Source organism: Notechis scutatus, chromosome 4, assembly GCF_049901735.1.
Source record: "Notechis scutatus isolate UNSWTSFEM ecotype Mainland chromosome 4, rNotScu1.2, whole genome shotgun sequence".
In the NCBI taxonomy this organism is placed as follows: domain Eukaryota; kingdom Metazoa; phylum Chordata; class Lepidosauria; order Squamata; family Elapidae; genus Notechis; species Notechis scutatus.
Genome location: NC_142012.1, coordinates 159,096,501 through 159,240,679, shown reverse-complemented (window position 1 = coordinate 159,240,679; position 144,179 = coordinate 159,096,501). Strand labels below are relative to the sequence as shown.

The following is a 144,179-nucleotide window of genomic DNA, read 5'->3' as shown; positions in this document are numbered from 1 at the left end:
TTATCTACAACACAAATGACCTTCAGCTCCAGGGTGATGGGATTAGCCCTCACTCAGATCCAAACAGGGACAAAGCCATAATAGGAATTGCCCAAAGCCCCTTCATTACACCACCCAGCAAGATTCAGCCAAGCTTGGGACTCAAGACAACCTACAAAGTTACCCCTTCATGGCCCCATGGGAGTCTGACAACCAATCAGAATACATTTCTTGCCATAGGAACAGTTGGCAAGTTCAAAGCCCAACAGAGGTTATCAATCTCTCATCCATGTGCTTTTTTTTTGCCTAGGATCTCAAAACCATGTGGTCCTGTCCTCTATTAAACCAGGGGTCCCCAACCGCTGGTCCGCGGACCGATACCGGTCCGCGGAACAACTCTTACCGGGCCGCTGGTTGCTGGGCGCCGCCATCTTTTTTTGGTAAAAAAGTGCTTCTGGTGAGCTTTTCCGGTAGAAAGCTCACCGGAAGCACTTTTTCATCAAAAAGATGGCGGCGCTCTCGTGAGCTTTTCCGGGTAGAAAGCCATTTCTACCCGAAAAAGCTCACCGGGCGCTAGCGCCGCCATCTTTTTCGTCAAAAAGATGGCGGCGCCCAGTTGATGCCGGCACCGGCGCGGCGCCCAGCTGATGCCGGTACCAGGCCGCGGCGTCAAAAAGGTTGGGGATCCCTGTATTAAACCATCTTTCCAAAGAGCCTCAGTGTTTCTAGTGTCTTTCTCCCCACTTGGAACTGAACCCAGATGGACATTTTTTCCAACATAACTTTGGGCCGGTCACTCTTTCTCAGCCCTCGGAAAGAAGCAAGGGCACGCTCTCTTCCCCACCCCTCTCTCTAAGACATAAAAATAAATAATAAAGATTTTATCACAAATGAGGATCGTTCTTGAGGATTACAGTATAGCAATGCGATAAAAGCTTTTGTGTTTTTTTAAAGAAACCCAAATAAAATATTGCTTTCTCCAGCTTCATATTTAGAGGTTATATTTTTGCCTATGGATCGTTGGAAAGTCACATCACTTAGAGTCTGATATTACAGTTTTTCATTATCATGAAATGTAGCTAAAAGTCAATAGGCTTGACCATCTAATGACATTCTAAATATACTGGAAAATTTAAATCCCCACAATACTTATTGAGATTTATTCAGACAAACAAAGGTAACAAAAGTCTTTTGTGCATTTGTCACTCATTTCCAGTGCTCTGTTGTTGCAGTGTCAAATAATGCCAGTGATTTCAGGATAATTACTGTAATTTTAAACTCTCAACAAATTAAATGATAAAGACTAATCGTCCAAAGAGGACACTATCCCATTTCCCCCCCCCTTACTTTACAAGTAAATTTTAATTGGTGGAGGATGAATTTCAAATCCTGACTGATTAGAAAATTGACCCGTTTCACCACTAACAAATTTGATTTCTTACAAATAAAAGCTGTTCCTTGCAAGTATTTTTAATTAGGTTTCCGGCCACCTCAGATTGCAATGGAGATGTAAAGATACATAAGGATTGCTTCTCCTGCTTGCTTGCTCGCTTGTTTTGTATTGACTGCAAGTGGCTTTAGCAGCAAAGTTAATTCCTAATGCTAAATTAATGATAAGGGGAATTTTTTTTCCCAATCTGGTACCTTTCACCAATCTTAGTACAAGGAATGAAAATAAACTTGGGCAGAGAGATGTCCCCAGGACAAAGAGGCATCCTTGTAAATAAAACAAATTCTGGTTACCCAGATCCCTTTTATTCTGATGATCATCAACTTGGCAGCAAGTAAATTACACCAGACTGTAACTTCTCAATGCTCAGCCAGTGTGGTCCTTATTTCTTGTTGAGAATATTTATTTATTTATTGAATTTATATTGCTGCCTATTCACCCATGGCGACTCAAGGTGGCTTACAGAATAAAAAAAAAACCACATTTAAAACCATAAAACTAATTAAAAAATCAAATAAATGAATATAATAATAAAATCACCCCCCCACCCTGGCGACAGCAGATCACACGAGCCATTTAATGGGCTCCATCCCGCTCTGGGTTCCCCAGGCCTGCTGGCAGAACCAGGTCTTCAGGAAGACTTCTGGAAGAAAGTAGGGGCCATTCTAATCTCTGGAGGAATGATGTTCCAGAGAGAGGGAGCCACCATGGAGAAGGCCCTTCTTCTGGGTCCCACCACGTGTATCTCCCTCGGGGATGGGACCCGCAGCATTTTCTGCCTCCTGTTATAAGAATAGCACTTAACACTAGCACATGGTTTACAAATGTCAGCGTATGCCCCCAACAATCTGGGTCTTCGTTTTACCAACCTTGGAAGGATGGAAGGCTGAGTCAATCTTGGGTTGGTCAGGACTGAACTTCTGGCTTTGAGCAGAGTTAGCCTACATTACTGCATTCTAACCAAGAATGCTGGGAGATGTAGTTAAGAACTCCGTTTAAGAGAAGCTGTAAGGTAGTTGGAGGTTAGCAAACTCATATCTTAATTTCTTCTGAACCATAATGGAACCACCACCAGCGATCTCAAAATGTAGAATAAAGCAGAGAATCTATTCCAGGTGGTGATGAACTGTCAACCAAAGGCAGTCCTTGACTTATGACCACAACTGAACCCAAAATTTATGCTTGCTAGGTGAGACATTTGTGAAGTGAACTGTGCCCAGTTTTACGACTCTTCTTGCCTGCAATTGTTAAATTAGTAACTTGGTTGTTAAGTGAATCTGACTTCCCTATTGACTTTGTTTGTCAGAAGGTCACAGAAGGTGATCACATGACCCCAGGACACTGCAATCATCATAAGTATGAGTCTGTGCTGTCCAGACAGTATATAGATAATGGGAATTGAGATAGTTAAGTTAGAATTGGGAGCTGTCCCCTTAAGGGAATGCCTCATGGTAAATGTAGTTAATGCATCCTGGGAAATGTAGTTCATGTCATGTGGTCACATCTGTAATCCTGATTGGTCACTGAATTGACCCTTGGTTGGGTTGGGGAAGGTTCCTTCACTCTTGCCTGGACCCCAGCAGCGTGCTGGTCCCTCACCCTCTTGCTCTTTTGTTATGGGATGAAAGATCACTATTCTTTTACACTATGAAGTCAGCTATGCAAAGAATTGGACATTAAATGGATCTTGACATAACCATGAGTTATATTTGAGGATGCCTGGTGACCCAATAAAGAAACTTTGTATGGAAGCCTTTGTAGAGTTGTCTGTCTGTCTTTATATTCAGCCAGCAGTCTAAAGACAGAACAGAGTTACACAGTTGACACTTATTCTTTTTCACCTTGAGGCCGGCGTCTTTGAATCTCTGTAGAACTAGTTTGAGATGCTGTTCGAGCTCTTCTTTATTAGGAGCAGCAATTAAAACGTCATCAAAATACGGTACAACCCTTTGATGCCTTGCAAAAGTCTCTCCATTAGACTCTGAAATATCCCGGGAGCTACACTCACCCCGAACTGGAGTCTGTTGCATTTAAAGGCACCTCGGTGGGTAACGATAGTCTGTGCCTCTGCGGTCTCCGCATCAACGGGTAGTTGCTGATACGCTTGCGCTAAGTCTAACTTTGCAAAGATCTTCCCGCCGCCCAGGGAGTAGAGAAGATGTTGAACTACTGGCACCGGATAAGCGCTCTGTTGGAGTGCATGGTTCAGAGTGGCGTGGTAGTCTCCACAAATTCTGATCGACCCATCCGGTTTGATGGGGGTTACGATTGGGGTTTCCCAACGGGCGTGGTCAATAGGCTCCAATACCCCTTGGGCTATTAACTTATCAAGTTGCTCGTCAATCTTGGGTTTAAGGGCGAACGGAACCCGACGAGGCTTAAGGCGGATAGGGGCTACTTCTGGATTGAGGCTAAATGCTATAGGGGTCCCCTTGTACTTGCCTAAGTTGTCTGAAAAGACGTCCTGGAATTCCTGGACGATGCCTTCTTCCCAATCGTTGCTCTCTGCATGGTGAATGCCGGCTAATTCAATCCCTAGTGGGGCGAACCATTGTAGGCCTAGCAAACTGGGCCGGTTCCCGTCGACAACAGCCAATTGTCTGAATTTTGATTATGTGACTATGGGGAAGAAGGGGGAGTGGGTGTCAGCACCAGAAGGTAAGACAAGAAACAATGGATGGAAACTAATCAATGAGAGAAGCAACCTGGAAAAATGTCCTAACAGTGAGGACAATTAACCAGTGGAACAGCTTGCGACGGTGATAAGTGTGAAAAACTCATGTCGCTTTTTTTCAGTGCCATTGTAACTAAACAAACAGTTGTGAATTGAGGCCTACATGTAGTTTCCCTGACTTTCTGAGCTTAAAAGACCTTACTGAATTCTCTCTTGGGAGAAATACAGTGACCCCCTTCAATGACTCATTTACGGCCCTCGTTTAAGACAAATGTGTTGATTCAGGAATTTGCAAGATAAATATTAGCTCAGATATTAGCTCTAGATTATCTTAACCAAACCAAACTCTACTGTGTCCATATATGTTTTTGGTGTTGATGGAATGTTTTCAATCACTGCATGTGAAATGTTATACTGTAATGATTCCATTGTACATTATGTTTTATCATTATTATTCTGTTCATTGCTCTAATTTCTTTTAAGTAGAACATGTGGTCACCATCATCCTTATCCTTATTTTCTGTAGCAAGCTAGTTTAGAAATGGCTATCGTGGAGTAGGAAATGGGGGACGGATTTATTTAATTTTCATTTTTTGGCAAATGTATTTAACTGCTCATTTTCACACACCCCAGAACTTAGTTATTCACCTTTCTGTAAATTTTGCAATCCAGTGTACCAGTATTACTATTCTTATTTTCCATACAAATATGCATGCATTCATGAAAACAGTCTGTAAAATGTATTCTGTACAGGGACATTACTTGTAAAATCTACATTAGAAAAAAAAATAGCAAAACAAAAATGCAAATGTTTGGCGAAAAATTAAGCATTAAAATGTGGGCTGTTTAAAAAACAAACAAACCTGAAAGAATTACAAACTGTACACAAGGTATTTGCAAGAAATAGAAAATTGTAAAAAAAAAAACCTAATATGGAAAAAAATTGGTCCATCTTCTCTGTAGAAAGGTATGATACCTTGGTGTAAGTGATGATATAAATGGAAGTGATGTTCAGGTAGTTCTTGACTTACAAGCTTTCATTTAGTGAGCATTGAAATTGACAATGGCACTGAATAGAATAGAACAGAATAGAACAGAACAGAACAGAACAGAACAGAGCAGAGCAGAGCAGAGCAGAGTTGAATAGAATAAAATAGGACAGGACAGGACAGGACAGAACAGAACAGAGCAGAACAGAACAGAACAGAATAACAGAATTGGAAGAGACCTTGGAGGTCTTCTAGTCCAACCCCCTGCTTAGGCAGGAAACCCTATACCACTTCAGACAAATAGTTATCCAATTTCTTCTTAAAAACTTCCAATGTTGGAGAATTCACAACTTCTGGAGGCAAGTTGTTCCACTGATTAATTGTTCTGTCAGAAAGTTTCTCCTTAATTCCAGGTTGCTTCTCTCCTTGATCAGTTTCCATCCATTGTTTCTTGTCCTGCCCTCAGGTGCTTTGGAGAATAGCTTGACTCCTTCTTCTTTGTGGCAGCTCCTGAGAATACTACTATCATCTCACCCCAGTCCTTCTTTTCATCAAACTAGACATACCCAATTCCAGCAACCGTTCTTTATATCTTTGAGCCTCCAATCCCTAATCTTTGTTGCTCTTCTCTGCACTCTTTCTAGACTCTCAACACCCTTTTTACATCATGGCGACCAAAACTGGATGCTGTATTCCAAGTGTGGCCTTACCAAGGCATTATAAAATGATATTAACGCTTCATGTGATCTTGATTCTATCCCTCTGTTAATGCAGAAAAAGTGACTTAAGACACTTCCTCGCAGTTATGACAATCACAGCATCCCCACAAACATATGATCAAAATTCAGATGCTTAGCAACTGTTGTGTACTGAAGAGTTGTGACAGAGAAGAAGGAGCTGACCTGTTTTCCGAAACACCTGCAGTCAGGACAAGTAGTAACTGGTGGAAGGTGTTGTATATTGCTTTATATATTCCCTTATAAACAAAAGTGTTTAGGAGATAGCGATCTGCAGGGTTTCTGAAACTAAAGGCTTTCCTGTGCTTAACTGTATTTTTCATATAAAGATAGTTCTCAACTTATGACCACAATTGAGCCCCAAAACTATGCTCCTAAGTGAGAAATTTATTAAGTGAGTTTTGCCCAGTTTTACAACTTTTCTGGCCATGTTTGTTAAGAGAATCACTGCAGTTGTTAAATTAGTAACACGGCTGTTCAGTGAACCTGGTTTCCCCACTGACTTCGCTGGTCAGAAAAGTCGCAAAGGGGGGTCCCATGACCAGGGGTGGCATTCAAAAATCCCAACAACCGGTTCTCTGCTCGGTTGCTGGGTGGCCATGGCCATGGTGGGCGTGGCCTACTGGAACTTCCGGGAGGGCAATTTTTCGCCTTCCCCAGAGTCTGGAGGCTTCCCTCAGGCCTTTGGGAGGGCAAAAATGGCCTCCCTGGGCTCTGAAGGCCCTCCGGAAGCCAGAAACAGGCCCGTTTCCAGACTTATGGAACTTCCTTGAGGGCCCCCTTCCCCAGAGTCCGGAGGCTTCCCTCGGGCATCTGGGAAGGCGAAAACAGCCTCCCCCAGGCTCTGAAGGCCCTCCGGAAGCCAGAAACAGGCCCTTTTCCAGACTTATGGAACTTCCGGGAGAGCCGTTTTTCCCCTCCCAGAGTCTCCGTGTGGATTCTACACCTACCTCCACCCAAAATGGGCTGTGTGGAGACTCCTGGAAGGCACGGGGTTAGGTGGGTGGGGCCAGCCAGTTGGTTCAACTACCAGTTTGGCGAACCAGATGTAAATTTAACATCTGGTTCGCCCAAACCGTCCTGAACTGGCTGAATCCCACCCCTGCCTATGACCCTGGGACACTGCAACCGTCATAAATGCGAGTCAGTTGTCAAGCATCGGAATGTAAATCACATGACCGTGGGGATGCTGCAACGCTCTTAAGTTTGAAAACTGGCCATAAGTCACTTTTCACAGTGCCATTGTAACTTTAAAAAGTCACTAAGTGAACTGTTGTACTACCTGTAGCGTTAACCTCTGAAGATCTATATTTTTGTGCACAGCCATCTTTTTTATGGATCTAACGATAATATTAAAAAAAAAAACCTGGGCATGTGTGTGTATGTCATTGTTGCTTTCTGTTTTCATTTGATTGGTTTGTTTGTATTGGAATATTGATATACAGAGACTACTATGCTAGTGGTGGGATTCAATTTTTTTTACTGCCAGTTCTGTGGGCATGGCTTGGTGGGCGTGGCAGGGGAAGAATACTGTAAAATCTCCAGTCAGAGGTGGGATTTTCTAGTTCTCCAAACTACTCAAAATTTCCGCTACCGGTTCTCCAGAACTGGTCAGAACCTGCTGAATACCCACCTCTGTACTATGCCCTTTTTCTTTTAAAAGGTGGAAAAATTAGATATTTTCAGCATTCCCAGTATAAACAGCTTTTATTTATTTTAATAAAATATTCGTACTGTCACTTTAAGGTACTTTACCTTGGTGTTATTTAAAGAGAAATAAACAGAAAAATTATCTCAAAATAATATTCTTCTTTTGGGATTGCTAATACTGATCTTTGGAGGGAAAGACGTCTCTTATCACATTTACAGCTACTGGATATAGGAGCACTTTTATGCAACTAGACGTACTTTTATTCCTTCTTTCCCCTGAAATAAAAATTCATGATTACAGATAGTCTTCGATTTTCAACCATTAATTTAGTGACCGTTTGAAGTTACAATGCCATTGAAAAAAGTGACTTTTGACCATTTTCACAATTACGATCTTTGCCGCATCCCCGTTATCATGTAATCAAAAGTCAGATGCTTGGTAAATTGGTTCATACTTATGACCGTTGCAATGTCCCGGATTGACGTGATTGCCTTTTGCATCCTTCTGTCAAGCAAAGTCTATAAGGAAGCGAGATTCACTTAACAACCGTGTTACTAACTTAACAACTGCAGTGATTCATGTAACAATGGTGGCAAGAAAGGTCACAGAATGGGGCAAAGCTCATTTAATAACTATCTTGCTTATCAGTGAAATTTTTTGCCTCAGTTGTGGTCATATGGCTGAGGATTTCCTGCATCTGTTTTCTATTTTAACCCTGAGGATTGTACCATGGTGTAGTTCCAATGTAACCTAGGGCCATTTGTGACCAAATAGATCCTCAACACATTTTTAAAAACATTTTTTATTACATTATAGTGTATTATAAAATTCAAAATACAAAAGTAAATAGAAGAGCAGTGAGAACGCAGGGGAAAGGTGGGGAAGAGAAGGAGGAAAGATAGGGAAAAAAGAAAGAAAAAAGCATCGATTTCCGACTCCTTCTTGGTTACAGTAAAATAAGGCATTAACCTCAAATCACAACTTTTTGCTTTTCCATAATAGTATAAACAAGTCATTTCTTATTTATCATAACTTCATTCATAATTTCTAACATTGAAATGCTCAATGATTCTTGTAATGTTTTATAAAATTCTGCCGGGAAACCATCTGGTTCCACATTTTTTCTCTGGTTCTCTTTCCATTAGACCCCAAACACATTTTTTTTTTTTTGTTAGACTTTCTTGGAAAATCCTAACATGGTGTCAGGGGTTTTCCCCCTGAAAAATCCTCTAATAGTCCTAATATGCTGGACTTCAGTTAGTTTAAAAGAAAATGGGGTAGGGAAACCCACCACCAATGCTGCTACTCATAGGAAGACTGAACTCAAGGTGAAGTTTATAACTTTATTTGTTTGGCCCACATGAAAGCCCTGAGTATTGACTCTAAAGTAAGTTTGTCATTTTGCCATGAAATTTCATTATGTCACAACTGAGTACTCTTTAATGGAGTTAAATTTCACCCTTTCTAATTATCTTTTTAGAGCAGACAATCTTTACAGAATCATTAGTAACAGAAGTACACAATGGATTATTGTCTTTACAATGACAAAAGAAATCCTAGAAGAAGCTCTAAATCTTAAGAAAAGATCACAGAAAATACACCCTATCTTTGCTTTGCTTCCTCTGTATGATGTAGGATTTGACAGAGTCAATGCAATTTAAACACAATGGCTGTAATTTAACTGCTCTAAATTGCCAACTTTTAAGATTCTTTTGGAGAACAATATCTACAGTTTTCTTCTAATTAATCAAGTATATAGATAAACAGTCTTTTTGTCTTCAGTTTAACTCCTCACATTTCAAAATCTATAGCGAAATGGTCTGTTATAAAAGATTGTTTTTATCTAACTTTCCCTGCCCGTATAGTACTATTTTATTACATCTTAATTTACCTCCAACAGACAAAAGCATACAACTGAATAATGCTTCCCTCTCTGTGAGTTGTTAAAACTGGATTAATAAATTCAATGTTGTTTGCACTATTGAAGCTTAATTAAGATGTGTGAGGCGATGATTTCAGTCATATAATCTATTTCAGTTTTACAGTGGTGATAGTGGTGTCTATGATGGCTTTGATTTTCTAAACCATGCTAAAATTTGGAACTGTGTTTGTTCGTATGAAACTTGAAACTTCTTCCCCATATAAGGAACAGAACAAACAAACCTTTGCACATAATTTTTTTTGCTTAATTCTTTCCATTACCCTGACAAATATGATTTGCTTTAAAAAAAAAAAATCCAAGCATGAAGGGATATTACATGAAGGAAGAATCAAACTCCAATCTTCTTTCCAATGCTTAATTTTAGCACCACAATTTGAAGGTTTGTATGTATTCTACTTTGCTGGGGAAAAATCCTCTAAAAGTACCATCTATCTCAGTGGTCGCCAACCAGTGGGCCAGGGACCACTGGTGGTCCGCAAGAAAATTTTGGTGGTCTGCAGAGAAATGTCCTCCCCAAAGAACCCACCCTCAAGCAATTAATCCAGGCTGCGCAGGAACACAAGGCTGTACCGCCCACATGGCCCGCCCACCCTCTTGCCCCCACCCTTCGGCCAAGTGCAAACCTTACCTTAAGTAGAGCCATGAGAGCTGGAACTGGAAGATAAGACCAATGGCGGGAGAGGGAAATCCACCCCGGGGGTGGCTTGCTGACGTTGGTGGGAAAGTCGGTCCCATATTCCAGAGCTGCAGTAATCACAGGACTGGCCCTTTGGTCATCCCGGAGCAACTGCTCCTCCACCCAGGTGCACCGGCCTGCCATGGACTGGGGGAGCTGCTCCGGGATGACCAAAGGGCCAGTCCTGTGATTACTGCAGCTCTGGAATATGGGACCGACTTTCCCACCAATGTCAGCAAGCCACTGTCAGTCAAAATTCATATTAGTGGTCCACGGGATTTAAAATTATGAGTTTGGTGGTCCCTGAGGCCAAAAGGTTGGCGACCCCTGATCTATCTAAAGGCTTCTAAATCCATTGTAAAGATGAGTGTTCTTTTTCATTTGGTGGGAATAATTGCCCATTCATTCATTCATTCATTCATTCATTCGATATATATATATAACTGTTCAACTCACTTTTATAAAACTGTGTGTAAATTATTATTTTTACTTAAATTATACTGATGATTTCTAAATTTTCCTCTCTAACGATCCTCAGATTTCATACAAATCTCGGTGCTATCTGGATCTTCACTTTTTTGTGATAAACGGGGTTTTTCTTGGTCCAAATGAGAACCGCTCTGTCATGTGATGAGTGCAATATGCATGTGAGTAAAGACTGGATTGTGTCTCTCAAAATAATAGAATAAAGGGAACTTGGAGGTCTTCAAGTCCAACCCCTTGCTCAAGCAGGAGGTACCATAACTGACCAATCTCTTCTTAAAAACGTCTGGTGTTGGAGCACCCACAACTTCTGGAGTCAAGCTGTTCCAATGATTAAGTGTTCTGTCATTTCTCCTTACTTCTAGGTTGGTTCTCTTTATTAGTTTCCACCCATTGCTTCTTGTCCTGCCCTCAGGTGCTTTGGAGAATCAGTTGTGGCAGCCCCTTAGATGTTGGAAGATTGCTATCATGTCACCCTTAAACCTTCTTTTCATTAGAGTAATGAATCAGTTCCTGCAAACTGTTCTTGTTATGTTTTAGCCTCCAGTCCCCTAATCATCTTTGTTGCTCTTCTCTGCACTCTTTCTAGAGCCTCAACAACTTTCTTATATTGTGGTGACCAAAACTGGATGCAGTATTCCAAGTGTGGTCTACTCTTCCCATTTTCTCATTGATGTATGAAACCAGTGAATACCATGTGAAGTTATAACTTAATGTAGAACACAATTTGTATCTGTTTTATGATGTCCAATTGCATACCAGAAACCATTCAAGGTTCAGTTGGACATAACACCGTTCCTTATTTAAGTGTGCTTAATATAATATAAAACATGTCCCTGCATGTAATCACATAAGGATCTTAAGTATATATTCTTATATGTTTATGTTATTTTTAAGACATGTCCTTGCACATTATTTTTCTATTACTGCATAAAACTAAGGGGAGGATATCCCCCATTAATAACGTGGTAAGCTTGACTGAGATTCTTTTTCTAAATAATAATTTTATTAGAGATTACAATAGAAAAAATAAAAACTAATAGGAACTACAAGAAATAGAAGAATAAAAATAGAAAGTGTAAAAAAGAAAAAATGAGAAAAAAATTTGGTAACAAGTATAAACAATTTTAGTGATTCTCTTAAAATACAATAAATGCTTTCTTCTTCCCACTTTTCCAACTCTTAATGCAAAACAAAATCCAAAAACCTCAACATTCATTCCTTATCAGCAATCCATTAAGGGTTACCAGAAATAATTAATATCTACTTTAACCTTGATCAAATAAGCCAACTCTATATTCCTTCCCTTACTATTATCAGTCTTAGTTTTTAATCCCTTCAGATAATGTCCTAAAACTTGCTTTCTTTTCATATTCTTTGTTTCCTTTGTTCCTTATCTAAAAATTCTTGAAAACTTTAACAGATTTCTTTTGTACAACCAATTAAAAAAGATTCTCCAAACCACTCTTCTGGTTTGGTATTTGTATGTAGCAATGGCACTTAGACTTATGAACTGCTTCACAGTACTCCACAGCCCTCTCTAGGTTTACAGCCCCCACGTCGGGACTGGTACCGTCGGGAAAAACTACCGGGCCGTGGTTTGTGGGCGCGCCATCTTAGATGAAAAAGCCGTGGCTGTGGCGCACTGGCTAGCCGCTAAAAAGGTTGGGGACCACTGGTTTACAGAGTCAGCATATTGCCTCCAACAATCTGGGCCTTCATTTTACCAACCTCAGAAGGATGGAAGGCTGAATCAACCTTGAACCTGGTGAGATTCAAACTACCAAATTGCAGACAGCCATCAGTGTATTTAGGTATTTAGACATCATCTGATTTCATTTGCATGTCCAGTATATCATCTTTTTCCATATCATTCTTGTAACTTTTCATATTTAAATCCCTATTCATATAATTTTAATCTTATCTGTCATAGTTTGTTCAATCATTAACATATCTTCTGTCTATCTTATCAGGTATTCTTAAAATTGATTTCTGAGACCATTGTTCAAAAATAGCCACTGTTAAAGTATTATGCTCTATTCTTCATTAACAAGTTGAATCTAAGTATTCTCCTTTAATTGTAATCTTTAATTTATTTTAGTTCCCTCTAGGGATCATCCATAAAAGTCCCATCCTATCAAGTTGCTTTTTTCTAAAGAACCCAAACAAGAATAGTTTCCCACAGGAAGGATATACTTATTTATTTCTAAATTTTTATTTCAAACCCATCTGGATTCTTAATCTATTTTAACTGTCTAGAATCATTCTCTAACTAAACTTTTGCTACTTATTCCCCAAAATTAGGACTCTTTTAGATTCCTTAAAATTGTATTTAAAATGCCTTTAGAAAAAACTTTCACTAAGGAGGAGACTCACTCTATGACACGGGTCTTCAAACTTGACAGCTTTAAGACTTGTGGACTTCAACTCCCAGAATTCCTTCTCCAGTCATGTTAGCTCAGGAATTCTGGGAGTTGAAGTCCACAAGTCTTAAATTTGCCAAGTTTGAAGACCCTTGCTCTAGAAGATGATCAGGCTGAGCCCAAAGGAGGGGTCAAGCACACCATCAGTCTCAAGTCCCTTTGAGCCAACAAGAGATCCAAGTCCAGCCCTCCTTGAATTCCACTGACTCTTATCTACTATCAATGCTTTTACCATTAGTAGTTCAGATTCTTGTAGAGAGTGTTAGCATGTAATAAACCTGTATTTTGAACCACCTTGGCTTCTGATTTCTTGAGCCTGACACTCACCCAGTGAATATGATAAAAACTTGCCAATTCTAAGGGCTTTAATATTTCACAAGCAGTAACAAATAATTTCAATTGTGATTAGGAAATGAGACTCAGTTGGGCTTCTTGTCCACAAAGCGGCATTATGACTGTGAGCTTAGATGGAATCCCTTATCAACTTGTTCATGGAATATAGCTTCAATACGGGTGAAGCAGGGGTGGGATGCAAATATTTTCACTACTGTTTCTGTGGGCATGGCTAGGTTGGCATGGCCCTGTGACTGGGTGGGTATGGCTTTTTTTGCAGCACCCCCCTTGCTCCGTTTTTTTTCCTCCTGGGCCTCAGGGAAGCCTCCTGGGCAAAGTAGTAAGACAGCAAGGGGAATCCTGGCACAGCTGATCGTTGGAACAGCTGATTGTCGGGAGGAAAAAGAAAGAAAGAAATACTGGTTCGGCCAAACCAGTAGAATACCACCACTGGGGTGAAGGGTACAAAGCAAGTTGTATTGCCCATGGCAGTCTCCATAATTTATATGTTTGTTTGCTTTTTTCCCACCTCTGTTATTTTTACAAATAACTCAGGGCAGCGAACTTATCCAACTCACCTTTCTTCTCCTATTTTCCTTACAACAACAATCCTGTGAGCTGAGTTTGACTGAGAGAGAATGATTGGTCCAAAGTTAACCAGCTGGCTTTCACGCCTAAGGTAGGACTAGAACTCACAATCTCCTAGGGACTGACCCAAAGTCATACAGCTAACTTTCTTGCCTAAGGTAGGACTAGAACTCACCATCTCCTGGTGGATGGCCCAAAGTCACCCAGCTGGCTTTCATGGAAAAGACAGGAGTTGAACTCACAGTTTCCCACTTTATAACCTGGTACCCTAACCACTAGGCCAAACCAGCTGTTATGGATGCCATCAACCGAAACTCACATTTCTAATGCCACATCTGAATGTCTGCTTCACTTTAAGAACAGAAGCAACCTCACTTCTTCTCAACTTACAAGAATATTTCCTTGACCCAACAGAAGTCTTAATCACACTTACTTTCCATTCTGCAAATAATGACGGAAAACAACTTTGCAAAGACTTCTGAGTATGGCTCCATCTCATTTGCCGATTCCTTGCTGTTTACCTTGTTTTGTTTTATTTTGTGCTGTGGTGTGTTTTTTTTGGCTATTTTATTTGACGCTGTTATATTTAATGCTAATGAATCATTTTGGCTGGAGGGAGAAGCACTTATTAGCCCGAATTGTTTTATTTATCTCATCATCCCTATCAAGCTTTGATCTACTGCTTTTTTAAAACAAAAAAACAAAAACTCCCCAACCAATTTACCTACATATTTTCATTGTCTAATCAGACATAAGCCCCATAAAACATGCGTTGCCTCGCTTAATGCATTTCGTTAGCAAGTCAGACAGCATCACGTGGATTCCCGCACGGCCCCCCCACTCTGGTGTTTTCTTCTCCAAGAGCTGTTTGGAAGCCTTGTTCGTGTCATTGCTCCAAAGGAGAAAGACGTTGTTGGCAGCACAGCCAGTTCCCAACACGACTCTTGGCTTTACCCAGCAAAGGTTTGTCAAATGACTCAGAGGTGAATCACAGGTTTCTGCAGGTGTACGCTGGGGAGGGCTGGCCTGCTTCCATGTCTCGGCGATGGCAAATGTTTACTTCATTAGTTCATGGGGTTACCCAGCAGTCCTAGCCAGCTCTATTTCTCAATATTAATGGATGCTTAGGAAAACAGAATAAGACCAGGGAGCCTAGGGAACCGTTGCCATTCAAGGCAATACCACAGCGTTGAAAATGTCATTTGAGAGGAGAATTTTATCTGCACTTCAGCAAGGGAATTAGAAGAGTTTTCTTTTCTTTTTTTTAAAAAATAAACTTTATTAGTCTTTTGTATATTTTAAAAATAAAACAAAAAATAAATCTCATGACATGGACAGTTTTGTGACATCCATCTCATCCATTTCTATCCTTTGTGCATATTTACAAATATATACAATTTTGTGTGAATATATACATTTAATCTATAAGTTGCTTATCTTTAATTCCTTCATTTTCTCTGTCTTAATTCGATCAATTTTCAAAATTATACCATTTTCCCCAAATTCTATAGTATTCAGACTCCTCTTTCTCTTGTATCATTAAATTCAATTTGTCCATTTCAGCACATGCCATTATTTTTTGAATAATCAAAACCCGATGGTATGCAGTTGTGCTTCCAGCATTGAGCATAAGCTATTCCAGCAGCCATTAAGATGTGTGATACAATATATTTTATATTTTTTCCACATTTCTTTTTGAATATCCCTAACAAAAATAGTCCTGGTTCCAATTCTTACTTGTTCCTTAAGAATTTCTTTCAGCCATTGTTTGATTTTAAGCCAATAGGAATAGGACCACCACATGTGATGTCCTTCTTTCTACATTTCCATCATGCCGGATTCATGTTGGGATATACCTTCGCCAATCTCGCAGGGGGGTGGGGTGGGGGGTAAATATCATCTATAAAACATCTTATAAATATTCTCTTTGTATGATGCTGATTTTGTTAGTTTATAATTTAGGTTCCAAATGCTTTCCCACTCTGTCAAATTAATATTATGTCCTATGTTTTTGAGCCAAAGCTATCATACATCCCTTAACAACTTCTCCTTCTAAGAATTAGAAGAGTTTTCAAGTCTCCTTCTCTGTATAAAGTCCCATTACCAGTGGTGAGATTCATTTTTTTTTTTACTACTGGTTTTTTTTAAAAATTTTTATTGATTTTTAAAAACAAACATAAACAAACAAAACATAGAACATAAAAACATAAAACATCTTTTTTGAAAGCAGCCTGATCCCGGGTTACATCTCTTCGTGCAGACACAAATTCAAATTCATGCTCATTTTTATATTCCATTCCATATCTTATTACCATTCTGCATTTTCTATATAACTTCTCCCCTCTTTCAACTTTCTTAATTTTATTTTATTTATTTCATTTCAATTCAAATCATCGTACTTATATTCTTTGTCTGTCCTGTTTCAGCTGTCTATTATCTTTTCTCAAAAATTTCGCAAAATTTCTCCTGTGATCGCTGATTGGAGTATGATGCCTTTATATCTTTCCCCTAAAATTATAACACTTAATATAATACATAACTTCCGTTCGGATTCTGCTTGGTACATTCTAAAACTACACAATGTATTTTAAAAAGAAAAAATTATAAATATATAACATAATTAAAACAACAATCCATACCAATTCGATTCTATCATTAATATAAATATTCATTTAAATCTTGAACATTTTACACATTACTTTTCAAATAAGTATCATATTTCTATGGAAACATTTATAAACTTTCCATAATTACTTCCCTCTCACTTCACTTATATTTTATAAAATGTTGAGTAGTTAAAATGTTCCCATTCCTTCCTAGTTCAAATCTCTCATTTATTTCATTTCATTTATTTTGTTCACAAAAGTTTCACTAAATTATACTAACTATTTTATTCCACTTTTTAATCATATGTTGTTTCCAATTTTCTAACATTATTTCTATTACAAATATAACAATACAATCTTATGTACCTTTACAGAATCTCTTTTTCAGTTAAATTTTCACCCATTATCTCTGAATAAATCCTGTTTCTTTACATCTTGCTCCAAACCTTTGTAACTTCTCTTCCCTTCCTTTTTCCCTTTCTTCTCTCTCCCCCTTTTACCCTCCTGTCTCTCCACCTCCATTTCCCTCTTCTGAATTCCCCTTTTCTGTTGCTTTCCAACATTATATCCCCTTTTCACATTATTTTGCCTTTTTTGGCTGTTTTTTTAGGTCTTAAATTCTCCATTCTCTTTCCCCGCTTTCCCTTTTCTTCCCCAGATAGAATTACTTGTTCATTAAAAATGGCTTCTTCTTTGTCCCAATCTTCTTGTTGCGCAGTCTTTTCTTGTTTCTTGTAGACACCAATTGCCATTTCTAAGAATTGAAAAATGGAGCCAAAGGAGCCCTTCCCTTCTTGTTCCTCTTCTTTATAGTTTTTAAAATCGATTTTCAGTTCATCCAGTTCATTCAGTTCATCCAGAGGTGATGCCATTGTAGAGTTTCTTTTTTTAAACAACCACCCAATTGTTTTTAGTGGGTCACTTATCAGTGGGCCACTTATCACATAATAATACACGTCAAAGACTCAAGCCATTTTATCTAGAAATGAGCCCTTTTTTAATTTAAGTGGATGGCATCCACATGACATACAATAAAATACCCCAACTTCCAAATATACACTTTGTTTCACTCATAAGAGCCAGTTTGATCTGGGGGTTAAGGTTATCATTAGCAATAGCAATAGCACTTAGACTTTTATACCACTTTATTGTGCTCTACAGCCCTCTCAAAGCAGTTTACAGAGTCAGCTTATTGCCCCCAACAATTTGGGTCCTCATTTTATCCACCTCGGAAGGATGGAAGGCTGAGTCAACCTTGAGCCTGGTGGGATTCGATCTGCCAAACTGCAGTAGGAGTAGCTTGCAGTACTGCACTCTAACCACTGTGCCACCGTGGCTCATATCAAGCTGGAAAGCCAGAGATCATGAGTTCAAGTCAGGCATGAAAGCCAGCTGAGTGACTTTGGGCCAGTCACTCTTTCTCAGCTCAACCCACCTCATGGGGTTGTTGTTACGGGGAAAATAGGAGGGGGGAGGTGTATTGTAGATGTGGTATTCAGCAGGTTCTGACCAGTTCTGGAGAACCAGTAGCAGAAATTTTGAGTAGTTCAGAGAACCAGCAAATACCACCTCTGACTGGAGATTTTACAGTATCCTTCCCCTGCCACACCCACCAAGCCACGCCCACAGAACCGGTAGTAAAAAAATTTGAAGAAATTCCTGAAGGCCTCTGACAGTGAAAAGGAGTCCAGGGGCAATGCACACAAGTGAGATTAGTCAATGGATGACATCTCCCGAAAATAAAACCTGGTGCCTTTTTAGTGGGAAAAAATATAAGGCAGGGTCTTATTTTCAGGGGAACACAGTATCTATCTATCATCTATCTATCTATCTATCTATCTATCTATCTATCTATCTATCTATCTATCTATATCTATATCTATATCTATTTTCTTAAGTTTTCGCGGGTACTTACATGTATGGTGTTCGGCTTGGTTCGGGTATTTTCCCACGTCATTGTAGTTGTTCTTTTAAAGTTGTAGCAACGTTTCAGCAGAATCTCATCTGCCATCATCAGGCTTCTGTATTGTGTCCGTCTGTGAGTCAGACTTTTACAGTGGTTTCAGATTTGAATTTGGGGCAGCCTATTGCAGATTTGAATTTGGGGCAGCCTATTGCTCCACACCACAAGCCAGGCAAACACCTGGGCACAAACAGATCCCCCCTGATACCTCCAGCTCAAACACATCCCAAACAGGCACCCAGATGAAACCCAGCTTCCTAACTAATGATAGCCATCCATTTACCCGAAGCCAAGCTGCACTAAAGGCCTCCATTAAAGCAACACAATGCTGCCAGCCAATCAAGATACAAAAAGAGCCAAAAAACAGACAGAAGATATTAGAGACACCAATCAAGCAGAACACAGCAAACTCCGAGACCAATAAACACAGACCAAGACTCCCAACCAATCAGGATGAAGAAAAAACCATTCTGGCACAGCAATAGGCTGCCCCAAATTCAAATCTGAAACCACTGTAAAAGTCTGACTCACAGACGGACACAATACAGAAGCCTGATGATGGCAGATGAGATTCTGCTGAAACGTTGCTACAACTTTAAAAGAACAACTACAATGACGTGGGAAAATACCCGAACCAAGCCGAACATCTATATCTATCTATCTATCTATATCTATATCTATATCTATATCTATCTATCTATCTATCTATCTATCTATCTATCTATCTATCTATCTATCTCTATCATCTCTTTCTTTCTTCTATCTATCTATCTATCTATCTATCTATCTATCTATCTATCTATCTATCTATCTATCATCTCTATCTATCTATCTATCTATCTATCTATCTATCTATCTATCTATCTATCTCTATCTATCTATCTCTATCATCTTTCTGTCTGTCTATCTATCTATCTATCTATCTATCTATCTATCTATCTATCTATCTATCTATCTATCTCTATCATCTCTTTCTTTTTCTATCTATCTATCTATCTATCTATCTATCTATCTATCTATCTATCTATATCTATATCTATATCTATCTATATCTATCTATCTATCTATATCTATATCTATATCTATCTATCTATCTATCTATCTATCTATCTATCTATCTCTATCATCTCTTTCTTTCTTCTATCTATCTATCTATCTATCTATCTATCTATCTATCTATCTATCTATCTCTATCATCTCTTTCTTTCTTCTATCTATCTATCTATCTATCTATCTATCTATCTATCTATCTATATCTATCTATCTATATCATCTCTTTCTTTCATCTATCTATCTATCTATCTATCTATCTATCTATCTATCTATCTATCTATCTCTATCATCTTTTTCTTTCTTTCTTTCTTTATCTATCTATCTATCATCTATCTATCTATCTATCTATCTATCTATCTATCTATCTATCTATCTATCTATCATCTATCTATCTATCTCTATCATCTCTTTCTTTCTTCTATCTATCTATCTATCTCTATCTATCTATCTATCTATCTATCTATCTATCTATCTATCTATCTATCTATCTATCTATCTCTATCATCTTTTTCTTTCTTTTTTCTATCTATCTATCTATCTATCTATCTATCTATCTATCTATCTATCTATCTATCTCTATCATCTTTTTCTTTCTTTCTTTTTTCTCATCTCTATCTATCTATCTATCTATCTATCTATCATCTATCTATCTATCTCTATCATCTTTTTCTTTCTTTTTCTTTTTCTTTTTTTCTATCTATCTATCTATCTATCTATCTATCTATCTATCTATCTATCTATCTATCTATCTATCTATCTATCTATCTATCTATCTATCTATCTATCTATCTATCTACCTATGTTCCTGCCCCAATGTAATATAGGGAATCCTTGACTTATGACCACAACTGAGCCCAAAATTTCTGTTGCTAAGTGAGACACGTGTTAAGTGGATCTTTCCCCCATTTTACAACCTTTCTTTCCACAGTTGTTAAGTGAATCGCTGCAGCTGTTAAGTTAGCAACACAGTTGTAAAGTAAATCTGGCTTCCCTTTGGACTTTGCTTGTCAGAAGGTCGCAACAGGGGATCTCATGACCCTCGGGACTCTGCAACCATCATAAATACATGCCAGTTGCCAAGTGCCCAACCCACCCTGGCCACATACCCCTGCCTCCCTGCTCCCGCCAAGGTAAAACACAATCCTAATGCGGGCCTCAATGAAATCAAGTTTGATACCCCTGTACTGGAGGAACCCCTTCCAATCTTCTTTTTGAAAAGTGGATCTATGTGCCACCCAGGATATGGATTTTGTCAAAGTCCACCCATTGGAGGGTAGCTAGGTTAGAAAAGAAACAATAATGACAGGAGAAGTTTCCCAGCACTGTAAAATACCCTAAATTGGGCTGAACAAACTTTTGTTGGGACTTTGCATATCACTTATGGTGGCTTCTGATATCGCATCTTGGGATTCCAAAATTCAAAGGACTATAGTCTTCAAATTGGACATAGATGAGAGATCCCACCCCACCTAGGGGTGGCTTCAGAAAATTTAGCAAAGGATCTCTGCCCGGTTGCTGGGTGGACGTGGCTTAGTCAGCCTCCTGCACCATGGGTGAGGGGGGCATTTTTGACCTCCCCGGGCACCGGAGGCTTTCCTTGAGGCTCTGGGAGGGTAAAATGGCCTCCCTGGGCTCCAGAGGCTCTCTGGAAGCTGGAAATGGGCCCATTTCCAGCCTTCCCAAACTTCCGGGAGGCCCATTTTTCACCCATCCCGAGCCTCCGTGTGCACCCTGCACTTACCTGCATCCAAAACGGGCCGCGTGGGGACTCCTGGGAGGGGAGGGGTGGGGTGGGCGGGGCCAGCCAAGAGTGGGATTTGGGGCTTCTCTGAACTGCACAGAATCTTAGCTAGGGGCTCTCCCAAACCCCCGTGAACCCCCAGCAGCCCATCCCTGGCCCCACCCCAATATAGAGTATGGATATTCATAGAAAAATACCCTTCATGTTCCATGCAAAGAATAATTTAGGAAAATGTTTTTTTCTATAGAAAAAATGTAGGCTGTCATTAGTAGTATTATACTTGTTAATATGCTACAATTAAGTTAGTTTTACTTGTCTCTGATGTGTTGATAAATTATATATACACACACACACACATATGTAGGTACATTTACTTCTATGCATATATACATGGCTTATTCAAAGATGTTCAGGTTCTAAAGACATTATATTTTTCACTTATGACTGTAGTTATTTTTTTTAAAAAAAATGGTTATTTTTTTTTTTAAAAAACGGATAAAGTTCTAAAATACTGTTAATTTTAGGCTCACATACAAGCTAAAAACTAGACAATAGACTTATTCAAGCTGAAAACATTCTCTTTATCTCGGATTTCCTCCCTTTTGTTCAGAACTTGAACTTTTGCATCAGCAATTGTTCAGATAGCTTACTTTTCTTGTATAAACATGTGCAGGATAACCCTGGTAAGCAAGACCCCATTGAATTCAATGGAACCCCCTTCTGAATGGGCATTTTCGGTTCTGTGCTCTCAGTTAATAAGACTTTGGCCCAAAAGGCTCACAATTCAAAAACTTAGTTCCTGTCCCAAGAACCTTGCCCCTCACTAGCCCTTGGTGAAGTTCTTTGGGTTATATCCGATGTCACTGATGCTAGGGGGAAGATTATTCTATTTTTTATTTATTTTATTTTTATTTTTCAATTGCTTACAAGATAATAGGTATAAATAAAAACATAGTTATGAATACATGGATACGTATAAGAAAAATAAAAAATATATAAAAGAAACCATAGGACAGGGATGGTAGGCACGTAGGTACGCTTATGCACACCCCCTACAGACCTCTTAGGAAAGGGGTAAGGTCAATAGTAGACAGTCTAAGGTTAAAGTTTTTGGGGTTTGGGGAAGAAACCACAGAGTCAGGTAGAGTATTCCAGACATTGACCACTCTGTTGCTGAAGTCGTATTTCCTGCAATCAAGTTTGGTGCGATTAACCTTGAGTTTGTATCTATTGTTTGCTCTAGTGTTGTTATGGTTGAAGCTGAAGTAGGACATTGCAATGAATGATTTTATATATTATACTTAGATCGGACCGAAGGCGGTGTAGTTCTAGGTTTTCTAGGTCTAGAATTTCGAGTCTGGTGGCATAAGGTATTCTGCAATGAGTAGAGGAGTGGAGAACTCTTCTTGTGAAATATTTCTGGACTTTCTCAACTGTGTTAATATCAGATACGTAATGTGGGTTTGTGGTGTTGTTAATGGAACACTGTTTTTTTATTTACGCCTTCATTATTTTTTATAAATAATTCTTTTTTTATTTTTTATTTTATTTTTTAAAGACAAACACTAACAAATACAAACATAAAACATCAACATCAAACCATCTTCCAAAATACAGTGTGTCTGTTGGTACATTTCTTTTGTGCAATGTCATAATATGAACAGTCTTACCCTTCCAAACATACATTCATATTACATAAGTCAAGTATACATATTATATTGTATTATTATTATATTATCATTAGACTCAGGCACAAATTCACATGATTCTTATCGAGCAAATCTCAGTTTTAACCAATCTGAGAACATACAATCCATTTCATTATATTCAATTATATAATATCATTACATTATGTTATCTAGCATTTTATACCATTCCTTCTTTATAACACATTTTACTTCTCTATTTTCTTATCTAACCATTGATAAAATAGACCCCAGATTTTATAATACTCTTTATCTTCTTGCTCTCTAATTGCTAATGTCAATTTACTCATTTCTGCACATTCCATCATTTTCTTAATCACCTCTTCTATTGGAATTTTTTTCACTCTTCCAATTTCTAGCAAATACAATTCTCTGTAATTCAAGAAGGTGAATATAGTTGTGGGATTCATTTTTTTTTTTACTACCAGTTCTGTGGGCGTGGCTTGGTGGGCGTGGCAGAGGAAGGATACTGTAAAATCTCTAGTCAGAGATGGCATTTACCAGTTCTCCAAACTACTCAAAATTTCTGCTACCGGTTCTCCAGAACTAGTCAGAACCTGCTGAATACCACCTCTGGAATATGTCCTTCCTCCTATTTTCCTCACAACAACAACTCTGTGAGGTGGATTGGGTTGAGAGAGAGTGACTGGCTCAAAGTCATCCAGCAGGCTTTCATGCTTATAGGACAGGGCTGTTAAACTCAGGGCCCGTGGGCCAGATCCTCAGAGCTTGTTTTCACTAGGCAGAGGGCTGCAGGAAGCCGTTGCAGCCAAAAATGGGGCCGGAGGGGGGGCACGTGTGGCTGCCCCGAGCTCCATTTTTGCTGACAGAGGGCTAGCAAACAAACTCAAAACAAAACAAAAGGAGAATTTTGCATTTGAGCATGCAAGAAGGGAAAGAGAAAGGAAAAGAAGGAAAGATGAGAAGTGAGCAAGGAAGGAAAAATAAGGAAAGAGGGGAAGGAAGAAGAAAGGAGAATAAAGAGGGAAGGAAAAAGAAGAAAAGGAAGGAAGGAAGGAAGGAAGGAAGGAAGGAAGGAAGGAAGGAAGGAAGGAAGGAAGGAAGGAAGATTATAATGAGAGTGAGGGAAGGTCTGAGGAAAGTCCTGCCTTAGCACTTGGCCACCACAGGTGCCCCTGACATGAATGATTTTGAGCTGGCCATGCCCACCCTGGCCACGCTCACCCTGGCGCGCGCGCGCACACACACACACACACACACACACACACACACACACACAATGAAACTCAATGAAATCGAGTTTGACACCCCTGTTATAGGGGAACTAGAACTCACAATCTCCTGGTGACTGACCCAAAGTCACACAGCTTGTTTGTTTTTTTGCCTAAGGTAGGACTAGAGCTCACCATCTCCTGGTGATTGGCACAAAGATACTCAAGACAGTTTGCATGCCTAAAGCAGGATTAGAATTCACCGTCTCCTGGTGATTGGCCCAAAGTCACCCAGCTGGCTTTCAGCCTATAAGACAGGACTAGAACTCATAGTCTCCTGGTTTCCATCTAACCTGGTGCCATAACCACGATGCCAAACTGGCAACCCTTCCCCTTAAGCTACATAAATATTCTTCACCCATCTACCCTTTCCACCTACATCAATGTAAAAAGATTGTCTAGGAAATTACTGCAAATATCTCTGCCTTCATGAAATAAATTATTTGCCTGGGAAAGGAAGAAGGCTCACTTGTTTCGGATAGGTAGTTCTCTCTCTCCAAGGTTGCTTAATCAAAATTTCTTTAAAATCCCCAAATCCGTGCTAAGCAGGCTGTCAGCTCTTAAAACAGCAACCAAGGCAACACCTTAGAGGCACGTCATAACATGAGGATGCTATTTCAGGCTGATGTCAATGCATATCCTTGTCCTGAAATCCTGACAGTGTGCAAACAAATGTTTAGAACTGCTTTACCTTGGAAAGAAAAAGAAAAAGAAAGAAAGAGAACCTCCTTCATTTACCTAGTTGATGTTTATTAAAATAAAGTAGCGGGATGGCAGTAGACACCAATTTAGGTTGGAAGAGCAATGAATCTTAATTTGATAAATACCCTGGTTTAATATTCTGCAGTACGACCCAGGTAGGCCTTCTCACCTGGCAGTTAATAAGGGAAAGGTATGTCATTTTTTTTTTACAACCCACACACCTCCTACTGCTTGGCGGCTGTAGGCCAACGATCTCAACCACAGCTCTTTGCCAAAACTTGACTCTGCTCCCATCAGATTAACTGTCTCTATTAAACAAACTGGCGTTTCTTCTGAGGATCCTGATTGAAAAGATAATCTTGAATGACACTTGCCTTCAACAGATGAGCCTTCTCCGAGGGCTGTGATTAGGCAATCAGAGCTGCAGTCAATTGCAGAAGTTTCTGTTGAATGCCGCCGACTGACCTATCAACTCTCTCTGGAGAACAGCTTGCCATGCATGAAACTCTTGAATTTCCCATGGCTTGTGGAATTTGTTACTAGTGCTGGGTTCATACAACGTGTTCCATGTGAAAACCGAACCTAGATCGGTGACTCAAGAGCCGTTCAGTTTGGGAGTTGGATGATGAAGCTGGGATGATCACCAAGAGAGAATGATTGTGTAAGGACACCTGTTTGGCCTGGTTCTCACATAAAAATCAATTTCTTGGATCATCCATATCTATAGCATGGATGATGATCATAGAACAGAATAGAATAACAGAGTTAGAAGGGACCTTGGAGGTCTTCTAGTCCAACCCTCTGCTTAGGCAGGAAACCCTACACCACTTCAGATAAATGGTTATCCAATCTCTTCTTAAAACCTTCCAGTGTTGGAGCATTCACAACCTCTGGGGGCAAGTTGTTCCACTGATTAATTTTTCTGACTGTCAGGAAATTTCTCCTTAGTTTTAAGTTGCTTCTCTCCTTGATTAGTTTCCATGCATTGCTTCTTGTCCTGCCCTCTACTACTGCAACCCCCAATATACACTGGAACACTGGAAGCCCCTGAGATGTTGGAACATGATGATGATGATGGTTATCCATTCAGTCATGTCCAACTCTTAGTGATTCTACGGGCCATATTTCTCCATATCTTGTAATCCTGTACTCCTTTTTTGAGTCTTTCTATGCTCTGGCTAGTGTCAGCTTTGATGGTGTCCAGCCATCTTTGGTGGCCTGGTTTCCTTTTATCACTAATTCTTCCAAACATAATTGCTTTCTCCAGTGAATTTCCTCACCTGACATGGCCAAAATAAGTGAGATGCAGTTATATGATTTTTCCTTCTAATATCATGTGTGATCTTATGTTTCAATACCATGAAACTCAAAGGTGAACTGCTAGCAGATGCCTGATTGTCAATTTGTTGTTTAACTTTGCTGTCCTAGGCACAAAAATTGCTCTCTGCTTGGGTGTCTAGCATGCATTTATCAGAAGGTAAATGACTAAGGTTGCTTCTTCCTCTTCCTTCTACCTCACTCCTGTAGAATATTCTCAACTATCCTCTAGCTTGTCTTCTTTTGGATATATGATATATCCTTCTAAATAAAATGTTGAGACTCATTCAACCAGGGACCAAAGGGCCAGATGACGCTAAGGAACTGTAACCAGAACATTATATTAAGTGGTTTCTTTCTTTGACCACAGAACATTCTGTACAAGTAGCCCACAACCTGCAACCACGATTGGGGCCAGAATTTCCATCGCTAAGCGAGACAATTAATAAGTGAGCCACACCCAATTTTATGACCTCTTTTGCTATGTTTGTTAAGTGCATCATGCAGTCGTTAAACAAATCCAGCTCCCGCCTATTGGCTTTGTACTTGGAAATGAGCTGAGAATCACACAGTTCTGTGCAACTATTGTAAATACACACCAGTTGCCAAGCCTCTGAATTTTGATCACATGACTGTACTGTGATTGTAAGTCATAAATAACTATTTTCAGTGCCTTAGTAACTTCAAATGGTTGCTAAAAATGAATTATAAATCAAGAACTACCTGTATATAACACGGTTGTGTTATAGTTCTGTAAATTGTTCTGTAAATTTAAAATTCTGTAAATTGGATGTAAGGTTTAGCATGTTATATGACCCAGCCTAATATAGCACCTGGTTTGAATGGCTTATCCTATTTATTCCTTGTAATTTATTAGCTGGAAGAGTTGGGGTGAGCTTTTAATTTTTATCCTGTTGTTGTTGTTACTGTTGTAATCTTATCAATTACTTATCTTAAAAATTCATTTGTAGAATTTAGTGGTAAGCATTTCAAGGTGTTCTATCGACTTTATTTATTTATTTTTATTTTATTTATTTGATTTGCCAATTGTTTACAAGATAATAAGTATAAGTGTATACATAGTTGTGAATACATGAAATGGGTACATATAAGAAAAATAAAAGAATAAGAGAAACAATAGGACAGGGACGGTAGGCACGTTGGTGCGCTTATGCACGCCCCCACACTTTGCTCCTCCTCTTCCTCATTTGCATAGCTCTTCCTTCCATTCCCCTTCTCCCTTAAATTAGTCTACTGGAGGAAAGGATTCTAGAAGAAAGGTTTGACTTTATAATTGATTCTCTTAGACTGAAACTTTACACAACTGAAAAGATCTTGGTACAATTTCAAATTATTTTCCTTATGAAAGTTAAGGTGGATTATTTTGATTGAGGGGAGCAGGAAGCCCTTCGGTCGAATGAATAATGACTTGCAATAATAACAAACAGACTAGGTTTCCATAAGGAATGCTGTGCAAACATAGCCCTAATTGGTCTGTTGTTACCTTTTGTTCGCCCTTCAGAGAGGGATACTGAAACAGCCAAAAACAGTCCAAATCCTTTTCTTTTCTAAATTGGATTAATTAAAATTATCACAGAGGCAGAGGAATAAAGCTAGCTAGTAACATTAATCATACCATGAGTAATTAGTGCCAGAAAATAGAAGATTATATGTGTGTGTGTGTGTGTCTGTCTGTCTGTCTCTGTGTATACGTGTATATATATGTGTGTGTATATGTATATGCTTGGCAACTGGCATGTATTTATGACAGTTGCAATGTATGTCCTGGGCTCACATGATCTTTTCTGGTCTTGTGACAAGCCAAGTCCACGAGGAAGCCATATTCACTTAACAACCGTGTCCCTAACTTAACTGCAGTGATTCATTGAACAACTGTGGCAATTCATTCTTCTTTTTTATTTATTGATTAGCCCTTGGGCCGTATCAAAGTGAAAAGTTCCAGAAACAAATAATTACTAAAATTTGATAAAAGCAATCTAAAATGGAATTGGATAAAATACAATTTAAAATGAAATTGGAATAAAATACCATTTAAAATGAAATTGGAATAAAATACAGTCTAAAATGAAATGGGAATAGAATATAATAATTTAAGATATAGATAAAATACAATAAAATTATATTTCCCTGTCACCCCTGCAATCTACCCCAATCAGATCCACATATACATATCTCAACGGAACCATTTTACTTAAGTGCTGTGCTGCGTTCAATGTTATTTTCAGATTCTGGCCACACATAAGGGTAAGTTGTTTCTGTGGCAATTCAATTTCTGCGTAACGTTCTCAACGATAAAGTTTTACCTTGCCTTTCTTCTTTTCATTTTTAACTCTCGGCACCTTTATCCCTCATCTCATTTGGCCCTCCTGACTCAAGAGGGTGTTAATAATATGAGACAGTCTGAGTAGGAAGATTAAAGACCCCGGGTGATGAATTTGGCTGAATCAAATTCCACTGGAAGGACTAAAAATTGGCCTGAGTTATTCCTTGCTATGGGCAAAAGATTGAAGAATAAATAAATTTTTTTAAAAAAACCTTCTACAAAGATATATATATATATTTTTTTACAAAATTTGGAAACTAAGCACAGTCAGCCTTGTAATTTGTAATTAGATGGAGAACACGCGAGAACATTATGGGACGTAGATTAGTTTGGGAAGTTGAAAAAAATTCCAAAGACAACAATGAATAATAGAATTATTGGTACTCTCTGAGCTTGGTTTTTTGCTTTAAGGTGTTTCATTACTCGACCTGCAGCGGTGGGATACAATTTTTTTTTACTACTGGTTCTGTGGGTGTGGTATGGCTTGACCTGGTGGGCGTGACAGGGAAAGGATACTGCAAAATCTCCATTCCCTCCACACCCCACTAACCTGCTTTCCAGCTCCATTCTCCTGTGCAGGGCAATAAAAGAAGACCCGGCTGATCAGCTGGGACTCAGGAGGCGGAGAATAGATGGGGGCGGGGCCAGCGGTGGGATTCAAATTTCTTAACAACCGGTTCTCTGGGTGTGGCCTAATTTGTGGGTTTGGCTTGGTGATCATGTGACTGGTTGGGCATGGCTTGTATGTAAATATTATAAATATTTATGTAAATATTGAATTTTATATATATATATAAAAAAGAGCAACTTTTACCCAAAATCAGGTAAAGCAGGCAGGCAGATTTAGTTGCCCACAGAATCACAGATTCATTCAGAGATATATCTTTCTGCCATCGGCTACCTGAGTCTGTCACATAAAATTTGCTTGCAAGCAAACTCATAAAATTTGCTAGCAAGCAAACTCACAGAATTAACTTACAACATACCATGTATATAAACATTGGTTTTTTTTTATTAAAAAAAGAGCAACTTTTACCCAAGATCAGGCAGAGCAAACAGGCAGGCAGATTGAGTTGCTCACAGAATCACAGATTCACTTAGAGATCTGTGTTTCTGCCATCTGCTACCTGAGTCTGCACAGAATAATAGAAGCAGGCTCAGCTCTGCTCTGTGCTGCGCAAAGCAGCTGAGGTTGAAAAAGCAGGAAATAAAGGATAGACAAGAGCCCAGGTGGGTGGGTAGGCCAAACAGAGCAGCAGACACTGAACCAGTTTGGTGTCTGCTGCTCTTCAGAGCTACCGATTCTTTAGAACTGGGCTGAACTGGTGGCATCCCACCCCTGGGCAGGGCCAGTCAGAGGTGGTATTTGCCGATTCTCTGAACTACTCAAATTTCCACTACCGGTTCTCCAGAACTGGTCAGAACTTGCTGAATACCACCTCTGTTGACCTGATCATAACTCTCTTCTTCTTTTTCCTTCCCTTCCCTTCCCTTTTCCTTCCCTTCCCCCTAAATTGGAAACTATCCTGGAAGTAGGCAGTGACAAACCAGTTTGGCATTTTTACCAAAACTCAACCTCAATTATGCCCACACAATGTCCAGATTATGTGCTCAAATCAAGGAAGATTTAATGTTTATAGTCTCCTTGCTTTTTCCACTTAAAAACAGAGAGAATCTGTTATTATTTTGTGGTTAGGAAAGATAATGAGGGGAATAGAATGGAGGTTCTGGAACTGTGTGGTTGCTTGCTCCGGCTACAAAAGATATTTGCCAAACTGAGTTTTCTTTGGTTTGTTTGTTCATTCATGCATGGAATAAAAAAGCTGCAAAGACATGCCAATGTTACTATTAGCTGATGACTAGTGTTTTATGAAATAGTTGTTATACATAACCCCATGGGTTGAAAACACCAGTTTGAAATTCAACAGCCATAGCAACAGCTTTTGAGGAGGAAGCAGTTAGACAAGCTGTTCAGTGACTTAATCTCAATTACGGAGTTTAATTAACTAGATCAAGTGAAGAAACATTGGCTCCATTTAGAGTAAATATGCTGTTCTAGCACGTTGGGTGGGAGAAATCAAGGGAAAGTAGCCAACTGATATTTTCAGATGTGACTTCCAAACTCTCAACAATTCTTCCTGACAGAGATGCCAATCAATAGATTTGTCACATCAGCCTTGGAAGGCTCAATGATCACTGCCCAAAATCTTGGCCAATTGAGCTGACAGATGAGATAGAATTTGTACAGATTAACATAGTTGGAAGGGACCTTGAAGGTCATCTAGTCCAACTCCCAGTCCAAGCAGGAGACCCTACACTATTTCTGACAAATAGCAGTCCAATCTCTTCTTGAAAGTCTCAAGTGATGAGGCACCCACAACTTCTGAAGGCAAGCTTTCCATTGGTTGGTTGGTTGGTTGGTTGGTTGGTTGGTTGGTTGGTTGGTTGGTTTGTTTATTTATTTATTTATTTATTTATTTATTTATTTATTTATTTATTTATTTATTTATTTATTTATTTATTTATTTGTCAATTGCTTACAAGATAATAGGTATAAGTAAAAACATAGTTATGACTACATGGATATACTGTATATAAGAAAAATAAAAAATAAAAGAAACAATAGGACAGGGACGGTAGGCACATTGGTGTGCTTATGCATGCCCCCTACACACCTCTTAGGAAAGGGATGAGGTCAATAGTAGACAGTCTAAGGTTAAAGTTTTTGGGATTTGGGGAAGAAACCATAGAGTCAGGTAGAGTATTCCAGACATTGACCACTCTGTTGCTGAAGTTGTATTTCCTGCAATCAAGTTTGGTACGATTAACCTTGAGTTTGTATCTATTGTTTGCTCTAGTGTTGTTATGGTTGAAGCTGAAGTATTCATTGACAGGTAGGACATTGCAATGAATGATTTTATATATTATACTTAGATCGGACCAAAGGCGGTGTAGTTCTAGGTTTTCTAGGTCTAGAATTTCGAGTCTGGTGGCATAAGGTATTCTGCAATGAGTAGAGGAGTGGATAACTCTTCTTGTGAAATATTTCTGGACTTTCTCAACTGTGTTAATATCAGATACGTAATGTGGGTTCCAGACTGATGAGCTGTATTCGACTATTGGTCTAGCAAATGTTTTGTATGCTCTAGTTATTAGTGTAATATTACCAGAGAAAAAGCTACGTAAGATTAGGTTAACAACGCTTAACGCCTTTTTGGCTATGTAGTTACAGTGGGCTCTAACACTTAGATCATTAAAGATGAGTACTCCAAGATCCTTGAGAGTTTGGATCATCAACAAAGTCTTGACTATTCAGCCTGTATTTTATTTTCTGATTTTTTTTTGCCAATATGTAGGACAGAGCATTTATTTGTTGAGATTTGAAGTTGCTATTTGTTTGAACATTCTGATACATAGTCAAAGACTTTTTGAAGGGTAGCAATATTGTCTGTGGTGTTGAATAGCTTTACATCATCAGCGAAAAGAACGCAGTTGCTCTTAATATGATCACAGAGGTCATTTATGTAGAGTATGAAAAGAGTTGGTCCTAGAACACTGCCTTGGGGGACACCACTGTTGACAGGTACAGAATTTGATAGGACACTCCCAATTTTGACCATTTGTTGTCTCTTTGACAGAAATGCTTCTATCCAGTTATGCAGGTGTCCAGAGATACCGTAACATTTTAGTTTTAGGAGTAGTTTGCCGTGTACCACTGAATCAAAGGCTTTACAGAACTCTATGTAGATTGTGTCTATTGCTTTGTCCTGATCGAATTGTGTAGTCCATATGTTTTTGCAGTGTAAGAGTTGCAGATTACATGATAGTTTTTTCCTGAAACCAAATTGTTTATTAGAGAGTAGGTTGTTTGGTTCTAAGTGGAGGATGATGGATTGGTTAATAATCGATTCCATGACTTTACAGGTGACGCAGCATAAAGAGATTGGTCTGTAATTTTCAACTAGGCTGGGGTCTCCCTTTTTGAAGATGGGGATGACCGTGGCTAGTGACCATAGGTTTGGCAAGGAGCTGGTCCTGAAAGATTTTTCAAAGATTATGCTTAGAGGTTTGGCTATGGCAGTGGATAGCTTTTTTAAGAAGTAGGCACATATTCTGTCCGGTCCAATAGATAGAGATGGTTTTAGATTGTGTAGTGCTTTTTCAACATTATCTTCTGTAAAATCGATATGTATTAGATCATTGTAGTTGTCTGTGGTTCAACTAGGAAATACTGGGCATGATCCATTGCTGTTTACAAATACTGAGCCAAAGAATGTGTTAAAGAGGTTGGCTTTAATAGTGTCATCATTGCAGTCTTTACCATTAGGTCCTTTCAGGGGTGGGATGGACCTTGAGTCTTTTAGTTTGTTGTTTACAAAATTGTAGAAAGTGCGGGTGGAATTGGTGCGTAGAAGGTTTTCTTCTTGTTTAATGTAATAATTGGTGCATTTAGTCTTTATCTATGTGGTAGCATAAATTTTTGTATTGGCTTTTGAAGTTGGCAACGTGACCAGATTTGTTTTTCCGCCAAAGAGATCTCTTTTTGGATTGAAGCTTCCTTATTGTTATGGGTAATTTGTTTTTTCTGGTTTTGGGAGTTGTTAATGGTACATATAGTTTGATGACTCTTTTGACTTCAAGTAAAAATATGTCGTAATGGTCTTCTTGATTGTTCTCACTACCAGAAAGTTTCTCCTTATTTCCATGTTAAACCTCTCCTTGTTCAGTTTCCATCCATTATTCCTTGTCTGGGTACTTTGGAAAATAGCTTCACACCTTCCTTTCTGTAGCAGCCCTTCAAATATTGGAACCCTGTTATCATGTCTCCCCTGGTCCTTCTCTTCACTAGACTAGCCAAGCCCAGTTCCTGTAACTGTCCTTCATATGTTTTAGTCTCCAGTCCCCTAATCATCCTGCTTGCTCTTCTCTGCACTTTTTCTAGAGTCTCAACATCTGTTTGATAGTGTGGTTACCAAAACTGGATGAAATACTCTAGGTGTGGTCTTACTAAGGCTTTATAGAGTAATATTAGTACCACTGGATCTTGATTGTATCCCTCTGTTAATTCAACTTAGCATTAGCTTTTTTGGCTGCTGCTGCACACTGCTGGCTCATATTTAGCTGGTTGTCCACTAAGACTCCAGGATCCCTCTCAAAGTTACTGCTATTAAGTGTATATGTGTACTTTTAATCAACGCAACCAAAAAATCAATGTGGGAGACAATTGCTCCTTTCCACACTTTCTTTTTTACATGTCTGTCAATTATTAGGAAGGGAAAATGTTGTTCTTCCAACATGTTTTCCCCAAACTTCTCTTCCCTTACATTTTCCCTTTTCTGTTCACCAGATGTTGCTACAAAACCTTCCAGTCTACAATACCATCTAACTCTTAGAAGAGCTCATGCCAGTTATAAATCAATTTACCTGCTGCTGGCAGGTAAATGGAGGAAAGATAAGAGACAGAAATGAAATAGGATAAGGGGATAAAGACAAAACTTCTTTTAAAAAATATTATAGACTGTGTTGGGATTATCCTAAAGATATTTAGAGGTCCTTAAGGCACTATATACCTTCCTCAAAACATACCAGTCTCAGTCAGGCCATTGCTAAAACATGGTGGTTGAGCACGAATGACATGCTTAATCAGGACAATTAAAGACTTAATTGATGTATTCACCTAACAGGTTTAGTTTGGTTAGAAGTAACCATGCACATCTGTGGATGTGTTTAGTGTGTTGTGCTGATTCCATTTAGCTGTTTTATGGTTCAGTGTACCATGTGAACTCAGAAAATGAATGAGGTCAGTCAGCAGACTAAACACATTGTGTAAGAAACGTCTGCTTCCTAGCTAGCGTGGAACTATTTTGAGTAGCATGAATGCAAATTACTTAGAATTTACTCAGGGAAAACTATTCAAACAATGATTGATTGAGCAAAACCTGTTTTTTTTAAAAATAATAATAATAATAATAAAGCCAACATATCATCCCTTTCTCATTTTGCCACTCCACTGATGTGGCAAATAATATTTGAGTCTGATTGTATGTGTGTTTTCTAGAAAATTGAAATCAGGGAATATAGGATGAGTTCCCCTCACAAGAGATAGGGGATACTTGAATTGGGATGTTGTGTAATAACATAATGCCTTTTTAAAATATATTTATGTCTGAGTGATTTTTTTTATTTAGACATAATTGTAAATATTGTGTCTGAACAAAAATCATTGGATAAATAATAAGTAAATGTTGGGGGGTGGAGAAAGTGGGGGCACATACTTTGCTACAGAGAAGTTCCCTGTAGATGGGCTCTGGCACAAGTCTGAAAGCTAAGAGGGCAAAACGTCTGGTTCTGACTGACCCAGATTGGAACCTGTAGTCATCCCTATTCTTGTCTTGCCCTCACAACTCAACTCAACAGCAACTAGGAAAGTACATAGGTACTTTATAGTAATCACCAATATATTGAAGTGAGCCAGGGTCTAACATGGAATAAATTCGAATGATTTCATTCAACAGATAACAGAGTATATATAATTTGTCACTGCAAGTTAACTTCAGAATAACACCTGGTTTACAGGTACTCCCATTCTTCCCAATAAGTTTCTGAATTCAGTTCAAAGTTCTGTAATCAACAAAGTCCTTCTTAACTGAGTTTGCTTTTACCTTCAGAACTGAATCAAATCTCCACCTGGTGCAGATTTCCTGGACCAGATCAGTGGTGGGATTCAATTTTTCTTACTACGGTTCTGTGAGCGTGGCTTGGTGGGCATGGCAGGGGAAGGATACTGTAAAATCTCCAGTCAGAGGTGGTATTTGCCGGTTCTCCGAACTACTCAAAATTTCCGCTATTGGTTCTCCAGAACTGGTCAGAACCTGCTGAATACCAGCTCTGGACCAGATCCATCCATCCTTCCTTCCTTCCTTCCTTCCTTCCTTCCTTCCTTCCTTCCTTCCTTCCTTCCTTCCTTCCTTCCTTCCCTCGCTCCCTCTCTCCCTCTCTCCCTCCCTCCCTCCTTCCTGAAAGAGTGCAGAGAAGAGCAACAAAATTGAATAGGGGATTGGAGGCTAAAATATATAAAGAATGGTCACTGCAATTGGATATGTCAAGTTTAATAAAAAGGACTAGGGGTGACCTGATAGCAGTGCTCCAATATTTGTGTCAACTCGTAAAACATTCCTATGCCTGTTTTCGAGTTGCCATTAAAACAGGGGAGGGTTTGGAATCTGAAGGAGCAGTATGGCACTTTAAAACCAGAAGTACATTCCACGCTTATCTTATCAGCTCTTCTGCCCATGAAAATCCTTCATTGGAGAACTTGATTGATGACACCCAGCCCGTGAACGTGCTTCATTGGAGAATCTGATTTATGAAACACCCAGGGGGGAGGGGGGAAACGGGGTCATAGGTGACTGTAAATTACATATGCCAGACTTGGCTTCATTTAGGTTAATGCCAACATGTTGCTCCTAATAAATATTTTGGATTCTTTTGAAGCTTGGCTTGAGGCTCAAGATTGAATTAGGGCAATCGCTGGAACCCTGACAATTTGAAGGGCTGCCACAAAGAAGAGGAAGGATCAAGCTATTCTCCAAAGCACCTGAAGGTTGAACAAGAAGCAATGGGTGGAAACTAATCAAGGAGAGAAGCAACCTAGAACTAAGAAGAAATTTCCTGACAGAGCAATTAATCAGTGGAACAACTTGCCTCCAGAGGTTGTGAATGCTCCAATACTGGAAGTTTTTAAGAGATTGGACAACCATCTGTCTGAAATGGTATATAGTTCCCTGCCTAAGCAGGGGGTTGGACTAGAATATCTCCAAGGTCCCTATCAACTCTGTTATTTTGTTAGAACAACAAAATGCTAAAATACGATGCAACAACTGATATAAGAGGCACTGATATAATAGCCACTTCCGAGAACACATCAGAGACCTCATTAAAAAGTTTGGCATTTTTCACTGATGAGCTAACTGGGCTTCATTGATTTTTGTGAGATCCCAAGGTTTTAAAAATGTATTTTATTGGACAGGCTTTGGGATACTGCTTAGATGCCCAGAGTGCTTCTAAAATGCTGTTCCTTGCAACATCAGCCACCAAAACAGAGAGATTTTGTAATTTGTAAATTAAAGGATGGTTTTTGCCTTCATCTGCCAGACTCTTTAACTAAAGAGATTTCTCACTGGAGTGTCATGTCCTTTTGATAACCGATCCTTCTCTTTGATAACAGGCCACTCTGCCAAAAGGGACTCACCTATTATCTCCAATTGCTGGCAATTCGAGCTTTAAGCCAGCCTGCCTTTATCAACCACTGTTTTAACAGCTGATTAATTATGGGCTGTAGGGAATCCAGTGGAGAGTTTTATCTGAAGAGCAGTTCAACCATTAGCAGAAGAAACTTCCTTGTACACTCCTAGCTCAGATAACCGAGCCAGATAATAGTCCGCAATCCCTTTCTAGCTAATTCAAACAAAGGCGCTCCCTCTTAAGCCAACATGGAGGAAGTTAAATAAACCCCCAGAATAATATATCATTACAGTCTGGCATTCTGTGATGCAAGTAAATACAAGTGGAAAAGACACCTGAATGTTTTCAAATCATGGGAACCGCACACGAGTGAAATACACCGCCTGGCATTGAATAATAGTAAAGTATGCTGAACAACTCATATGCACCTGCTCGTACATTCACTGGGGACATTAAACAGGAATCCTGCATGTGCTAGGCCCTATCACATGACCAGCCATTGAGTGCATCTTGCTGGGTTTAAATATTTTTGAAACAGAGTTCTTATTTCCACCCACCCTCCTCAATCACAAATACAGGGTAGGGTAATCTAGGACAGTAATGGTGGACTGTGGAGCTCACCATGTTAAAAATTCAACAAATGCCTACCTTGGCTCTGAGGGCATGTCATTTTCACCCCACTCCCAGACTGCATCCAGTTTTGGTCACCACACTATAAAAAAAAGATGTTGAGACTCTAGAAAAAGTGCAGAGAAGAACAACTAGGATGATTAGGGGACTAGAGACTAAAACATATGAAGAATGGTTACAGGAACTGGGCCTGGCTAATCTAGTGAAGAGAACGACCAGGGGTGTCATGCCCCTGTTATAATCTGACTCCAAGGGAGAGGAGGAACAGCTGACAGGGTGTGGGAGTGTAGCTCTGGAAGTTGTGGAGGAAACTGGGGAAGGGCACAGGCCGGCTGGGCATTTAGAGGAAGACCCAGGCCATCCCCTCTTCATCCTTGGGCATGCAGGGAGAAGCGGATAAGGGAGAAATATGAATGGCATGGTCTACAGGGAAGGAAAGGGCCTTGATCCCCTTCATGGGCTGCAGCTGTGAAGTCTGTTTAAAAGAACAAACTGTGCATGGGCGAGTACTGGAACCAAAGCGTGAAAATATTTCTAGTTTGTCAGTTCTTATCTGAGTGCTGTCATCCTTTCCAGTATGTGTATTTTGATATCTGTGGACGTTTTCAAGCCCTTATCCTGCCTTGTCTCATTAATTGCTTCAGTGTGGTTTGTGTTGTTTTTTTTCTATTTATAATTTATATGTATTTTGAACGGAAGTTCTTCCTTTTTGCAACTGTTTGTGGGGGAGTTTTTTCTCCAGTCAATGATAATTGGACTTTTGAAGCCAAGTTGAAGGAATTAAAGGGACTTCACCTGTTTTTGTGACTTTGTTACTTTTGTATCCCACCCTGGGTCATCACAAGGGGAGACACGATAGCAGTGTTCCAGAGCTGGTATTCAGCAGGTTCTGACCAGTTCTGGAGAACCAGTAGCAGAAATTTTGAGTAGTTTGGAGAACCGGCAAATACCACCTCTGACTAGAGATTTTACAGTATCCTTCCCCTGTCCTGCCCACCAAGCCACACCTACAGAACTGGTAGTAAAAAAAATTGAATCCCACGACTGCCGTGTTCCAATATTTGAGGGGCTGCCACAGAGAGGAGGGGATCAAACTATTTTTCAAGGCACCCTAAGGCTAGGCAAGGAATAACGGATGGAAACTGAACAAGGAGAGATTCAACCTGAAAATAAGAACAATTGACCAATGGAACAGAAGTGGCCTTCGGAAGTTGTGGAAGCTTCATCACTGGAGGCTTTCAAGAAGAGATTGGACTGCCATTTGTGGGCTGCCATGGTGGAGGGTCTTCTGCTTGGGCAGTGGGTTGGACTAGACAATCTCCAAGGTACCTTCCCATTCTGTTAATCTATCTGTACCAGACAAAAGAGAAACAAAGAGGAATAAATTAAATGTATTTATGTATTTATTTTTATTTAATGCAGGTAGTCCTTGACTTACGACCACAATCGAGCCCAAAATTTCTGTCGCCAAGGGAGACATTTGTTTGTTAAGTGAATTTTGCCCCCTTTCACAACCTTTCTTGCCACCGTTGTTAAGTGAATCACTGCAGTTGTTAAGTTAGGAGCACAGCTGTTCATTGAATCTGGCTTCCCCATTTGACTTTGCTTGTCAGAAAGTCACATGACCCTGGGACAGTACAACTGCCAAGCATCCAAATTTTGAGTACGTGACCATGGGGGATGCTGCATTGGTTGTAAGTGTGGAAAAATGGTCCTAAATCTTTTTTTTCCAGGATTGTTGGCAACTTGGAACAGTCACTAAATGAACTGTTGTAAGTCCAGGACTATCTGTAAATAAATTCCCAATTGTAAATATTTTCAAAATGCCTTTCTGAAGATTATTATAAAATTTGGAATTTATTTTATGAATGGCTGGATAGAAGAGTAAGAAATTGAAATATGTAAGTACAGTATAATATATCATTACTGATAAACAGATGAGTTAGATAGAGTAAGAAAATGAGTATGAAATATATCACTGAAAATCAATAATTACAATATTAAGGATAATATATTAAGTGATATATGTGATATAAAATTGTGATTAGAATGATTATAAACATATATAAGTAAAATATGTATGATAATGTTACTATGTGCACAAAGAGATATGTAACCAACTGACACACTGTTGAACAAAAAGCAGGTTTTACTTGTTTGTTTTTATTGTTGTTATAAAAATAAAAATAAAATTATATACCAAAAAAAAAAAAAAAAAAGGAACAGTCACTGAATGAACTGTTGTAAGTCCAGGACCATCTGTAAATAAATTCTCAATTTTAAATATTTTCAAAATGTCTATCTGAGGCAGCTACAGGTTACATGAGGCTTAGAACCTTTGGGAAGCACACCATGTTCTCACACATTTTTTGAAGCCTTCAGAGGCTACCTGAGAACAGAGTTATTTTGTGCAACTTTCAGAGGGTTCAAAGGCTGGGCATGTCCTCAAAAATGATGTGGCATGTCAGCTGTGATAACATGTGTCGTAAGTTTGCCATTACCCATCTAGGAAGTACTGATGGCCCACTCAATGAGCTTTCGTCAGAGGTGGTATTCAGTTCTGACCAGTTCTGGAGAACCGGTAGCGGAAATTTTGAATAGTTCAGTGAACCGGCAAATCCCACCTCTGATTAGCTCCACCCCCATCTATTCTCTGCCTCCCGAGTCCCAACTGGGTCTTCTTTGGTTGCCCTGCACAGGAGAACGGAGCTGGAAAGCAGGTTAGTGGGGTGGGGAGGGAATGGGGATTTAGCAGTACCCTTCCCCTGCCACGCCCACCAAGCCACACCCACCAAGCCACGCCCACAGAACTGGTAGTAAAAAATTTGGAATCCCACCACTGGCTTTCTTTCATGGTTGAGACCATTAGAATGTAGAATAATAGGGTTGGAAGGGACCTTGTAGGTCTTCTGCTTCAACCCTTTGCTCAAGCAGGAGAATCCATATCATTCCAGACAAATGGCCATCCAGTTTCTTCTTGAAAACCTCCAGTGATGGAGCCCCCACAACTTCTGAAGGCAAGCCGTTCCACTGGTTAATTGTTCCAAGTGTCAGGAAATTTCTCCTTAGTTCTAGCTTGGATCTCTTTTTAATGGATTTTCCATCCATTAATTCTTGTCCTGCCTTCAGGTGCTTTGGTGAATTGGTCAACCCTTCTTCTCTATGACAAATCAAGTACTGGAAAATTGCTATCATATCACCCCTGGGTCTTCTCTCCCTTAGAATAGACATACCTAGTTCCCTCAAAATTGTTTATCATATGATTTAGCCTCCAGATCCTTTATAGTCTTTATTGCTCTTCTCTGCACTCTTTCTGGGGTCTCATCATTTTATCTTTTTGTATCTTGGTGACCAGAATTGGATAGTATTTCAAATGGGATCTCATCAGTCACCATAAAGTGGCACTAGCACTTCACGTGGTGTTGATTCTTCTGTTGATGCAACCTTGGACTGCATTAGTGTTTTTGGCAGCTGCACCACACCACTGGCTCACACTTAAGGGTGTGATCTGTTCAACTGGGACCTACTGCAAGACCTTATCCATTGACACTTTTCCTAAGGACAGAGTGTTCCCCCTACCTTTTTCCAAATAAAATTAATCTTTCTGGGTGACCTGTCCCCTAATGCACCTACACATTTTTTAAAATTAGGAGCTCCATCACTCAAGGAAAGTGCAAATTTCAGGGTGCTCAGTTTCCTGGCAGTATTTGGGAAGGGCACACCAAGTTCACTTCAAACCACCCACTTGAACTAATTTCTCACTTTTCCCTGTTGCCAACAGTGCGAGTAAATAAAAAAAGATGTGCACACAATATATATATATTTCTCTCTCTCCTGTACCGCTGATAATATTCTACATTAATGCAAGGAAGTTCTTTAGAGGAGCAAAGATCTTGTAATGAAAATTATATTTTGAATTAATATTACCCATGAAAGCCTTTCGTGTGGGGCTCATTGATATTAAATGGGCTTTTTCTTCTACATTTCAAGGAAAGGAGAAGGAGGGGTAGCTATCTGTGTGCTCTATAATTAAGCATTTCTCAGGCTCCCGTTCCCCTGATATCTTCCGTGAAATGACTGACATATGGTATCACTCTTAGATCTGCAAATCACAAAGGGAGGAAGAGGGACCCTTTTATTCTACCATAATAACACGCTTGGAATATTCCAACAGCTATAATGAAATGTGATAAGTATGACAGCCACAATCTGCTCCCAGAAATGTCTTGAGCCGTTGGTTGAATTGCCACACTTCAGAAAATATGTCATGTCAGAACTAAATGCAAAATTCACAGAGGTTTCGAAAGGAGGGGGAAAGGAGGGAGGGGGAAGCCTTAATTTTCACATTTTGCTGTGTAGCGCAATTTTCAAATGATGGGTTGTCTAGAAACGATACTAATTTTTAGTTGTTTTCAATGGAGATTGCTACCCCCTGATCATTTCAGGATAGGGACACCAGAGAACGTTTTCAGAGGGCTAACTTCCCTAAATGTACACACGCCCAAGCACCTGGTTATCAGAAGAATCTGAAAAATAAAATCGTTTGAAACCTGGACTTTCTGGAGGTAAGATCCTAATCCATGCACTTGAAAGGGAATGGAAAGTTTTCAAACACGTCCAGAGGATTAAAAAAAATGCATTATCAGCAAGTCAATAAAGAGTTGTAAGTAACATCCCAAAATGACAAAGTTTAGTTTAGTTAATTGTCATTGCACCTCATACAACAAAATTAAATGCCATCTTCAGTGTACATTATGCATGAAAAAATAAAACCAAAACATACATCTTTCACATTCTATATAATTGAATTGAAAACCCCTGATATTGTATTAATATTGCACTATACAGTAGAATTCAATATAGTTAATGATCTGGGATCGAAGCTGTTTTTCAGCCTATTTGTCCTTGCTTTAAAAAAAAACAAAAAAAAAACCTATGTTAGCTGATTCGGTAAGCCAAACTAGAGTTTGAGGTTTAACCTGGTGAGTTGGAACACAAACCAGAGCTGGGCCTAATCTTCCCTTGATATACCAGTGACAATTTTATTATGGTGAGTAATTTCTAAAGTTTAGCGCTAGCACTTAGACTTATATATTGCTTCACAGTGCTTTACAGCTTTCTCTAAGCGGATTACAGAGTCAGCCTCTTGCCCCCAACAATCTGGGTCCTCATTTTACCGACCTTGGAAGGATGGAAGGTTGAGTCAACCTTGAGCCAGTGAGATTCGAACTGCTGAATTGCTGGCAGCCGGCAGTCAGCAGAAGTAGACTGCAGTACTGCATTCTAACCACTGAGCCACCGCGGCTCTTCCTGTTTAAAGTTTGCCCAAACTACTATCAGAAGTAGAGTCAAGGGTAGCTTGACTCCAAAACCAGAATTGAAATGTTGGTCTTGTAAGAGATCTTAAAAGTGACCAGGAGCCCTGCTCAACAGGTATCCAGATATGATTGTCTCCATGTGAAGCTGGAACAAGTTAGGGGTATGTGTACCATTTGGTTGACTTTGGTATCCACAAATGTCTGTTTTTGAACTCCTCACTGAATTTGGAGACTACCTGACTTTACTCTGGACTAGAGGTTTCCATCTCCATGCCCAAAGGGTGGGAACAGGGTCCAGCTTTGCTGTGGTTGGATCAGTTTCTCATCAACGTGAGACTTCTTGACGGCCTTGGATGCTTTAGCCAAAGTGCCTTAGTGTAATGGTATGTGGGAATGACCTTGGGAGACAGGGGATTAGGAAATGATCAGATAAGAGGAGGGGGGACCCCTGAGCTGCCTAACAGGCAGAGAAAGAAACTAAAACCTCCCTAACTTATCAGGCTATAAAAAGGGATGGTGGGAGATTTCAATGTTTAGACTTGCATTGTTCTGTTAATGTGATCTTACAATAAAATAGACATAGGTGACTTGGCTGTGTTTCCTGTCTGGTTATTCTGAGAAGACTGACATCCATCTTTCAATTGTCTGTAAGTAGAACTTTTTTACAGCCTGATAAATTGTGGAGGATCCTTTCCGAGTTTCTTTCTTTGCCTGTAATGTAGTTTTGAATTTTCTTTCCCCACTTCTTATCTGATTATTCCCTAGATAGATTATCTTCTTCCCTCTCCCTGTCTCCCAAGGTTATTTCCACAGGCCATTATTGTGAGTGATCCACAGTTTCCTGCTTATGGGTTTTCCCATCTGGTTGAGCTCTGAGAAATAGTAGACACTTTTTCATTGGAGATGGACAATGGACATTTATTGGAGAGACACTGTAGCAGTGGATTCCTTCACCAAGCAGGGGATTGGATTACATGATCTCCAAGACTCCTTCTCATTCATACATTCTGTGATTCTATGAATCTAATTGACTGCAGTTGAGGGAAATTATACATTGGGCAGGTTTAAGAAGGACTCCAGCAATGCAACCACCATGAAGTGACTCAGTGAAGAAGCATTTTACTCTTTAAGGCCAGGTGTCATGCATCACAGAACTTTGGCAACAGAGTGTGAAGGCGAAGGATTAGAAATTTTCCCATATCCTGTTCACAAATGATTGCGTAACCCAGGTAAACAGGCCAAAATTTTTAAAAAATATAACTACAGGTAGTCCTTGACTTACAATCATTTGTTTAGCAAGCATTCAAAGTTACAATAAAAAAACCTGGCTTAAGCCCAGTCCTCACACTTATGATTACTGGAGTGTCCCCACAGTCACATGATCAAAATTCAGGTGCTTGTCAACCAACATGAATTTGCAACCTCCCAGAGTCACGCCAACCTTCCCAGCTGGTTTTCGAATAGCAAAATTGATGGGAGAAGCTGGATTTGCTTAATGACCACACGATTTACTTAATGTCCGCAGTGATTTGCAGAACAACCATGGCAAAAAAAAAAAAGATGACATTGACACATCTGGCCCAGGGGGCATTTAAATCTGGAAATAGTGAGGGACCAGCCCACGGTGCCTCTGCCAGCAAAAATGGGAGGGTCGCGGTTCTACCAAGCTCCGTTTTCACTGGTAGAGGGTTGCAGGAGCCCGTCACAGCCAGAAACAGAGCTTGGGAACCTGTTTTTTGCTGGCAGAGTGCTTGGGCCGCCACAGGCGCCCCCGACACGTGACATCAAGCTGGCCATGCTCACCCTGGCCACACCCACCCCAGCCTCCCAAGGTAAAATACAACCGTGATGCAGCCCTCAATGAAATCAAGTTTGACACCTCTGCTATAGACGAAATATGGATCCATTCAAGAGGTTAGCCAAGAGACCAAATTGACTTGGAGCAAGGAAAAAAGACGATGAGCTTTATGTGACCTAGAATGAAGCTACTCTGCCTGTCCCAACATTAAAAACTAACAAAAGGGAAAGAAAAAAGAAAAAAAAACCACTATACAATCCTAGCTTTTGAAAGAGCACCAATAGTCACCCAATCCACCCTTCACACATGGAACCTCACTGGGTGTCTTGGAGGCAACACAACTCTTTCATCGCATCCTACCTCACAGGGTTGGAGTATAAAATGGGGGTCCCCATATAAATTGCTTTGATTTTCCTGAAGGAAAGGTGAATCTATCGAAGTTTTAATTCAAAGCAGGAAAACTAACAAGCCTGAATATAATCCCAACAGTTATTTACATACCTTATTTACTTGGCCAGTGATCTCATATTCCTGAGTATTTGGTTTCTTGACTTCTAAGCAAAGTGGCAGAAAAAATAGACTGAAATATAGGAGATTAAAATAATCTTGTGTGGAGGTTAGCTGAGGTCCATTTTTTAAAAAAAATCTCTGGGCCCCACAGGGTCTATGAAAAAAAAATCCCTATTTGATCCAAAATGTGTGTTATTTTTACCTTCAGGGAAAACCTTTCATTAATGGATTAGTTCATCACCACGCATACTGTTAATCAGAGAAGATTCCTTTAATCAAGCCCTCGATAATTGCTCATAGCTGAAATTCCACCCAGCATAAAATACAGTATATCACTACAATAACCAAGTCAATTTGTGCACTGTTTGTTTCCCTGTGCCTTTAAAACCACCTGCACTGAGTGAAACCCAACTCACTGTCTCAACATTACAGATTTAAATCTTTATTTTCTGAGAATGTATCATGACACCATATAAATGTTGAATAAGCTGGCAAAAAGCCCAATGGTTACATGGCTTGTTGTTGAGTAAGCCAGAATGGCCTGCTTTGCAAATCACAGTAAGCCACAATAGCAGAATAACAGAGTTGGAAGGGTCCTTGGAGGTCTTCTAGTCCAACCCCTGCTCAAGCAAGACACCTTATACTATTGGTTGTCCAATGTCTTTTTTAAAATGTTTGTCCAATCTCTTTTTATTCTGTTTCTGGGTTGGAGCATTGACAACTTCTGGAGGCAAGTTGCTGCACTGATTAATTATTCTTCAGGAAATTTCTCTTTAGTTCTAGGTTGCTTCTCTCCTTGATTAGTTTCCATCCATTGCTTCTTGTTCTGCTTTCAGGTGCTTTGGAGAATAGCTTGACCCCCCTCTTGTTTGTGGCAACCCCTGAGATATTGGAACACTGCTATCATGTCACTCCTAGTCCTTCTTTTCATTACATTAGATTTATTATGGCTTAGTGTGATGTGTAAATCCATCTTCACACCCATTTCAGAAACTGAGCAAATCTAGAACTTTAGCCTTTGCTTTTGTTGCTCAAAATGTTTGTCTTGTTCAGAAAATTCAACCCAGCAATTCTTTTATAATAGTGATCGCATCAGCTCCGTGGGGTTGGAGAGAGAAGAAGCAATGGCTTACATACAGTAAGATTTCTATGAAGTCCTCTGGTATGACAGCAATGTTCTCCTTACCCTGGATGCTCCAGGTAGTCCTTAAACCTGATGCAGAACATCTCCAGATTCCCAGACCATATTTCTGGGGTTTGTGGAAGGAAGCTCTAATAGAGAATGTCCACGATGCTCATCTGATACAACTTTATTTCAACAATGCCAACCTGATTACCTTAAATGAAAGAAACTGCGTGTCTAAGACATTCTGCCAGAAAGCATAGCGACCCCTCTTCCTTCTTGAAGTAAGATCACACCTAGAGTACTGCATCCAGTTTTGGTCACCACACTATAAAAAGGATGTTGAGACTCGAGTCTAGAAAAAGTGCGGAGAAGAGCAACCAGGATGATTAGGGGACTGGAGACTAAAACATATGAAGAACGGTTACAGGAACTGGGCATGGCTAGGCTAGGGAAGAGAAGGACCAGGGAGACATTATAGCAGTCTTCCAATATTTGAAGGGCTGCCACAGAGAGGAAGGGGTCAAGCTATTTTCCAAAGCACCTGAAGGCCAGACAAGGAATAATGGACAGAAACTGAACAAGAAGAGATTCAACCTGAAATAAGGAGAAACTTTCTGACAGGAAGAACAATCAACCAATGGAAAAGCTTTCTTTCAGAAGTTGTGGGACCTTCATCATCGGAAGCTTTCAAGAAGAGATTGGACTGCCATTTGTCAAAAATGGTGTGGGGTCTCCTGCTTGGGCCGGGGTTGACTAGATGACCTATAAGGTCCCTTCCTACTCTGTTAATCTACAATCTATAATTTAAGTCTCCAAATTTGGCATTTTTAAGACTTTGGACTTCATCTCCCAGAATTCTGGCTGGAGGAATTCTGGGAGTTGAAATCCACAAGTCTTAAAGTTGCCAAGTTTGCAGACTTGTGCTAAACATAAACCCCAGTGAATGAACCAGTGTTACCTTAGTGCAGAAGTCTCCAAACTTGGCAACTTCTAGACTTGTGGACTTCAACTCCCAGAACTCTTCAGGCAGCTGGCTGGAAAATTATGGGAATTGAAGTCCACAAGTCTTAAAGTTGCCAAGTTTGTGGACCCATGCCTTAGTCCTTCTCCTACACCAGGGGTGTCAAACTCATGTCATCACAGTGGCGTCACGTGACATATCAGGACTTTGTCCCCCTTCTTTAAACTGGGCATGGGTGTGGCCAGCGCATGATGCATCTGGCCCATGGGTGGGGAATTAGACAGCCCTGTTTTACACAGTCCATCAAGGGCATCAGTTTGAGGAAGGCTGTTTTTATATACAATATGCGCCTTGGACTTTAAAATGCCAGTTCTGAGATAGGAGGAATAGAAGTTCTGTAAATCAATCAATCAATCATTAATCAATCAATGTCTGCACAATCTTTCCAAAACTTTCTGGTTTTTTTTTTTAAAAATCTCATAGGACCTACTAATGTAGGGGAAGTTGTGGACCATATATATTTGCTCACACGCGTGAAAGAATTTTTCGTGTGGTTTTTGAACTCTGATCCAGCTCAGATTACATGCCCAAATAGATGAAAACATGGTGTAATGAAAGCACTTGAAAATAAACAAATGTATGACTAACTGATAGAACAGAATAAATGCTTTGATCTGTCATCATCCATTACATTTCCTCCAAAATTAATGCAAAGATACACTCAAGATAATCTTAATGTTCTTTCAGTTGTTTTTATAGTGGGGAGAGATAATTCTCTCTAGCGCTGCAATTTAGTTTGTCTTCTTGCATTTTTGTTTTGCATGTTTGCTTGGGTTTTTTTTTTTATTGGCTGGGATCCAACATTTTCAATCAGAATAGAGCTGGAAGGGACCTTGGAGGTCTTCTAGTCCAACACCTGCTCAAGCAGGAGATCCTATATCATTCCAGACAGGTGGCTGTCCAATCTCTCCTTAAAACCTCCAGTGATGAAGCTCCCACGATTTCTGAAGGAAAGCTGTTCCATTGGTTAATTGTTCTCACTGTTAGGAAGTTTCTCCTTAATTCCTGATTGCTTCTCTCTCTCTGATTAGTTTCCAATCATTATTTCTTGTCCTACCTTTGGATGCTTTGGATAATAGGTTGACCCCTCTTTTTTGTGGCAGCCCCTCAAATACTGGAACACTGCTGCCATGTCACCCCTAGTCCTTCTTTTCATTAAACTGGACATACCCAGTTCCTGCAACCGTTCTTCATATATTTTAGTCTTCAGGCCTTTAATCATCTTAGTGTGGTGACCAAAACTGGATGCAGTATTTCAGGTGTGGTCTTACTAAGATTTTATAAAGCAGTACTAATACTTCCCCAGATTTTGATTCTTTGCCTCTGTTTATTCAACCAAGGATTGTATTCGCTTTTTTGACTGCTTCCACACATTGCTGTCTCATATTTCATTGATCGTCCACTATGACTCTAAGGCAGAGGTGGCATTCAGCAGGTTCTGACCAGTTCTGGAGAACCGCTAGCGGAAATTTTGAGGAGTTCAGAGAACTGGCAAATCCCACCTCTGACTGGAGATTTTACAATATCCTTTCCCTGCCACGCCCACCAAGCCACGCCCACAGAACCGGTAGTAAAAAAAAATGAATATGACCACTGCTCCAGGTCCCCTCACAGCTACTGTTTTTGAGCCAGGTTTCGCCTAATCTGTACTTTTTCTGCCTAAATGTAAAATCTTGCTTTTCTCTGCATTAAATTTCATTTTGTTGGATAGGGTCCATTGTTTAAATCTGTCAAGATTTTTTCTGGATCTTTTTCTGGGTGAGAAGACCCTTCTCTGAATTCACTTGCTAACCTGATTGTGCATTGGATTTGATCAACTCTGATCAGGTCTACTTGGAAATATTATGCAGACATCCCAGCCAGTGGTGGTATTCAAATTTTTTTCCAACCGGTTCTGTGGCGTGACATGGTGGGCGTGGCAGAGGAAGGTTACTGAAAAATCCCCATTCCCTCCCCACCCCACTAACCTGCTTTCCAGCCCCGTTCTCCTGTGCAGGGCAACCAAAGAAGACCCAGCTGATCAGCTGGGATTCGGGAGGCAAAGAATAGATGGGGTGGGGCCAGTCAGAGGTGGGATTTGCTGGTTCTCATAACTATTCAAAATTTCCGTTACCGGATCTCCAGAACTGGTCAGAACCTGCTGAATAACACCTCTGATCCCAGCAAATCTAGGCTTTTCCAAAGTGAATCAGAACTGATTTTTAACAGTTTTCTGAGCAGTTCAAAGATTTAAATTAACATAAGAGACCAAGGTAAAGTGCTTGCAAAAACAGATAACATTTTCTGACACATTTCATACTAGGAAAATTCTGTGATGGGAATTGCAGAGATGAATATGATTTTGTGATTGGTGGTTGAAACCTTCTTGAGGGCTCAGTTAAACAGTGAGGCTGCCTGAGGTCAGTTACTACGTCTTCTTTTCCTTAATGTTTTTTTTTTCTGCAGCTGTAATTATATACTATAAACATCTAGAATATATAATAAATCAAATAATGATATCCCTCCCCCAAGTATTTATCTGCTTCTAAGGTCAAATGGCCAAGTGTTATAACTTATGGAAGTACATAACAGAAATAAATCTTAGATAAAACTTCCTTTATCGGTTCAATCTTTGTAGAGTTCGCCTTTTCTAATGCCTCAGAAAGACTAAATGTCTAAGCTAAGATGACTTGGATATTTTCACCAGCCAAATAATATTTGCATCTCATTGTAAGACTTGAGTGGCATGGTGGCCTAGTGGTAAAGATGTTCGCCTCCCAGTCAGAAGGCTGAGGGTTCACTCCTAGGTAATGGCAGATGTTTCTCTCCTAGGGCACAAAGAGAAAATATCTGTTGCAAACTCTGCATAGGTGTCGGGAAGGGTATGAAGCCAGTAAACATCCAGTCACCCTGACCCTACCCCAAATTAAAGGATTACAGGGTCATAAAGGGTGGGGGTGTTATTATTGGTTTAGACTTGAGGTCACTTGAAAAAAGGGAACAAATATTTTTAGCAGTGGGCGTAAATTACCTCAAAACCCAAAAAGGGAAAGAAAAAAAATCACTTTAAACTTATTTAATTAGGTAATATATGATTTATCAATTCATGTTGTGTTCATGGTTTTGTTTAAATATGAGGGGGAAATGACTTTTTCAAATATACATGAAATTGGCCTAAGGGACATTATTATGGTTTTTTAAATTCTGTTATTCTACGCCTCTGCTATAACAACCAGTTTAGTTGAGGCCACTGTAGTTGCCCAACAGGGCATTTTTCAGAAGATGCCTTTAAAAATGTTCTGCTATGCATTTCTCTTGCAGTTGCCAAGAATTAAACAAATGGCCTTTCCTGTCAACACTCTTGTCTGTTTACTACTGTTTAATTTTTTTTCATTCTCTGTCAAAGATTTCAATAGACAGTCACCGGACCGTCCAAAGAGAAGGAAGTTGGAAATAAAGAATAAGACTCTTGATGACCTCAGTTTCTAGGTTTTTAATAAGTTTTCTCAAACTGTTTCTTCTTCTGCTGTATCTCAATAAAGAGCTGCGTGCCTTTGCCAAATGCTGTTAAGACGCTATGACTAAATGGTACCTTCTGGCTTAATGTGTGTTTGATTAGTGGGCATTCTGAAGTTTGGAATTTTTATTCCCTTCTAGCCATCCTACCTCTTCCCCTCTTTTTCCTCAAACCTTCTCAAGGCCATAATGACACTTCATAATCAACCACTTCATAATCTGAATGGACAAAGCGAGACTCCATACTTTGTAATCTTCACATCCCACAATGTGGTGTGAGCCACAGTGGCAGGAGTGGTTAGAGTACAGTACTGCAGGCTACTTCTGCTGACTGCCGGCTGCCTGCAATTTGGCAGTTCGAATCTCACCAGGCTTAAAGTTGACTCAGCCTTCCATTCTTCCAAGGTGGCTAAAATGAGGGCCCAGATTGTTGGGGGAAATAGGCTGATTCTGTAAACAGCTTAGAGAGGGTTGTAGAGCACTGTGAAGCGGTAGATAAGTCTAAGTGCTATTGCTATTGCTACAAGAAACTATCAGGGATCTGTCAATAGCCAGTAAAGAAGACAAAAAACATTGTTGGGTTTTTCGGAAGGTTCTCAGAAAAAAATGTTTTTTTTCTCTCTTGTATTTGCTTTGTAATTCTTTAAATGTAGTTTTAGGAAATATTTATTGCACATCAAGCAATGTAATAGGCTTTCTGTCATACAATATATAAGATAAATTGACTTTTCTATTGCCCAACCTGAGACTGGATAACCAGCTTTAGAAAGTAAGAGAATGGCTAGAGAGTGATATGGAGTGGTCCTTCATTTGTCAGAAGTCATAAGGTGCTAGCAAGTATATTTATGACACTGACATCTTTGCTGACACTCTGATCCTGAACTAGCTATCATCTAGCTGTGTTGGTGCCGTGGTTAGAATGCAGTACTTCAGACTAACTCACTGCTCACTCCAGGAGTTCGATTCTGAGCGGCTCAAGGTTGAGTCAGCCTTCTGCCCTTCCGAGATTGGTAAAATGAGCACCCAGATGGTTCTGGGGCAATAGGTTGACTCTGTAAAACTGCTTAGGGAGGGCTTTACAGCTCTGTCAAGTGGTATATAAAACTAAGAGCTATTGCAATTGCTACCTGTGGAATTTTTCAAGCCTCGGCAATTAAAAATAGTCTTCAACTTTTCAGGGTCTCTTAACAGGCGTGAACTTGTAGACACAAATTAAAGCTTAGGCTGTAATATTCACTGGCACCCCTATCTTCTACCCCAACTGCTGTAGGAAGATGACTTGAACATTGGATGTTTTGTTTGTTGTTATTATAACCAGCATCACTCTGGTTGCTAGCCACCTTTGTATGCTGTACCTTGGGCTTAACCTTGATCAACAAAGTTCTCAAATAACTAATGTCCCATGACCATTTCGCGATGTGATATACCCTTTTATGTTTTTCACACTCAAATGACTGTTCTTAGATGATATGATGGACATCCTAGTTATGGTATTGCTTAAACTGGCTTCAAGCCCAGCGTGAGTCTGAGTGATATGATTGAAAAGAATTGCTTGGATTGTTCCTGATGGAGTTCAGATGGAAGGTCTCTAGCCAGAGAGACTGATGCTATGGACAACTGCCAGAGTTACCCAAAAGAGTTTCCTTCAACAATTTTTCTCAGATGTGCTCTTCATATGGTGATCTTTGAACTCACTTCACTAGGATGGTAGAGTGCAACAAGTATGAAAAGTACCTCCTGAAAGTCCCGTGGTGAAATAACTTATGGTTTTCTGGTTACCTTGTGACCTCAATTCAAATTGACAATAGCATTTAAAGCCTTACCTGTCTTAGGCACTTAACTAGTTCAAATCCACCTCTCTCTTTTAAATCATCAAGGAGCTTTTCTCTAGATCTACCTTTGTCATTTATAGGTAATTCTGCTTTCTCTGTGGTGGAGATTGGCTTGCAGAACAACTGCCAGTAGAACAAGGGTGTTAAACTCACATCGTCATGGCGGCGTCACGTGACATATTGGGACTTTTCCCCCCTTCACCAAACTGGGTGTGGGTGTGGCCAGTGTGTGATGTAGGCCGCAAGCAGTGCCAGGGGTGAAATTCAAAAATTTTCCCTACCTGCTCTGTGGGCGTGGCTTGGTGTGCATGGCTTGGTGGGACTCAGTCTCTAAAACGAAGAAGGCAGGTGGGCATGGGCGGGGCCAACGGATTCAAATCGTCCCTACCACCTCTCTCAAGGTGGTGAAAGGTGATTGAATTTCACCCCTGCCCTGCACTAGAACTAAAGCAAGCCCACTCCATCTTATAATTCAGAAGTTAATTCAAAACACAAAGCTTATCTAAGCTTTGATTTGACTATTTTAATTTCCAAAAAAATTTATTACTTTTGCCTTGTTGTTCTATTCTGGTAGCACCTATGTTGTTTTAACTAGGGCAGTTTTAAATCTGCTAAAAAGTCCCAATGAGTCATAAACCCTGATAATCTACAAACCAGGAGAAAATACAGTTAGATTAACCCTTGAGCTGGCCAATATTAAACTGACATTTGGACATATGATGGAGAGGGAACAAGGGGCTTAGAATCTAGCAAACCCTCAAACTTGCCCTGATGTATTTTTCTAACTTTGGAAAGAAGCAGAATTAGAGGCTGAGTGTGCGAAATTCCATTTTAATTTCAAAGAACATATGTTTTTTGAAAAATTTCTCAGAGATCATACATTGACTGTCCAAACTGAAATCCACATCTAATTGAAAAACAAAAGATCATGAAATTTAATTTTGACTTATATACTCACGAGTAAATAGCATTTTCACAGTCTAAAACAGAGGTCTCTCAAAAGAATTCTGGGAGTTGAAGTCCACATGTCTTAAAGTTGCCAAGTTTGGAGACCTCTGGTCTAAAAGATTTGAGAAATGTTTGAGGAAAGCTGCTGGAGTTACCCAGAAGAGATAAAATCAGAAATGAGTTCATAGAGAAAGAAATGGAATAGAACCAATCTTAAACTACATACAAACACAGCAAATAAAGTGGTTTGCTTACCTGGAAAGGATATCTTGGGATTGCATATTATACAAGGCATATACAAAAAGAGGAGAAGGTCAAAGAAAATGAGCAGACCCAGAAGAAGATGGAGACACAACATTAAAGACACAATACCACCGCATCAAATAACAAGGGTTGAGGCCTCTGGAAGAGCAAGAATCAGAATTTTGTAACTTGAAGCAATAAAAGAGGAAGTAAAGAAAGAAGAACAAAGAAAACTTTTGGGGTGAAAATCAGAGCAGGCAACGCAGAATCGAGGTGTGATATGGACTCTTGTTTTAGGCTTGTTGTAGTTATGCAAAATAGCTTTTGCTTATAGGAAAAGGGACTCTTCCGAGCTTTAGCCAAAATGGTTGGATAGATGGATGCAAAGGTTTGATGTCAAGCCAGCCATGCCCACCCACCATGAGATAAATGAGTATTCTGTGCATATGAGACATCTCAGAAAATACCTTACATAGGTGTGGTGTAAGCACTTTAATTTAGAGTTGTCATTTGGAAGTTGGGACTGGTTTTACTATAGACACCTTTGGAGCTCACATAGAGAGGATGGTTAACAGAGAGAGAGATGGAGGGAGGGAGGGAGGGAAGGAGAGGGGAGGGAGGGAGGGAGGGAGGGGGGAGGGAGGAGAGAGAGAAGAGAGAAGAGAGAGAGAAGAGAGGAGGATTATTTATTGGCCAAGTGCGATTGGACAGACAAGGAATTTGTCTTGGTGCATATGCTTTCAGTGTACATAAAAAGAAAAGATACATTCATCAAGACTCAAGAATCATGACATGACCTTAGAAGAATGTTGCTAATAGAAGAAGCTTGCTTATCATTCCATTCCATTCCTCTCCGGCAACATTCCATTATTTGGAATCTATCAAGCTATCAAAAGAAAAGGGAGAGCTGCTACACAGGTTTGGATTTGATAGGATTTTCATGGAAGACCAATCAGGAAATCCCCAGGCAGTAGGCTAGACTGAGAAATCAAAATTTCCTGGAAGAAGACAATGGCAACCCACGTCTACGTTTTTATGCCAGGAAAATGACATGGCCATGAAGTCATCAGGAGCTGAACTGAACTGAAAGAAGGCTTCATGTTCTCCTTATATGAATTTGTTAATTCTTGGATTCTTAGGGATGAGCCACATAACAAACAAACTAACTAATTAATTAATATAATCCGTTTCCCAAAATCTGTTAGAGCCCCAAAATAGGATGAAAAAACTCACCCATTCTAGCATATGATATTAATACAACTGCTAGGTCTTTATTCTACTGACTTCGTGTTTTCCAAGGACATATAGATCATTATTTTTATTTTATTTATTTGTTTGTCAAACATGCACAAGATAGCAAGTATAAGTATGAACATAAACAAAAACAAAGGAAGTAAATACAGATAAATGGGGACAGTAGGACAGGGACAGTTAGACACGCTGGTGCGCTTCTGCACGCTCCCTTTAAGGACCTCTTAGGAATGGGGTGAGGTCAATGGTAGACAGTTTGAGGTTGAAGCTGTGAGGGGTTGAGGCTGTAACAATGGAGTTGGGTAGGGCATTCTAGGCATTGACTGTTGCTGAAGTCATAAAAAAGCATCTGGTATTCCCATCCAAGTACTAAGCAGGCCTGACCCTGCTTAGCTCCAGAGATCAAACGGGATCAAATTGGCTGCGTTCAGGGTAGTATGGCCGTAGATCCACATTCCAAACTTAAAGTAACCTTTTCCTTTGCCAACCAAGAAATTTGTGTTTATAGAAAGAATACCCCAAAATTCTACTCTTGATTGATTGTTTGGTTGAGTTCTCAAGCCAAGAAAGTTCTAAATTCAAATAAAAAGAGGATAATGTTTCATCAAGGGGATTCTGAAAGTCTGTAATCCCTTCCCACATTTTATTTTACAATAATTAAAAACATCTAAGTTCCTCTTTCCTCCCTCCCCATTTTTGTTCTTCTATTTTTGTTTATCGTCTTATCTAGCGAAGTGTATTGTGACAGCTGCAAACCCACATACTGTTTTGTGACCTTTTGATTGGTCTAGTTAATATTACTGCAATACAGGTGGTCCACAACTTACGATGGTTTATTTAATGGGCATTCAAAGGGATCTCTGTTTGGTCAAAATCTAGTAATATTTGAATGAAACTAATACATTACAGGTACAGTAATCCTCAACTTACAATAGTTCACTTGGTGACCATTTAACGTTACAACGGCACTGGAAAAAGTGACATATGACCATTTTTCACACTTATGACCATTACAGCATCCCCATAGCCACATGTTTTGTATTCAGATGCTTGATAACTGACTCACATTTATGACAGTTGCAGTGTCCCAGGGTCCTATGATCCCCTTTTGCGACCTTCGGACAAGCAAAGTCAATAGAAAAACCAGGTTCACTTAACAACCATGTTCCTAATTCAACATCTGCAGTGATTCACTTAAGAACTGCGGTAAAAAGGGTCGTAAAATGGAGCAAAACTCACTTATCAACCATCTCACTTAGCAACAGGCTCCATTGTGGCTGTAAGGTGAGGACTACCTGTAATATTAAATTTTGCGAACACATATTGCCAACTTGGCTACTTTGCTTTTTTTTTTTTTTTTTAATGAATCATTTTTGGATTTTTCTCAGGTGAAATAGATGTTTGTTTGTTTATTGTATTTATATTGCCAGTCAAGTCAACTCACCAAATGACTCTTCCAAGGTGGCAGAAAAAAAGAGAAGATAAAGTGACTTCCTATTATCTGATGGAAGACTTCCCTGCTCTCATCACTATGATTCTATCTGAACTACCTTTATCAAGAAAGAAAAAAAGAGCTACAACATTTTGGCTTTTGGAGAGGGAGTTTAACCTTCTTGGAAACCTTTGCAGAGCTTCTCTGTATTTAACACGAGTTCCCTCTGAATCCCATGGCGAGGCTCAGAATTAAAAGGCAGGCCCATGGCTTTTCTAGGAGCTGAAGGTGGATCACTGATGTTGGCCAATGAAGTTATGCTTGGTAATCCCCCTTCATGTGTTGGAAGAAAAATCCTTCTGGGTTCAGTTCCAAGTGGAGAAAAAGACACTGGAAACATGGAGGCTGTTTGGAAGGTTTAATGGTGGACAGGACCACATGGCCTGGAGCTCCAGAGTGAAAAGGAAGGATGATCACATGCTTCAAGGTGAAGGAAGAGATCAAGAAAAAAGGCTGATATGCTGAGAGTGCCTGGGTTTTATAACCTTTGTTGGGATTTGAATTGGAGCTTGTATTCTGATTGGTTGTCAGACTCCCATGGGGCCATGCAGGGGCAACTCTGTAGGCTGTCCTGAGTTCCAGGCTTGGTTGAGCCTCGCTGGATGATGATGCACTGAAAGGGCTTTTGAGCAATTGCTATAGTTTTACCTGGAGATCTTTGTTATGTAAAGTATTCTGGCCCAGGCCTTAATGGCCTACCCATTAACAAAGGTGGGGGTGAGTTTCTGCTTCTGAGGTGAGTTTCTGCTTCTGAGTTTCTACTCTTTTTAGAGGAAATATTCTGCCTTTTTAATATTTTGCAGGATATTTCAATTTTCTAGGAGAGGGGTGGGTGCTAACTTCCTACACATGTTTTGTAAATGGGGGTGTGTGAGGGAGGGAGGGAGAGAGAGAGAGAAAGAGAGAGAGAGAAGAAGAAGAAGGAGGAGGAGGAGGAGGAGGAAGAGGAGGAGGAGAGGAGGAGGAGGAGGAGGGAGGAGGAGGAGAAGAAGAAGAAGAAGAAGAAGAAGAAGAAGAAGAAGAAGAAGAAGAAGAAGAAGAAGAAGAAGAAGAAGAAGAAGAAGAAGAAGAAGAAGAAGAAGAAGAAGAAGAAGAAGAAGAAGAAGAAGAAGAAGAAGAAGAAGAAGAAGAAGAAGAAGAAAGAAGAAGGTCCTCACATAATCTGAACTTTGAGGACTGAAACAAAACACCATCCAAGAACCTTGCTATGAGAAGGAAGAAAGGGAGAGAGGGAGGGAGGGAGGGGAAAAGTATAGGGGAACATAAGAATTGGAGGAGGGCGAGAGGGAGGAATGGTTGAAGAAGTAAGTAAGTTGGGGAGGGAGGGTGAGAGGGAAAGAAGGAACAAAAGGAAAGAAGGAAGGGAAAGAGAGAGAAAGAGAAAAAGAAAGAGGAAGGAAGGAAGGAAGGAAGGAAGGAAGGAAGGAAGGAAGGAAGGAAGGAAGGAAGGAAGGAAGGAGGGAGGGAGGGGGGAAGGAAGGAAGGAAGGAAGGAAGGAAGGAAGGAAGGAAGGAAGGAAGGAAGGAAGGAAGGAAGGAAGGAGGGGTATGAAGGGTCTCATCCCATTAAAAAAATGAAATTGCCAGAGTTTAGGTCATTTGCATCTGTAGATCAACCCCCAAGCAAAATCCATTATCCCTTCCTTGCAAAGAAGACAGAACGTAGCTGTCATTTTGCAGTAGCCCTCTTCTTTTAAGGAGCATCTTTTCTTCAAGGAAAAAAAAAAAAGGAGGGGGGGAACCCTCTAAAAGAGAAGGGAGAAAAGGGGTGGGGGTGGAGGGAGAGAAAGCCCTCCATCCATTGTTATGTCCTATTCAGCCTCCTTTCAGAGCCATTCACTATGCATTAATTACTGCTTTCTTCCATTCCCCAGGAAGCACCCACAGCTATCCCTGGTTTTTTTTTAAAAAGGCACACTTCCTGAGAGAGCCTCTCCCTTTTACATGGAGAACCTGATGAATTTCCCCCACCCCCTCCCGCTCCCCATTCTGTCCCATTCCTCTCATTTTTGCATACTGTAAGTGTTTCTTCCTAAAGGGGAAAGAAAGGATGAAGCAGAGGGAGGATGGAGTGGCGGAACACAAAAAAACCCCTCAATTTCATGCTTTGGGCCTTGTTGTTTGCATATCTTTCATTTTCTCTTCCAGCTGTGACTGGCAGAACATTCTTTGCAGGTTGCCCTCTCTGCTATCCCTATGGTAATTTTTTAAAAAAACTTTCTTCAGCTTCTTTTATTCTTCCGTATTGCATAGCATCTTTGTGCCTCCTTCCTGGCTCCAATCACCAGCAAAAAAATAAAATAAAAAAAATTCCTGCTAGATCCTTCCTTCCTTCCTTCCTTCCTCCTCTGTTCTCACCATCATTTGGTTCTTTGGAAAAAAAACATCCCTATTGTGTCTCTCTAGTCCTGGTTGCAAGCAGATTAGAAGGAAAATTGAAGGAACGGCTGATACTTTTACAGAAGAAGGAGGGAAGGAGTTTGTCCTATGTTTCACTCAAGTTTCTTGACTTGCTGTCTGATGTCCAACCACCGCCATTGCAGCTCTACCAATGTCTGTGCCAAGCAAGTTCCAGTTCAATCATGGATCAGTTCCACACACAAATAGCTTTAAAAATATTATAACAAGTGGGACAGTATTCAAGACAATCTAAAACATCTTTGTAAAGACATCAAGCTAGAAACCAGGAGACTGTGAATTCTAGTCCCACCTCAGGTATGAAAGCTGCCTGGGTACTTTGGACCAACCACCAGGAGACTCTGAGTTCTAATCCCACCTGGCCGGGTGACTTTGAGCCAATCACCAGGAGGCTGTGAGTTCTAGACTGGGTGAACACTTCCCAAGCCTCTTATACCGAATACTCCTTCCTCCTTCTCTTTTCCTCACAACAACAATCCTCTGAGATGGATTGGGATGAGAGTGACTGACTGGCTTAAAGATAACCAGCTGTCTTTCAGGCAGGATTAGAACTCAGTTCCATAAACAAGCCCTCCTTACATTTCCTGGTACTGTTTTCTTCAAATCTTTCTTGTGGTACTTGATATAACAATGCAGAATAGAGTAGAAAATCCTGGTTTCCTTTGATCTGAAAATGAAAATGTGGTCTTTTTCCACAGCATTTCATGCTACTGATTCATGTTCAATTTGTGAATAAACTTCACTGTTAAGATTCATTTCATGTCTGTTGTTTATTTTCCCTGCATGAAGAACTTAGTATTCTGCTTCTTAAGCCGTTTTCTCTAATTTATCAAAGTATTTTAATACCTACTTTCAGCTACCCTACCTAGTTTAGTTGTCTTTATGATTGAAGTTATTAATGTGAATGTTGAGCACCCAAAGATGATCTCCATTCTGTCTCAGTTCATTCATCCAGCTTTTCATCTAGTGAAATCAATTGTCAAGGGAAGTTATCCTTAGCGAACCTAATTAGTCACAAAATTGCCCAAGAGATCTGTGTAGATAACCTGTCTCCCATCTTCCCTTTAAGGATCTGCATCCTATTCACTTTCCAACTTGTCAGTCAAACTCTAGGGAAGACATTGTGGGGATTTTTTATTTTTTTAAAGCAGTACAGTTATCATGGAATGGGCCAACTCGCCATGGCCAACTCAAGTGAGACAACTCACTATGACGAATTCACCGTGGGATGCCTCATCACAGGGCAATTTAGCAACTTGATTTAATTATTTAAATGAAATAAAAAATATTTTAATTTACATCATTCGCATTTCATTCTGATCCTCCTTTTGCATCCTCCTTTCTTTAATGATTCAGTTCTACCACTTCTTTGATAGGTCTCTCTTTTTCCATGGTGAGTTGTCCCACCACGATTTGGCCATGGCAAATTTTTCCATGGCAAGTTGGCTGTGGCGAGTTGGCCATGGCTAATTGTCACACACCCCAATTATCATTGGTAAGGTGTCCTCGAGAAACTGTTGAAGAATTACAGAATAACAGAATTGGAAGGGACCTTGGGGGTCTTCTAATCCAGCCCCTTGCTCCAGCAGGAGATTCTACATCCTTCTGCACTATCCAATCTCTTCTAAAAACCTCCAGTGATGGAGTCCTCACAACTTATGAAGGCAAGTTCTGATTTAATTGTTCTAATTGTAAAGAAGTTTCTCCTTGGTTCCAGGTTGCTTCTCTCCTTGATTACTTTCCACCCGTTGTTTCTTGTCCTGCCTTCAGGTGCTTTGGAGCAGTGATCCCCAACCTTTTTTACGCCACGGCCCGGTACCGGCATCAGCTGGGCGCCAGAAAACGTGCTTCCGGTGAGCTTTCCCGGAAAAGCTCACTGGAGCGGAACATCTTTTATCAGCTTTCCCGAAAAGCTCACGGGCACTTTTCATCAAAAGATGGCGGCCCAGCAAGCCAGCAGCCTGGTAGGAGTTGTTCCGCGGACGGTGCGGTCCGCGGACCGGTGGTTGGGGACCCCTGCTTTGGAGAATAGCTTGACTCCCTCTTCTTTGTGGCAGCCCCTGAGATACTGGAACCCTGCTATCCTGTCTCCCCTAGTCATTCTTTTCATTAGACTAGTCATACCTTAGACATCCTTCCACTGGAGAAATTGAAAAAAGTCTTCCACCCAGCTATTTTGCCCCTCACACTCCCCCCCCCAAAAAAAAAAATTGGGAGGGGGGAGAATTTCCAAAGGCTATATCAGGGGTGGGCTTCAAAAAAATTAGCAAAGGGTTCTCTGCGTGGTTGCTGGGTGGGCGTGGCCATGGTGGGTGTGGCCTAGTCAGCCTCCTGCATCACAGCGGGCGGGAGGCGTTTTTGCCCTACCCGGGCTCCGGAGGCTTTCCTCGAGTCTCCAGGAGGATGAAAACAGCCTCCCCAGGCTCCGGAGGCTCTCTGGAAGCTGGAAATGGGCCGTTTCTGGCCTTCCTGAACTTCCGGGAGGCCCGTTTTTGGCCCTCCCTGAGCCTCCATGCACGCCCTGCACTTACCTGTATCCAAAACGGGTTGCATGGGGACTCCTGGGAGGGAAGGGGCTGGGCGGGGTGGGCAGGGCAGGGCCAGCCAGGAGTGGGATTTGGGGGATCTCTGAACTGCATAGAATCTTAGCTAGGGGCTCTCTTGAACCCCTGCAAACCCCCAGCAGCCCACCCCTGGGCCATATGCACTCCTCTTAATTTGTATCCCTGTGCTGTCCCAGCCAGTCTATGGGAATTGGATAGTTACTTAGGAATTATGAGCTGTCCCCTTAAGGGAATGCATCATGGTAAATGTAGTTAAAGGTATCCTGGGAAATGTAGTTCATGTCACGTGGCCACATCTGTTATGCTGATTGGTCACTAATTGACCCTTGAGGGGTTGGGGGAGGCTTCCCTCCATTCTTGCCTGGACTCATGAACTGATAGCAGCTTTTCTACTGCTACGAGATGGGTTAGGAGATAACCATCTTTTACTTACAAGGCAGATATACAAAGGATTGGTCATAAAAGAAGAACTTTGTCACAAACGTGAGTTATGAGGATACCTGATGAACCAATAAATGTTCTTTGTTATGGACATCTTGTTGAGTTATCTATCTGCATCTGTACAGTTTATGAATCCACCTGTGTACAAGATATAGAAAAATCCATCTGCCTGCAGGTGATATACTGTTAGTTGGAGTTTTGTGTGAATGAGGGAGGGGAGGAGAGAGCAATGGAGATAGGACAGATACACACATATACATCCAATAAAGGTTTTGAAATCAGTTTGAATATGCCGTACCAAATTATTTTTCTAAAAGATTAAGCAAGTCGTCCCTCATCTGGATAATACCGTTCCCTCTGCTTTTGTCACCATATTGTTTCTAACTGGTTCAGATATCATCTACAGAACAAAGCTCACTCATTATGCCTTAACGAAATTGAGTTCACGGCTTTAAAATAAAGAGGGGAAACAGAGTTTGTTCTTGCAAATTAAATTATTTTTCTAAAGTTCCTTTTTGAGCAAACGAAATATAAACTTATAGCCTGAGATATAAGGAAACCCAGTTAGAAATTGTAATAGAGTCCAAAGATCATCACCATTCTTGAAGGTTTTATCACCTTACCAACAATCATAGCTTACACAAAAAAAAAGAGTAACAGAAGCCATAGTCCTTTTCTGGATAACGAATCCCACCCAGCTTTCAGTCAGATTTCTTGCAAACAATAGAAATAATGTTTGATAGATTCTGAAGCCCTTGGAGCATATTTAGAATACAGGTAGTCCTTGACTTACGACCCCAACTGAGCCCAAAACTTCTGTTGCTCAGCGAGTAGTTTGTTAAGTGAGTTTGCTCCATTTTATGACCTTTCTGCCCCAGTTGACAAGTGGATCGCTGAGTTGTTAAGTTAGCAACACGGTTGTTAAGTGAATCTGGCTTGTCAGAAGCCAGAAAAGTGGTTGTAAGAATCAATGCTGGTAGTCCTCAACTTACGAGCACAATTGAGCCCAAACTTTATGTTGCTAAGTGAGAAACTTCTTAAGTGAGTTTTATCCCATTTTACAACTTTTCTTGCCACATTTGTTAAGTTAGTAACATGGTTGTTAAATGAATCTGGATTCCTCATTGACTTTGCTTGTCAAATGGGTTCAGCATGACCCCAGGACACTTCAAATGAATAAATATGAGTCAATTGTCAAGCATCCGAATGTAAATCACATGACCATGGGGATGCTGCAACAGTCATGTGATGACCCGGAGTGTAACACGTCACAAAATCCAAAACGTGAATAAATGTCCTTTCATGCCTCCAACTTGGCCCCACTGTTCAATAATTCTCAGTTGGAGATAAAACTTATTCAAAAATAGTCTTCAAAAGAAAGCAATACAGTCCGAACTTAATGAGCTGACAGGGGTGAAATAAAAAACTAAAACAAACTACAATGAAGGAATTTCCACAATGGACCAAGGTAAGTAATTACCAACTTCAAGGATAAAACAAGGCACAGTCTGTTGGAAGGACGGCAACCAAGAAAACTTCAGTCCAAAATAATATACACTTTGCTTTTGACAATGCTGTGTTTTAACCGTCTCTCTTATACACTATTGTTAGGGATAACATTGGTTACCTAACTTAGTTTGGGTAGAATAATATATAAACTATGTTAGTGAGTTTATGTGTATGTATCACTTTAAACTGTAAACCAAGTTTTTGGGTGTGGTTGTAAAATCACCATAAGAGGGAGCAAGAGAGCTCACTGTTCCTCTGCTTTTACTGGAATGCTGACAATGAAGGATTGATGGTGATAAACTGCTTGTTTGCTGAAAGAAGAAAAGGGGTTTGATTTTCTTCATATCTCTGACTGCAAAAGAGATATATCACTGGACTGATTGATTGTAAGTTTAATGAACTCTTTTTCAACACTGGACTTTGCAAACTGAATAACCCCCGGACTGACTGAACTTAGTGTATGACATATGGACTGTTTTGACTATGCTATAACTCTTGCTGGAATAAAAACTATTTAACTTGCACAGTGTATCTGTCTTACTGAGTGTAAGCTACTACAACGTTTTGTCTCACACTATCTGCCTGTCTGCTAGACTGCCGTTGCACGTTCTGCTAGGGTGTATATCCCTAACAACTATTCTCCCCAGCTGCAGCCAATGAGGGGGATCATGGCCACTTCCACTCTCGTAAGCCAAGTTGTTTCCTTCTCCGTTTCTCCCTGCGTGTCCTAGGATGAAGAGGGGATGAGCCTGGTTCTTCTTCTGACTGCCCAGCCAGCCTCTGCCCTTTCCCAGCCTCCTCCACAACCTCTGGAGCCACACCTCCACTCCCTGTCAGCTGTTCCTCCTCTCCCTCAGAGTCTGACTCTAACAAGGGCATGACTCTAACAAGGTCATAAGTATGAAACATGGTCACAAATTTTTTTTCAGTGCCGTTGTAACTCTGAACAGTCACTAAATGAACTTTTAAGTTGAGGACTACCTGTACAGTAGCTGTTCCACAGGCAAAGTGCTGTCAGGCTTTTTAAAAAGAAGGTGGTGGTGGTGGAAGTCGGTCTTGTCTTTTCCAACAAAAGAGCTTTTGTTCTACCAGGAAATGGCAAAAAAGTAGGATGGGAAGGTGATTCTTTCCAGATTCGGGACTCCATCCAACTAAAATGTCTAATGCTATTAGTCACTTGTAGAGAGTGACTAGAACGGTAGTTGTGCCAATGTGATTTGTCACTCAGGCTGCATAGAACAAAATGCCGAATCCACCCACAATTAATAAATGTGGCAAGATTGCAGTGGTAGGATTCAATTTTTTCACTACCAGTTCTGTGGGTGTGACTTGGTGGGTGTGGTGTGGCTTGATGGGCATGGCAGGGGAAGGATACTGCAAAATCCCCATTCCCTCCCCACCCCACTAACCTGCTTTCCAGCTCCGTTCTCCTGTGCAGGGCAACCAAAGAAGACCCAGCCAATCAGCTGGGACTCAATGGGAGGCAGAGAAGAGATGGGGGCGAGGCCAGTCAGAGGTGGGATTTGCCGGTTCTCCAAACTACTCAAAATTTCAGCTACTGGTTCTCCAGAACTGTCGGGACCTGCTGAATGCCACCTCTGCAAGATTTGCTGACGATAGGGGTTCGATACATCCTCTTTCTAGAAGAGGTTGGACTACAATTCCCAGAAAACACAAGCCCTTTAATTCATTGGTAGAGAGAAGCATAGATTTCTGATGATGGGCAGCATCTATTCTTCTCAAAGACAAACTTTACATATGAGGAAGTGGGGGATGAATCATCCTTCAAATCCAGTGCAGGTAGTCCTTGACTTACAACCGTTTGTTTAGTGCCGTTAGAAGTTGCACCAGCACTCTAAAAAATGACCTACACCCATGTGACTTATGCCTATCCGAGCATCATACAATCATGGGTTCAAAATCTGGGCACTTGGTAACCAGCATACATTTACAAACACTGCAATGTACCCAGAGGTGGTATTCAGCAGGTTCTGACCAGTTCTGGAGAACTGGTAGTAGAAATTTTGAATAGTTCGGAGAACCGGCAAATACCACCTCTGACTGGCCCCGCCCCCATCTATTCTCTGCCTCCCGAGTCCCAGCTGATCGGGTGGGTCTTCTTTGGTTGCCCTGCACAGGAGAACGGAGCTGGAAAGCAGGTTAGTGGGGTGGGGAGGGAATGGGATTTTGCAGTATCCTTCCCCTGTCACGCCCACCAAGTTACACCATGCCCACCAAGCCATGCCCACAGAACTGGTAGTAAAGAAATTTGAATCCCACCACTGAGTATACGGTAGTCACGTGATCAACATTGGAGACCTTCCCAGCTGGCTTCCAAGAATCAAAGTTAATGGGGGAAGCCAGATTTGCTTAACAACCACACAAATCACTGCAGTGATTCACTTTAACGACCATGGCGTAAAAGGTGGCAAAAGTGGGCATGCTTAGCAACCAAAATTCTGGTCGTAATTGTGGTCGCAACTCCAATCGTGAGCTGGGGGTACAATTCTCGAAAGAAAGCAGGGTTTGGGTCCAGTGGTGGTATTCAAATAAAGTTGCCCCCGGTTCGGTGGGTGTGGCTTGGTGGCCGCGCTTTGCATGCATGCACACTTTGCGTGCATGCGTGCGCCAAACACGCACTTTGCGCAGGCGCGGAGGCGTTCTAACTTGCCTCCTGCAAGCCTGCATGATGCTGGTCGCTGCAGCAGCTGCCGCACGGCGCTATTCTGTGCCGCGCAAAGCAGCTGCGCTTTGAATTCTGGCCATAAAAGTGAGTATAGGAGCCCGGGCGGGTGGGTGGGCCAAACACAGAGCAGCGAAGAGAACCGGTTCGGTCTCCACTGCTCATCGCCGCTACCGGCTCTCCAGAACCAGGCAGAACCAGTCGAATACCACCACTGTTTGGGTCACATCACGTAGGTAAACTAGGATGGTTAAAACCTAGTGGCTGCATTCCCACAAAACTCTAAGCGTGGTTTTAACTTTGGATCATTTGGGGCAGCTTGGCATGTTGTGCAAACCCAGACCGTTCGGTTAGATGGTTTCCTGTGACATGGAGACCTTGTTTTTGGTTGTTGTTTTTTTAAAGTTGGCATCTGAAGCCTCTGAGATGCTTTTCAAAAGGCAACCAGACTTCCTTGTTTTTTATTTTTTCCTTGAAAATGTTTCGCTTCTCATTGGAGAAGCTTCGTGGATGAAAAGCAAAACCTTTTCAAGGAAGGAAAAAAACAACAACAAGGAAGTCCAGCTGCCTTTTGAAAAGCAACTTTGGGGATAACCAGGATCTGGATGATTGAGAATCTCCATAGATATTTGGCACCTGAAGGAGAATCTCGTTCTACCTTGTTCAAAAGCAACACAGTCTCACAATTTTTTTTCCAGCATCCAGCAGATAAGAAGCTACGCTTCTGTCCATTTAGCTCAGGGGTCCCCAAACTTGGCAAGTTTAAGACTTGTGGACTTCAACTCCCAGAATTCCTCAGCCAGAGTCCACAAGTCTTAAAGTTGCCAAGTTTGGAGACCTCTGGTTTAGCTACTAATAGATGTCCAGCTTTAATTTTGGATCTTTTCCAGCACAGTTTGGAACTGTGGAAATGAGACCTGAACCTTTTGCACACAAAATAGATCCTCTGTTCTTAAGCCACATAGCTCCAAAGTTCAGAAAATAATAGTAATAGTAATAATAATAATAATAATAAAAAAAATCAATGAAACTGGCATGGATTGGCATTATATTGGCATGGATTTTAGTCCCCCTAATGCTGATTCTCTATTGCTTGGGTTGAACGGATTGAAGCATTACACAGGTGTCCTTTTTTAAAAAAAACTGCATATGCACACAGCAGAGTTGGAAACCCCTCCCCAGAATAATTCAGTTGGCCAATAGATGATTGCTATTAATCACTCCTTTAAGCCCTTAACAAAAGGTGTTTGACATCTGACCTTGTAACCTTTGGGAAGAACATTTTGCATTCTCTTAGCATTAACCCCGTTGATCTTCGGACATCACACACATCCTTGTGATTTCCCCTCTGGCTTTCCGGTTAGTTTGGCAGGAGGGCATTATTTATGCCACTGTTGCATATATGCAGGGCCATCCCAGGTATCCAGAGGGTGGAGGGTGATAGAATTTTTTTTCCTGGGGAAAGAAAAAAAAACTGAGAGGCCAAAGTTCAGCTAGAGGGCAATATTTCCACAGGTCAGCCCTGTGGTCATCGGAGCTCTCAGCATAAATGGGGAACCCTTCTAGACTCTTCCAGACAGATTATTTCTACAGCATTGTCCACTATTACTACATAAAATTCACTCTTTGGAAGTTTAGGAAACAGATCGGCTGTCTGTGGGCATTTGTTTATTTTTATTTTATTTACTTGTAGCCTGCTTTTATTATTTTTATAAATAACTCAAACACACACATACACACATACAATATCCTTTCTTCTGCTTTCCATATCACCACGACAACTCTTTCAGGTGAGTTGGGCTAAGGGTGAGCAACTGGCCCCAAATCACCCAGCCAACCTTCATGCCTAAAAGTGGGACTAGAACTCACAGTCTCCTAGCTTCTAGTCTAGTGCCTTAACCAATACGTTTAGATGATTCTGAAGTAGGCCTCTTACATCAAAATCCAAACTTGGAAGTGCCATTGGTTAAGGATTCTTCCAGAAGAGGGCAATTGCCTTGGGAGATTCTCTACAGATGCTACACCCACTGTGATTGCAACATTGTCTACATGAAGTTGGTACCAGGAATGTGGGCAGTCTTGATTCTGTTGTGCTTCTGTTCTCCAAGCAGTCAATGATCCAGAACCTTCCAAGAAATTATCATTTAATTGTACAGAGGTGTTCTACCTCTGAAAGATTTGCCTGCTTTGATGGGGAACCGGTTCTGCCTCATGCTGACTCACAGCAATGGTACGGTGGCATTTTTATATTGGCCCAATTATTTTTCTCCTTTCAAATTCCGCTTTTGTGCCTTACCGCTTTCCTTCCTTGTCCCAGACCAGGACTCCTCTGTAATCTTGCTAAACTTGAAAAATCGGAATCACAACTTTGTCTTGCAAAAGGCCTCCACGGTTGAATCTCAGGAGCAAATAAGGACACCTATATTAGGGCCATTCCTGAGTTGCGGTCAGAATTCCAAATATGTTGGGGAGGTGGTTGAAGAAGAAACATTCAACTCGCACTAATTGCAGCTGATTAAATAATAGAGAGCACCAAAGGTGATATTCAGCAGGTTCTGACCAGTTCTGGAGAACCGGTAGCGAAACTTTTGAGTAGTTCAGAAAACCAGCTAATACCACCTCTGACTGGAGATTTTACAGTATCCTTCTCCTGCCAAGCCCACCAAGCCACACCCACAGAACCGGTAGTAAAAAAAAAATTGAATCCCACCACCGGAGAGTACCAGCAGATCCCATAAAGATTAACTGTGTGCTTGTTTTTACTCGTTAACTAGTTACCCGTTTTTAATAGACCCTTCACAATGCTAAATAAGGACATGCGTACAGGTAGGCCTCAACTCACTACTATTTGTTTCATACCCATTCAAAGTTACAGCGGCACTGAAAAAAGTGATTTGTGACCATTTTTTCACATGCTGTTGCAGCACCTCCCTGGTCGGATGATTAAAATTCACACACTTGGCAACTGATTCATATTTATGATGGCTGCAGTGTCCCAGAGTTGTATAATCATTTTTTGACATCTCCTGACAAGCAAAACGTCAGCGTGCCAGAAAACCACCACTCCAACAAATAAATCCGAGGCAGACATCCTTTCAAAACTTCTGTTTTATTTGGGTAGTAAAGTTCCTGGTTTCCTTGCAATGTAAAAAATTACAAATCCACCCCCTGCACCCATCATTGCATCACATGCCCCAATCACCATCTGTCCCAACTTGAGACGTCTTCTCAACCAGGTGCAGAAGTAACACGACCTTGACTTAGAAGAAGAATGCTATTATGTCTAACCACATACGCTCCAAGAAATTCCCCCCCTCCCATTTTCCCAGGCTCAAGAATGTGGCAGTGTGGCAGTTTCTGGTGCTAATATGGCTTCGAAATCTGACAGAAAGTCAAGGGGGAAGCCAGATTCACTTAACAACCAGGTTGCTGATTAAAACAACTGCAGTGATTCATTGAACAAGCATGGGAAGAAAGGTCATAAAATGGGGCAAATCTCAGTCAACAACTGTCCTGCTTAGCAATGGAAATGTGCTCATTTTTAATCGAAACCGAGGACTACCTGTATATATAGAATGCAAGCAGATGCTGATCACCAATGTCTGTTGAAGTCATCTAAAGATGCCTACAAATTTACACACACACACACACACACACACATATGGTATTCAGCTTTCTTCAGGTATTTTCCCACGTCATTATAGTTGTGCTTTTAAAGTTGTAGCGACGTTTCAGCAGAATCTCATCTGCCATCATCAGGCTTCTGTATAGTGTTCATCTGTGAGTCAGACTTTCACAGCCGTTTCTGTTTTAAATTTGGTGCTAGCCTACGCTGTGCCAGAATGTTTTTTTCTTCATCCTGATTGGTTGGGAGTCTTGGTCTGTGTTTATTGGTCTTGGAGTTTGTTGTGTTCTGCTTGATTGGTGTTTCTAATATCTTCTGTCTGTTTTGTAGCTTTTTTTGTCTTGATTGGCTGGCAACATTGTGTTTCCTGTATTAGAGGCTTTTAGTGCGGCTTGGCTCTGAGTAAACGGATGGCTATCCTGGGTCCTGCGTTGTTATCTCCTGGGTCGTTTGTGTTTTGATCTCTTTTCCAAAATACAAATGACCCAGGAGATCACAACGCAGGACCCAGGATACCACAGCAAAAGCAAGGCCATCACACAATCCATTACCCAAGCCGTTAAAACACAGGAGGCTAATGGAAAAAAGATCACTACAAAACAAACGACCCAAGAGATTACAGCACAAGATCCAGGATATCTCCACAACAAAACTCACAAGGCCATCACACAGCCCATTATACCAACATCAACTCCAACAACCAATCAAGAGGCAGCAGTGCAGCCAACCAGCCCAGCATACCAGCCCCCCTCCCACCAGTATTTATAGAGAGATGGCAGCTCCGATCACACACTGCTTGTACTGGCACAAAGCAGAAAGCAACAGCCTGTGGATGGCGAGTGGGACCTCGCCAAAATGTCGCCAAGATACTCTTAATCTTACATGGGAAAAGACCCGAACACACCTAGACCTACATACCTGTACCCATGAAAATCTATGAAAACATACAGATATATGTGTGTGTGTGTGTGTGTGTGTGTGTGTGTGTGTGTGTGTGTGTGTATACACATACATACATACATACATACATACATACATACATACATACATACAGTGTCTCTGGTACATAAGCTCTCAGTGTACATACAAACATACAGTGTACATACAAATGCACAAACATGCAATGGACATACAAACATAATCTCTCAGTCTACAGGTAATCCTTAATTTATGACCACCAATGAACCCCAAATGTATGATGTTAAGTTACAAATTTGTTAAGGGAGTTTTGTCCCATTTTAAGACTTTTTTTGCTACATTTGTTTAGTGAATCACTGCAGATGTTAAATTAGTAATATCGTTGTTCAGTGAATCTGGCTTCCCCGTTGACTTTGCTTGTGAGGTCACAAAAAGGGATCATTGCAGCCATCATAAATGTGAGTCAGTTGTCAAGCATCTGAGTGTAAATCACACAACTGTGGGGCTGCTACAATGGTCATAAGTGTGAAATATTGTCACTTTTTTTCAGTGCCGTTGTAACTTTGAACGGTCACCGAACGAACTGCTGTAAGCCGAGGAGTAGCTGTATAGACAAACCAAAACGAATCTCCAGCGGATCCTGGAGTCTTAGTGGACAACCAGCTAAATATGAGCCAGCAGTGTGCAGCAGCAGCCAAAAAAGCCAATGAAATCCTAAATTGCATTAACAGAGGGATACAATCCCCATCAAGTGAGGTACTAATACCTCTCTACAAAGCCTTAGTAAGACCACACCAAGAATACTGCATCTAGTTTAGGTCACCACACTATAAAAAAGATGTTGAGACTCTAGAAAAAGTGCAGAGAAGAGCAACCAGTGCAGTGCACAAAGTTAGATGGATTCAGTATGGCATGGCTAGTCTAGTGAAGAGAAGGACCAGGGGAGACAGGATAGCAGTCTTCCAATATTTGAGGGGCTGCCATAGAGAGGAAGGAGTCAAGCTATTTTCCAAAGCACCTGAAGGCCAGACAAGGAATAATGGATGGAAACTGAACAAGGAGAGATTCAACCTGGAAATAAGGAGAAACCTTCTGACAGTGAGAACAATCAACTGATGGAACAGAAGTTGCCCTCGGAAGTTGTGGGAGCATCATCACTTGAGACTTTCAAGAAGAGATTGGACTGCCATCTGTCAGAAATGGTGAAGGGTCTCCTACTTGGGCAGGGGGTTGGACTAGATCAGGGGTCCCCAACCGCCGGTCCGCGGACCAGTACCGGTCCGCGGAACAAGTCTTACCGGGCTGCTGGTTGCTGGGCGCCGCCATCTTTTTGATAAAAAGTGCTTCCGGTGAGCTTTTCCGGGTAGAAAGCACGTTTTCATCAAAAAGATGGCGGCGCTCAGCTTCCAGTGAGCTTTTCGGGTAGAAAGCCATTTCTACCTGAAAAAGCTCACCGAAGCGCTGCGCGCCATCTTTTTGATGAAAAGTGCTTCCGGTGAGGTCACTGGAAGCACTTTTTCGCCAAAAAAAGATGGCGGCGCCCAGTTGATGCCGGTACCGGGCCGCGGCACCCAGCTGATGCCGGTACCGGGCCACGGCATAAAAAAGGTTGGGGATCACTGGACTAGATGACCTACAAGGTCCCTTCCAATTCTGATTATCTGTTATCTGAAAAGCGATAAATCATAAGATACAACCACAAATCATAAGATACAAATAACACCGTGATAAATCATAGGACACCCATAGGAAAAGATAATAGCAAAGATGAGAAGGGCAAAAGCAACATAACGTCAGATTTTTAGGTTAACTCTCAAGAAAAATTTCCCCGCCCCCCAGTACAGGATTGTTAAACTAGAGATTTTGCCTCTCACCAAAATATTTGGAAAGGACTGGAGACTGGGACATGGCAGGGTGTTAGTGTTGGTGCACCTAATTGTCTTTCAAAAAAAAAAAAATGTACTAATTGACAAATAAGAGGTGACCAATTCGATAGGCACTGATTGAAAATGAAAGCAAATATTTTGAGTGTAAAATTCTCACTTCTAGCTTGCAGACAGTAGCTTGCCCTTAACTTCAAAACAGAGGAGTTATTTTCTTCCGGATTCCCGTTAACTTTCCGGGAGGCTACTGAGAGCCAGACTCCAAGGGGGCTTCGTCAATTAAGAATGGAGGAGCTCTTTCCTGTCCAAAATAATTAAGGACCGTTTGAGGTACAGCGAAGCAGATACAGGGGAGCTGCTTTGTGTGCAAATTGTGCCAGAGGAAATAATAGGGAAGACATAATTAGGAACAAAGCAAGAGATTAAATCAGCCAACTTTGCTTTGCAGGAAATAAACGAATCTCAGTTTCATCACCTTTTCTGGGTCCATCAGCACTACTTAACATCAAGCTAAATTTTGTCCGTAGCACTGAAATTCTTCCGTGACTTCATGGATTCCTCTTTATTGTTTCGCTTTGTTTAATTGTGTACCCGAGTCTTTAGGGCGACAATCTTTCCCCAGATAGCTTGCGACAATTTTAAAATGAAAACACCAGTTTAAATACATTGGAATCACAGTAGCCAAAGCTAACGGAGCCACATATATATATTTAAAACACACACACACACACACACACACACACACCATAGAATCAAAAGAGAGAAGGCATCCTCCAAGAGGGAGGGTTAAGGTTAAGAAAATTCTTCCACAGCGGGGCCATTCTTTAAAAAGCACTTTTGGGGAGTCCCATCTCAGGACATGGCGGGATTAAAAGGGCTTTAGGTAGCAATAGCAACAGCACTTGGACTTATATACAGCTTTATGGTGCTTTACAGTCCTCTTAAAGCAGTTTACAGAGTCAGCCTCTTGCCCCCAACAATCTGAGTCCTCATTTTACCGACCTCTGAAGGATAGAAAGCTGAGTCAATCTTGAGCCTGGTGAGATTCGAACTGCCAAACTGCAGGCAGCCGGCAGTCAGCAGAGGTAGCCTGCAGCACTGCACTCTAACCACTGCACCACCGAGGTAGATAGTTTACGAAGGAAATCTTACTGAGTTCTGTAAGATCAAAATCCATATTACCGGTTGTACACCTTTCATCAGCGGAATAAACAGCTTGGTCGATCATTGAGAAATTTATATTTATTTATTAAATGTATATGCTACCCATATAGCTCTTTGAGATGACTCCAGCCTTCCCTTCTTTTCCTTTTCCCTCCCTCCCTCTGCCTCCCCTCCCCTGCCCTCCCTCCACCCCCTCCATGTTAAAATTAGGAATGGTGTTATGAAACGTTCATGGTATATGGGAAAGACCTTGGGAGACAGGGCAAAGGGAAGCTACCTATGAAATAGACAGAGAAGAGACAGCATCGCCTGCTGCAGGATAGTGGATCATGTGACAAGGGGCTCAGGAGGGACTCTCCCAAGTTTCTCAGGCTGAAAAGAAGACAGAGGGAGAATTGTACTTTCAGACTTGCAAGATTCTGTCAATGTAGCTTTATCATGAAATAGAATTAGTTTATCTGGTCAGGACAGACAAGAAACTTTGTCCTTGGGCCTGCAGATGAAAGTAGAAACTAGGGAACAGCCTGCTCCTCTGTTGTTTTAGATGTTGTGGCATCTGATCAACCATGCTATTAAAAGGAGGGGGAGATTGCATTCAAAAGGGAAAATGAATGGACCTTAGGTGCAAACATCTGGGAAAGTGAAAGACAAGAATGAAGGAATTGGGTATGTCTAGTCTAATGAAAAGAAGGGCTGGGGTGACATGATAGCAGTGCTCCAATATTTGTGGGGCTGCCACAAAGAAGAGGGAGTCAAGCTATTCTCCAAAGTGTCTCCTGCTTGTGCAGGAGGTTAAGCAGAAGACCTCAAAGGTCCCTTCCAACTCTTCTCTTCTGTTCTGTTCTGAAATGCATTGGGATTAAAGAAAAGGGAATTGTTCCTAAAAAGAAAAGGCGAGGCATTAGGTAAAGCTTTGTGGTACTATGGGGAGAAGGTGAGAAAGCAGGGAAGGAGCCAATGAAGCTGGCCTTCCCTGAATGGAGGGGAAGGGCAGGAAGCAGAATAACAACCAATCAGCTCAAGCGATAACTCTAATTGGGATGGAGCGCAGCCCAATGCCATCGCCAAACTATTCCAATCCATACGGGAATTTTTGAAGTTGGTTTTATAGAGCAACCAGAAATACAGGAAACAAGCAGTTTAGGCACCAATGCAGAACTGCCCTCGGTTTAAGACTTCAGCAAATGCGTGTCTGCCTTTTATTTACCCTCTGGCTGTGGTTCACTCTGTCTTGTTTGCTTTGATATATTTTTATTAACAAGGATTAGGTTACTTGGCATTATGTGCTCAGTTTAAACTTGTAAGAGGACCCAATCAGGTTGGTTTCCTTTTCGAATTGTATTTACACATAGGGAACATTTCGCCCTCCGTGGTCCTTTCCTTGCCATTTCTTCTCCCCCAAAGACAATTATTAAATTATTCACCAACTTCTATTTAAATAGATTTGGAAATTCCTACCCAGACGGGCATTTATGGTCATGTTGTTTAATTAAAGCCCACTTTGGAGAGGGAAGGTGAGAAATGCAGCAACGGTTGATGGCTGTTTAAATCCTTGCAAGAATTTGCCAGAAAATCACTAGTGTTTTGCGGGTTAGGTTACTGTGCATTGGCTTTGTGAGAGATACGTAAAGGAATTTTTGTTGTTGTTGTTGTTCTGGGAAATTCATTGTTTGATTGAAACAAAAGACCACAATTTTCACATTTTCCAGTACGGTGACTTGACTCCTCCTTTTGTCTCTCAATCAGCTTGGACCTTTCATTAAGTAAAAGAATACCTTGGAATATTAGTTAGAACACCTCGGATAACAAACAGCAAGCACTATAATTGAAGGTCTTGAGAACAAGTGTTTAATTTCTCAGATTTATCATAGTACTGTACACACAGGAACATATGCAGTAACCTCTTAATTTCCTGGACAACAGGAAAATTCCTGTATCAGGGCCTTATCATTGTTGGTTATGATACCGTAATATTGTATTGTTATTATCCAACCTTACAGCATCATTTTTCTACTTCTCATTACAGGGAATCACAGATGTTCAAGCAGGTACTAATTGACACATGTTCATCTCTAGTCTTAGTACCCTTTACCAGAGACAGTGTAAAAATAAAGGTTTCTCTGTCCAGTTGTGTCCGACTCTAGGGCACAGTGCTTATCTCTGTTTCTTAGTCGAAGGAGATAGCATTGTCCAGAGACACTTTCTGTGGTCATACGGCCAGCATGGTTACAAGCCAAAGGCACATGGAATGCTACTACCTTTCCACCAAAGCAGGAATCCTAGACTCTAGGCTATTCAAGGCTATTCAAAGGAAGACTATAGCACCTAGTCCAGTGGAAGGGATACCCCCTGTCAGAGTAAAAAATAGGGACATGAAGGCAGATAGACTAGTTAACAAATTCCACGAGGAAAATCCTCAAAAACCTAAGGAAGATTCGAGGGAGAAGGGGGATTAGCCAAGCCACCGAGTTTTCACCCTGCACCCATCCTCTTGTTTTCCAGGTGGGCCTCACTTTGTAAAGGGGAGCCGCCTGTCAACCTGGAAAACAACTTCAGCTGAAGCCATTCTTTCTCATGCTTTTGAACTGCTAGGAGGGCAGGAGCTGGAGCAAGAACAGGAGCTCACCTCGTTGTACGGCGCGCAGGTCTCGAACTGGTCTGTCAGCTTTAACCGCTGATCCATCGTGCCCCCGCTAGAGACCATGTAAATTATGATAATTCCTTCTTTTGAGCTTTGGCTCTTTTCCCTGCTAGCCCAGCCTCTTCTGCACACATCCCCATCCCTGCCACCCTTAAAGGGAAAAAAAAGAGAAAATTTGAAAGCAGCCTTACCTGCTCAGCCTGCCTCATTTTGTTGATGTTACCAAGGAGGAAGCAACGTGTTTGACAGAAGCCTGGCCAAGCAGATCCTTTACATAGCTGTGAATACAAGCTGACAACTAAATCAAGCAGAAGGGGACCATAATTGCAGTGAATGCATTCTTTTATTTGTTAATTCATATATACAATATTATTATAACAATATTATTATAATATTGTGTAAAATGCTGCAGAAGAGACATGGCCTGTCAGTTCTGGCAGAGCTCAAGAAACAGAGCTCAAGAGACAGAGTATTACTTGTTGTTAGTTGCGAGGTCGTGTCCGACCCATCGTGACCCCATGGACAATGTTCCTCCAGGCCTTCCTGTCCTCTACCATCTTCTGGAGTCCATTGAAGCGCACACCGACAGCTTCAGGGACTCCATCCAGCCACCACATTCTCTTCCATCCCTTTCTTCTTCTGCCCTCAACCATTCCCAGCATTAGGCTCTTCTCCAGGGAGTCCTTCCTTTCTCATGAGGTGGCCAAAGTATTACTACTGCTTTATAAAACCTTAGTAAGAGCTGGAATACTGCATTGAGTTTTGGTCACCACATTACAAAAAAGATGCTGAGACTTTGGAACAAGTGCAGAGAAGAGCAACTAGGATGATTAAAGGGCTGGAGACAAAAATATATGAAGAACAGTTGCAAGAACTGGGTATGGCTAGTCTAGAGAAAAGAAGGAGTAGACAGGGACATGACAGCAGTAGTCCAGTATTGGAGGGGCTGCCACAAAGAAGAAGGAGGTCAACTTATTTTACAAAGCACCAGAGGGCAGGACAAGAAACAATGGATGGAAACTAATCAAGGAGAGAAGCAACCTGGAATTCAGGAGAAACTTCCAAACAGTGAGGACAATTAACCAATGGAACAGCTTCCCTTCAGAAGTTGTGAATGTTTCATCACTGGAGGTTTTTTTAAAAGAGACTGGAAAGCCACTTGTCTGAAATGGTATTGGGTCTCCTGTTGAGTAGTGGGTTGGACTAGAAGACTTCCAAGGTGCCTTCCAGCTCTATTCTGAATTTGACTCTGTTACTGTAGAATTGCTTACTATAGAATTGAAGCAATGTGTGAGATAATCAACTTTGGTCAAAAATATTGAGAATGCTCCTCTGGGGAAAGAGGCACCCCAAAGTACACATATAGACTGGGTGAAACCAGGCTCAATAGCAGTAACTGTGAGAGGGATCTTGGAGTCTTAGTGGACAACCAGCTAAAGGTATGAGCCAGCAGTGTGCAGCAGCAGCCAAAAAAGCCAATGCAATCCTAAATTGTACTAACAGAGGGATACAATTGAGATCAAGTGAGATACTAATACCACTCTATAAAGCCTTAGTAAGACCACACCTTGAGTACTGCATCCTGTTTTGTTCACCACATTATAAAAAAGATGTTGAGTTTCTAGAAAAAGTACAGAGAAGAGCAATCAGGATGATTAGGGGACTTGTAAAACATACAACGAACAGTTGCAGGAACTCGGCTTGGCTAGTCTAGTAAAGAGAAGGACCAGGGGAGACATGATAGCGGTCTTCCAATATTTGAGGGGCTGCCACAGGGAGGAAGGGGTCAAGCTATTTTGTAAAGCGTCTGTAGGCCAGACAGGGAATGATGGATAGAAACTGAACAAGCAGAGATTTAACCTGGAAATAAGGAGAAACTTTCTGACAGTGAGAACAATCAACCAATGGAACAGCTTTCCCTCAGAAATTGTGGGAGTGTCATCACTTGAGACCTTCAAGAAGAGATTGGACTGCCATCTGTCAGAAATGGTGTAGGGTCTCCCGCTTGGGCGGGGGGTTGGACTAGATGACCTACAAGGTTCCCTTCCAATTCTGATTATCTGTTAACTGCACCCCATTTTGAGTCCAGCTCTACCTATCTGAGATCCTAGTTCCATCCATGCAATTCTTGATCATGCTTGGGTCTTGTCCTTCATTGACCATAATATTTTGGTTTAACTAAGACAAGCCTTGAAGTTCATCCAGAACTTTCAGTGGAGGTAAACTGGAGCCGCAAGGAAGTTCACCAGTGAAATGATTCTAGCCTTGGTAACCAATTGCCTTCTGAGAAAAAGCTCAGGTTTCTAGTTTTAGGTTGTAAGACCTGAAAAGATCCGCAGCCTAACTCATGGTGTGGACATCAATTTTAATATGCTTTGACTTATTTCTTGAGCATTAAGATGGGGAGTTAAGGTCTCCTTAAAGAAGGTTTCTTTGGGGCCTCTGGGTGCCTGCTAATTGGCAGTATAAATATCCCCAGATTTTCAAAAGTGGGTTAAATTCAGTGTGTAGGGAAAAGACAGCAAAAGGTACAGTGAGGTGGGTCTGAAAATAAGTCAGCCTGAGGCTCCGCAGAAAATAATTTCATTAAAAAACAACAACAATCCACCAATGTAGCCTCAAAGGTTATTTTTCAAGAGGCAACTGGACTTTCTTGTTTTTCTTTGAAGACGTTTCCCTTCTCATCCAAGAAGATTCTTCAGCTTTGACAGGAGAGTGAGGAATGGAAGGATTTATATTCCTTGCAGACAGCTGGTCATTTGCATCCTTTTAGAGGGTCGTTGAGGCCGCTTGGAAGTTTATCTGTGTTCTCGGGGTCACCTGAGTAGTGCAAATGGGTGTGGAGCCTTCTTGGAACTGCTGAAAGGATGATAAACGAAACGCCTTCAAAGAAAAACCAGAACGTCCATTTGCCTCTTGAAAAAGCACCTTTGGGACAACCGAGACCCAGATGACTGAGAATCTCCATAGACCTTCCATAGTGTAACCCTATGGAAAAGGGGGCAGAGTAGCTATTCAAAATGTTGTTGACTCCTCCATTCTCAGCCTTTCCGTCTTCCTTCCCAGTCACATGACTCAGAACAGAGCTCTCATTAAGAAGCCAGAAAACTAATTTCACAGTCCCGCTCTGTGTGCATCCCCTATCTTGATTTCTTCTTTCTTTCTTTTTTGTTTTCTTGTTGCTTTTGGGCTAATTTAACATCATGGGCCCTCTTCAATCACAGCAATTGATGGCAGACTGTATCCATTGAAATTCAAATCCTTGGAATGGGAGTTGAGAAAGGATGAATGGTCTCGGGCTGATTAATTATTCTCACTCTTTTTAAAGGTTCTTGCAGCAATATTGCCCCTTGTTGCTCAAAGCTCAAGCTAACACAGCAGTGAGATTCAACGGAATTAACATATTTTTGATATCTCTTTTTTTTTTTAACTTCCCAGCAACTCAATGGAGCGACGTGGGCTGGAAACTGGCTAAACAAAATGGCAGCAGAAAAAAAAAATGATGAAGACTCAGGAATTACACCTTGAGGTAAAAAGGGGTTGTCTATATATTTTGTAAACAAACAAATAAAAATAAGACTAAAGACCTACTACCTCTTGGCTTTTGGGGGCTAATTTTCACCACGCTGATCCAACAAGAATATTTTTGTGCTGATCTCTGTTTTGGATTGTCTTCACCAATAGAAATAAAGGTATGTTTTGTCGAGCTACTTCAGGCCAGAGGCAGGTTTATCAAAAGGAGAGAAATGGTTGCAATCGCACGACACACAACCCCCTTCCTTAATTAGCCCATTTTCTGGATACAATAGTCCTCGACTTAACAACCATTCATCTAGTGACTGTTCGAAGTTACAACGGCGCTGAAAAACAGTGACTTTACAACAGGTACAGGAAGTCCTCAACTTAGGACCACAGTTGAGCCCAAAGCTTCTATTGTTAAATGAGACATTTGTTAAGTGAGTTTTGCCCCATTTTGCAACCTTTCTTGCTGCAGTTGTAAAGTGAATCGCTGCAGTTGTTAAATTAGTAACATGGTTGTTAAGTGATTCCGGCTTCCCCATTGACTTTGCGTGTCAGAAGGTCGTGTAGGAAGTTAGCACCCACCCCTCTCCTAGGAAAATGAAATATTTTAGGATATACTAAAAAGGCAGAATATTTTCTCTAAAAAGTAGAAGTAGAAACTCAGAGGAAGAAACTCAACCCCCACCTTTGCTAATGGGTGGGCCATTAAGGCCTGGGCCAGAGTATTCTACATAACAAAGACCTCTACCCATGTCACCACCTGGCCTGGGAAAATTGCATTAATCAGCACTCAAGTGAAGCCATGTGGTTCAGACAAAGCCTACAAAATTAGTTAAGACCCCGCCCCTGGGAGTCTGACAGCCAATGGGATACATTTCTTGCACAGAAACAGGAAACACTAAGGTGGGGCCCAACAGAAGGTATATAAGGGTCTCTCAGCATCTCAGCCCTCCCTTCTTTTCCTTCACCCAACATCTTGAAGCGTGTGATCGTCCTTTTCACTTTGGAGTTCCCAGGCATGTGATCCTGTCCACCATTAAACCATCTTTCCAAACAGCCTCCATGTTTCCAGTGTCTTTTCCCCACTTGGAACTGAACCCAGAAGGATAGTTCTTCCAACAGTAAACGGCTTTTTCCGGGTCGTTGTAACTTTGAATAGTCACTAAAAGGACTGTTGTATGTCGAGTTTTGCACTGTCACAGCATTCTGATGGGCATATGATCAAAATTCTGGCGTGTGGCAACTGGCAGGTATTTAGGATGATTGCAATGTCTCAAGTTCATGTCATTGTCATTTGCAACCTTCCCAGCAAGCAAAAGTCAACGGGGGAAGCTGGATTTGTTTAAGGACTGCATGATTCACTTTCACAACTTCTGTGATTTGTTTAACAACATAAAATTGGATGTGGCTCATTTAACAACGGTTAAATTCTGGTCCCAACTCCGGTCGTAAGCTGAGCACTTACCTGTGCTACGAAAGAGATTGAGCTACAAAATTAATTGAAAGGATTAGGTTCTCATGGCACGCTAACACCAAGCCAAGATTTAAAACTAAGCTTAGCATAATGTGTGCATGTAATCACGGGTTTTTTAATTGTCCTGACTATCTGTACTACACGAACCCAATGTTAATTAGCACATCCCTCTCTAATAATAGCTCTGCAGACTGTTTATGCAGGTATTTTGTTAACACTCAGACATGTCTGCAGGGTGCGGTCAAAATTGTCAAGATGGCAGCTGTGTTGGTACACTCAAAACTCCACCCAGGTTTTATGTGCTAACTGGTACAGTACCCTTTCTTCCAAGTCTCCTTTAGAAGATTCAGAAAATAACAGAGTTGGAAGGGACCTTGGAGGTCTTCTAGTCCACCCCCCCTGCTCAGGCAGGAAACCCTATCCTATTTCAGACAAATGATTGTCTGATCTCTTCTTAAAAATTCATTGTCATATTAGACCTGGGTCTAGAATCTGTGGATGGCAATGACAAGGTCGCCATTTCTTCCTTCATCTGCAGTTAAGGAAATGCAAACTGCATCAATGAGATACTGCTAACATGAAGTTTATTTGATACCCCCAAAATTTTCTTCTGCAGACTGCAGTTTATCTGAAATTGCAGACACACTAAGGAAGGGGTGTCAAACTCAATTTCATTGAGGGCTGCACCAGGGTTGCGTTTGACCTGGGGGGGGGGGGTCAGGGAGGGCGTGGCCAGCTGGATGTCACTTGTATCTGAGGCACCTGTGGTGGCCTGGGCAGACACCCAGATCTGGCCTGCGGACCTCGAGTCTGACACCCCTGCATTAAGGGATATTTTTCCCTCTTAAACCATTATAGTTACTAAGATGCAGTTCCTTTTTACACAGGTTTTGGCATCACCTTTACACCTTGTCCAAAACGTGTTTTAATTCCAAAAAATGTTGACAGGGTAGAAGAATACGTGGCAGGTAAGAATAAAAGTCTATGGAGATTCTCAGTCATCTAGTTAAGGGATGCTGATGGTTGAGAGGAAAAGCATTAAGTGGATTTATGGCTTTCCTTGATGCCTTTTACTACAATCAAATTACCGCATGATGTCCAGTTTGAAAATCAGCAGACTGATCAAGCAGCCATGAAGATAATCCTCATTGGCTGAGTTGGGAATGCTTTCCCTTTATCATTCAAACGATAGCTTTGAAAGACAGGTGAGGAATCTAATCAGGCCAGACGTGGTATTCAGCAGGTTCTGACCAGTTCTGGAGAACCGGTAGCGGAAATTTTGAGTAGTTCAGAGAACCACAAATACCACCTCTGACTGGAGATTTTACAGTATCCTTCCCCTGCCACGCCTACCACGCCACACCCACAGAACCAATAGTAAAAAAAAATTGAATCCCACTACTGAACCAGGCTATTTTTTTTTCCTTGTATAAAAGGGAATAAAATATTATTAATGCTGCAATTTTCCTCCAACAACAAGAAATCAAACTGGAGAGCCAGTTTGGCCTAGAGGTTAAGACATCCGGCTAGAAAGCAAGAGAACATGAGTTCAAATCCGGTTTTAGCCATGAAAGCCAATTGGGGGACTTTGGACTAGTCCCTCTCTTTCAACCCAACCCACCTCACAGGGTTGTGAGGCAAATAAATAAATGACCACATACCACCAGTTGTGGAAGTCAATTTTTTTTTACTACTGGTTCTGTGGGCGTGGCTTGGTGGGAGTGGCATGGCTTGGTGGGCGTGGCAGGGGAAGGATACTATAAAATCCCCATTCTCTCCCCACCCCACTAACCTGCTTTCCAGCTCCGTTCTCCTGTGCAGGGCAACTAAAGAAGACCCAGCCGATCAGGTGGGACTCGGGAGGCAGAGAAGAGATGGGGGCGGGGCCAGTCAGAGGTGGGATTTGCCGGTTCTCCGAACTACTCAAAATTTCCACTACCGGTTCTCCAGAACTGGTCAGAACCTGCTGAATACCACGTCTGCATACCACTATCTGCATGCACCAGGTTCCTTGTCACATCGGGAGCTGAATCACAGTTAGAACTATCAGATATTCTAGGCTCACTTTTAGTTCCTTGAGTATTGAATGCCTAACAATTTACACCTTACACTTCGCCTGCTTCTCCTCCCAACCTCATTTCACCAGGATGTTTTCCTTCAGATGCCGACCGAGCAAAAGCAAACTCAATAATTATATTGCACAGCCAGCGAGGAGTCAATATTATTTTCCCCCCTCTTCCTTGCCGGGAGGGTTACAACACATTTACACCATAGGGAAGGTTTTTCTCTTTGCACCTCCAAACTGTAATGCAAACTCTTCTTTTATTCATAACAGCTCGGTCTCCAGCTGAGATAGGCACTTTCCTATTACCCTAGATGACATATTTCTGTGTTCTTTCCAAGCACAGGGGGGTTTAATAAACATATCTGGCAATCTCTTGGTAGCTGGAGGGCTTGGGATGACACCGTGTGTGCAAACAATGTGCTCCGACTGCTAGGGAAACAAGTTTATTCAATTATTCAATTAATAGATTACAGTCAAGATTTTTGTTATCCTACAAGGAAAGATGGCAGAAGAACGTAGAGAATTAGGGTAGGTCAAGGGATTAGTAAGCAGGCAGTGTGGGGAGCCAAGCGAGGGAAGAACAGAGGCATCCTTCATTGAAGGGGGGTTATTTGTAAGGAAAGACATTAGATCAAAAGTTAACATGCCTCAAGAATCAGATGTATTGTTTGTAGAGTCATTTTCGAACATGTCAAATATGGCCAATGTCAGGGTGTCAAGTAACACCCCCCCCCAACAGAATCAAAACTCTGAGGCAGGTTTCTTCCTCAAAGCATAAATTTATTGGAGATGTCATATTGGCACATCTGGGAAAATCCCGAATCTGAAATCCTATGGTTTTCCCCACCCAAAGTAAAACCCAAAGTTCTTTCCTCTGCATCCACATCGGCATCACATGGTCCAATCAAATCATCATCCCAACTTCAGCCAACTTCTATCACGCCTTCCCAGGTGCAGGCTAGACGTCTTTGGCTCCCAAGGGAAAGAATCTTGTTTTGAGTAAACATCCCACTCTGTCTTCACCTCCTCACCTCCCATTCCCACAGCTTGCTCAACCAACGCTGTGGCAGCCCTGTAGACATAAGATGGCTATAGGGCTGTTCTGACCAAGGCTTCCCGAGACCGTCATTAAGCACACGCTTAGTTAAAACAACTCATTTTATTTCAACGCTGGGAATTATGTTCATTCCCAACCTGTAATGAGTCCCAAACAGTCCCTCAAGATAATCGCCCATCTTTCTTTCTTTCTTTTGAATTGCTGCCAACAACAAATGAACTATAAAAAGCCAAACAAAGGACAAAGTCCACACAGAGCTTCAAGGATTAATCTGAACAGAATGAACAACTTTGCTTCTTACAAAGGTTTCGTTACCTTTGCCTGTCCTTTATACTTTACGGGAGGGGCAATCACCTCCTAGCCTTACTCCCAAATCGCCCCTTTTGTCTCAGCTGCTCTTGCCTTCTAGCAGCTCTGCGCATACACGCACTAGGAACAGGCTCCCCTTGTTCCTCTGCCTCGCTGCTGGCAGACTCCGGAGGCTCCGGAGTCAGCACCCCACTCCCAGATGGTCCTGGCTCCATCTCTGCATTGGATGCAGGACCCTTGTCCGAGTCCTCTCCAAACTCCCAGTCTGATTCCCTTTCTTCCCCACTGTCCGATTCCGCTGCCGTCTCTACAGGCTGCTGGCGAACCACAACAAGGGCTGACCACCAATATGTTAGGTTCCCTAGGTAAAGGTAAAGGTTCTGCTTGCACATATGTGCTAGTTGTTTCCGGCTTTAGGGACGGTGCTCATCTCCGTTACAAAGCTGAAGAGCCAGCGCTGTCTAAAGACGTCTCCATGGTCATGTGGTCGGCATGACTAAACACCCAAAGGTGCACAGAACTCTGTTACCTTCTGACCAAAGTGGTCCCTATTTTTCTACTTGCATTATTACATGCTTTCGAACTGCTAGGTTGGCAGAAGCTGGGACCAGGAGTGGAAGCTCACTCCATTACGCACTTCTCTACATCTGGAGGACTCAAAATTTCTTTCAACCCTGCATTAATGGATACCCCAAAGTACCCCAAGGCAGGATAAGAAGCAATGGATGGAAACTAATCGAGCAGAGGAGCAACCTAGAACTAAGGAGAAATTTCCTGATGGTTGAAAAAATTAATCAGTGGAACGACTTGTCTCCAGAACTTATGGCACTCCATCACTGGAGGTTTTCAAAGAGACAGGACAGCCATTTTTCTGGAATGGAATAGGGACTAGAAGACCTCCAAGGTCCCTTCCAACGCTGTTAGGACAGCCATTTTTATGGAACGGAATAGAGTGTGTCCTGCCTGAGAAAAGGGTTGGACTAGAAAGCTCCCAAGGTCCTTTCCAACATTGTTATTCTGTTACTGTAATCATGGTAGCCAAGATTTCTAGAAGCTGCAATTTCAGCGCATGTAGAAGACACCCCTTAGGAGAAGACTATCTTAGAGGACAGTTGCATGGTTTCTGTTCACAACCAGGCACCACTTCATAGTAAATTACCTAGATCCAACCTTGGCAAGGTAGGAGAGAGGAGAAATTGCAACCTGTCTGGGAGGACCATATCAGGTGTTATTGACCACTGAGTTGGCTGTGAGGACCAAGGAGAAGGTTAGACACACTATTCCAGACTTCCATTATTAAAATTAACAATGTTGCCAATAAGTTGGATTTGCCAAGAGGATGGAGATTTCGGGAAATGAATAAACAGATGGGATGGAGTTTCAGTATCATGCCCTTGTTAGACTCTGAGGGAGAGGAGGAACAGCTGACAAGGAGTGGAGGTGTGGCTCCAGAGATTGTGGAGGAGGCTGGGGAAGGGCAGAGGCCAGCTGGGCAGTCAGAGGAAGAACCAGGTCCATTCCCTCTTCATCCTAGGACATGCAGGGAGGAACGGAGAAGGAAACAACTTGGCTTATGAGAGAGGAAGAGGCCATGATCCCCCTCATTGGTTGCAGCTGGGGAGAATAGTATATAAGAGAGACAGTTAAAACACAGCATTGTCAAAAGCAAAGCGTGTTTTATTTTGGGTTGAAGTTATCTTGGTTGGCGTCCTTCCAACAGACTGTGCCTTGTTCTCTCCTTGAAGCTGGTAATTACTTATCCTGGTCTGTTGTGGAAATCCCTTCAATGTAGTTTGTTTTAGTTTTTTTATTTCACCTCTATCTGCTCATTAGGTTCGGACTGTATTGCTTTCTTTTGAAGACTATTTTTGAATAAGTTTAATCTCCAACTGAGAATTATTGAACAGTGGGGCCAAGTTGGAGGCATGAAAGGACATTTATTCACGCTTTGGATTTTGTTATGTCTGTGTTACACTCTGGGTCATCACATTCATGAAGAAGCCGGGGCCCACCCAGAAATTAACCAATGAAGTTCAAGGAGGAGTAACCAGGGCCGGGGCTTTGAAACTGTATTTAACCATCATGCATTCTTATGGAAAGATGTCTTCCTTGGCTCCGACATATGAGCATGGAGGTCCCTTTTGCAAAAGCTTAATAAAGCTCTTTATTATTATTCAGCAGTCTCCTAGTAATTTCACACCTAAAGGTTTAACCCCTATGGGTTAATTTAACTCCACAAATTCTAAAGTTACCATGGTTGGATCCAGATGTAAAACTGTTTTTAAATTATATATTGTGAACCTTAAATATCCATCCAGTTTAACGTGTTGGTCTTTTTTCCCTTTCTATGGAAAGTGTTTTCTGTTTTTTAGATAGCCAGTGGCCGTGTATTTGTATTTGTATGTTCAAGGGAATGATCAGTTAGGAGTTGTCTGCTCTGTTTATTTTGAACAAGGAAAATTGCCTAAAAGATGGAGATAAAACTGCACAGAGTGCTTTCAGAATTGATGTGCAAACCTCACAACTTCTCCCATTAAATCTACACAGCGGGCGGAAGAAATGGGTTTGCCTCAAGAAAGATAGAAAGACAAAGGTTAAAAAAAAACCGAGTTGTTCAACAATTTGACTGAAATAAGGCAGCAACAATAAGCAAAGAGAACATTTATGTTATGCAGTACTTAATTTGGTAATCATTTGCTGATAATTATCCATTATGGAAAAAATTACTTGATCAGATCAGTTTGGTTGCTTTATATCAGAGGTGTCCAACCTCAGCAATGTTAGGATTGGTGGACTTCAATTCCCAGAATTCCCTAGTCAGCCATGCTGGCTGGTACATTCTATGAGCTGTTCTCAAGTCTTAAAGTTGCCCAAAGTTGGATATCCCTGCTATATATTACTTCCTACATGCAGAATCGAATCATTTTTCATTCACGATACTGCAGAAATAAGGATCTTATATGTCATTTTATTTTCTACTTCACTTCGTTTCATTATTCCATTTTCTGAAGCCAAGTATAGATGATGCTAATATTAATATCTCCATGTTGGAAGCACTAAAGGGGATGCCCAGTTGGAGGACAACTTTCGCATCCCCCTCCAAAGTTGCCAACTGATGTGATATCCATTTATTTACTTGCAATTGCCTGCTTTCGAATCACTGGGTTGATAACAGCTGGAGTGTGTGACAGGAGCTCACCCCGTCCCACGGCAGCAACGGCTGTCAAACACAAGGCTGCCAATCTTCAGCCAAGTGTTCTAACCTCGTGAGTCACTGCACACCTCAAAGATGTTGAGACTCTAGAAAAAGTGCAGAGAAGACCAACCAAGATGATTAGGGGACTGGAGACTAAGGCATATGAAGAACCATTACAGGAACTGGGCTTGACTAGTCTAATGAAGAGAAGGACCAGGGGAGACATGATAGCAGTCTTCCAATATTTGAGGGGCTGCCACAGAGAGGAAGGGGTCAAGCTATTTTCTAAAGCACCTGTAAGCCAGACAAGGAATAATGGATGGAAACTGAACAAGGAGAGATTCAACCTGGAAACAAGGAGAAACTTTCTGACAGTGAGAACAATCAACCAATGGAACAGCTTGCCCTCAGAAGTTGTGGGAGTGTCATCCCTTGAGATCTTCAAGAAGAGATTGGACTGCCATTTGTCAGAAATGGTGTAGGGTCTCCCGCTTTGGCAGGGATTGGACTAGATGACCTATAAGGTCCCTTCCAACTCTGATTATCTGTTATCTGTTACCTCTCACAACAGACACTACATTAATATCTAGAGCTGTCTAGCATTTTCAGTTCTTGCATTAGTTTCAGGATAAACCGGTCCCTGGAACAAGGACATTTATCTCAAATTTTGGGAATTTGAATTGTATAAATATACTTGCAGTCCTCTTCCATCCATGTTTAATTGTGGCAACTGACTTAGTCATAAGGATGCAGTGCCAAGCAGTGCCAAGAAAGTTATTCTGTTAAAAGGTGTTTTCAAAAGATCACGATAATATGCATAGAGCCAAAGATGAACCCAAGCAATTTGCAAAAATTAGTTGAGAGAAAGGCCATTGCAACCCAATTTTGGCTGTCAAGGAAACTTGCAGAAATGTTTCTGTTCAATTGTCAAATCATGATCTGTTTGATGAATTGTTCCTATTCATACTCCTAGGCATATATTAAAAGCAACCAATCACAAAGCTTTCTAGAAATATCATGGAAACTGGCCGGGGAGGAATCTGGAAAGCTGAATGACAAAGAAATTAAAGGAGGATCAGGAGATTGCAGAAAAGTTAAATCAATTCTTCTCAGTAACATTCCCTCCATAGGCTACGGATAAGAAACAAACACATTTTGATTTTCAGAATTGATACTGAAAGACATCGTGATGACAAGAGAGGAAGTCAATATTTTATTCATAGGTAGGAAGGAAACCAGGGAAACTTTCAAAATCTTTAAATAGTTGAAACACAAAACTGTCAATATTCTAACAAAAATATGTAAAATATCCTAAATACTGACGTCTCTATAAAGAGACTAGAAGCCAGAATGCTTTGAATCTGGTTAGCTTAGCGTCAATTATAAGGCAAATTAGTCAAAAGGATTATCAGAGATTTTTTTTTAAAAAAAAACAGGTCTAAAGAACAAATCTTGTCAAAAGGCACATCCTTCTGCAAAGTCAAATCTCATTTCAGTAATCTTAAATTGTTTTTTTTTTTTTTACAATAGAAGCAATCACAGGGAAAGGAATAAGAGGCAAGAGAAGTTTGCTATGGCTTTTGTCAAAAGTTCTACTTGCAAAACTACTGAGCTAACTCAGCAGTTATGAAAGAGAAAGACATGTATGGATAATCTGAAATAAAACAGAATTTTGGATGCAAAAGTGGGATTTTAAGGGACCTCTGTTTGGTCAAAACTTACTAATAGATGACTAAAACTACAGGTAGTCCTCGACTTACAACAATTCATTTAGTGATCATTTAAAGTTACAACAGCACTGGAAAAAGTGACTTATGTCTGTTTTTTCACACTTATGACCACGGCAGCATCCTCCACTGTCACATGATCACAATTTGAATGCTTAGCAATTGCTTCATATTTATGACGGGTGCCGTATCCTGGGGTCATGTTATCACCTCTTGCAATCTTCTGGCAAGCAAAGAGAATGGGGAGGCCAGATTCACTTAACAACTACATTACTATTTTCACAACTGCAGTGATTCACTTAGCAATTGTGGCAAAGAAGGTCATAAAACGGGGCAAAAGCCCACTTAATGACTGTTTTGCTTAGCAACATAAATTTTGGGCTCAGTTGTGGTCATAGGTTGAGGACCACTATCTGTATAGTTCCACGTAACCAAATGTGAAAATAAAGTACGTCGGGGTTAACAAAAATGATTTCAAACATCAGGCAATAGGTTTCGGTTAGCAAAGACTACCACTATGTTTACGATAGGTTTGGGGTATAGTGAAAAAAAACATTGTGATGGTGCCATTCAGCAGCAACTGGTTTTTATGTTCATTACAGGTATAAATTGATGAAAACAAGAACAGAAAATTCACTTTTGTTCCTTGTCTGTGGAGATTCTCAGTTATCCAGATCATGGTTGTCCCAAAGGTGCTTTTTCAAGAGGAAACTGGACTTTCTGTTTTTTCTTTGAAGACGTTTCACTTCTTATCCAAGAAACTTCTTCAGCTCGGTCTGAAGAAGCTTCTTGGATGGAGAAGAAGTTTCTTGGATGAGAAGCGAAGTGTCTTCAAAGAAAACCCAGAAATTCCAAGTTGCCTTTTGAAAAAGCACCTTTGGGACTTTCGTTCCTTGCCAAGAACTAAAAATAAAACAGCCGGTATTAGTGTATAAACCTACAGCCCACCCAGAATTTACTAATATGTTCAATACCCCAAAGAGGTAATACAAATATTAAAAATCAAGAGAGGGATAGTAAAATGATGAAGGAGCTATGATGAAAGTTACACCAAGAAAGTTGCCCTAAAAAAACCGTTTTGTATTTTTAACTTTAGAGAAAGGAAGGGGGGTGGTTTTGGGGGGGGGGGGGGGGGAAGGGGGGGGGGTTTTTTTTTTTATTAATTATTTTGTTCTATTTCAATTATACATTTTACACCTTTTTTAAATACAGACAATTGGTTACTAAATGATTGTTGCATAAGGACAGACCAAAATATTGATTCCAGGGTTTTGTTTATTTATTTATTGCAAAGATTCTCCCTTTCTTGGATATTTATAAAGATTGCCATGAATTAGCGCAATATTATTGACCAAGTTCAAAGCCAGTTTCATTTCCTGAAGCTTCGGAGGCAAAGGGGAAGATGGAGAACAGTCACTGATGCAAAATGAAATTAAAGTCCTTGCTGTAGAGCCTTAAGAAGCAATTTAGCCAGCGGGTAACATTTTGCTATTAAACATTATCTTCCAAACGTTCCTCCAGACTTACGTTAGGGTTTCTTTTTAACAAAAAGAAATAGAACAGGATTACTGCGTTACAAGTTGCATTTTTTTAACCTTTGGGGTATTTTTAAGAAGTGTACACATAAGCACAAGACAAATCAAAGAACACTTTAAGAGGATTGTATCAGTTCCCCGAGGAAATGATTACATTCAATTTTGAAGAACTAGAAAGGACCATTAATGATTAACCTCTGACATTAAATGGATATTTTCTCTAGAACTTGCTACACAAAGTTGAACCTTCTGGCTATCTTCAATTTAAAAAAAAAAGCTATTGGTTTTCATACTTCTGTGAACACATGTTGGCAATCTATATATATAAAAGCGAAATACCACTCACGCATCATCATGAAATCTCTAGAACTGTAAAGCCGACAAAATTGAAATTTGGCACATATGTTCCTCTTGGCTTCAAGGTGCTCACTAAGAAAGGATTTTATAAAATGACCATCAGAGCATTAGTATTTCGTATATTATCATTAACACGCTCTGATGCTAAGGAGTTCTACTCCCCCTTCCCACCTGCAAAACACAAGCAGTGGAGAGGAGTTTCAGTTTCGGTTTTAGTTTCACAGCAGCAACCAGCTTTAGTTGAGCTAAGCCATGCCCAGGCTCCTTGCTGTCTCCTTCTTGCTCACACAGCAAATACTGTTTCACTTTCCAAACAACCCTCAACTCTCTGACACACTGACAGGACGCCAGATGAATGCCAATGTATGCTGGTAGGCAGAAGCAGAATTCCCCTCACCCTTATTTTTCCTGCCCAAAAACTAAGCCCGATCACATAGTTTCGTAGCGAAGCATAGATATCCAGCAAGTTATAATAGGAATTATGGGATTTATTATTTTTTTATTTATTTGATTTGCCAATTGTTTACAAGATAATAAGTATAAGTGTATACATAGTTGTGAATACATGAAATGGGTACATATAAGAAAAATAAAAGAAGAATAAGAGAAACAATAGGACAGGGACGGTAGGCACATTGGTGCGCTTATGCACGTCCCCTACAGACCACTTAGGAAGGGGGTGAGGTCAATAGTAGACAGTCTAAGGTTAAAGTTTTTGGGGTTTGGGGAAGAAACTACAGAGTCGGGTAGAGTAATAATAACAATAGTAAAACATCAGGGACATGATACTCATCAGTTCCAAGTTCAGAATCTGCAACAGTAGAGGAAGGAAGCAAGTTCACCAGGTGAGGATCAGAACAGCTTCAACAGGATATCCAAGAAAGACATCATTGGGCAGGTAAGACAGCCTTGCAAGTTTTACAAACAAATAATCTGAAAAGGTAAGGGCAGATTCCTTGGTCTTTCACAAGTTCACATGCCTGCTGTCAGCGTTCCAACTAACTAACTCCAAACCAATAAACTTCAAGACAAACAGTTTCTCAAAAGTTCCATTTTATTAGCGTTGTCGTATTGGCACATCTGGGAAAACCCAAATCTGAGAGTTCCGGGTTTTCCCTTCCTGAAAGAGAATTCAATGATCCATCCCTTGCACCCATCAGTCCATCACATGGTCCAATCAAATCTTCATCCCAGTCACTCCCCTCCAGGTGCAGGGCAACATGTCCTTGACTCTCTGAGAAAGAATGTTGTTATGTCTTGTCTTCTAGCCCACTATGAAATCCCCCCACCCAAATTCCCAGGCACCGAATGTGGCAGCCTCGAAGCTTCCAAGTAAAAAATGGCTTCCAAGGCTGACACCTGCATCTTTGTGTACGATCAGTTGAAAACTAAATATTTCAGTCCTGAATTAACTGAGTCTATCAGGAGCTATGGTGGCGCGGTGGTTGAATACAGGCTAACTCTGCCCACTGCCAGGAGTTTGATCTTCACTGACTAAAAGTTGACTCAGCCTTCCATCCTTCCGAGAACAGTAAAATGAAGACCCAGATAGTTGGGGGCAATATACTGACTCTGTAAAGCACTTATAGAGGGCTGTAAAGCATTATGAAGCAGTAAATAAGTCCAAGTGCTATTGCTATACATCAATCTTCAGATATGTTTGCATGGCTTGTTGAATGGCTTGTTTACAGCCATTCATTTAGTGACCGTTCAAAGTTACAACAGCATTGAAAAAAGTGACATGATCATTTTTCACACTTATGACCATTGCCACATTCCCATGGTCAGTCACCTTTCTCTCCTTTGAATTGCTGCCAACAACTAAAGTGCCAAATGAGCTATAAAAAAAACAACCAAATGAGCTTCAAGGTTTAATTAGAACAGAGCAAATGACTTTGTTTCCTGCAAAGGTTTCTCTACCTTTGCACTTCCTTTATACCTTGTGTTCCAGGTAACTGGGCCTGTTGACTCTCGGAAACCAAGCTGTGTCTGGATGAGAGGGAGAGATCTAGGGGAGGAGGAGGATGGGAAGAGGTAGACGGTACTGGACTGGGGGGCAGAAGGTCCTGTGAGGCCCTGTGTGCCTCCCTTGCACATCTATCTATTTGCTTTTCTAATGCTTTATGGTGCCTGTTGGCATCCTTTTCTGAAGCTTTAGAATGACCTTTTGTCTGCTTGGATTTGTGCTGAGATTTAGCTTTGACCCTTGATGTTGAGGGTTGAGAGCTACTACCGCCTGCCATTTTGAATTGAAAGAGATGCAGTATGCTCGTTATTCAAAGTGACCACTATTGAGGTGGTTGGCACGCCCAGGGGCCTGATCCAAGAAGGGACTGGTTGCCCTGATAATATCTTATCCCCTTGTTTTGTTTTGTTTTGTTTTGTTTTTCAATTAAGATATATGTATATATAATATGAGTACATATTAATAACTTTAATATTATTACTTTCACAGTAATAATAACTTTCCTTATTAAGATATTAATACTATTATTATTATTATTATTATTATTATTATTATTGTTGTTGTTATTATTGTTGTTGTTATTATTGGAGTGAATGAAAATCACCTATAGATATAGATATAGATATAGATATAGATGATATAGATATAGATATAGATATAGATATAGATATAGATATAGATATAGATTAATAGAGAAACAGCTGGATAGAGTGAATATCCAAACAGCCAAATTAAGAACGCCTGAAAGGCCAAGATAATAAAGAGAGGCCTTCAACAGCTTCCCTGCACAGGCAGACATGGGCCTGGGTGTCACTGTTGTGCCACTGGGTAAGGCTGTGAGGGTTAAGCCAACAATAATACACGGATGGCCTTGAATCTAATAAGAAAATGAGGTGTAATAATTCCTTAGGTTATCAGAAGGAAAAACCTCTGATCGGGAAGGAAAACTACCTCACACAGTTCGAGTTACAAATAGTGCGGCCACGCAGTTGTTTTTTTTAAAAGTAAAGGCAAAAACAATGGCTGTTATTTTTGGCGCGCGCTTCCCAGCAACAAACTCCCACCGCGGGGGAAATGCCTCCGACGGCTTCTCCTTGTGGCTAAAAGGAATGGCGGGGGAAAGGGTGGAAAGAATTCTTACTGTTTTCCACACCAAGACAGCGTTCTAAGGGGAAAACTCAACGATACGACTCGGATGAGAGCGAAAATGCCCACGCTGCTATTGCCGATATAGAGAAATGCAATGCAGAATCACAATGGCAGGGGGTAGAACAAGCAGATGGGGGGGCTTGGAGCAATGCCGAAGCTGCCCGTCACTTCGGGCGCGAAACAGCGCTGCCCAAAAATGCAAATGATCTCCGACGACCAGATGGAGAGAGCTAACGTCGGGAGATCGTAAAGTGATTTGGAGGCTAAAAGCCTGAAAAAATGAACTGGACTATATCCAAACCTGCTGAGTAATACTCCTGTTTCGGCCAAGGAAGAACAAAAAGCACTGCCTATCCACAACAAGGCTGAGCAAAAACTGGGGGAGGGTGGGAGGAGGGCGCCTAAGCCCAGCCTAGACAGGCAGAGACTGAAGCACCTCCCACTACTGGATGCTCTGAACAGCTCACGGGAGAATAGATGAGGAAGTGGGAAGTCCTTGGCTTCATTTCTATCCAGTCTATCTTTATTGCCATCATTTATTTTTATTTCTTCCTTTTAATTGCTTTTATTGTAATTCCCTTGTTTGGGAAAGTGTACTGAGCTTGCCTCTGGATTTCAACCCCATCTCTGAGGTGTAGCTCTGTCGTGGCTCACAGGATCAGAAAGGAAGCGAGAAGAGGCTTAGAATGGATAGTCAGCAATATTCTAAGTCAGTGATCCCCAACCTTTCTTATGCCGTGGCCAGTATCCCCAACCTTTTTTATGGCGCGGCCCGGTACCGGCATTAGCTGGGCGCCGCCATCTTTTGATGAAAAAGTGCTTCCGGTGACCTCACCGAAAGCACTTTTTCATCAAAAGATAGTGGCGCCAAGCTGTACTGAGCTTGCCTCTGGATTTCAACCCCATCTCTGAGGTGTAGCTCTGTCGTGGCTCTGTCGTGGCTCACAGGATCAGAAAGGAAGCAAGAGGCTTAGAAATGGATAGTCAGCAATGGTTAGTCACTCCCCATTTGCTTCTCCCACTGAAATTCATTGAGACAAGTCTAGTGAAGAGAAGGACCAGGGAAGACATGATAGCAGTGTTCTAATATTTGAGGGGCTGCCACAGAGAGGAGGAGGGGGTCAAGTTATTTTCCAAGGCACCCGAAGGCCAGACAATGTATAATGGATGGAAACTGATCAAGGAGAGATTCAACCTAGAAATAAGGAGAAATTTTCTGCCAGTGAGAACAATCAACCCATGGAACAGAAGTTGCCCTCGGAAGTTGTGGGAGCTTCTTCACTGGAGGCTTTCAAGAAGAGATTGGACTGCCATATGTCAGAAATGGTGTAGGGTCTCCTGCTTGGGCGGGGTGAGTTTCAAGAAGAGATTGGACTGCCATATGTCAGAAATGGTGTAGGGTCTCCTGCTTGGGCAGGGGGGGTTTGGACTAGATGACCTACAAGATCCCTTCCAACTCTGTTAATCTGAGATTATTTTTCTCCTTCCCCCACAGCCTCTGGACAGATCCCATTTTCAAACTCAATGCTTCTGCAACTGGTTTCTGCCCCAGACCAAATTAAGGCCCCCTTTTTGTTGAAGAGTTATCTCATGTCAGACCAGTGCACCTGTAGATTCCTCAGTACCTTTGCCTCATTTCTTTCCAACATTTGGTTGAGTTGGAAAGAATAAAAACATACCATTTTTTTCCCCATCATGCGTTCATTAAAGAAGGAATGCTACAAATAGGAAAGGGCAGAATGGATGGACCCAGTGCATAATTGCATGCAGAAGTGTGCTATAGGAACAGTTGCAGCATTTCATAAATCATCGGAAGACACTTGTGCTTGGTAGGATGGAATTATGAAGAGGAGTTCAGAACAGATGCTTACGGCCATAACCCCTAATTAATTGACCATGTCCATCACTGGTTTAAGAAGAACGGCTGAATAAAGGCATCAACTTGCCCCAGTCCACCAACTGCAGATCAACGCTTTAAAAACCCAATAATGACAGTCCCTTCTTGAGTGAGTCTAAACGTAATACTAATTGAACTAGATAACCACCCATCTGCTCACCAGTCAGAAAACTGCACCAAACACCATCTACCGTTATTACTAACTTCTTTAGAAGCATCCAAGCTCAGGTTTTTGGAGACAAAAGACTCTGGATTTAATTCTTGATATCCACCGTTAAATGATTAGATAGTAGCACAGAAGAGGAAACTTTGAATAACGTAGATCTGTTTCGTGGCTCGGCATAAAGCAGCATTTTAATCAGTATTCCTGAATAAGAAATCAAATGACATTTGAAATGGAATACAGGATCGGACTCAGAGGTGGCATTGAGTAGGTTCTGTCCAGTTCTGGAGAACTGGTAGCGGAAATTTTGAGTAGTTCAGAGAACCGGCAAATCCCACCTCTGACTGACCCCGCCCCCATCTATTCTCTGCCTCCCGAGTCCCATCTGATTGGCTGGGTCTTCTTTGGTTGCCCTGCACAGGAGAACAGAGCTGCAAAGCAGGTTAGTGGGGTGGGGAGGGAATGGGGATTTTACAGCATCCTTCCCCTGCCACGCCCACCAAGCCACATCCACCAAGCCATGCCACGCCCACCAAGCCACGCCCACAGAACTGGTAGTAAAAAAATTTGAATCCCAACATTGATGGGGCTCCCTTTTTCTATACTCATAAGTGTCTTCCAGGAAGAATTGCTTAGTTGTGTACATCCCCTCTTCTTTCTCACTTAAGCAGGGCAGGAAAAAAAAAATACAGGTAGTCCTTGAGTTAGGAGTAAAATTGAGCCCAAAATTCATGTTGCTAAGTGAGAAATTGGTGAAGTGAGTTTTACCCCCATTTTACGACTTTTCTTGCCACATGTTGAGGTAATTCCCCGTTAGGAGAATGAGCGCATACAGGGAGACGTATTTGAGAGTAGTGTTTGAATAATACACACAGAGCACACAGATACACTGTACAGTAAATGTAGGTTTTTACTTCCAGAAAGGTTTAAGCAAAGTCCAAAATAAGCAGTCCAAAGTCATTCACAAGTTAAATCAGTCAGTTTTCAATCCAGGGATAATCCAAATATCAAAGTCCAGTGTCAAAAACAGTTTAGTAATAGACTTACATTAAATCCAGTAATATCAGTCAATTAGAAGAAATAGAGCAACGGCAATACTTTCCAACAGAAGGAAACAGAGATACTCACTCAGACACACTCTCTTCTGAGACTAAGACTAAACAACCCAGGTTTCTGGCTCCATCTTATGGGTGTTTCAAAAACCACACCCAATTGCATGCTCTTGCATTCCCTTAAAGATATAGTACTAAAATGTTTATCCTGGTTTATATATTTCTAACCCAAATACCTGTTAGGTGACTTATATTCTTAACACCACATTTGTTAAGTGAATCATAGCAGTTGTTAGGTTAGTTGTTAAGTGAATCTGGCTTCCCCATTGTCTTTGCTTGTCAGAAGGTTGCAAAAGGCAATCACATGTTCCCAGGATACTTCAATGATCATAAAATGAATATGAACCATTTGTCAAGAATCCGGAATCAGAATAGAGCCGGAAGGGACCTTGGAGGTCTTCTAGTCCAGTCTCCTGCTCAAGCAGGAGAACCTATACAGTCTCAGACAAGAGACTGTCCAGTCTCTTCTTAAAAACCTCCAGTTATGAAGCTCCCATGATTTCTGAAGGCAACTTCTGTTCTCCTGGTTAATTGTCCTCCCTGTTAGAAAGTTTCTCCCTAATTCCAGGTTGCTTCTCTCCTTGATTAGTTTCTACCCATTCTTTCTTGTCTTCAGAAAACAAATTGATCCCCTCCTCTTTATGGCTGCCCCTCAAATATTGGAATACTGCTATTATGTCACCCCTAGTCCTTCTTTTCTCTAGATTAGCCAAACCCAAATCCTGCAAGCGTTCTTTGTTCTATGTTTTAGTCTCCAGGCCTTTAATCATCTTAGTCAGGAGTGGGATTCTACCAGTTTGGACCAGTTCTATAGAACCGGTTGTTACGATTCTGTGCAGTTTGGAGAATTGGCAAATCGCGCCACTGGCTGGCCCCTCCCTTCCCCTCCTGTCGGATTTCTACTTTCTAGCTAATCTAAATCGCTGTTGTACTGCTTTGCCTTCACCCAGGAGGCTTCCCTGAGGACCAGTCAGGGGTGGTATTCAGGGAGCTGGGGTGGGGGAGAAGTGGCTTGAGAGCAGAGCTGAACCCTCCTTAGGACTGAAGCTTCTATTTTTCAGTGCAGACTCAGGCAGCAGATTGCAGAAAGATAGATCTGTGAGTGAATCTTCTGCAAGCAACTCAATCTGCTTTGCCTGATTTTGGATAAAAGTTGATATATATATATATATATATATATATATATATATATATATATATATATATATATATATATATATATATATATATATATATATATACATATACATATATATAATATATTTTACATACATACATACATACATACTGCATACATACATACATACATAGCATAATAGATATATATATATATATATATATATATATAGATATATATATGGATCTTTGCAGGAGAAACCCGAATAACCAAAGATCCACATACAAATTGACCATGAGAACTCATTCATCATCTTCATATATATATATATATGCTATCAGAGAATAACCAGGGATAATAACTTAGAAGCACAGAGCCGATAAATATATATAATGAATGATATTATAAACGTATATAGATACTATATATATATATATATATATATATAAGATCCATATATATATATATATATATATATACCTCATAAAAATATATATATATATATATATATATATATATATATATATATATATATATATATATATATATATATATATATATATATATATATATATATATATATATTCTTAAGTTTTCGCGGGTACTTACATGTATGGCATTCAGCTTTGTTCGGGTATTTTCCCACGTCATTGTAGTTGTGCTTTTAAAGTTGTAGCAACGTTTCGGCAGAATCTCATCTGCCATCATCAGGCTTCTGTATAGTGTTCGTCTGAGAGTCAGACTTTTACAGTGGTTTCAGATTTAAATTTGGGGCAGCCTATTGCTGTGCCAGAATGGTTTTTTCTTCATCCTGATTGGTTGGGAGTCTTGGTCTGTGTTTATTGGTCTTGGAGTTTGCTGTGTTCTGCTTGATTGGTGTTTCTAATATCTTCTGTCTGTTTTTTGGCTCTTTTTGTATCTTGATTGGCTGGCAACATTGTGTTACTTTATTGGAGGCCTTTAGTGCAGCTTGGCTCCGGGTAAATGGACAGCTATCGTTAGTTAGGAAGCTAGGTTTCATCTGGGTGCCTGGTTGGGGTGTGTTTGAGCTGGAGGTATCAGGGGGGATCTGTTTGTGCCCAGGTGTTTGCCTGGTTTGTGGTGTGGATATTTTTTTGTTTGTGAGTGCAGGCTTCCAAATGATTGACAGTCTGGTGGAATCATCTCTTCTATTCATGCTTTCTGGTCTTTTTTCAATCTCTATGGCTTCTCTGATGATTCTGTGGCTGGGGTTTTCTATAGTGGCTAGGATTTTGGTGCCATTGAAGTTGATGCTATGACCTGTGGCTTCCATGTGTTGGACTAGTGAGGAAGTGTGTTCCAGCTTTTTGACTGCATTTTTGTGTTCATCCAGGCGGGTACTTATTCTTCTATTGGTCTGCCCAATGTATGTGGCCGGGCATGATGCACAGGGGACTTCGTATATGCCTTGGTTTTCCAGGTCAATTTTATCTTTGGGGTTTCTAAGGATGGCTGCTATTTTTCTGTCTGTTTTGAAGGCAGTCTTGATGTAGTGTCTGTGTAGTATCTTACTAATTTTGTCTGTAGTGCCTCTTATGTAGGGCAGGACAGCTGTTCCATAGGTCTGTTCACCTTCTGGGTCTCTATTATGTCTCAGTGTGTTTTTGTGGATCAAGCCGGTGATTTTGCTTTTGTGGAAGCCGTTGGCTGTCAGTACTTTAGTCAGGGTGCATAGTTCAGTCTTAATGTGCGTCTTGTCTGCTGGTCATAAGTCATTTTTTTCAGTGCCATTGTAACTTCAGTCACTAAATGGACAGTTGTGAGTCACGGACGACCTGTACTTGCTTGAACAACGTTAGCTGCCTGTATCAGATGAGACGTGCATATCCACTCATAACTTGACAGATGGGATCTTCAGTTCACTGTTGCCAGCAGACAATAAGGGCTGTTGGTTTGGGGTTGCTTGTGCCTATTGAGGAGGCAAAAAATAAAATAAAATTAAAAAATCACCCAGTTCCATCAATGATTATATAGTTCTATCTATCTGTCTGCCACTGAAGGTTGGAGGAATAAGATACAGCTCACACTGTCTTCATAAACAAAAGTGGATTCTCCTGTCAGTCATTAGAGTTGCCAACTAATTGGAGCTGTCGACTGACACAATATTCTGCATCAACAGCACTGGGAACAGTTTGAAAAAAGCAATGATACGTTAGGCAATGGTGAAGTTGACACATATGTCATTAATAGCTTGGTAGGAAATCTGACATAGCCAGAAAAGGAATGATTCAGAAGCAGTTGCCAGCTTCCAATCTTGCCGGGTAAAGATTTTGTCGCTTTCTCTGGGATCTGAGGAAGGACCGAAGAAATGACAGCAAACTAAATCTACTTGTTTTGAGATCCGTATAATAATAATCAGGGCAAATATAATTGTCAGATTCAGCTATCCCAAAGGCTCAGGGACAGCTATTTTTAATCTGCTTAGTTCAGGGGTGTCAAACTCAAGGCCCGCGGGCCAGATCTGGCTCACAGGGTGCTTAGATCTGACCCGCGGAGCTGCCCTGGAAACAATGAAGGGCCGGCCCATGATGCCTCTACTAGTGAAAATGGAGCTCAAGAGGGCCGCACCCCCCCACCCTCGAGCTCTGTTTTCACTGGCAGAGGGCTACAGGAAGCCATCATGGCCAAAAACAGAGCTCGGGGGGGGGCACCCACGGCCCTCAAGCTCCGTTTTTGCTGGCAGAGAACTGCAGGAGGTCATTGTTACGAACTAACTAAATAAACTCATTATTAAAAACTCTTCGAGCTCCGCTCCAACTGCAGGCTCGTAAACCTGCAGTTCGGATTGGTCCGCAAGTAAGCGATCATGATTGGCTGCCTTCGGCTAACCTGATTGGCTGACAGCGGCCATCCCTGATTGGAAGACTAAGCGCGGTTAAACTCGTTCCCATTGGTTATTGCGGCAGCAGCCAGCTCTATAAAAGAGCTGCTGCTGCCCAAGTGTTTGCTCTGTTCTGAAGTCACTATTAAAGAGTTGAGTCACTACCCTATGCCTTGCCTCCGTTATTGCGCCCATTCCTCCAAACGTAACAGTCATCATGGCTGAAAACGGATGTCGAGCTGGCCACCCCCACCCTGCCCATGCCCCCCTCAGCCACACCAAGGTCAAACACAACTCTGATGCGGCCCTCAATGAAACCGAGTTTAACACTTATGGCCTAGTTTAAACTAAGCCATTTCTACCACCTAGCTACACATGCTTACTCTTTGTGAGGTTCTCACTGACTCCATCCAATCCCCAACTTTTACCATATTCTCCTTCTCTTCAACCCATTCGCTAATGCTCTTTGGAAAAATACCGCTTCTTTCTTTTTTTTCCACCCTTTGGCATTGCCCCCAAATAAACTAGAATACCTTGATAATAAGTGACAGGGATTGCTGAGTCATTTTTACATTATCCTCCCCTTTCAAGAAGTCAGAAGGGTAGATGGACACATTTACCCTAGGATAGCGGTTAAAAGGAGCTACTGAGGTCACACAGGATTTAACGAGCCATCCCCTTGCACAGTCTGCTTTCTCGGAGCCTCATAAGGTTATCATTAGCTTGGCTCTAAAGGAATGTGTTAAAAATAATAATAATTGCTTTTTTTAAAAAAAATGTAAGGAAGTGCCATTAATCACAGTTGCCAACTGCACGAAGGTGGGGTGTGTGGGGAGGCTGTCAAAAAGGATTTAGAGGGGAACAAAATAAATGTAAAATGCTCTTTGGAAAAGAATGCAGGCAGATAATCTGTTCTCCCTACTCCACATAGCCTGCTAAGGAATAAGTTATTAAATACATTCACCAGATATGTGCATATAAATAGCCTGACAGCCATTTTCTCCAACTGTAAGCTGAGCAGCTGGGCTAATATAGGCGAGAGTCGCTGAATGAAAGCATGAATCGGGGCAGGAAATTCTAAAGGTTGTTGCATGTCACAAAACTGCCATGGGAAGGGTGGCTCCAATTCTTGCTTGGGGCAATTATTGCACCACCACAATTTTTGGGAAGATCAGTGGGGAGATTGCAAGAATAGGCCCATCACCATCTCCTTTTCGGTGGTGGCCTATTCTTGCAAACGTCACTCTTCCATAATGTAAGAAGAATTCCCCCCCCCTTTCAACATAAGAAAGCCCCCATATTAGCAAAGTAATGCCAGCCGGAGGTGGTATTCAGCAGGTTCTGGCTACTTCCGGAGAACCGGCTGCAGAAATTTTGAGTAGTTTGAAGAACCGGCAAATACCACCTATGACTGGCCCCGCCCCCATCTATTCTCTGCCTCCCAAGTCCCAGTTAATTGGCTGGGTCTTCTTTTGTTGCCCTGCACAGGAGAACGGAGCTGGAAAGCAGGTTAATGGGGTGGGGTGGGAGTGGAGATTTTACAGTATCTTCCCCTGCCACGCCCACCAAGCCATACCCACAGAGTTGGTAGTAAAAAAAAATTGAATCCCACCACTGATGCCCGGCTCCTGTGAATGGATATTTAGTTTCACAAAGTGTTCCATTCATAAACAAATTTTCTTTATTATTTCACTTTCCTCGGGGATATTCCCATTCTTCCAATTTTGGGCATAGACCGATCTTGCAAGCAGTTATAACATGCAACATTAAATATATCATTCCATTACTATATTTTCCTTCTATGATTCCCAATAGGAACAATTCTGGTCTGAACTCTATTATTTATTTATTTATTTATTGGATTGGATTGGATTGGATTAGATTGGATTTGTCAATCACTTACAAGATAATAGGTATAAGTATAAACATGAGTAAGAATACAGGAAATAGGTACAAATAAATGGGGACAATAGGACAGGGATGGGAGGCACGATGGTACACTTATGGATGCCCCTTACAGACCTCTTAGGAATGGGGTGAGGTCAATAGTGGATAGTTTGAGGTTAAAGGAGTAAGGGTTAGAGGATGTAACAACAGAGTCAGGTAGTGCATTCCAGGCATTGACCACTCTGTTGCTGAAGTCGTACTTTCTGCAATCAAGTTTGGAGCGGTTTACATTGAGTTTGTATATGTTGTGTGGTCTTGTATTGTTGCGGTTGAAGCTGAAGTAGTCATTGACTGGTAGGACATTGTAGCAGATAATTTTGTGTGCTACACTTAAGTCCAACTATAGGCTTTTTTTTTTTTTTTGGCCAAGCATCTCTTCCAACCATATCTTAATCTGCCATCAAAATTATTTTGCTTTGGTGCATGAACACTGTTAATTGTGGTTTTCTTGAAGACACTGTCAGAGTTCCAAGTAATACATCCATAATAAACAGAGCTCAGAAGCTGATCTGACGGAGGCTATTTTGAGACTTCAGTGTTGCCAGAAACCTTTACTGGGTGAAATCATCCTGATGAGTCCCTCCAAGCATTATTTCATTGTTAACATCCTGGAGGGACAACACAACTGCTTAAGCAGTCCAACCACTTGGAATAATGTAGCTACAAAAATGGGGAAATAAAATAATGAAAAAAGGACTATGGCTGTGAAGTTTCATGAAACAGCTTCAAAGGAGTTTTTGTCTGAAGCATTGTCAGAGCTAAGTACATCTTTGATACTTGAGTCTTAATAAATAAATAAAAAGCAAGACAGAATGTGCTTCCCTCCCCTCCCCTTCCTTTTATCTTCACATGAATTAATACGGGGGTTGTCTGAGATGTTTTTCCTTAATTTTTTTTTTGGTCTGGGCTCAAGCCCCTCTTATCTAACTAGAATAGAATTCTTTATTGGCCAAGTGTGATTGGACACACAAGGAATTTGTCTTGGTGCATGTGCTCTCAGTGTACATAAAAGAAAAGATACATTCATCAAGAGTCAAGAATCATCAAGTACAACACTTAATAATAGTCATAGGGTACAATAAGCAATCAAATCAGACTAGGAAACAGTCAGTATAAATCGTAAGGATACAAGCGACAAAGTTATAGTCATACACTCACAAGTGGGAGGGGATGGGTGATAAGGAGTGATGAGAAGATTAATAGTAATAGTAGTGCAGACTTTGTAAATAGTTGGACAGTGTTGAGGGGATTATTTGTTTAGCAGAGTGATGGCGTTTGCGGAAAAACTGTCCTTGTGTGTAGTTGTTCTAGTGTGCAGTGCTCTATAGCGTCATTTTGAGGGAAGGAATTGAAACAGTTTATGGTTTTTTTTATTGTAAATCACCAAGAACCCAGTTAGGTGAGCTATGCGGTATAGAAGTTTGATAAATAAAATAATAAATGAAATAATAATACAAAACTAAATAATAAAACAAATAAAATAAAATTCACATGTCTGTGCATGTGTCAGAAAAATCAACATGGCTGCCATGGCCATGAAATCAAAGCCCTACTCCTTATATACACACATAATGCATGTTAAGGAGGGGATTGGAGGATTGATCATATATATTTTTGGCCTCCCCCCTTCCCAGGGCCTTTTGTGATATGTTAAAGGCAATTTCCTCCTTCTGTAATTAACTTCGTAGTCAGTCAGTACTAACACCATAATCTGCCCAATTTCCTTACATAGCAAAAATTATCCATCCCTTGCACCCATCAGTCCATCACATGGTCCATTCAAATCTTCATCCCAGTCACTCCACTCCACTCCAGGTGCAGGGCAACATGTCCTTGACTCTCTGAGAAAGAATGTGTTGTCTTCTAGCCCACTATGAAATCCCCCCACCCAAATTCCCAGGCACCGAATATGGCAGCCTCGAAGCTTCCAAGTAAAAAATGGCTTTCAAGGCTGACACCTGCATCTTTGTGTACGATCAGTTGAAAACTAAATACGTTGAGACACATCACTACAGGATAAAGTTATAAAAAGTTAAATACAGACAGTGGCTAAATACAGGTCAAGGGTTTGCATATACGGTACCATATAGCTCTGAATCTTGATTCCTCAAGCTTTGGTGGCCTACAGATGTTTAGGGTTAACAAACCACAATTATTCCCAAAACTACTAGCCAAACTGATACTAGACTAGGAGATGAAGTTTTAATCCATCTAAGAGCCAATAGATTGAAGATAATTTAAATGCTGGGTGATAACTTACAGCAAAACTATATCACAAAAGCAAGAGAGAGAATTTTCAACGCTTTTTGGAATGCTCTGATTAATAGTCTTATAATTGTTGTACACACACACACACAAACACACACAGAGTAATTAATCCTAGCATTGCTCCTTCAACTTGATGCTTTTTAAAGCACCGGAGTTTAACTCCCTTGTAATAGTGGCACTTAATAACTATGCTGGCTGTCCTCAAACTACTCTGCCCGTATCTTGTGTGGCACACCACATGATTCTCCAGGTACAAATTGCTAAACAATTACCGAGCAGAGAAAGGTCATAATAATAGGTTGCAACAACCTTTGCTGCCTGCCTTTACTCCACCAACGTTTAGAAAAGAACCATTTCATCCCATTGTTATAATGACGAGGAGGAAGTAGTTGAAAATAATTAAAGACAAGCAAACAAAAGGCAGGAGTGCAAAGCTCGGTAACAGCTACTTTCCCTTCCTGCCTACTCCATTACGTCTGGCTCTATGGGGGAAAAATGACATGATTGGAATGACCCACAGGGTATACCGGTGGCCTGGGCTTACCTTCTAAAAGACAGAACAAATGGTGTTGGCTAAACCATTCTGAAAGTGGGAAAGTGATGACAAAAATACTGCCAGGAACTCACTGAATGACATCAAGATGTCCTTATTTCTTACTGGGCCCTTGAAACCTTTTCTTTTGTGGCTTTTGTTGCTGTTACTATTGAGATAGGCAAGAAACTGTCATACGCAAAAGATCAGGTGAATATCCAATTAAATTGATTTATGGCTAATCGTGTTTATGCATAGGAACCTTCTTCAACTAACAGTTAGCACTTCCTTAGAGTTACACAATTCAAGAAGGGTTGGACTTAGCTCACTTATGGCTATGTAAGGATTCTAGGCTGAGCCCTCTTTTAACTCTGCCCCCCAGGTTCTGCCACTCCCTCGCCTACAAAAACAAAAATTATTAATATGGGGAGTGGGTCCTTTCATAAATGAGAAGGGGGATACCACAAATTGCCTGCTGGTCCTCTAACTCATATTTTAAGGGGCAACATGGAGATGCAGAGAATGAGTTCAGATAATAGGTTATTTGTTCTAGTGTACCTATTCAAGAGTTTCATACAATTGACACAAATGGAAGCTGATTTGGCAGTGATGCAACAGATAAAACTTTTATTTAAAACTTTATTCCGATCCACAGTATGTTCTGTTTAGATTTTGCTGAGTATGGTAGGTAAACCCAGTAGGCCAACTTTCATCAAAATGCTTGGATATCTTGGCTCTAGCATCATAACAATCCATCAACCCTTAAAAATGAAAGAAGCAAATGCCTATCCCCAAAATATAGAGAGCAAAGATCAAAATTAGTGCCTCACTCCTTTAACATTAACACTTTCTGAGTGGCAGGAGGCTTCCCAGAGACTGGGCTGTTCAGCTATAATCTTGTTTGGAAGCCATTGTTCATGAAGACAAGGTGGGGCAACTGGTGGTTGTTGTCATAGCCCTTAAATGTGTTTTGCACATCTAATAGTTGGTATGGTTTTCTCTTGGTTTTGCACCCCTAGTTTGCTTAAGGATGGCTTGAATGAGATGCTGCTGTGTGCCAAGACACCCAGTACATCTTCCCCTCTCCCTCTCCTTCTCTTTCATCTCTCGTATCATCTATCATTTATCTATCCATCATTTATTTATCTATCACCTATGTATCTATCTAGCATCTCTCTATCCTATCTATCACTCATTTATCTAGCATCTATCCATCATCGATCTATCCATCATCTATTTATCATCTCTCTGTCTCTCTCTCTCTCTCTCTGCTCTGTCTCTGTCTGTCTCTCTGTCTATCTATCTATCTATCTATCTATCTATCTATCTATCTATCTATCTATCTATCTATCTATCTATCTATCTATCTATCTATCTATCTATCTATCTATCTATCTATCTATCTATCTATCTATCTACGTATATATCCATCATATATCTATCCATCATTGATCTATCCATCATCTATCCATCCATCATCTACTTATCTATCTATCTATCTATCTATCTATCTATCTATCTATCTATCTATCTATCTATCTATCTCCATCTATTTATTTCTGTCTCTCTATAATCTCTCTATATCTATCTCTCTATCTCTCATTCCACCACCACCTCCGCCATGTGTGTGAGTGAGTCTTTTTTTAAAAAGGCAACTGCATAACTGCATAAGGTATTCTTTTGGATTATTATTTGTCAAACATATTATTTATTTATTATGAATGCCTCAACACCAACATATGCATTAAAATCTGTAAGATAGATGCAAGGCAGTTTTTTCATTTGATTTTTTTTTTTTACCTTGAAGATGTGGGATGGAGGAGAGAAAGGAAAAATCTTTAGAATGGATGGGAATTAAATGAAGTCACTTAGTTTTCCCTAGTAAAACACACTTTTTTGGTAATACTGGAAGTAAAATATAAATGTAGAAACTTGAGGGAGCTGTCTAGTCTAGATCTTTTCAAAATAATACGCAAGTCCCTCCCTGATGAACAGAAGAGGAAGGATTACATTTGTCAATAGAAACTGGGGGTGTTTGGAAATTCTCCATAGCAATATTTCTGCTGAAAGTACCGTGAAACCAAAACTCAGTCTAGACATACAGATTATCATGGAGCAATACTTTTGCTGCTTTGTGCTATTTCACCTGGCAAGGAGAGACTTATCACACAGATGCATAGACATCTTATCTTGTGTATTAAAAAGGTGTCTATTTTCCATCTACCAGGTGTTTTTGTGTGTTCGTTCCATGTTTTGGTATCTTCCCTACAAAACAGAATAACCGAACAGAATAACAGAATTGGAAGCCCCTCAAATATCGGAACATTGCTATCATGTCACCCCTACGTTTCCAGGATGTCTCCAAAAATCAGACACAATTGAACGGGGAGGATTGTAAACTGGCTGTCACATACCATCAAGTCCTGAATAAGTAGGCTTTGTGTCCACAATGTATATTTGAGCAATTTGCTAAAGTGGCCCATTTCCTAAATTTGTTCTGTACATTAATCCATTGGGTTCCCAACCCCCAGTTCGTGGATCGGTACTGGTCCACAGTCCATTGGGAACTGGGCTGCACAAGCAGTGGGCGAGTGCATTTGCACCAGCTGCTAATCCATAGAATCGGAAACTGTGGGGATCATTGCATTAATCCATCAAATAACAAAGTAGACTGGAGTTATTCAGGAGGCTAACAAAGAGAAGACTGACAGTAGACCATGTAAGACAGACAGACAGACAGTCAGACAGATAGATTACTTTATTGTCATTGCACCTTATACAACAAAATTAAATGCCATCTTCAGTGTACATTATACATTAAAAAACAAACAAAAACACACATTCTTCACATTCTATACAATTGAATTGAAACTATACAGTAGAATATTGCACTATACTGTAGAATTCAACAGGGCTACTGCCCTGGGATATAAGCTGTTTTTCAGCCTGTTTGTCCTTGTTTTATTGTCCTGTACCGTCTGCTAGATGGTAATAGTTCAAATAAAAGGGTGCTCAGGATGAGATGGATCTTTGAGAATGTTTTGAACTTTCTTAAGGCAGCAGGAGCTTTAATGCTCTTCCAATGAGGGGAGAGGGCAACCAATGATCCTCAGGGCAATGACGTTAACCCTCTGAAGTGCTTTCCTATCTGCCACGGTGCAATTGGCAAACCATGCACAGGTGCAGTAAGTTAAAATACTCTCTATGGTGCAGCAGTAGAAAGTCACCAGCAGTTTTTCATTCCGTTGTTTCCTGAGAAGTCTCAGGTAGTATAATCTCTTTTGACCTGTGCTGCAATAAAAATAACAAACTCCAGTAGATTGTGCAAACGAGTCTGTTTTCAAACTTGGGCATGTGTTTTATATGATCACAGTTGCACAATAGAAATGACTATCATTTTATTTCATTCTTCTACCATCAGAAGCTTTTGATCATCAAGTATCAAACCTTTCTTGAACAAGCATGTTTGACACACACTTCATATAGCCACTTTTGAATGCATGGTTAACTCAACAGAAAAGCCCTGGTAACAGGTTGAATGGCCTCCAATGGGTAACATCTCAAATTAGGCTACTCAAAACCAAGTCCTTCAGAAATCCGAGTATATACTTAAAGCTCCCAGATAGTTCGGCTAATTTCAGTGAAAGTTGCATCCAATCAAGGATTCAAATGACCTCAGCCTCTCTCAAAGTTCAGATTTAAATACACAAGAGGTATTTGAGAATATATATCTGTAAATATCTGTGTATCTGTCTGTGTGTATGTCTGTCTAATCTATGTATCTATCTATTTTTTCTGTCTGCCTTTCTGTCTCTCTATCATCTATCTATCTATTTCTGTCTCTATACTCTCTGCATCTCTCTATCTCTCTGCATCTGTCTCTCTACTCTATCTCTACCTCTATATCTCTATTTCTCCTTATCTATCTATCTATCTATCTATCTATCTATCTATCTATCTATCTATCTATCTATCTATCTATCTATCTATCTATCTATCTATCTATCTATCTATCTTCTATCTATTATCTATCTATGAATGTATGTGGGGGGGAGAGAGGGAGAGAGAGAGAGAGAGAGAGAGAGAGAGGAAGAGGGGGACGGTTTTTCTCTAATCACACAGACTTAATCAAAGTAGCTAACATTCAGGTCTGCTGCAATCAGATTAAAATTACATGTAACGCTACTAAAAAAGATACATCTAGGAAGCAGGGGTGGTCAAAAATATATTTTTTAAAGATGTCTGTAAAACAGGATTTCCTCCCCTATTTTCTTTGAAAACCCTTTGTTGGACTAAGTTTGCATGCCAATTTTATCCATCCCTTCCCTCTTTCCAAATCTCAGCCTTATTATACAGATGTCTCTTCCAAGGCATGGCGGTGCCTGTTTAGAATATTCAAAATAGCCGAGCTTGTACCATATTAACGTGAAACCACAAACACTATAATTAGTGTTCTGAAGTAAGAAGACCATAATCTTCTTGATAATGCCGCACTTAATAATGTCCTGTATGAAGGATATTGGTCTTGATGCTTTAAAAAATAGTTTTTTTGTGCATTATTTTTAAATTAAAAAGGTTATGTGGAAATGGAATCAATTTCTTCCTTCCCCTATTTTGAAATAGACCCTTCTTATTTGTTATATATGAAAGCTACACTTCCTCCCAAAAACATAGGGTGGTACTAGCAAAGCCCTATAACAGCAGTTCAGGTCCTAGAAATAATTTTGTGGTAGAGCAGAAATCGGAACCTTATACCCCATTTCCCCTGCCTGTTACTTTCTAATGTGAGATTCGCTTCCAGGAAAAAATGAGCAGCATTTTGCCAGAGTGATCAGAAATTATAGCTAAATATGTTTTGATTTAATCTATATAGAGCAGGGGGTCTCCAAACTTTTCTAATCAATTCTAGTCCATTTTCTAATTCTTAGAATAGAATGCCCCATTTCCCTGAAAATATGACCTACTCTATAAGCAAGTCCTAGCTTGATTTTTACATGTGCAGCCAATATAAGCCCTACCCCCCCAAAAATAAGCCCTAATTAAGATCCCGCCCACTCCAGAGTGGATGGGTAAAAATGAAGCTAGGGTGGGGATGTGGGGTGGAGCTGCCCTACTACCTACCTTTGGACAGTTGTAGTCAGGCCTCGCACACCCCAACATCTGCCTTGCCGGCCCATTTCTTCTGCAGCTGGCAAGGCTGGCATAGCTTTCCTGTAGGCCTCTGACATCACCCCAAAATAAGACCTGGTGCCTTTTTGGGTGGCAAAAAATATAAGACAGGGTCTTATTTTGGGGGAAACACAGAACTGGAAGGCACATTGGAGGTCTTCAAATCCAACCACCTGCTCAGGCAGGAAACCCCTATACCATTTCAGACAAAGAGTTGTCCAATCCATTCTTTAAAACCTCCCATGTGGGAGTACTCACAACTTCTGGAGGCAAGCTGTTCTACTGGTTAATTATTCTCACTGTCAGGAAATTTCTCTTTAGTTCTAGGTTGTTTCTCTCCTTGATTAGTTTCCATCCATTGCTTCCTGCCCTGCCCTCAGGTGCTTTGGAGAATAGCTTGACTCCCTCTTCTTTGTGGTAGTCCTTCTTTTCACTACACCAGACATACCGTTCTTCATATGCTTTTGCCTCCAGTCCCCCATGATATAAAAAAGATGCTGAGAAAAAAAAACAGTCCAGAGATCTTTGTTGCTCTTCTCTGGACTCTTTCTTTCTCAACATCTGTTTTATATCGTGGCAATCGAAACTGGATGCAATATTTCAGGGAGAGTCTTACCAAGGCATTATAAAGTGGTACTAACCCTTCCTGTGATCCTATTAATATTAGGCCTTCTTTTAGAACAGGGAAGATGGCCTTCCTAGATGATTCTTGTTTTATTCAAAGAGAAGTATAAGAAACTAAACTTTTAACCTTTTGGTAGATGCACAATTCCTGCTCCCTCCCTCTTTCTAATCACTTTGAAATCAAAACCAGGGAGTTGGGATTAGCTCTCGTTCCAAATATGTCCAAGTGGTGGATTAACAGGTAAGATGAGAAATGTCCTGCTCTGCGAGCAAGGAACATGTGCAAACAGGTGGGTGCATTCCCAGAACTTTGATGGGGGCTTTATCACTTCCTTTTACCGTGTAATTTCATATTTTTAAACATGGGGATGGTGTTGGTGGTGGAATTCAGTGATGGTGCCAGGTATTCATTTTTAGGCAATTCACATTTTGATTTCCAGACCTGAGCATGAGCTCAAATCCTATCAAGCTGCCACTTAAAAACTATAAACAAGAGAAAAATCTCTCTTGATTCTTTTCTGATTCTTCACCTCCATAGTTACATTTAAGGCAGTATTGCCTTTTTAGATATTAATTATATATGCAGAAATTATGAACAACGTATTTGAGATGTATTTTTCTGCTAATTATTTTCTCTTGGTCTTTAGTCACTTTCAATAAATTCTAACTTTGACTGAAAAATTTCCTGCACATACGTATAAGACCTTTAATAACAAAACAAATATTGATATATTTCAAGAAGTAAATTTTGGCTTTGCTAAGTGAGATTTAAATTCAGGGCTTTTCCAATATATGAACATTGTGATTTTTGGGGTGGGCTCATGTTATTTGTTCATCCCAACACCCTCACTTCAGCAAGCAAAATCTTCCAAAAAAAACCCCACAAGAATGCAATTTTGCCTAAATATTTGCATTTGCTATTTTAAATAAATGCATATTTTAAGAAATAAGTAAGGTGGTATAAGACCCAATATTTGTTTGTCTGTTTGACTAATACATCAGTTTTCTATCCAAAAAAATCTTATTAAGGTCAACATGACCACCACAACAAAGTTTACTAAAGTAAAACAAAATATAATTAAACTGGACATTTATATATAAAATAAAATGACTTAAATATTGCAAAAATTTTGTTTGGAAGGACAATATTTTTTTTCCAAAGGAGGAAAAGAGAAAATTAACATACTCCATGGAGTTATTCTGTTCCTGTGAATCCAAATGTTTATGACAGTTGTATTTTTTTTAAAAATCAGAATTTGTTACCAATATCTTGGTTTGTAGCAATCAGGCACTAAGTGTGCTGGTTTTCAAGTGTAATTTAGTCATTAGAAAGTTGGACTAGTACCGGTAGGAACAAGGAAACTTAGATTCAAATCTCTAACTGCACATATTACTGGGTGACCAGAAGTGGTATTCAGCAGGTTCTGACCAGTTCTGGAGAACCGGTAATGGAAATTTTGAGTAGTTTGGAGAACTGGCAAATCCCACCTCTGACTGGCCCCGCCCCCATCTATTCTCCGCCTCCCGAGTCCCAGCTGATTGGCTGGGTCTTCTTTTGTTGCCCTGCACAGGAGAACGGAGCTGGAAAGTAGGTAGTGGGGTGGGGAGAGAATTGGATTTTGCAATAACCTTCCCCTGCCACGCCCACCAAGCCACACCACGCCCACCAAGCCACACCCACAGAACTGGTAGTAAAAAAATTTGAATCCTACCACTGTGGGTGACTTTGTATTTTTCTTTTTTCACAGCACGATATTACTGTGAGGTTAAAAATGAAGGATGACCCCTTGTCCACCAACTTTAGTTTCTAGAGAAAAGAGAGGACATGCATAATAAATAATCAGACAAATAAATACCTCCTCCCTTTTAAACTGTACCCAGAAAATAATGACAACTGCTGTAAATCTTTCAGTACGTGGACATTTTAACTGACATAAATTTTCTGAACTCTTCCTGGCCAAACAAGCAACAGGGCAAATGGCAGATTAGTGCAAATTTGAAGATGGAGGAGCATTGTATGATTTGAGGAATATGATTAGGAGACTGGAGACTAAAACATATGAAGAACGGTTGCAAGAACTGAGTATGTCTAATTTAATGAAAAGAAGGACTAGGGGTGACATGATAGCAGTGTTCCAATATCTCAGGGGCTGCCAGAAACAAGAGGGAGTCAAGCTATTCTCCAAAGCACCTGAGAGCAGGAGAAGAAGCAATGGATGGAAACTAATCAAGGAGAAATCAAACCTAGAACTAAGAAGAAATTTCCGGACAGTTAGAACAATTAATCTGGACTAGCCTCCAGAAATTGTGGATGCTCCAACACTGGAAGTTTTTAAGAAAAGATTGGGCAGTCATTTGTCTGAAATGGTGTAGGGTTTCCTGCTTGAGTAGGAGATTAGACTAGATGATCTCCAAGGTCCCTTCCAACTCTTATTCTGTTATATCCATTCTCTGTTCACATTGCCTACTGATATTCTCTTTCTGAACATTTAATTTCTCCCATCTAGCCTGGATTTTCTCAGCCTTCCCTTTCCTCTTGATCCATTCACTCCTCCATCATATATTTACCTCCACTTTGGTCTTCATTTTACCTATACAACTATTGTATTCATTCTGAGGCCTTCTCTCACTACATTGTACCATGCACACTTCTTAATTCTCCATAGCTGAGGCCATCTTCATTGTTGGCTATAAATATGAATAATTTTCAGCAAATATTCTCACTGCACTAAACTTATTTTTGTTACTCCTGGTTTACGCAACTTTCTCTTCCTTAGAACAAAGAAGGCAGAATCATACTTTTATAAAAAAAAAAAAACCTTTTTGGTTTCTTATCATAAACATTCATTCCTTGTTACAGATCATGTATTGCATTTTTATCAATATTCATTCTTCTTAATAATCTGTTGTTTCATTTGAAAATAAACATTCTGTTGCAAAGTACACACAAATTATTCTATTTAGTTTTCATCATTTATTTATAAGCCAGTGCATTTTCTCTATCAAAACTATCTTGGTTTTTGATACACTAATTTTCAGATCCATACTCCACAATGCATCATACAATGTATTTAACATTAGCCGCAAATTATTCAGCCGACAAAAAAATTATCTGCCCTCAAAAGTATGCATACTTTCATACTGCCATCAATACTACTGTCATCACAAGCATTCTTGTATAATTATCAGTGTATTATTCCGCCAAGATGTCTATAAAGATTCTTAGTCATCCAAGTCATGCTTGTCCCAAAGGTGCTTTTTCAAAAGGCAATTGGACTTCCTTTGTTTTGTTTCAAGATGTTTCACTTCTTATCCTAGAAGCTTCTTCAGTTCTGACATCAGACATCAGAACTGAAGAAGCTTCTTGGGTGAGAAGCAAAATGTCTTCAAGCAAAACAAGGAAGTCCAGTTGCCTTTTGAAAAGCACCTTTGTTTAGTTTTAGTTTACTTTACTTTATTGTCATTGCACCTCATACAACGAAATCAAACACCATCTTCAGTGCACATCATGACCATGACCATAAAAATAAACACAAATACACATCCTTCACCCTCCACACTGTACAGCAGAATTCAACAGAGCTACTGCCCTGGGATTGAAGCTGTTTTTCAGCCGGTTTGTCCTTGTTTTTATTATCCTGTACTGTCTGCCAGATGGTAATAGTTCAAAAAAAGGATTCCCAGGATGAGATGGATCTTTGAGAATGTTTTGAACTTTCTTAAGGCAGCGGGAGCTATAAAGCTCTTCCCAAGAGGGGAGAGGGCAACCAACGATCTTCTGGACGTTAACACTTTGGAGTGCTTTCCTATCTGCCACTGTGCAATTGGCAAACCATACAGAGGTGCAGTGGTAGGTCACCAGCAGTTTCTCATTCAGTTGTTGTTTTCTGAGAAGTCTCAGGTAGTACAATCTCTGCTGGACCCTTCTGACCAGTGCTGCAATGTGAGCACCCTAGGTCAGGTCCTCTTTTATGGTAACACCCAGAAACTTAAAACTGGCAATTGATAAGCAAGGGCTGGATGTCTGATCTGTTCCTTCTATAATCCACTTTGGGACAACCATGACCTGGATGATTGAGAAACTCCATAGACATTTCATTCTGTGACTGTTTCATCTTTGGCAATAAAATCAAACTGCTTTTAGATTTATAGTATTCATTTCTCATCCAGGGGTACATACGACCATCCATAAAATTATGTTTAAACCAGATATTTGAAACAGACCTTCTGAAACAGCAGGTATTCACAAGTCGTCAACCTTATTGATTCTTTTTTTTTTTTTTTTTGTAAATTTTATTTGAGTTTTCACAAAAAGAAAAGAAACACAATTAAAACATCTTTTTTGAAAGCAGCGTAATCCCGGGTTACATTTCTTCGTGCAGACACAATTTCAGGTTCATGCTCATTTTTATATTCTATTCCATATCTTATTACAATTTTATATTTTCTACATAGCTTCTCCCCTCTTTTAATTTCCTCAATTTTATTATATTTATTTCATCTCAATTCAAATCATTATATTTATATTTTTGTCTGTCCTGTTTCAATTGTCTATTATCGTTTCTCATTAAACAAAATTTCTCCTATAGTTACTGATTGGAGTATGACGCCTTTATATCTTTCCCCTAAAGTTATAACACTCAATATAATACATAGCTTCCATTCGGATTCTGTATGGTACATTCTTAAACTACACACAATATTCTTATAATATATATATATATATATATATATATATATATATATATATATATATATATATATATATATATATGTATGTATATAATTAAAACAACATTCCATTCCAATTCAATTCTATCATTAATATTAAAATTCATTAAAGTCTTAAGATTTTTCACGTTACTTTTCAATTAAATATCATACCTCTATGGGAACAATAATTAGCTTTCCATAATCAATTCCCCCCCTCTTATATTTTATAAAACATTGACTAATTAAAGTGTTCCCATTCCTTCCTAATTCAATTTTCTCATTTATTTTATTTCATTTACTTTATTCACAAACATTTCACTAAATTACACTAACCATTCTATCCCTCATTCTAATCATATGTTGTTTCCAATTTTCTAAAGTTATTTCTATTTCAAATATAACAACACAATCTCATGTACCTTTACAGAATCCTCCTTTCAGTTAAATTTTTACCCATTATCTCTATCCTGTTTCTTTATATCTTGCTCCGGACCTTTGTGACTTCTTTTCCTTTCCTTCTTCCCTCTCTTCTTCTCCCTCCCCTTTTTACCCCTTTGTCTCTCTACCTCTACTTCCCTCTTCTGTATGTCCCCTTTTCTGTTGTTTTCCAGTATTATACTTATTTTTCGAATTATTTTTCTTTTCTTTGGTTGTTTTTTTAAATCTTAAATTCTCCATCCTCTTTCCCCCCTTTCCTTTTTCTTCCCCACATAGTTACTTGTTCATTAAAGATGGCTTCTTCTTTGTCCCAGTCTTCTTGTTTTGCAGTCTTTTCTTGTTGTTTCTCATAGTTCCAAATCTCCATTTCTAAGAATTGAAAAACGAAGCCAAAGGAACCCTTCCCTTCTTGTGCCTCTTCTTTGTACTTTTTAAGTTCCATTTTCAATTCATCGCAAAGTGATGCCATTGTAAAAAAATTTAAACAACCACCCGATTGATTTTAGTCATTAAAATTTAATAGCCAAAAATCCAAAAGTCACCAAGTAATCCAAATACACACAAACTGTTTCTTTTTGCTCTTTCTTTTTTTCCCACTTTCTCTTCCTGGGGTTACTATTTAGTTGCAAAGTTTCAGTTAAAAAGTATCTTTTAGAAGTCTTATTGAAATTTACTTTAGATTCTTTTAAAGTCCAGGCAGTCTCCTCCCTCTTCCAGATCCTGCCCTTATTCTTTTTCTCTCCCTTCCTGCTTATAGAAGAAAAAGTTTTTAATGTCCAGAAATCTTTATTGTCCCTTTGGCATTTAGTTATATTTTCAGCTTAATTGCCTGTTGATGCCAAAGTGGATTTTTCCAATTTCTTATTCTTAATTGTCAATATAAGGAAGGAGAGAGAAGAAAAAAAAGCCAAACCTTTCCCTTTTCACTTTCTTTCGCTGCTTCCGACTCTTCTTTGGGAGCGATGTTATTTCTTATAAAATTTAAATTCCAGGGTACCTTAGTTATTGCTGTTTCAACTGAGCCCGGTCAGCCAAAACTTTCACTTCTTATCTTCCTCCTGCACGTTCTTTTCCGGTTTGAGTACTTCTTTGAGGTGGCCATTTCTGACCACTGCTCCTACCACCTTCGGGAAAGGGAGTTTGACCAGCTGAGGAGGAGAGATGCAGCTCTCCTCGACCCTGCTGGCAGTCTCCCCCTTCTTCACCACCTCTACGGGGTTGCTTAGCCCCGAAACCAGCCAGCTCGGGGTGCTCCAGCGGCGAGCCCAGGCAGAAACCATGCACGATCGTGGATTCCTGTCTGTCGCCGAAGCCCTTCAAACGGAAGTCTCAATCTTATTGATTCTTGAGTCTGCTATGGGGTCAGTCACATTTTCTGTACTCTCTCAGTGTGTTCTGGTCCATGCATTCATGTCACCTAACAAATAATTTCTCCTCTAGATGATATTCATTCAGAATATCGCACAAAGATTTCGAGATCAGTTCCTAATAAGCACTAGCAACTGATCTCGAAATCATTGTGCGATATTCTGAATGAATATCATTATTATCAACATTCACTGGAGCAGTATATGCAGCAGTCACAAATCTATGGATTCTTACTTTCAGCCACACACAACAACACATGACATCAATTCACACTTTCTGATGTATATTTCATTCATAATTAAAGCTGCATCTTCACTTCTCTGCAGACGTTCATCACCTTCAGGCTGCTTTCATTCAGCTGTGTTATAGTTTTCTTTCCTTGAGCATGTTTCTCTTTCATTTAATTAATTTATTAATTGTTCCTGCATTCCAAACCACAATCGTCCATAGCAGAGGTGGTATTCAGCAGGGTCTGACCAATTCTGGAGGAAATTTTGAGTAGTTCAGAGTACCAGCAAATACCACCTCTGACTGCCCCCCCCCATCTATTCTCTGCCTCCCAAGCGCCAGCTGATCAGCTGGGTCTTCTTTGGTTGCCCTGCACAGAAGAACGGAGCTGGAAAGCAGGTTAGTGGGGTGCGGAGAGAATGGGGATTTTACAGCATCCTTCCCCTGCCACGCACACCCACAGAACCAGTAGTAAAAAAAAAATTGAATCCCATCACTGGTCTATAGTCATCACTAGATAGACCAATAAATATTGACCTCCATTCCTTATAACATATTTGGTTAAGAGGTTTTCATAGAGCCCTTTTCCCCCAGTAAGATAAAGCTTTCGTTCTAACCGTGTCTCATACGGCATTCCTTGCTAAGAATAAATGCATGATCCCATGCATTTTTGTCAGCAGTTTAATGTAATGTTTGATTTACTGTTAATTTCATATGGAATATGGCATCCAGTTTTGGTTCACACATTACAAAAATAAATGTTGAGACTTTGGAAAAAGTGCAGAGAAGAACAACTAAGATGATTAAAGGTTTGGAGACTAAACATATGAGTGGTTGCAGGAATTAGGTATGGCCAGTCTAGAGATAAGAAGGACCACGGTGACATAATTGCAGTATTCCAGTATTTGAGGAGCTGCCACAAAAAAGAGGGGGTCAACTTATTTTCCAAAGCACCAGAAGGCAGGACAGGAAGCAATGGAGGGAAACTAATCAAGGAGAGAAGCAACCTGGAATTAAGGAGAAACTTTCTAACAGTAAGAACAATTGATCAGTGGATCAGCTTTGCCTTCAGAAGTTGCAGGTGCTCCATCACTGGGGTTTTTAAGAAGAGATTGAACAACCATTTTTCTGAAATGGTATCGGGTTTCCTGCTTGATCAGGGGTTTAGATAGAAGATCTCTAAGGTCCCTTCCAATTCTATTCTGATTGCTTGATTGCTTGAAAATTCACCCAGTTCTATGAAGCAGCGTTTTACTGACTGTAACATTTATAGCTTTCTCTGAATCTGATTCCATAAAATAAAACCCAAGCTTGTAAAATGTAATCTGGAAATCTCAACATTTCTTTGCTAAATATGTACACAATCGTGAATCTTTTATCTGTAAGAAAATGAGGCCTTCAGCATCTGCTTTCATGCAGCCATAAGTCTTTGTCTCTGTACGTGCCATTCATCTGAATCATTGCTTTATCAATGCAACTGTAATGTTCGATATACAAATACAACAATTTATTTATATTAAATTTGTTTTGCACCCCTCCCCTCATGGGATGACTCTGGGCAGCTGACAACATTAAATGCACAGGCCAATGAAAATTGCTGCTGAACTTTCCAGGTCAATACAAAAGCAGATGGTCCCAGAGCAGGAGGACAATTAAATGTTTAAGCTCATTAAATGTTGTTCCTTCTCAGCGCAAAAGATGACAGAGCTGCCCTATTTTGTCAATGCCATTTTTACAAATCCACCAAATTCAACTTCCCCAGAGTGCTATCCACACCCACAAACACACCCACAAAATTGGGCTGATGTTCTTTTCGACGGCTTTTTAGATCTTGGTATGCAGTTGCTTAAATAAATATAAATAGATAGCAAAATATCTATCTGAAAAGGCCAGTTATCTTCCACCTTTTTATTGTTTGCTTCATGCTGTACAGAGTTTCTTTCAGATAACTGTTCTTTTAAAACTTTCTTCTGCGGATTGATTTTGCCGAAGACAAGGGGGAAAAATAATAATAATAAAAAAGCTTCTGCCCACTTAACCCTCGGCCTTCAAGTTGTTAACGTTTTGCGTTTTGCTCTGATACACAGCAAAATTGATTCTTTTAAGAGGTGGTCTTCCCCTCCTTCTTGGTATTTTTGTCCTCTTTTTCATGGTGCTACAGCTGCTCTCTTTTGCCTGGCTATTTCCTCTAACAGAAGATTCATTTAAGTGATCTGTATTGTGTTATTATCTTTCTCTGATGCTGTGGTTTTAGTGCAAAGGCAGTTTATCTTATTAAAGTTATACTCTTTGGGAGAAACTCATTTAAGTGTGACCTACTGCATTACTTCCAAGCCCTTTTGCGTGCTGTATTGGACATTGGAGGGCTGTCGATGCCTGTAGTGCATTCAAGCAAGGGCCCTTTCCAATGCTATTTTGATAATTTTCATTCAGTTTAAAGAGCTCTTCTGTGTAAAGACTACAAATATTTGAACAACAGTTTCAAAATACATCCATGTGAAGGTTCAGGTCCATGTACGTGGAGAGAGAGAAGGGAAGGAAGGAAGGAAGGAAGGAAGGAAGGAAGGAAGGAAGGAAGGAAGGAAGGAAGGAAGGAAGGAAGGAAGGAAGGAAGGAAGGAAGGAAGGAAGGAAGGAAGGAAGGAAGGAAGGAAGGAAAAGAGGGAGGGAAGGAGATAGGAAGGTAGGAAAAGAGGGAGAGAAGGAATTTTGAATTTTACCTTTATTGTCATTGCATTCCACAAATACAATGAAATTTGAAAGCTACTCCAGCACAGTGCCCCAAACACCACATCACAATCACACAACAAGTATTTAAAAATTAAAATAATAATAATAATAATTAAAAACCTAGTCTAAAAACTATCTAACACATTTAGTAAGTTAAATACTTTAAAAATGCCACTATATACATAGGAGATGAGGAAGAAGGAGGGAGGGAGAGAGGGAGGAAGATGGGTGAAAAGAAGAGAGAGAGGAAGATGGGAAGGAAGGAGGAAAGGAAGGACTTAAAAGTTTTGTTGGAAGGATGACTGCCAAATTGCTAAACAATATAGCTTGGTTCTCCAAGAACTTAATGGCAGTATTTGCATATAGAATAAAACTTCTGCTTGAGATTATTCACAAGTGGTTCTAGTTGCTTCCGGCTGACACTGCCCAATGACCTCTGTGCTGATTCTTCAATGGTGAATCTCCTATAACCTGTAATTCTTATGTTGCCTTAGACCAGGGGTGTCCAACCTTGGCAACTTTAAGACTTCAATTCTAGGAGTTGAAGTCCACAAGTCTTAAAGTTGCCAAGGTTGGACACCCCTGCCTTAGACTCAGTGGTGGGCTGCAACCAGTTTAACAACCGGTAATCGTGTGCTTTGCATGCGCATGCGCAGCGTTCAAAAACCACCCATTTTAAGCTTAAAAACTTACCTTCTATGTCAGCGCTGGTGAATAAAACAGCTGAGGCGTGGCAATCCGCTGGGCTGCACAAATGAGCTGAGCTAACACAACAGGGAAATATAGGACAGGAAAGGGCAGAGGTTGGTGGGCGGGGCCAACTGCTCACCGGAACTACCGGTTTGCTAGAGCTGGTCCGAACCGGTAGTAGCCACCACTGCTGAGACTCCCTAGTCCTTTCTTCTTCTCACCCTTTCCCCAACTTTTTCTCAACTTCCCTAATCTGCACGCAGGTGACTCTCTGTATGCTAAGCCTGTTATTTATTCTCTCAGATATTTCTTAGCCTCCGGTTGTCACCCACAGGTATGGCTTGCATGTCTGGGAGGCCATATCCCAGGACGACAGATAGTGTTTCCTTCTCCATTTTGTCACAGCTGCACTGGGAAATATTAATTTAGCTTTCCTCTGTTTTTCATATCAGCATATGTTGTGGCAATCAAGTTTTCTGTTTGGGAAAACTTTGCTTCCATTGACAATGCTTTCAAGCATGCATTATTCATAGCTACCTCTGCAGCATATGTTCTTTATCATTTTTATTTTTCCTCTTCCACCATGGATGTGTAAAATACAGTGCAGGTAAATAGGATTTTGTTCTGAAGGACTCACAGGAGAAGGAACTAAGGAAGGGACAACTTCTTAGTAGCTAAATGTCTATAGAGATTCTCAGCTATCCAGGTCATGGTTGTCCCAAAGGTGCTTTTTCAAGAGGCAACTGGACTTTCTGGTTTTTCTTTGAAGACGTTTCACTTCTCATCCAAGAAGCTTCTTCTCCATCCAAGAAGCTTCTTCAGACCGAGCTGAAGAAGTTTCTTGGATAAGAAGTGAAACGCCTTCAAAGAAAAAACAGAAAGTCCAGTTGCCTCTTGAAAAAGTACCTTTGGGACGGTCTTAGTAGCTAAATGTCTTGGGAGATTCTCAATAATCTCACGAGGACCCAGATTGCTGGGGACAATATGCTGACCCTGTAAACTGCTTACAAAGGGTTGTAAAGCACTGTGAAGTGGTATATAAGTCTAAGTGTTATTGCTATTGTTAATCCAGGTTAACAAGGTCCCCAGAGGGTTTTTTTTTTTTCAAAAGGCAACTGGACTTTCTTACTTTCAAGAACTGAAGACACTTCCTGGATGAGAAATAAAACATTTTCAAAGGTAAGAAACTGAGAAAGTCCAGCTGCCTTTTGTAAAAAGCAGCTTTGGGACAACCATGACCTGGATCCATAATGGTAGATCCTTCCTAAGTTTCTTTTACCGCAAGCTCCTCTGTCTCTTGTCTGATGGTTTCCTAGAAAACATCTCCACCCACACACCTTTTTTCAAAGTTATCTATGTATTACATTACACCAGGGGTGTCAAACTCAAAGCCCGTGGACCACATCTGGCCCGTGGCCCGTGGGGCCAGCCTGGAAATGGCAAAGGCCCGGCCCACGGTGCCTCTGCCCACGAAAATGGAGCTCCATTTTCACTGGCAGAGGGCTAGCAAACTAAAAACAAAAGGAGACATGTTTCCCCTTGTTAGATCTGGAAGAGTGGGCGCAAGAACGGAGACGAGGCATCGAATAGTGACTCCAACTCTTCATTAGTGACTTCAGAACAGAGCGAAATACTCAGGCAGCAGCAGCTCCTTTTATAGAGCTGGCTGCTGTCAAAACATCCAATGATTTGAGTTTGCCACGCTTGGGGCGTCCAATCGCGGCGACCCGTTAACTAGTCAATCGGATTAGTCTAAAACGACCAATCACGATCGGCTATTCACGGACCAATCAAAAGTGCAGGATTACGAGCCTGCTGTGGAAGGAAAGCAATTAGAGTTTCAGGCTTACGAGCCTGCTAGTTCGGAACACCCCTTTTGCATTTGAGCATGCAAGAATGGACAGGAAAGGAGAAAGGGAAAGAGGAAAGACAAAAAAAAAAAAAAAAGAAGGAACGATGGGAAGAGAGCAAGGAAGAAAAAAATAAGGGAAGAGGAGAAGGAAGAAGAAAGGAGAAGAAAGGAAAAAGAAGAAAAGGAAAGAAGGATCTTATAGTCAGGGGTGGAATCCTACCGGCTTAACAACCGGTTTGGTGAGCATGTGCTTTGCTGTACGCATGTGCACAGTACTTGCGAAACAACGTCTCCTGCAAGCAATCACCATCTCCTGCTGACACGCGGCACTCAGCTATGCCACACAAGCAACTAAGGTAAGAATAAAGGACAGCCTAGAGCTTGGGTGGGCAGTTGGGCCCAACCAAAGAAAAGAAGATCTTTGGAGAAAACCAGTTTGGTGTCAGCTGCTCTTCGGAGCTACTGGTTCTATAGAACCAGGCTGAACCGGTAAAATCCCACCCCTGCTTATAGTGAGAGTGAGGAGGATCTCAGGGAAGTCCTGCCTTAGCATTTGGCACCGTAGGCAGGGATGGGTTTCTACCGGTTCTGTCCACCTCTGTAGAACCGGTAGCTCTGAAGAGCAGCAGACATAGAACCAATTCTATGTCTGCTGCTGTTTTGGCTCACCCGCCCGGCCGGCCTCTTACCTGACCTTTATTTCCTGCGTTTTCAACTTCAGCTGCCATGCGAGGCACAGCTGCAATTAAAAAAGCAGGAAAAAAGTACTTTTTCAAAGGCTGCTTCTCGGCACGCAGTGCTGCTCAGCTGTCCAGGCACCAAGCTGATGATGATTTACAGGCGCACGTGCAGTGTGCAGAGAAGCACATCATAAATCATTGAACCTCATAAATCACCAAACTGGTAGTTAACCCTGTCGGGTCCCACCCCTGACCGTAGGTGCCCCAACACGATTCCCATATCATGGCCACCATGGTCACACACTCCCAGCCCTTTGAGGTCAAACACAACCCTGATGCGGCCCTCAATGGAATCGTGTTTGACAGCCCTGCTTTACAACATACCCAAATTAAGCAAATGTGACCCCCTGTGGATTTGTTTGCACCATTGCTGAGTTCTTTGTGCTACAGCAGGTGTCAATTACAAATTTCTCCAGCATTAGCATGCACCCACTGTCAGTAGTAGTAGTGATAAAAATATTCTTGTGTCATATATTTTAATGACAATGCAGTGGTTTCTGAATTATAACAGATTAAGTAGTCACAAGTCTAGTCAGAATGAGGATATAAATGGTTCTCGTTTTGCGACTGCCTCATTTACCAACCGTTCACAGTTACAAGGATGATCAAAAAGTAAGTTTGGCGCCAATCCTCACATTTATGGCCTTTGAGGTCTGTAAAGCATAGGAAATCTAAAGTAAAATCAGAGACCAAGCTGCAGTTTCATTTAGCGATAGCTTTGCTTAACGACCTAGTTGCCAATCTTCAATTATAGTTGCTAAAGGAGGACCCCTGTCCTGAAAACCTAAAAAAGTCACCTGCCCAAGAAAACTTCAATATTTGCACAAGCTAAATATATAAGATTTGTGGAAATCCTGAGTCATCGGCCCACCCTCTATTGCAACTTCTATAGGCATACAGTACATGAAAGCATTTTTAATAGCTGTTTTGGTTGTCCAAATGAATTTTATGTGAAATTCTTTCCAGCAGATAAGGAGCCCAAAATAACCCAAGCTATTTGCAGCCTGCAGAATCTGCAAGTTATTAATGGCAAATTAATTTCAGGGCCTGCACAGTTTGTTATATTGGTTAAGGTATCAAGCTTTAAAGAACAGGAGGTTGTGGGAGTTTAGTCATGCCTTAGGCCCAAAACCAGCTGGGCGACTTTGGGCCGGTCACTCTATCTCAGTTGTATGAAGAAGGAACTTGCAAGCCAAGAAAATCTTGCCAAGTAAACTGCCAGCAACTAATCCAGGCAGTCACCAGGAGTCAAGAATGTCAAACACTCACAAACATGCAAAAACTTGGGCCCGAGCTCTTGAACGCATTGTGTAGAGTAGTGTTTTGCATAAAGCACCAGAGTGTTGTCTCATTTTTATCTTAATTAATTATGTAGTGGCTTGCTTCTTTTTCTTTTCCTTTTTATCTCTTTATTTACCGTAATTTTATTGTATTTAATTGAATTGTCCTGAAGTCTGTGTGGGGTCCGTGACTTGATTTAAGCAATTGTGTTGAATATGTGAGAAAGGAATTTAAAGCCAATGAACATCTTGTAAGATAGGGAAGATGCAAAACTAAAATTTGTGGACTGTGTTTGACAACAGCTGTGGAATTTTGGGAATATAAAAAAGCTTTCTAAAATTTAAGAGATGACCTCCCTACGATCAGCCTCTAAAAGAGGTTTTCAAACAGGTTGCCTTTTACTCTTTCTTTGCTGAAGATGTAATAAATATGCAATAAATATCTAAAATGGAAGAGAACTTGTGTCTCACACTCTAAAAGTTGGCTTAATGAAATCTCTCTACTTTCTTTCTACAAATCTTTCTACTGAAATAGGAGCAAAAACTGATATGATTCTGATGATTCATTGTTCAAACATTGAATTTTAATAATGCAGTTGAAGACAGTTATATAATTTCAATAGCCTGATATCTTTAATTTTTTTTCTTTTAATTTGCACGTGTCTGTTTATTTAGTTGTCAAGTTTGGGCTTTATTGTAGCTTTTTCTTTTGTTTTTGATCTCTTGGAAGTTAAAAAAAAACATCTTACTCCTTTTCTCTCTTTATTTTTCCTCCTGTTTGATATAACAAATATTTTAAAAATTTAGATAGAAGATAGATAGATAGATAGATAGATAGATAGATGATAGACAGAGATGGATATAGATAAACAGTATAAGGTTAATTTTTCCTTTAAAATATAGTATTTTATAAAATTAGAGTATTATATACATTTATAGCTACTTGGTTTTAAATACTGTTACAAATTAACATCCAATGCTTTTCAAGAAAGGTTAATTGTAATATATAATGTTAAATAAATATTTTTAAAAGCAACAAACCTACAAACAAAGAAAACTACAAGAATAGCTCATACATCCATTTCCAAAATGCCAAAAGAATGGCAATCTTTTGGCAGAAAAAAAAAAGGAAAAAGGTGTAGATACGTAGTCGGATGAAATGTTTTATGGCAAAAACCTTGAATGTTAGCACAGAATTTTTACATTTCCAAGTCGCACTTATGTATCTCTGCCGTCTGTTTTATGTGCCTCTATCCTATTGAGCTGCTTATTCATATTATATCTATAAACAACTTTTAATTGCATCAGTTATGTTAACTTGAGACCTAATGATACATGTGGTTCCAAAAAAAATTGATTATGCCTGGCAATCAGGGACATCATTACCACTCCGTTGTAACACTAATAATAATTTCTAATGCACTCAAAAAGTAATATAGTAACATGTGTGGACTATTTAATTTTAATTAACTGAAGTTGGAAAAAAATCAGACTGAGCTTCTATTGGTTTGCAGTGGCATCTCCCAATGCAAAGTTTTAGTTGTGCATTAGGGTGTATTTAGTTGTGTATTTAGTTAGGGTGATCAACAACAAAAGCTGGTGTTGCAAAAGTGAGAAAGAAATATGCAATCTAGGAATAAGATTTATTTTTTGTTTGTTTTTTAACACAATGGATCATGACTTGATCTGGACACAATATTGTGGTTGATCTAGCTGATATGCAAAGTTCACATGTGTAAAATGCTTTAGTCTCTTGCTGGCACAACCTGGATAACCCTGGAGGGGTACAGGTAGTCCTTGACTTACAACCATGTATTTGAAGTTATAACAACTCTAAAAAAAAAAGTTGTTACTTTTGACCGTTTTCACACTTACGACAGTTGCATCATCCCCATGGTCACATGATCAAAATTCATGTGATCCCCTTTTGCAAGCTTCTGACGAGCAAAATCATTGGGCAAGCCAGATTCACTTAACAACTCTTTTACTACCATGTTTCCCCAAAAATACGACCTATCCTGAAAGTAAGTCCTAGCTTGATTTTTACCTGTGTGCCCAATATAAGCCCTACTCCCAAAATAAGCCCTATGTCAGGGCTCCAGCAAATCCACCCCCATTCAAATGTTAAGTCTCTAGCCAGATTTTTTAAAAATGATTTATTAGGAGTGGTCAGGTTGGTGTAAGCTGGGTGCAGCCGACACTAAAATACATCATTCATTTTCTCCTTGACCCTGGTCTTTCACCACCCCCTGGATGTATATTCTCCAATGGGACACATCCATAGCCAAGAGTCATCAATCGTGCTCTCCAGTAATAGTCTTGAACGCTGATAGCTTTGGGCTGCCAAAGCGATTATCTGAGGCATTTAAGGAATGCACTGCTTTCCCCCACTCCCTTTCTGCTGGCAACTCAAAAGACCAAAGGACCCCCTAATTAGTTGACACCCTAATTAAGACCCCCACCCACTCTAGGATGCACGGCTAAAAATTAAGCTAGGGTGGAAAAGGGTGTGTGTGGAGTTGCCCTACTACTTAGCTTCGGATCATTGCAGCCAGGCCTCACAAACCTCAGCCTATTTCTTCTGCAGCCAGCAAGGCTTTCCTCTGTAGCCTCTGGAGTTCTGTTATCAGCTACAGAAGCCTTCAGGAAAGCCTTGCTGGCTGCAGAAGAAATGGGCTGAGGCTTGGGAGGCCTGGCTGCAACTATCCAAAGCTGAAGACGTTCCTGAAGGCCTCTGACGGTGAAAAGGAGGCTGAGGGTGATGCACACAAGTGAGGTGAGTCAGTGGATGACACCCTCCCCTGAAAATAAGACCTGGTACCTTTTTTTTGGTGGCAAAAAAACATAAGACAGGGTCTTGTTTTCAGGGAAACCCAGTGTCATGTCCTTGTTAGAGTCAGACTCTGAGGGAGAGGAGAAACAGCCAACAGGGAGTGGAGGTGTGGTTTCAGAGGTTGTGGAGGAGGCTGGGGAAGGGCAGAGGCCAGCTGGGCAGTCAGAGGAAGAACCAGGTCCATTCCCTCTTCATCCTAGGACATGCAGGGAGAAACGGAGAAGAAAACAACTTGGCTTACAAGAGAGGAAGCGGCCATGATCCCCTTCATTGGTTGCAGGTGGGGAGAATAGTATATAAGAGAGATGGTTAAAACACAGCGTTGCTACAAGCAAAGCGTATGTTATTTTGGGCTGAAGTTATCTTGGTTGGCATCCTTCCAACAGATTGTGCCTTGTTATCTCCTTAAAGTTGGTAATTACTTATCCTGGTCCGTTGTGGAAATTCATTCATTGTAGTTTGCTTTAGTTTTTTATTTCACCTCTATCTGCTCATTAAGTTCAGATTGTATTGCTTTCTTTTGAAGACTATTTTTGAATAAGTTTTATCTCCAACTGAGAATTATTGAACAGTGGGGCCAAGTTGGAGGCATGAAAGGACATTTATTTACGTTTTGGATTTTGTTACGTTTGTGTTACACTCCGGGTCATCACACCCAGTAACTTAACAACTGTAGTGATTTGCTTAACAACCATGACAAGAAAGGTTGTAAAATGAGGCCAAATTCTCTTAATAAATGTCTCACTAAGCGATAAAAACTTTGGGTTCAATGGCGGTCGTAAGACAAGGACTACCTGGGTACTTGCCACAGCTAAAATGAGGAAGCTACCCTTTGCATTAATCTGTATTGTTGATGCTTGCCACCAACATTTTCTGCCCTACAAGCTGAGGCTTGCCTCTCAGATTTAGTTGTGTCTGTTTCCAATTTGGCTCCTGCTTCAGCTACCTTGTGCTGAGTTGAACTAAAAAAATCAGAAGGTTTATTGACTTAACTCCGTACTTCTTTTATATTTCCTGGGCCAATCCTGCCAGCTATTGATTGATTGGTTATATGCAATCAAGCCAGTGTCAACTCTCAGTGACCACATAGATTTTTCTCTAACATAAAGGTCAACCATAAGTGATAACTAATATTGAGGAGTGGAAATCTTTCATTTTCCCCACTTGCTAGGCCAAATTCAAAAGATCAGAAGAATTCACGCTGTAAATTATAGATTTAAATACTAAAGGAATTTATTTTCTGGAAGTTAAGTTAAATTCAGGCTTAGGATTCTTTCATCCCCATGTTAGGGAAGTGAGTCTGTTCAGATGGACTGTTTAGTTTAGCCCTATAAGGGGATCAAGTCAATATTCCAATAAACATTGGGAAGTGAAAATGTTCAATTCTCATAACTTCTGTCCACATTGATCCTATGGGACTAGTCAGGAATAAAAATGTGTAAAGATTAAACATGCAAATTTAGCTAGAAACTTTAGTTTAGCCTTTAGTTAGAAACAGCCTAGAAAGATTTCCCCACGTATAGGATTAAGCAGACAAGTATTGTAAATTTCTTCTAAGCATTGAAAAGCAAATAGTCATACATTATTCAAAGGGGATATATAGGATGCTTGGAAAGTAACGATCTGTCAGCCCAGAAGCTCCTGTGTTTTTTTCCAAGGTTGAATGTTTTTATTCCTTCTCAATAGGCAAGTGAACACCAAGAAACAAAACCATCCCACCAATTGGAGATTGGAGGGTAGATTCCAGGCCTGCAATGACAAACCAAGGATTCCAAAGCAGTCCTTCCTTTACCTCACAATTCAGCCATATCTATTCTAGTGAAAAGAAGGATTAGGGGCGGCATGATATTTGGAGGGCTGCCATAACCTATTTTCCAAAGTAACTGGAGACAAGGAGAGAAGCAACTTAGAGCAAAGAAGAAATTTCCTGATAGTTAGAACAATTAATCAGAAGAACGACTTGCCTTCAGAAGTTGTCCCTTGCTCCATTACTGGAGATTTTTAAGAAGAGATTGGACAGCAATTTGTCTAAATGGTACAGAGTCTCCTGCTTGGGCAAGGGGTTTGACTAGAAGACCTCCAAGATCCCTTCCAACTCTGTTATTTTGTTATCTATCTATTAATTCAGTTTACCGTAGTCAAGGCAATACAGTTCATAACTACTATGGAGATCTCCAGCAAACAGTCTCTTAGCAAAAAGACACCAATATCTTTCTATTCCAAACAAATTCTCCACCTTAGAGGCTTAAAACAAGAAATCATTTATGGAAGTGAAATGTACTGTGGTTACTAGTTGAACGGTTTATAACAGCTGCCGTTCAAGCAACAGAAGCAAAGGTGATGCCAAAAATATGCTACCAGGTGAGGACTATATGGAGAAGATTAGCTGGCCAAATCTGTTTATTGGTGTCATCCCTGAAGTGAACTGGGCTGAGGCCATCTTGGAGCCTTCAGGGTTGTAACACAATGGTGGGAGGGGGGAAATAGTTAGATGGGGTCTTGTAGCCAAAACAATACAGTTTTCCTGTGAGAACCAAGGACATTCTCACAGGTGGCTGGCCAGAGGAAGAGCAAGTAACCAAGCAACCGGCCAGCACCTGGATTGGACAGCATGACCCGTGACTTGGGGGAAAGGGGAAACTTTTAGTTTTAATTAGGTGAAAGCCATGGGAACTTTTAGGGTCGGCTTTCACTAGTTGTGCCAATATGATCTACACAGTAAAACTGTTCTTTGAAGAATTTGCCTGCCTCTGAGTTCTATTTTCTATGGGTGCATTACTTGGAATGCTGACCGTTGGAAGAATTACAATTCTGAGGGTCTTTCTGATGAAAAACTTATATAGGTAGTCCTTGACTTACAACCATTTGTTTAGCAAATGTTCAAAGTTACAACCATGGCAAAAAAAAACGTTGTTTAGCAACGAAAATTTCAGGTCTTAATTGTGGTTGCAAGTTGAGGTCTACCTGTATTTGAAGACATTTCTATCTGAAGAGTTGCCAATCAAAAGCAGAAGAAAAAGACAAGATTCTGGCCACAACCATAAAATTGAAGCCTCAACTATAAATAAATAAGTAAGTAAATAAGTAAGTAAATAAATAAATAAATGTGTGTGTGTGTACGTACACACACACACACACACACATATATACACATATATGCATACATATACACACACATATACACACATATGCATACATATACATACACACACATACACATACATATTTAAAAACATAAATTTAGAAACATAAATCCCTTAGCCCTAAAGCTAAATCTAGCAGTAGAATTTCATTCTTTCTTAAGAGCTTCTGTTCAGTTTGTGTCTGTGTCTAAATTACAATAATATTTTTCTCAATATATTTGATCAATAACATTTTTCTTGTTAATTCAAGAAATGTATTTTTATTTGAAAAGTTGTGGTAGGATCTAAATACCATTGCACTCAAATACTCAATGCATTATATCATTATAGGAATAGAATAAAAATATTGGTTAATCATTTTTTCTGAAGTGGTGTAGGGTTTCCTGCCTAGGCAGTCTCTCTCTCTCTCTCTCTCTCTCTCTCTCTCTCTCTCTCTCTCCCTCTCTCTCTCCCTCCCTCCCTCCCTCCCTCCCTCTCTCCATCTCCAATACACTTAAAAAAGCAGTAGCTATAATACTATTTCTTTCTAAAATTGCATAAAAATTACAAAAAACAGATTTTATGTAAATAATACCCACTTTCCCTTCTTTTTTATCCACTTTGTCCCTTAATTTTCCATTCAGTGAATAGGAGGTGGAGGAGAAAAAGTTCATGAGTGTTGTGCTAGAGGAACATCTGAAAACATCTAAGGTTACAGTCCTTCAGCAATGGGAACAGTTCCTTTTAGAACAGGTAGAGGAATACCTGCAGGCCACATATCTTATTTATGCAAAAGGAAGAGGACCCCTGCGTTTAGACTTAAGATAAGCCACCAAAGAAAGAGGCAAACTCATAAAATTCCTCTGCCTTCATTACCATATTTTCAATGATAATAAGACATTGCTTCCACCGCAAATGTAAATGATTTAAGAGACAAAAATAGTCTTTCTTTTGCTGGAACTTCTGGAAAACCTAATTTTTAAAAAAAGCTTGAAAATGATGCATTCAGCAAGAAATTCTCCAATGAGTGATGTTACACATAATACAGAACTATAGTGTTGTTCCTTAGCGTGTTGTGATTTATAAACAACCAAGGCACTTAATTCTGATCTCCGGATACAAATATAGAATCCCATTTATCAGATAGTGTTTAACTCGTACCTACCAGAGTTCGTTTTTAAATAGCCAGAGTAGTTATTCTGTTTTAAGATGGAAGAGCAGAGAGTTTGACACACACGCCCCAGAACACTAGAAATGTGAATCGTGTCAATCAACAGCAAGGTTTGATTGCGTCAGATGAGCATAGTAACATTGCAAAAAGTGATAACAAGTTGAAGCTGGGGTAAAACAGTTGCTGATTCCTGGTGGGATTCAAATTTTTTTTAAAAAAAGTTCTGTAGGCGTGGCTTGATGGGCGTGGCAGGGGAAGGATACTGTAAAACCCCCATTCCCTGTCCACTCCTGGGGGAAGGTTACTGCAAAATCCCATTCCCTCCCCACCTCACTAACCTGCTTTCCAGCTCCGTTCTCCTGTGCAGGGTAACCAAAGAAGACCCAGCCAATCAGCTGGGATTCAGGAGGCGGAGAATAGATGGGGGCGGGACCAGTCAGAGGTGGGATTTGCCGGGTCTCCGAACTACTCAAAATTTCCACTACCCGTTGTCCAGAATTGGTCAGAACCTGCTGAATACCCACCTCTGCTCATAATGAAAGATCTCAGGTTCATCCAATCTGTGCGGCATGTTTTGGGAGATTTGGGGATCAGTTTTGGAAGAGCATTTGAGGATTTTAGTGGCTGTGAAAGGAATTGTTGCGTCCATTAGCATCAAGAGAGTAAGCTCTCCCGAGAAGGATGAATTAGAGCTTGGTTTGACAAAAGGGGCCTCTGTGGAAGCCCAGGCTTCTCTTCCGTGAGAACTTGATGTGATTCTATGAGATTAATAGCAAAAGAAAAAAAAATCACACAGTTAATTTTATACTCAGAGCTTTGCCTTTTTATTAGGAGTCGTGGGATTTTGTTTTAAAATCCTATTTGGCTGGGATGGTGTAAGACTCCCACCTGGAACAGCGGGTTGGACTACGAGACCTCCAAGCAGGGGTGGGCTGCTGGGGGCTCGCAGCGGTTCGGGAGAGCCCCTAGTTAAGTTTCTGTGCAGTTCGGAGAACCCCCAAACCCCACTTCTGGCTGGCTTCACCAACCCCACCCCTCCCAGGAATCCCCAGTGGCCTGTTTTGGATGCAGGTAAGTGCACGGTGCACACGGAAGTTCAGGGAGGATGAAAAACAGGCCTCCTGGAAATTCAGGGAGCCATGAAGGGCCCATTTCTGGCTTCCAAAGAGCCTCCGGAGCCTGGGGAGGCCATTTTGGCCCTCCCGGGGGCTCAAAGAAAGTTTCCGGAGCTCTGGGAGGGCAAAAGCACCCTCCCTGTGGTGCAGGAGGCTGACTAGGCCACACCCACCATGGCCACGCCCACCCAGCAACCAGGCAAAGAACTCGTTGGTAAAATGTTTGAAGCCCACCCCTGCCTCCAAGGTCCCTTCCATTCCTATGATTCAATGACTTCCTGTTTTCAGTTCATTATTTCATTGGTTTTCAACCACCCCACTCTATGGTAAAATGATGATTCCCCTGGGGTGCTACCTTGAAGGTCTTCAAGGAAAGGGTTGTACATGATCAAGCAATCAGAATAGAGCTGGAAGGGTCCTTGGAGGTTTTATAGTCCAACCCGCTGCTCAAGCAAGAGACCTTATATCATTTCAGACAAGTGGCTGTCCAGTCTTTTCTTAAAAGCCTCCATGGATGAAGCACCTACAACTTCTTAAAGCAAGCTGTTCCGCTGGTTAATTGTCCTCACTGTTAATATAACAGATAACAGATAATCAGAGTTGGAAGGGACCTTGTACGTCATCTAGTCCAACCCCCCGCCCAAGCGGGAGACCCTACACCATTTCTGACAGATGGCAGTCCAATCTCTCCTTGAAAGTCTCAAGTGATGGCGCTCCCACAACTTCCAAGGGCAAGCTGTTCCATTGTTTGATTGTTCTCACTGTCAGAAAGTTTCTCCTTATTTCCAGGTTAAATCTCTTCTTGTTCAGTTTCCATCCATTATTCCTTGTCTGGCCTTCAGGTGCCTTGGAAAATAGCTTGACCCCTTCCTCTCTGTGGCAGCCCCCCAAATATTGGAAGACTCCTATCATGTCTCCCCTGGTCCTTCACTTCACTAGACTAGCCAAGCCCAGTTCCTGTAACCATTCTTCATATGTTTTAGTCTCCAATCCCCTAATCATCCTGGTTGTTCTTCTCTGTACTTTTTATAGAGTCTCAACATCTTTTTTATAATGTGGAATTAAGGAGACGTTTCTCCTTAATTCCAGGTTGCTTCTCTCCTTGATTTGTTTCCATCCATTGCTCTTTCTTCTGCTTTCTGGTGCTTTGGAAAATAAGTTGACCCTCTTCTTTCTGGAAGCTCCTCAAATACTGAAATACTGCTATCATGTCACCCCCTGGTCCTTCTTTTCTCTAGACTAGCTATACCCAATTCCTGTAACTGTTCTTCATATGTTTTTGTCTCCAAGCCCTTAATCATCTTTGTTGCTCTTCTTTGCACTTTTTCCAAAATCTCAATATCTTTTTTTGTAAAGTGGTGACCAAAACTGGATGCCTCATTCTAAGGTGTAGTCTTTACTAAGGATTTATAAAGTGGTACTAATACCACACGTGACTTTGATTCTATGCCTCTGTTTATACAACCAAGGATTGTATTAGCTTTTTGGGGTGTTGCCGCACACTGAGACAGGCGGCAAAAAAATACATTCAAACACATACACAAACGCATGCGTCTATGGAATAGATTCAAACATATACACGAATGCATACCTCTCTGAGGAATCTAATACTTTGTTCTTTGACCTAACATGCCTTCAATGGCATAAAAATGTTAGATACAAGGCGGATATCCTGGGACTGAATGAAGGCCATATTTTTATGAGCACTCCTTGGCACATACTCTCTAGTTCGAGGAGCAAGAAAAACATATTGTGGGTTTAGCTATTGGTTTATAATTGGATTATGCTGGCAGAAAGAGGAAAAAAAAACAACTAAAGGTAATTATAGCCACAGGGAACGTCATTCAAGAACAGCAGGAATGGGAAACCGATATTGTTGAGCCACCACTGGTAGCATTTGTCTTAATTTGGGCCAACCACATTAGCATACCTCAAAGACATCAAGCTCTCAAAAGAAGCATTAAGTTATTTGAGCTGAGTTATTTTCCTCCAACTCATTTTTCCAGCTCTGTTCTTCGGTTATTCTGTTACCTTCTCCAAATTTCTTGTTCAACATGAAACTTCCCTTAGACATTTCTGCAAGTGGCTGCATCGTAGGTTAGAACAGATGACCAAGCAGGTTAATCTCTATAAGCAACTATCTTATAGGCCAGTGGCGGCTAACCATTTTGGGCTCCTGTGCCAAAAATTATGTGTGCGCTTGCATGCTCGCTGCCAGCACCCAGAAGGCAATGTGTGCCCCCCCCTATGCTCCCTATGCATGTGCACGCAATCCCCACCCACCTCCTGCCTCCCCCTTACCTGCACTGCACCTCACAGCTGATTTTGGGCCAGTTAGAGGCCTTTTTGGGCCTTCCAGAGGTTTGAGGAAGGCTTCTGCAGGCCAAAAACTAGCCCCATTTCATCACTTCCGGTATTTTTGGAAAAACAGGAAGTGACAAAATGGGGCTAGTTTTCGGCCTGTAAAGCCTGCAGGCGCCTTCCTCAAGCCTTTGGGAGGCCGAAAAAGGCCTCAAACCCGCTGAAAACCAGCTGTGAGGTGTGCAATAAGTTTGCCTGCAGCTCACGTGCCAGCACAAATGGCTCTGCGTGCCATCTGTGGCATGTGTGCCATAGGTTCACCATCATGGTTATAGGCTAAGTGAACTTGTGACATGAGGTTCTGTTAAAGCAACGGTGTTAAACTCAAGGCCTGCAGGATGGATCTGGTCCATGGGGTGGTTAGATCTGGCCTGCAAGGCTCCCTTGGAAGTAGCAAAGTCAAGGACTACAAGTACTGCGATTAGGACACAAAGGGCTGGTATATCTATGTGTTGTTGTCAACATGTCACCACAATTGCAAAGGGTAGAAGCTACAGGACAGCCCTATTTGTTTAGAGCAGGGGTGTCAAACTCAAGGCCCATGGGCTGGATCCGACCTGTTGGATGCTTAGATCTGGCCCGCGGGGCCACCCTGGAAACAGCACAGCCCATGGTGCCTCTGCCAGTGAAAACAGAGCTTGGGAGGGCCATGGGCAGCGCTCCCAAACTCTGTTTTCACTGGCAGAGGATTGTAGGAGGCCGTTGCTGCCAAAAACAGAGCTCATGTGGGCCGCAGGCAGTGGTATGATTCAACTGGTATAACAACCAGTTCGGTGATCGCACGCATGCACACCATTTTAAAAAGCCCATTTTCAGCTATCATTCTTACTTTCTATTGCAGCCCCGATGAGTAAAACACCCGAGGGGCAGCAAAATCGCTCTGCCGCGCAAATCAGCCGTGCTCCAAAACAAGGAAATAAAGCACAGGAAAGAGCAGGGGTGGGTGGGCGGGGCCAAATGATCACTGGAACTACTGGTTCGCCTGAACCAATCTGAACCTGTAGAATCCCACCCCTGGCTGAGCTCTGTTTTCGCTGGCAGAGGGTTGCAGGAGACCATCTCAGCCGAAAACTGAGCTCCGGAGCCCATTTTCACTGGCAGAGTGCTCAGACCACACCCCTGACACGAGTGACGTCGAGCTCACCACGCCCTCTCTGGCCATGCTCACATCGCCCACCCCAGGTCAAACACAACCCTGATGCAGCTCTCAATGAAATCGACTTTGACACCCTTGCTTTAAAGAAAAGGGTTTGCAATAAAATAAGGGAGCTATAAAAGCGTCTTTGAAAGGGAAGGAGGAGACCAAGTTCAGGCTTTCGGGAGCCTCTTTATTTATTTTCTAATTAAAATCCCAAGGTCTGTTCGTGAATCGAGAGATACAATCTTCACTGCATCCTTTTGAGGCACATCAAACTAGAACTAAGAATGGAACTGTAAAATGGCAGGTCAGGGGAGCAAGGCTATTACCCATTACAGTCAGGGCACTGAAGACGAGGCCAACTTCCATTGGAGGGAAGCTATGCGACGGTTGAAATGATAAGATAAATCAATACCTTACCTGAAAGGCAGTAGAACAAACCACTTAAAATATAATGCTAGGGAATTATTTCAGTATTTTCTCACACCCTCCCATTTGCTAAGCCATTAAATTCATTGGACAGAAAACTATGTAGAATGTAAGGGCAGGTGTCAAACGAACCTTTCAGTAAAGTCCTTTTGGCTTCCCAAGTGTCAGGAACAAGGATGACCCGTGTGCAGAAGTAGAGATCTCTTTCTGGGTGACCATAAACCAGAAATTGAAATATATAGCTCTGAAACTGTATTACATGTACCTTAAGGTAATGTTACCTAGTTTGGTTAATGAAAAGTCTGCAAGAAAACAGCCAAGCTCAGGGAGCACCAAGGACCTTTCATTTCAACCCTGAGCTACAAATATTATCCTTTATCATTAGCTAAGTGATTTTTTTTAAAGAAATTGCTGTTCCTTATATGTTAATAGCAGCAGAGCCTGAAAACTTTTGGTCAGATTTAGTGCCAGTGTTCACACATGTTAACGTTGTTTAATATTAACCTTGGTTGGGGTTGGGAATTTTTGCTTAGCATTTTGCCAGACCACTTGATTATCCAGACAATATGGACAAACATTTTGGACAAACCCAGAAAATTCAACAGCTAGGAAGAAATGCTGCCCAAAATCGATTGGATTGAGATGGGCAGCTCTAGAAATTGAATGAATGAATGAATGCAAGTATCATTTCTGAAACTCATATGGCAATGGTCATGCACCTAAAGGAAGTATCAGCAGATTTAAAGGTGGTTTAAAGGCTGAAAAAGAATAAATTATCAGAAAAATGTAATCAGGGAGCTTGGATCAAGGGTGGACCATAGGAATGGATGGCTAAGGAGAAGACGCAAAGATGTCAAATGATAATGTATGAGAAAGTACAAAGTGGTATTGTATATGTGTAAATATATGTATATAGGTATATAGGTATAAAAATGCTTAGAATGAGGAAGAAATTAATACAGCTATGGATAATATGGCTATAAATGTTAGTAATCAATGTAAACACTGTTACAGTATTGTTGCAAAATATGGAAATCTGTTTTTAATTGTTGAAACGTTGACCAGGTGGTTTTGGGCCATTTTTTGGGCTATTTTCAGGCCATTTTTGGCCCCCAAATGATCCAAATGGCGCAAACTACAGCCTGAAAACAGCCCAGAAACCAGGCCATTTTGGGGCAGTTTTCAAGCCATTCTCCTGGCTGTTTTTGGCCCCCAAAATGGCCTGAAAATGTCCAATAAACAGGCCAAAAAGGGGGCAAGGGTGGGGCCAGCCAGTGGTGGGATTTGCCAGTTTGCCAAACTGCACCTAATCTTAACTACTGGTCTGCCAGAACCGTTGCAGCAGCCTACCTCTGGCTTGAGTGTAAACCAAACAGGGCTAACAATCTTAGGAAGCCAAACTACTATTTCGCATTGGCATCGTAGTCTCTTGGCTAATGTAACACTGCCATAAGCTAAATAAATAACCCCACCTGAAGAGGCAATGCTATCTGGAGGTGGGTTCAAAACAGGTAAGATGATTCAGCAGCATTGCAATGAAAGCTCCACTCTTTTATACATAAATGCATACATCCGCAAAGGGGGCTGGGCTTGCATGCCATGGCTGTCATTTTCCCAGCCTTAGCCTTCCTATGGATGGGACAGGGAGGCAAAATAAATTTATGCAATTCAAAAAAGAAAGGCTTGTTTGTTGACCTCCTCCCCATCACCAGCCAGTCAGCCAGCTGCACCAATATATTGATTTGTAGGATGACATTTGATACAGCCTATTTTTAGTACATAATCCCAGCCAATTTTTTTTTCCTCTGGAACACCCAGATGGTATTATGACATTAGCAAGCTGAATGACAAAGAAGAAAATAATAGTAGTTCTAGAACTGGAGTCAAACAAAAACAGATAACAGATAATCAGAGTTGGAAGGGACCTTGTAGGTCATCTAGTCCAACCCGCTCCCAAGCGGGAGACCCTACACCATTTCTGACAAATGGCAGTCCAATCTCTTCTTGAAAGTCTCAAGCTCCCACAACTTCCAAGGGCAAGCCATTCCATTGGTTGATTGTTCTCAAAGTTCCTTAAGATATCATCCTTCGTAGAATAAAAGTCAGAGCTATCAGATCTGGGACATTAATGAGAAGTTCTAAAAAAAAATATCAGTCCTCCATGGGAGGCTCCCAATTATATTCAACGCCTCAATTCTACATCTATCACTCAGTTGGTTTATTTATTCATTACATTTATAGAACACCCATCTCACTATGTGTCAGTCGTCTCAACTTGATCAGTTAAAAAGAAAGACTCTCAAATCTATCGTTAACAGAAGTATACTAGTAAACCAAGTGGTATACTAGTAAACAAGAAGTATACTAGTAAACAGTGTAGCCAAGCCAGATCTGAACTTTTGCACCCAAAGCATCTGGTTAACTTTTCCTTTTCCTTTGGTTATTTATTTTATTTTTTATTTATTTATTTTGATTTGCCAATTGTTTACAAGATAATAAGTATAAATCTATCTCAATCTATCCAATCTATCCAGGTACATTCAATTTGTTTTGATATCAGTCCAGTGGTGCGTTTCAAAAATTGTTACCACCGGTTCAGTGGCTTGTTGGGGTGCGCTTTGCACGCCCGCGCACCAAACGCACACTTTGCACAGGCGCAAAGGCGTTTTGGCTCACTTCCTGCAATCCTGTCCTCTCCCTGTCGCTTCAGCAGCTGCTGCGTGGCAATTGCTGTGCCGCGCAAAGCAGTTGTGCTTCAAAAGCAGGACATAAAGGTTTGTATGGGAGCCCAGGCAGGCGAGTGGGCCCAACACAGAGCATCAGAGAGAAAAGCGGTTTGGTCTCCACTGCTCATCGCTGCTACTGGCTTGGCCAAACCAAGCCGAACCGGTAGAATACCATCACTGTATCAGTCCCTGGTTTGGCAGCCTGGATGGTCCCTCATTCCATTCCCTGACCTTGGAATGGCAAGCGGCGCCCACAGGCTGATATGAAAAGTAATTTCAATTCTCCTCATCCCAGCCCGCCTCTTCTTCCCCACAGCTCGGCATTCTGGCATGGATGATGCAGCAGGAAGACAGTCCTGTTGCTATGCAAAGCAGCTTCAGGGTCCTTGGTGCTTAAATGCACCAGTCATGAAGAAGACCAACCTGTTTTCCCACCTGTTTTCCAAAGCACCAGAAAGCAATGAATGGAAACTAACCAAGGTGAGGACCAACTTAGGAGTAAGAAGAAACTTCCTAACAGTGAGGACAAGTAACCAGTGGAAGAGCTGGCCTTCAGAGGTTGTGGGGTGGTCCATTACTGGAGGCTTTTAAGAAGAGACTGGACAGTCACCTGTCTGAAATGATATAGGAATGTCCTGCTTGAGCAGGGGCCTGGACTAAAAGACCTCCAAGGTTCTTTCCCCCACTTCTTTAACCTCAAACTAACCACTATTGACCTCACCACTATTGACCTAACCACTATTGACCTAAGAGGTCTGTAAGGGGTGTGCATAAGTGCACCATCATGCCTACCGTCCCTGTCCTATTGTCCCCATTGATTCGTACCTATTTCCTGTATTCTTACTCATGTTTATACTTATACTTCTTATCTTGTAAGCGATTGACAAATAAATGAATGAATGAATGAATGAATGAATGAATGAATGAATGAATGAATGAATGTTCTAAGAAGGGCACCATCACAGACACTATTCTGACTTTTCAATTCCACTTCCCTCCCCTGCAGACATCCTTATTCGGAGGAGCAAAACACTAACCTATTCCAGAATATTCTAAAAAAAAAAAAAAACCTGGAGAAAAAGAGGAAATTCAGAGCCTGCTTATCTGCATGAATCAGCGCCCTGCTGATTGTAGCTTTGACTCCTCCCCAAAATATTCAAGATTTCCCACCCCGCACTGAAAGATTACCTACAGCTTAGCTACTGATAGTTTTTTCCATTCTTGTTTTTTCTAGCAGATGCAACTCAAGGTGACAACGGGGTCCTTCGTAGCTCTCCCTGCCTTTAACTTCTTTGTAGAAATTAAACTAGGGATTCCACCTAATTTTATGCATTTATTACTATTTTTAATAGAATTACATCTTTAAAAGAGTTTATAAAACATGCAATTTGGGCTTCTGGACTTGATTAAGACAATATTTGTTGGGCTCTGGAGTTATTTGACCCCAAGTTAAAAAATAACAGCCAGCCATGGAAAATAAAACCTGAACTGGCCCAGAGCCTTTTATGTTGACATTTTCCCCTTTTATCTTCAGTAGATATGTAATATATGTTTGGCAAGTTCATGAAAGCTTTTAAAAGAAGTAAATTAAGATCTTTAAGCTCAGCACAAAGTGTTTTTTTTTCCCTCTCTCTCTCCCTGGACAGTCTGACCATTTGCATTCGATTCAAATTTGTTTGTTCACACCCAAAAATTATTGGGCAAAATCCAATTTAAGGTCAGCAATAGCCCCTGTGGTTGTGATTGCAGGAGAAGAGTTCAAGGCAGGCTTGAGGCTTCAGAAAGACCTTTACAAAAGTTTAATTTATGCCCAACTCCACCTGAAAAACCTTGCCGTTTAATTTAGTTTGGCAGTAGTCCATCATGACAAATGCTACAGCGGCAAAGGAAAGGCACATTGACTTGCCAGGAGATATGCAATTAGGTTTTAAGAGAACCGAGAGTAGAAGGTGATGTGAAAAGAGATTAAGTTTGAAGAAGTGGGTTGAAGATAACACAATGCATTTGAACTGAAACAAATGCAAAGCTATTCCTTTAAAGGGGGAAAAGAAAACACCAAACTATTTTAAAGCTGACTAGACAATCCATACTCTATTGGGTCGTCATTTCAGAAATATTTCTTTCCCTAAGAAGAGAAATAGAACGACTCGGGGCAGGCAAAAAAGCAGCGGGAACTTCCAACTGGCTTTCCTATTGAGTTTCCTTATGGGAATCTGGTAGGGAGAATTAGAAATTTCCCTTTCCTTCCTGTCATGGCCCCATTGGAGCCGGAGGAGGAGGAAGAGGAGGAGGAAGAGGAAGAGTAAGAGGAGGAGGAGGAGGAAGAAGAGGCGGAGGAGGATGAAGCCAGGGCCGACAGAGGGGGAGGGTGCAGTCCCTATGCCCCATGAGGAATGACCTAGAGATGAGGACAAGGTAGTCCCAAGTTCCTCAGGCTTCAGAAAGAGTAGGCAGGGAGGAAGGCAGGGCACAGGCTGACCGAGGAATGGGGGAGGAGATGGAAAGGACAGGCAGCGGAGCAGAGGAGGGGTGGAGCTCCAGAGACCAAACAAATGCTTCCCTCACCCGATCCCCAAGTGTGGAAAATGGCAAGGAGGCAGAGTCAGCGTAGGGCGACCTGAGTACTCAGGAGGAGGGCGCCCCACCCCTCCTCCCAAGGATCACCTGGAGAGTAGCATTTAAGGAGATGCCACTGGGAAGGGTTTTTGTCAGGAGCAACTATTTTGTGGCAACACGCTCCACGACTCTTGAGAAGAACTTTGCTCCAGAATCCTTTACTGGTGAGGACTGAGGTTTGATCCTTTGCTTTGATATTTGTCATGAACTTTGCCAAGTTTGTTTAGGGTTCATGAAATGTGTCTTTAATCACAAAAGTT

The 144,179-nt window shown here is 40.8% G+C and overlaps 1 long non-coding RNA gene across 2 annotated transcripts; it reads right to left on the bottom strand.

Moving 5' to 3' along the window:
• Positions 1-38,135: 38,135 nt before the first annotated feature.
• On the bottom strand, positions 38,136-122,612 carry LOC148130977 (uncharacterized). Of its 2 annotated transcripts, XR_015749531.1 has the most exons (5): positions 122,540-122,602; positions 67,371-67,566; positions 53,522-53,623; positions 45,081-45,159; positions 38,143-38,813 (listed from the first exon to the last, which is right to left on the bottom strand). It is a non-coding gene; the product is annotated as an uncharacterized LOC148130977 (long non-coding RNA). The 2 variants fall into 2 exon arrangements; XR_015749532.1 differs by lacking the exon at positions 45,081-45,159 and having other exon boundaries at positions 38,136-38,813; positions 122,540-122,612.
• Between the last annotated feature and the right edge of the window lie 21,567 nt (positions 122,613-144,179).